The sequence below is a fragment of the Podarcis erhardii genome, assembly GCF_964252035.2.
Source record: "Podarcis erhardii genome assembly, chromosome: 6".
Classification (NCBI taxonomy): Eukaryota; Metazoa; Chordata; class Lepidosauria; order Squamata; family Lacertidae; genus Podarcis; species Podarcis erhardii.
The window spans coordinates 5991861-6136039 of record NC_138510.1 but is presented as its reverse complement, the minus strand read 5'-3'; the positions used below and the strand labels follow the sequence as shown (position 1 = coordinate 6136039).

The 144179-nt window shown below is 44.5% G+C and overlaps 2 protein-coding genes across 5 annotated transcripts in view; one reads left to right on the top strand and one right to left on the bottom strand.

Moving 5' to 3' along the window:
* Window positions 1-32024: 32024 nt before the first annotated feature.
* Window positions 32025-87703, top strand: ZBTB46 (zinc finger and BTB domain containing 46). Of its 4 annotated transcripts, XR_014157909.1 has the most exons (9): window positions 32026-32351; window positions 33764-34013; window positions 48893-49863; window positions 56912-57193; window positions 62268-62440; window positions 64275-64326; window positions 64414-64972; window positions 81119-81294; window positions 84523-84663. XR_014157909.1 is itself a non-coding variant. In XM_081867688.1 (8 exons), exons 3-8 carry the CDS (start codon window positions 48927-48929, stop codon window positions 84913-84915), a joined length of 2013 nt encoding a protein of 670 aa, XP_081723814.1. In that variant the 5' UTR covers window positions 32032-32351; window positions 33764-34013; window positions 48893-48926; the 3' UTR covers window positions 84916-87703. The 4 variants fall into 4 exon arrangements, 2 of the variants coding, with proteins under 2 accessions (XP_081723814.1, XP_081723815.1); XR_014157908.1 differs by lacking the exon at window positions 33764-34013 and having other exon boundaries at window positions 32025-32351; XM_081867688.1 differs by lacking the exon at window positions 64414-64972 and having other exon boundaries at window positions 32032-32351; window positions 84523-87703.
* A 12641-nt stretch (window positions 87704-100344) lies between these two features.
* The window catches only part of SLC2A4RG (SLC2A4 regulator), a gene marked incomplete at its 5' end in the record, with an annotated part of 50079 nt that continues 6244 nt past the window's right edge, over window positions 100345-144179 (bottom strand). The window contains 8 exons of the mRNA XM_081866475.1: window positions 100345-103586; window positions 105913-106037; window positions 107755-107880; window positions 108868-109162; window positions 109766-109866; window positions 111228-111466; window positions 113421-113530; window positions 136164-136342. Coding sequence (XP_081722601.1) covers window positions 103475-103586; window positions 105913-106037; window positions 107755-107880; window positions 108868-109162; window positions 109766-109866; window positions 111228-111466; window positions 113421-113530; window positions 136164-136342 — 1287 coding nt within the window. The 3' untranslated portion in view covers window positions 100345-103474. The remainder of the gene's footprint in view (window positions 103587-105912; window positions 106038-107754; window positions 107881-108867; window positions 109163-109765; window positions 109867-111227; window positions 111467-113420; window positions 113531-136163; window positions 136343-144179) is intronic.

Genomic DNA, 144179 nt, shown 5'->3' with positions numbered 1-144179 from the left:
TTTAGCAATTTGGTGCATGTGCTAGCGCCAGAACCCAGAAGTAACCCGTTCCAGTACTTCCAGGTTCGGCGCGGTGCGCAACCCAAATATGCAGAACCTGAAATGTCTGTAACCTGAGGTATGACTGTACCACTGTACAGACATTCACCACTGCCATGGTCAAGACATGCTCAGAGTCCAACAAGAGTCCAAGACTCTCTCTCTGCTTCTCTCACCGCAAGGCGCAAGCAAGAGACTCACAACAAGATACAACAAGTTACGCAGAACCGTTGTTATCAGTACTTCCTGTCACACTGCGCTTGTCCAAAGAACGGTTCCCACAGAAAATGTCCTTCTATAGACACAACAAGCTCAGCCTTCTGCTTCTTCTTGAAACTTCTTCTCTGTTTTTCTGTTTCTGGAACTAATGATTCTCACACACAGAGAGAGTATGGTATATCCAACAGAATGATGGGCAGAACAACTGTTTTGATGCAACGCCATCTAACCTGGCACAAACAATTCAGGCTGAATGCTCATTAAGCAGCCGACATCATCTGAGCTCCCTGCAAGTGATAAGGATGGGTGCTCAATAAACAGGTCACCTGGAAGCACCCAAAATTTGCAGGGAGGTGAGATGGCATTGCACCCAGAGTTCCTTCCACACACTTTCCAGTACATTTTTCTGTTGCTTCTCTGATTGCAAAATGCCTGTTTTGGGGAGGGGGCGGGTGGGTTTGTTGTTGCTGGTGTTGCTATTTATTACGTAAGCTTCGGCAAAGATATTTAGGATGGTTTGGAGGTCATCCTCTGAGTGTGCATACACTACATTGCCATACTGCAGCTCTATGACAGAAGTTATGGTAGCCTTACTCTTTGCTTTCAGCCTACTCAGATTAAAGAGCTTTCCATCTGTTCGATATATGATTTCTACTCCGGTGGGGAGTTTCCCTTCGACAATGTGTAGGATCATGGCAATGAAGATAGAACTACATTCAGTGTACTGGAAGAAGCAAAGATCACCAGCGTTGAAGCAACGATTCTTCAACATCAACTTTATTGGACTGATCATGTTCAGATGCCTAATTATCGTCTTCCAAAGCAACTACTCTATTCTGAACTTAAAAATGGAAAGCGTAATGCTGGTGGTCAACAAAAGAGGTTTAAAGACTCTCTCAAGGCAATTCTTAAAAAATGTAGTATAAACACTGACAATTGGAAAACACTGGCCAGCGAGCACTCCAATTGGAGAACAGCCTTTACCAAAGGTGTCATGGGCTTTGAAGACGCTCAAACTCAGGATGCAAGGGAGAAACGTGCTAAGAGGAAGGCACGCTTGGCAAATCCACACCGTGATCAACCAATGTCCCCACTGTGGAAGGACGTGTGGATCCAGAATTGGCCTCCACAGTCACTTACGTACTCATTGTCAAGACTGTGTTCAAGGAAGACAATCTTACTCGGCTACGAAGGATCGCCAAAGAAGATTTATTATACTTGTATGCCACCTTTCTTCCAAGGAGTTCAAGGTAGCTTCATACCCTCCAACATTTCTCCAATGAAAATAGGGACGTCCCATTCCATAACAAAATTTTTACTATTTATACCCCACACATCTTACTGGGTTGCCCCAGCCACTCTGGGCAGCTTCCAACATATATAAAAACAAAACAAAACATTAAACATTTTTTTAAAAAATCCCCTATACAGGATTGCCTTCAGACGTCTTGGGAGGTCAGATAATTCCATCCTCTCCAACATTTCTCCAATGAAAATAGGGACATCCTAAGGAAAAGTGAGGGACGTGGGTGGGACTGTGGGTTAAACCACAAAGCCTAGGGCTTGCCAATCAGAAGGTCAGCGGTTCGAATCCCCGCAACGGGGTGAGCTCCTGTTGCTCAGTCCCTGCTCCTGCCAACCTAGCAGTTCAAAAGCACATCAAAGTGCAAGCAGATAAACAGGTACCGCTCCGGCGGGAAGGTAAACGGCGTTTCCGCGTGCTGCTCTGGTTCGCCAGAAGCGGCTTAGTCATGCTGGCCACGTGACCCGGAAAAACTGTTTGCGGACAAACGTCAGCTCCCTTGGCCAGTAAAGAGATATGAGCGCCGCAACCCCAGAGTCAGCCACGACTGGACCTAATGGTCAGGGGTCCCTTTACCTTTAAGGAAAAGTGGGGCATTCCGGGATCAAATCAGAAACCGAGACGGCATCTTTAAATCAGGGATGTCCCTGGAAAATAGGGACCCTTGGAGGGTCTGTAGCCTACACAGTTCTCCTCTTCATTTTGTCAAAACCAGCACTTTGAATTAGGCCTGGGAACTAATTGTCAAGCCAGGACTGACATTTTATGCCCACAGCACATACATGGTGAAGTGCAGAACATTCATCAGTTGCTTCTGCAAGAGGTCATTTGTTTGGCTGTTTCAACCCAGGCCCCTTGGCTTCTCTCTCTCTCTCTCTCTCTCTCTCTCTCTCTCTCTCTCTCCCCCCCCCACCCCCAGCCCAGATTTGAGATTCAACTCCCTTCTCCCCTTCCCCTTTGCTCCTGCGCTGCCAAGGGTATTGCCCCTGCGCGCAACAGTTCTTGTTGTTTTTCAGGGTGGCTTATTCCTATCTCCTACCACAGTCGCATTTCCACACAAGAGGCATTCCCTCCCCCATTCCAGCCCATCCACACACACACAAGTCTCAGTTTCATCAGCTTTAAGCCGTATTGTTCAGCCACTAGCTTAATTTAGCTGTCTTCCTGCCTCCAGAATACACTTGGCTTGACCCTCTCGAGTCTGCCTGCAGTCATGATGAGGAACCGCCAAGCTCCCATTTGCAAGGATCAGGTTTTGTTTTCACAGCATCTCGAGATTCCTGTACTTTCCAGGAGAACCCCCTTTCCTATGCCCTGCAATAAAGGCATGCACCATTCCCTTTCAGTTCAGTACAAATTACAGTTCCATTTTGGTTGTTGTGTTGTTGGGGTTTTTTTTGTTTTTTTTTTTAATTGTTTTTACAATATTATAAACAAACAAACAAACACACAAGACAAACAAACAAAACAAACATAAATCATAGCCTTATTAAAAATTACAGTTATTAACTTTGTTAAGTGACCTCCTCGCTTCCCCTTGGTTGAATTTCATTGCCTATCCTTTTAACGGTTTTCCAAATCCCAATTTTTATGAAAAAAAAATTCCTTCCAGTAGCACCTTAAAGACCAACTACTTAGTTGGTCTTTAAGGTGCTACTGGAAGGAATTTGTTTTGTTTTGACTATGGCAGACCAACACGGCTACCTATCTGTAACTCAATTTTTATGAAATTTAACTTTAACATTAACATCCTTAAATCTTCACCTTATAGAATTAAACATATTAATTCATCACTTAACATAAATAAAATCCTAAGCCCATTAAGTATCTGCAAGCTATTTCCAGTTAGTTTAACTTAACAAATTTAACTAAATAGTCATTAAATTTATTCCATTCTTCCTGATACTCCTCCCCCTTCTGGTCACGGACTCTTCCGGTCACTTCCGGAATTACAGTTTCATTTACAGTTCCGGAATTACAGTTCCTTTTTGAAGCAAGTGGCTGGTTGCTGTGAGAAAAGGATGTAGTGTTGTATAGTGGTTACAGTGTCAAGACCGGGACCTGGGAGAAAAGAGTTCAAATCCCTATTCAGCTGTGAAGCTTACTGGGTGACCATGGGCCAATCGCTGCCTCTCAGCATAACCTACCTCAAAGGGTTGTTGTGGGGGTTAAATGAGGAGGGGGTGAACCTCCTGTTCTGGAGGGTAGGACTCAAAGCAATGTTACAACAAAGCAGATTCCAGGAATCCAGACGGCCGCTGTTTTCAAGTGGGATGCCAGGAAATTCAAGTCATACCTGTATAGTGGATTGGAAGGTCTTGTGCAATAAACCTGCTCCCCCCCCCAAAAAAATTATCTTTTTGTGGAAAGGGAAGGGAAAAGGGAAAACGCACTGGAAAGCAATGAATATTTATTTATTTATTTATTTATACATACATACATACATACATACATACATACCGTATTTTTTGCTCTATAAGACGCACCAGACCACAAGACGCACCTAGTTTTCGGAGGAGGAAAACAAGAAAAAAACATATTCTGAATCTCAGAAGCCAGAACAGCAAGAGGGATCGCTATGCAGTGAAAGCAGCAATCCCTCTTGCTGTTCTGGCTTCTGGGATAGCTGCGCAGCCTGCATTTGCTCCATAAGATGCACACACATTTCCCCTTACTTTTTAGGAGGGAAAAAGTGAGTCTTATAGAGAAAAAAATACGGTACATACATACATACATACCCCACCCATCTGGCTGGGTTTCCCCAGCCACTCTGGGCGGCTTCCAACAGAATATTAAAATACAATAGTCTATCAAACATTAAAAGCTTCCCTAAACAGGGCTGCCTTCAGATGTCTTCTAAAAGTCTAGTAGTTGTTTTTCTCTTTGACATCTGGTGGGAGGGCGTTCTACAGGGCGGGTGCCACTACCGAGAAGGCCCTCTGCCTGGTTCCCTGTAACTTGGCTTCTCGCAGCGAGAACACTTGCTTTGATGCCACTTCGTCTAAGCTCCCTGAAAACAAATTGGGAAAATGCTCATTATAGAGCTAACATCATCTACTCTCCTTGCAAACCAATCAGGATGAATGCTAAATTCAAGCTGCCTGGAAGTGCCCACTTAAATTGCCTTTGCGCCAAAATTACACCAGCCAAACTCTCATGGATTCTCCCAAAAAATCCTGATCATTATATTTTGGTGAGCGCATGGATATGAGGATTCTGTTAGAAATCACCAAGCATCCAGACAGTTTCCAGAGTTCCATAGATTGATGCCAGAATGGACACGTTTAATTTTATTGGATCTGCAGGCTGCCCCAGCCTGAGAGATTAGACCAGCCTTCAGCAACTTGGTGCCCGCCAACGTTTTGGACTACAATTCCCATCAGGCCGAGCAAGCATGGCCAATGGACACGCACAGTGGGAATTGTAGTTCACAACATCTGGAGGGCATCACAATGTCCAGTGGCTGCCACACCGCTGCATTCGTGTATCGAGTGGGGCTTATGCTCAACACATTTGTGATTCACATAGGTGAATGATACTTTTAACAAGGTTAAACCAATGTCACCCCAACAGCATGAAAACATTGCATCAATGCACATTAACTCCTTGTATTTTGGGAGTCTGGAGCTGTCACTCCCCTGCGCTTTCAACTCAGAGAGACAGATAGCTATGGAAATATTCCTAATATCTTCCTTTCTTTTGCCTGTTCTTGGGGGTTAGGAGGGCACCGAGCGCAATGCCTTGACCCTTAAGACTCGAGTACAGATCGTAATTTAAGTGTGGGTTTGACCCTCTCTCGATATTGATGTGGCAGCTTCTCCTCCCACAGCTGGCTCCCTTTGCCCATTTGCTCATAACACACACACACACACACACACACACAGCCTCCAGGCAAGGGAGTTGTTACCCCCAGCGACAACAGCTGTTTTTTTATTCCAGTGTTTTTTTATTCCAGTTCACCACCCTTCAGATCTGCAGCCCAGACCCCCTCTACCTGGCAAGGGAAATCTTCTTTCTCAGTGGACATTCCAGCAGCATTTAAAGGTAAAGGTAAAGGACCCCTGACAATTAAGTCCCATCGCGAACGACTCTGGGGTTGCGACGCTCATCTCGTTTTACAGGCCGTGGGAGCTGACGTTTGTCCGCAGACAGTTTTTCTGGGTCATGTTAGTCAGCATGACTAAGCTGCTTCTGGCGAACCAGAGCAGCGCACGGAAATGCCATTTACCTTCCTGCCGGAGTGGTACCTATTTATCTACTTGCATTGTTTTGGCGTGCTTTCAAACTGCTAGGTTGGTGGGAGCTGGGACCGAGCAGCGGGAGCTTTTTATTAGGAATTTAGACAGAACGTATTATCTTAAAACATATCATCCTTAATTTCCCCCCTTTCCCCCCTCCCCCTCCCATAAAACAGCTCCCCTCCCCACCCCCACCCCTGACTTCCCTCAGTTCCAATTTCTGGTTTCTCTATAAATGCTATTCTCTGCATGTTACAAAATTGTATAAATCCTTAATTTGTCTAACTGGTTACTGTATTATCAATAAAGAGTTTGTGAATGTTTACTCAAAGCCTGCCAAAGAGTCCAATTCACTTCGTTGGATCTTTAGATACTTTGTAAAAGGTTCCCATTCATCTTTAAAATCACAGTTAACCTTGTCCCGTAATTTATGTGTCAGTTTTGCCAGTTCTGCATAGTCCATCAATTTTTCTTGCCATAATTATTTAGTCGGGATTTCCTCGTTCTTCCATCCTTGTGCTATTAAGACTCTCGCTGCCGTTGTCGCATACATGAAGATATCCGTCGCGGGGATTCGAACCGCCGATCTTCTGATCAGCAAGTCCAAGAGGCTCAGTGGTTTAGATCACAGCGCCACCCGCGTCCCATCCAGCAGCACTTGGCATGCACTTATAACAAAACAAAACAAAGCAAGACCTGTAAAAGTCCAGGGTTGCTCTCATGTTACGTTAGATGCTTGTGTCCGTAGCAAAACTGCCGGTGAATGAAATGGCCATTGGTCTGGTAGAAAGGAACCAGTGACAGCTTCGCCACAGAACACATAGGATGGAGATGTACCCAGCTTGCTTGCAATATTCAGCTGTGTCACAAACTGAAGGTCATTTCCTCCCAAAGTTCAGGATTGTCTGGACATCCTTTGTATTGCACATCCATGATGATTTACGCTCGAGGTGCCCTCGCGACAGTCCTATGTGGATCCTGTTTTCAGTGCTATTTGCTCCTGCAAAGGTTTGGTGGCGGCCATACTGCTCCATTTCCATTCTGAGCTTCTCCTGAAATCCTGTAACTTTTCATACTACAAATTTACGTGTTTGTGGGGGCTGTCCACCTTTGTTGCTCTGCCGGACAGCAATAATGTGAGGAAGCATCACAGAAAAACTACCAAAGCAGAATAAATCCACCACGAATGCACTTTTTTTGTGTCAAGAGCATAGAATCATAGAATTACAGAGTTGGGGACTCAAAGGGAAATCTAGTCCAACCCCCAGCAATGCTGGAATCCGTTTTGCAGAATACACCCACAATAAAGCACCAGTCTGGAGGGGCCCTTTGTCTCCAGCTCAAAATGTTATTTTATTTATTTTGATTTATGAAACTGATTTGTTACTTGTTACCCAAAGGTCTCGAAGTAACCTACATTAAAGTAAAAAAGTGGGGGAGGGGATAATGTAACACATCACTGTTTTGTATAACGTACAACTTACGGAAAAACAAGAACAACACACCGGCCACATAAACAGTAGCAAGCAAATGTTAATATGAGATTCTGCACACATGTGGTGTCTGCATTGGGCAAACTAGGCGTCCGGAGTTGATTACTAGGCAAGCACATCACTGACATTATTTCACGTTCTTTTATCTGTACCCTCAATGACATTCTCACTGATTGCTGTGAAAACTACATGAGCTTTTTAAAATGGGCATCTCATTTATAAAACCATACCGTCAGGGCATTTTTTCAGCCTGACCCCAATTCTGGTACTTCTCAGGTGAGCACCATAGCTATTCTAAAAGAACAAGGGAGGCATTCATGGTGAGTTCCGGCACCCCCTTTTTTCTAGAAAAACTCTATATGGCTCATTGCCGAAGAATGGATGCTTTTGAATTATGGTGCTGGAGGAGACTCTTGAGAGTCCCACGGACTGCAATAAGATCAAGCCTCTCCATTCTGAAGGAAATCGGCCCTGAGTGATCACTGGAAGGACAGATCCTGAAGCTGAGGCTCCAATACTTTGGCCACCTCCTGAGTAGAGAAGACTCCCTGGAAAAGACCCTGATGTTGGGAAAGATGGAGGGCACAAGGAGAAGGGGACGACAGAGGACAAGATGGTTGCACAGTGTTCTCGAAGCTACTAACATTAGTTTGAGCAAATTGCAGAAGGCAGTGGAAGACAGGAGTGCCTGGCATGATCTGGTCCATGGGGTCACGAAGAGTCAGACATGACTAAACGACTAAACAACAGCACTCCATACTTTGCCATGCGCTGTGAAGGAGCCTCGGGAATGCCTGAGCTATAAACGTCAATTTCCAGGGTGCGTTGCAATCATGTGCATGCCCACACGTCCTAAAGTCTGCATGCTCCAAGACTAGACACTGGGAGGGCCCTTTTGGAAAGCAGGTGAGCTTTACTTAAATTCTAACTTTAGACTAAAGCTGGGATAGCTCAATCAGTGGAACATGAAACTCTTAATCTCAAGGTTGTGGGTTCAAGCCCCATGTTAGGCAAGAGATTCCCGCATTGCAGGGGGTTGGACTAACCCTTGTGATCCCTTCCAACTCAACAATTCTATGAATCTATGATTAATCTACCAGTTAAAGTTTGAAACTGTTTAACTGTCGAAATGATCAACATTGCAGGCCTATGCATAGTTTCCTGGGAGAAAGTCTGGGATGTTCCTGAGTCAACATGTAATAGCATTGCGCTGCAAAGCTACAGTCCTATATGCATTTTGATTGTTTTCCCCAAAATAGCCCGGCTCTCATTGGCATCAGCAGGTCTTTGTTGTTGTTGTTTAGTCGTTTAGACGTGTCCGACTCTTTGTGACCCCCTGGACCAGAGCACGCCAGGCACTCCTGTCTTCCTCTGCCTCCCGCAGTTTGGTCAAAATCAGGAGGTCTTACTTCCAAGCAAACAAGCATCTTCTTCTATGGCGATCCCTTGTAGATTGTAAGTTTGTCTTCCATAAACACGGTTTTAACAATGAATCCGTAAGTGACTGTGGAGGCCAATTCTGGACCCACACATCCTTCCACAGTGGGGACATTGGTTTCTGGGTGGGAGTTGATCACAGTGTGGATTTGCCAAGTGTGTCTTCCTCTTAGCACGTTTCTCCCTTGCGTCCTGAGTTCAAATGTTTTCAAAGCCCATGACACCTTTGGTAAAGGCTGTTCTCCAACTGGAGCGCTGGCAGGCCAGTGTTTCCCAGTTGTCGGTGTTTATATGACATTTTTAAAGAATCAGGCTGCATCTCTTTGAGACCTTACTCCGGACCCAATCCATTGAGCCATGCCACCGAATCTCTTGTCTCTCCTTCTGGCTGTTCCTAATGTCTCCAAGATTGCGGGGGATGGAGGAGACTCAGATCAGGTAAGGCTGCGTTTTATGATCCAAGATTGTCACTGCAAATCTCCCACACCTGCTGGCATTCATCACAGGGAGAGAGAGAACAGATTCCCCCATTCCTCCTCCCATTTGGTGGTGGGAGAAAGTAATTTTGAAGAGCTCCAAGCTCTTAATGAAAGGGGCAGGCCTGGTCACATTCCATTAGTCAGTTCACTGCCCTGGGGGGGAGTTCAGGGTTGAGCCCTCAGCCTGCCTCCCCCGTAAGGCTTCTCTTGCAATATAACTCGGTTTAGCTCTCATGTAGAGATTTCTTTATTTCCTCGCTTTGTCTCTTTGGACTGGAGGCTGTGGGGGGGCGGTGGGGGTGGTAGAAGAGGCCAACTTCTTGTTTGTCGAGGGAGTGCTTGATGCTTGGAATCCGGGGTCAGTTCTGAAGCTCCGAGGGCTCAGAAAAAAGGCCTGTGTCTTGTAACCACATGACTAGCCAAGGAAGAAAGGAGAGAGAGAGAGAAAAGAAGCAGGAGGACAAATTGTGAAGTCCTACAAGCATTTTGCAGGAACCTCCTGCAGCCAATGGGAAGCCGCTGAAGCCCCGTCGGACGTTCGGCTTCCAAAAACAGTTCGTAAACCAGAACACTCACTTCCGGGTTTATGGCGTTCGGGAGCCAAAACGTTCGAGAACTAAGCTGTTCGAAAACCAAGGTACAGTGGACGCTCAGGTTGCGAACGTGATCCATGCGGGATGCACGTTCGCAACCCGCAGCATTCGCAACCCACATCTGTGCACACACAGGTTGCGATTTGGCGCTTCTGCGCATGCACAAAGCGCGATTTAGAGCTTCTGCGCATGTGCAACCACTGAAACCCGGAAGTAACCCATTCCGGTACTTCCAGGTTTTGGCGGTCCGCAACCCAAAAAAGACGCAACACCTGAAGTGGCTGTAACACGAGGTATGACTGTATGACTGTACAGTGGTACCTTGGATTACAGACGTTTCAGGTTACAGACGCTTCAGGTTACAGACTCCACTAACCCAGAAGTAGTACCTCGGGTTAAGAACTTTGCTTCAGGATGAGAACAGAAATCGCGTGGCGGCTGTGGGAGGCCCCATTAGCTAAAGTGGTACCTCAGGTTAAGAACAGTTTCAGGTTAAGAACGGACCTCCAGAATGAATTAAGTTCTTAACCTGAGGTACCACTGTATTCTAAATTATATCCATTCACTTTTACCACTGACCTGCCCAGAGGGATCCTTGGATCTGGCACAGCTGTAGTACGTCACCTGGCCTCCCATCATTTTGCAGCCATCTCATTCCACGGTGAGGATGCGCAGTCAGAACCGGAGGTCTCCCGCCCCCCCCCCGCCCCCCTCAGACAGACACAGGCTCATCTCTTCTGCTTCTCAGCCCCAGGCTTCTCCTGCTAGACCGCGCAGCTTCCTTGTGAATAATTCAAGTCAACACTTCGAGCCTCGCCAGCTTTGGAACAGCTTGGTAGCCTCGGACCAAAAGATTGCTCTTTCATTTCTGGGTTGATGGTGACGACCCCGTTCTCTGAAAATGTTTGAGTTTCTTTATTAAGAGCCTGGACAATCCACGGTGTGGGGAGTTGGGGACTGGAGAGTATTATTATCATTTGTTAAATCTGTATACCGCCCTGCCTCCCTAGATCTCAGGGTAGTTCACAACATAGAATTACAATACCTTGGTTTTCGAACAGCTTAGTTCTCGAACGTTTTGGCTCCCAAACACTGCAAACCTGGAAGTGGCTGTTCCGGTTTGTGAACTATTTTTGGAAGCCAAACATCTGACGGGGCTTCCACGGCTTCTGATTGGCTGCACGAGATTCCTGCAGCCAGTCAGAAACCTCCCAAAGTTATAATATCCTTTCTAATCAATATTAATAAGGAGATGAAGCAGAATATAAATTGGGGACCGGCCCCAGAAAACTCAGTTTCTGACCGTGCTGGTGAGCCAAGGAAGACTGATGCAGGCTGAATACTGCAAGTTAGTATTTTATAGTGTTTTTGGAATGTGAATAGAACCTCCATTTTCAACAGCAGTTTACCTGAAAGGCTGGTGAGTATTACTATCCCCAGATTGCAAATTGGGGGCTGTGGAGATTAAGGCAGATTGGTTTTCTGCAGACTGCCTCAGGAGTTAATGGCTGAGGCAGGATTTGACCCAGGAAATCCTTGGCTCCACTTACTACCAAGCATGCATGCAGAAGATCTGGCTACTCACAGATAACCTTGCATGTCTGAAATGGCTTCCCAGGCCACAACAGTGTCTGGATAAGCTTTGCACTTCCATCTCAACTGACCTGCTCCCTATCACCCTGGGCAGGGAACTGAAGGAAGAAGACTAGGGTCCTGTACTGAGTGCTTCTTGGCTTGGAATGTAGACACTGGCTTCTCATAGCATCACCGGACGATCCGCCCAGCTTGTCATACTGAGGGAAGAAATCTCCCCATCTCAGTGACTCACCCTTCCTTCCTCTGGAAAACCTGTGATCTGATAAAAGCCACGAAAGCTATCTGCTAGGAGCAGCGAGCAGTGCAAAATGCAAGCATTGTCTGACATAAGGAAAGGGAGAAGGTCTTGCCAAATGAAATGGAGTGAAGGCTCAGGAGTGGCTTCGGACATGAAAGGAAGCGTTGCCTAACAGCAGGAGGCCTGTGGCTTTTCTGCATGTTGCGACGCCACTGCCGTAGCCAAAGGGATGTCGCATTTTTAACAGAAGATGGGTAAACTTCAGGGGTGCTTATAGCTTTCCCTGCACAAATTTCCCTTTGTATTTCCCATGCATGACTTCCCTTTCAGACACTAAGGTCCAAAAAGCTGTTTCAAGGCTACAGTGGCACGTCTAGTTGCGGACAGGATCCATTCCGGAGGCCCGTTTGCAACATGAAAAGAGCGCAACTTGAAGTGCTGTATCTGCGCAGGTGTGCGGCACAATTTGTGCTTGTGCACATGCGCAAAGTGTGATTTAGTGCTTCTGCACATGCGCAAAAGGTGAAACCCGGAAATAACCCTCTCCGGTACTTCTGGGTCGCTGTGGGACTTAACATGAGGTATGGCTGTACATAAACGTACTATACCTTGAAAGCCACATTCAAAGCATACCCCTCTTCCCCCAAAAGAATGATGGGAGCTGTAGTTTGTTAAGGGTTACTGGGACAGATCGTGAAGCTGAGGCTCCAATACTTTGGCCACCTCAGGAGAAGAGAAGACTCCCTGGAAAAGACCCTGATGTTGGGAAAGATGGAGGGCACAAGGAGAAGGGGACGACAGAGGACAAGATGGTTGGACAGTGTTCTCGAAGCGACCAGCATGAGTGTGACCAAACTGCGGGAGGCAGTGGAAGACAGGAGTGCCTGGCGTGCTCTGGTCTATGGGGTCAAGAAGAGTCGGACACGACTAAACGACTAAACAACAACAACAACTGGGACTTGTAACTGTGAAGGGTAAACTACAGAATTCTTTGAGAGAAGGAATGTGCTTTGAATGTGCTAAGGAGCAATTTTGTGCATAATTTACCTATCACAGAACAAAAGGACCAGGTTTGGACTTCAGTTGTAGGAATTAGGAGAGATACACAGCAAAGTTCACAGGCCTAAGGGAAGTTCCAGACTGTACCTATTTTGGAGTGGAATTCGACCACAGACCTACAAATTCAGGTTGCGCAATTAAAGTTGCTTTCACACTCTGGTGCGACAGACCTGTTTTCCAACGGAAAAAAAAACCAAACTTTTTGCAATAAGAAAAGGGGCGGGGAAACGTGCTGGAAAATGTGGGATAACTTTGGCACAACTATGTCTAACCTCCCCGCAAATGTATCAGAACGAACTGTTAGTAAATAGCCGGCATTGTATAACCACCCAACTAACTTTGCAGAAACAAATCGGGATGGATCCTCGATAAACATGTTGTGTAGAAGCAACCTTCCATTGTGTAGGTCGGCGTTTCAACTTCCCTCTTCATTTTGCAAAAAAACCCCAAAAACGAAAGAGTTTGTTGTGTTGCTGCAGCCTCATTTTCCTCTGCCTTCTTGTTGAATTTCACCTGAAAATAGTGGTGCCCTATATTGTGATATTTTTAATATTTGACGTTTTATCATGTTTTTATATTTTGCTGGAAGCCACCCAAAGTAGCTGGGGAAACCCAGCCAGACAGGTGGGGCATAAATAATAAAATTTATTATTATTATTATTATTATTATTATTATTATTATTATTATTATTATCACAGTCATACCTCATGTTACGTTTGCTTCATGTTACCTTTTTTTTCAGGTTGCATCCCGCGGTGACCCGGAAGTACTGGAAAGGGTTACTTCCAGGTTTCGCCACTTGGGCATGTGCAGAAGCGCTAAATCACGCTTCGCGCATGCGCACAAGTGCCAAACCGCGCCGCGCACCTGCGCAGATACGGCACTTCAGGTTGTAGGCTTTTCATGTTTCTAACGGGCCTCCGGAACGGATCCCTTTCACAACCAGAGGTACCAGTGTATTAGACGGCGCCATGTTGGCTTTCCTTAAAAACACATCCTCCTTTGCATCTGGTCACATGACTGTCAGGACCAGATGTTTCTCCTTTGCCTGGTTCCATTTCTGCTCTGAGGAGAACCAGCCTCTCCCACTGGCTCTGAAAGAGGAAGCTCTGGTAGCCACAGTCTCGTCTGCTCTTTGGCGGAGAGTTTTGAGTGGGAGTGGGGGCCTTGCTCACCTCGGCTTCCGAAAGTGGCTGTGGCTTGCCTGGTGTTTCAGCCACATCTTCCTTCGTCGTCCCACCAGGCGCAAGGCACACAGTTCCTCATTTCCTCCTTACGAGACCTCGAGGGCTTCCTAAAAAACGAGAGCACATGATAGCCAAATCTGGCACATGATGTAACGTTTGCAGGCTACGCCAGTCATGCACCGCTGAATACATGCTTCATGCCAATAGAGAAATCTAACCAAGCTCTCCAGTCCAAGAAAAGGGAAGACTTGCATCTACTTGGAATTGCAATGAGACTGAAGGATATAAACATAGGCAGAGTCCTATTGGATCAGGCCCATCTAGTCCAGTACAGTGGTACCTTGGTTCTCAAACTTAATCCGTTCCGGAAGTCCGTTCCAAAACCAAAGCGTTCCAAAACCGAGGCACGCTTTCCCATAGAAAGTAATGCAAAATGGATTAATCCGTGTCAGACTTTTAAAAACAACCCCCAAAGCAGCAATTTAACATGAATTTTACTACCTAAAGAGACCCTTGATCCATAAAATGAAAGCAATAAACAATGTACTGCAGTCACACAGTCAATCAGTCAGTAGCTGAACTGGGTTCCACACAGTCACAAAAAACAAAAAACAAAAGAGCCACAAAAACAAAAACGCAAAATAAATAGCAAAAACAGACAGAACTAAGCATAATACTCAAAATGGAAGTGTGGCACTCAAATCGGAAGCGTAACACTCAAAATGGAGCACGTTCAGCTTACGAAAAGTGTTCGTAAACCGGAACACCTACTTCTGGGTTTGCAGTGTTTGGGTTCCAAGTTGTTTGAGTACCAAGGCATTTGAGAACCAAGGTAGCACTGTACTCTGTTCTCACACTGGCTAATCAATCCTGTGTTTTGAAGGCCAGCTGAGAATGGAGCCTCCATGTTCAGGAGCACTATATCTCAACTTGCCCGTCACAGTCTCCATTCATGAGATGGGGAACCTCAGGCTACCGGACTATGTGTTTGTTTGCTTCTTTGTTTGTTTGTTCCATAAAATTTATACGCAGCGGCTTACAAAAAGTGACTTACAAGAAAGATAAAACAATAGAATAATAAGAAAAACGAACAACAATAACTTAAGACTTTGGGAATGTCAAAATTAACAATAGACCAAGAGCAGATTAAAACTCGCACCAAACTTTCTAAATTTTTGTTTAGACTTGCCTAAACAAAAATATTTCTCGCAGGCACCAAAATGACTACTGTACCATGAAGGTGCCAGCCTGAGATCAATAGGCAAGGAGTTCCATAGTTCCACTAAAATGTGGAATAGACATTATGCAGACCCTCCAAGTTTAGTGCAGCGCACGGGAGCCGACTGAGCAGGCAGAGGGGGTCCATGGGCCAGTTAAACGACCCTCATGGGCCGCTTGTGGCCCATGGGCCTTAGGTTGCTGACCCCTGGCCTAACCCTACAAGGGTTGTTTAATGAGATTCCTGATATAAGTCACCCATCACTCCTGGATGGCAGGATAGCACACATGGATGCATCAGGCGGACACTCAATGCATAGATGACCAGAGAACAAAAAACGTTATCTTTGGCTTCCTCCAGCCCAGCCCAGCCCAGTTGTTCAAGGCTGCTCCCACTGGCTGATCTCACACTGGAAAAATGTTCGCTGGGGGACACTCCTTAGCCAAACACTTCTGCAGAGGAATCTCTGGCCCTTTTGCTGGGGGGGGGGGATTGTTTTTAAAACAACCCTGGACTTCTCAGGGGGTCAGGGAGCGGCCTGCATCCACAGGAACTTCTTTGCTGTACTCTTCAGGGTGTTCCTGCGTCATGTTGCCAAATTCCACAGGGAGCTGGACTCCTTTGCCCCCAGCAGCTGTGCGGTGTGGTGCGGTGCGGTGGGGGGGGGGTCTTGGCAGCTGCAGCTTCTCCCTTCACAATGCAGCAGTTGGTGAAATTCTCCCCTTTGCATATTAGTGTCGTCAGTGTTTATTAAGCGCCAGTAGGTCGTGTGGTGCTGGACGATGAAGAGAAAACAAAGGCAGGACTCTGCCTGAAGGCTTTCAGAGTTGGGAGATTGAATGATACGATACAATACGATAATCTTTATTGTCATTGTCCCATACAGAACAGCGAAACTGAAACATCTACATAAGACATTCAAAGCCCAACAAGCCTGCTATCCCAGCTATCCCAACCTGGTTAGCCCCCTAAAAACTCTGATACCCCATTTTTAAATACAATATACTCCCATACGGACTCCTTACACTGCGTTTAAAACCAAAATCGCATTGGGGTAGAAACTGTTTCTCAGGCAGCTAGTCCTAGTCTTTATAGCCCTGTACCTTCTTCCAGAAGGCAGAAGCTGAAAGAGATCATTTCCGGGGTGCGCACTATCCTGTGCTATCTCTGCAGCTTTCTTATGGCACCTGGCCTGAGCCTCTCTGTTCTGCTAGGCACTGGGGCACACATGGTATGCATGGCAAAAACAAAGCACCTCTTTTAGGCAGCCGGTTTATCAGAGCACATAAAAGCACATAATTGTAGAGTTGGGACTCTGAGGGTCATCTAGCCCAACCCCTTGCAATGCAGGAATCGCAACATGCAGCTCCCATCCAATCTGAAACCATGCCAGACCTTGCTTAGCTTTCCAAACGTGCCAACAGTTTCATTGCTGCACCATGTGAGTAATAACACAAGCTAGCTTCTGATAGTGATCTTATAAAAACAATGGATAACATGCAAATTATCTTAGAATTCTTGCTATAACCCTATAAAGTAGGCCAGCATTATTATCCCCATAATGGTTTGTGATGACACGGGAGAGGGCCTTTTCTGCCCCTCCTCCCAAATTGTGGAATTTGTGGAACTTCGCTTGGCTCCTTCTTTGTTACCTTTCTGCCTTAGACCTTCCTGTTCAGACAGACCTTTGAAAACTAAGGTCCAGATGATGCTATCTGAAGAAGTGCCCATCTCCAGGCCAGGACTTTGGCCTTTTAAGCATCTCCATTCTTTGGGCAAATGGCTGGATGGGCAGGAGCCAGAGGCTCAGAAGGTTTCAAGGCACTTCCAGGTCTTCCTGGAACAAGGTGCTCACCTGGAGCTTTCCATGGTGCTAAAGCCACTGGCCTGCCTCCTTGCTTTGTCTCAGGGGTACAAGAAACGTCTGACAGTTATAGAACTTCTACCCTTCAGGGTTGTTCAGAGGTTAAAATGTGGGGAGTTAGGCCATGCTTGCTGCTTTGGGTTTGGTGAAAGGGCAGGGTAAAGGTAAAGGTAAAGGGACTAAAGGGACTGGTGAGAGCCAGTGTGGTGTAGTGGTTAAGAGCGGTACTCTTGTAATCTGGGGAACCGGGTTTGCTTCCTCGCTCCTCCACATGCAGCTGCTGGGTCACCTTGGGCTAGTCACACTTCTCTGAAGTCTCTCAGCCCCACTCACCTCACAGAGTGTTTGTTGTGGGGGAGGAAGGGAAATGAGAATGTTAGCCGCTTTGAGATTCGTTAAAGGGAGTGAAAGGCGGGATATCAAATCCAAACTCTTCCTGACCATTAGGTCCAGTTGTGGCTGACTCTGGGGTTGCGGCGCTCATCTCACTTTACTGGCTGAGGGAGCTGGCGTACAGGTTCCGGGTCATGTGGCCAGCATGACTAAGCAGCTTCTGGCAAACCAGAGTAGTGCACGGAAACGCCATTTACCTTCCCGCCAGAGCGGTACCTATTTATCTACTTGCACTTTTGATGTGCTTTCGAACTGCTAGGTTGGCAGAAACAGGGACCGAGCAATGGGAGCTCACCCCGTTGCGGGGATTCGAACCGCCAACCTTCAGATCGGCAAGCCCTAGGCTCTGTGGTTTAACCCACAGTGCCACCCACATCCCTATATTAATATGAAATTAATAAATGTAATTTTTTGCTTCAGCATCCTATTATTATTAAATTTTTATGTTTGTTACTTCTTTTTAATGTCAGTAAAGCATTTTTAAAAAATAGATTAGGAGACAGGGGGAAACAGGGGCAGGAGACCTATTTCCTACGCAGGCTCAATACCGTTAAGAAGCCTCTCTCCTTACTTTGGGGGCCATCCAGAGCTACCCAGACAGGCTCCTCTGTGTCGCTTTCCCTCCAGCTACCTTGAGATTCGAACCCAGCCCTGTATCTGAACTCCCTGTCAACTCACACAAGCGGTGGGGGCGGTGCAGAGAGGCCTTTTGCACAGGAAATGCTGACTCCCACATTGGCGGCAATGTGCATGGGTGGGACGACTGGTGTGTGTGTGTGTGGAGAGAGAGCTGTCAGCTGATGTCCTGATGGAAACAGGAGGCGGATGCAGGCCTGCGTCTGAGACCAGGCCCTCGTGGGCAGACGTTTCCCCCCACCAACGTTCAGAGCGAAGAACTGTCCCAGGGATCCAAGTGATGGAATTTCAGTTCGCCCTACGCTTCACCTGAGCCGGGAGGTTTTCCCCATAAAACATCCATCAAAGAGGCAGCAGGAAAATCCCTGCCTGACCTCATTATGTGCCTCTGAAAGATGCATTTCCTGTCTCTCCCCTCCCTGAAGAAGCATTGCAGGTGAATTTGGGGTTGTAGCCAGACGTGAGGATCAACGCAGACAGGAAAGAGGAAGGGAGGGAGGTCAGTGGGTGCTTGCCAAGGGCGTACAAGCCAGGAAGTGTGGGCTCTCGCCATTGTATGGACTTGGGTCTCTGAGCACATGGCTGTTGGGTGGGGTGGTTTTCAACAGAGGCACGTGGCTCGGTTATCCGTTGCAAACCTGCCTTGACTTTGAGCTGTTTAAAAGGAAACTGATGGGGAAATCCAGCCTGGACTTTGTTTGGTCAGGATCCTGTGGGGCCCAGACCCCACAATGAAACCCCTGTGAGAAAGAGCATTGGGACCCCATGGAAAACCCCAGTGCACTGTAATACACACAAATCTGCCCTTATTCCCTCATGGGGGACACAAGAGCCCTTATAGAGTCCTTTGCAGGTTCTCCATCAGTCGGAGAAAATAACAGAGGCCAACCAGAGAATATTGAGGAGCAAAGCAGCTAGTAAGCCTGATCTTTATTGAACTGATGCAACAGGGTGCCCCCTTCACACGCAGAAGGAGGAGGACCCAGAACCCAGGTGTGCCTGTCCTTATATAGACATTTTAAATTGCCCGCCCTGGAGTTCAAGACCACCCCCAGAAACATCATACATACATCACAGAAGGGGTGTAGCTCAAGACCACCCCCCAGATACATCATACCTACATCACAGAAGGGGCGGTCTACAACAGAAATCTGAGTGCGTTGTTTATCTCCTGTCTGGCAGATTACCTGTTAATGCTTACTTGATTGGATACCCTGGGGAGCCTGACCAATCTTTTGTAGTGACAAATACTTAGTTCCTGAGCCAGGTCAGAGGCTCATCCTATTCATACACAGATATACCCTTAAGACAGGTTTTGTGAATGAAAAGACGATGGGGAGGCTTTTCCATTTTACTTTGACCTTGCAGAGGAAACATTTGGTCAGTTTGGGAGCCAAAATGGCTCCAGGGCCGCCCTCCTGTGCTGCCTCAGACATGTGGCCCATACATTTATGTACATGTTTGCCCGGCACATCCATGAACATTTATTATATATATAAGACCTTTATTTTTATTTATTTCAACAGCCTTACTGATATTTTTCTGGAAAAAGAGATGCTGGAACTCACCGTGAACACCTCCCTCGTTCTTTTTGGAATAGCAATGGTGCCCATCTGAGAGGTGCTGGAACTCAATTCCTGTGGGTTCCCTGATTAGTGCGGAAAGGCACCAATCCACGAGTGAGATTTGCAATAAAAGTGTTGCATTATGGAATACTCCTACTCACTCTTCCAGGCAGGGAGCCAGGCAGCCACCCAACCATGTCCTTCTCCAAATATTCAATTCCATTCTTTGTCCCACCTGTTTTTTCTGCTCCCCCCCCCCTCCACCGACAACAGTGAGTCCTCATGAAGCTGTCGACTCTGTGTGTGGCAGCTGTGAAAAAGAGAAATTCTATGCTAGGGTGTCATTCGGAAAGGAACTGAAAATGAAACCACTGCTATCATAATGATGGTGCAACTGCCTTTGGAATATCGCATGGAGTTCTGGATATTATGGGGTTCAAAAAAGGGGAACCAGGGGGTGGAGTCACTGCCTTACAAAGAAAGGTCACAGCGTCTGGGACTTTTAAATTTTTTTAAACGTAGAGTAAGAGGTGACATGGTAGAAGCTTATGGAATTATGCATGGCCCAGAGACCTTTCTTTTAGGAATTACAGGGAATGAAATAAGAAGAAAAGACTGTAAACTTTTTCAATATGAAGTCACAGCAGCAAGAATTCTACTGGCCCAGAAATGGAAACAAGAGGAAATACCGACAATAGAAGAATGGAGACTGAAGCTGACTGACTATTCAGAACTGGACAGACTAACCGGAAAAATTAGATATCTTCGAGACCAAAAGTTCATCAAGGACTGGGGGAAATTTGTTGAATATCTGAAAGGAATATGTGATGTGCAAACAACACTGGCGGGATTTCAAGAAGCACTGTGAAAGTTGAGAGATATTGTTAAAAAGAAACAGGAGTGGGAGGGAAGTTTAATGGCAATATAAATAGAGGAATGCGTAATTGAGAGGTAAATATGGATGATTGCCAGAGAAGCTGAAGGAAGTCCAAAAAGAACCAAATTTGTGGAAATTTTGATAAAATTGTATATTTGTGTTGGAAAATTAATAAAAATTATTTATAAAAAAATGAATTATGCATGGCATAATTTCCATCTTACTGTAGGTTTTGTTTCATTTTTAAAAATATATATTTATTTTATAGTTTTTTAAAAGGTAAAGGACCCCTGACAATTAAGTCCAGTTGCGGACGACTTAGGTTGTCGCACTCATCTCGCTTTACAGGCCAAGGGAACCGACTTTTGTCCGCAGACAGTTTTTCCGGGTCATGTGGCCAGCATGACTAAGCCGCTTCTGGCGAACCAGAGCAGTGCACGGAAACACCGTTTAACTTCCCGCTGGAGTGGTACCTATTTATCTACTTGCACTTTTGGCGTGCTTTCGAACTGCTAGGTTGGCAGGAGCAGGGACCGAGCAACGGGAGCTCACTCCATTGCGGGGATTCGAACCACCAACCTTCTGACTGGCAAGCCCAGAGGCTCAGTGGTTTACACCACAGCGCCACCCATGTTATTGTTCATATTTTTGAATTATATATGGGGCACCAACATCTTTTAAGTGCTTAGGGCACCTAAAGGCCTTAATCTGGCCCTGCCTTTAGAGGTTTTCCCCCTAAAGATATTTTGGGGGGGAATGATACTTCTTCAAATCTCAGTGTTCCCTTGACTTTGCTGATAACATTCCTTTTGCGCATGTGAATGGTGCCATTTTGACCACATAAGCAACGACACTCAACACATGAACACCAGAAATGATTTGTATATTTGAACACTCCCTAAATTTTGATCATGCTGATCCTAAATATATTTATTCAAAAACTAAGCCTTCTTATGGAAGTGAGAGCTGGACCATAAAGAAGGCTGATCGCCGAAGAATTGATGCTTTTGAATTATGGTGTTGGAAGAGACTCTTGAGAGTCCCATGGACTGCAAGAAGATCAAACCTCTCCATTCTGAAGGAAATCAGCCCTGAGTGCTCACTGGAAGGACAGATCCTGAAGCTGAGGCTCTAGTACTTTGGCCACCTCATGAGAAGAGAAGACTCCCTGGATAAGACCCTGATGTTGGGAAAGATGGAGGGCGCAAGGAGAAGGGGACCACAGAGGACAAGATGGTTGGACAGTGTTCTCAAAGCTACCAGCATGAGTCTGACCAAACTGTGGGAGGCAGTGGAAGACAGGAGTGCCTGGCGTGCTCTGGTCCAGGGGGTCACGAAGAGTCGGACACTACTAAACGACTTAACAACAACAAGAAGTCTTCTTTATTATTTCCTTGGTGCTTTCTTCCAGGCAAGCATGTGTAGAATTGCAGCCGACATAGGCAATTCTGTCAAAGCCAACCAGATTTTTAAAGTCTTCACGGTGGTAGAAAGAAAGGGATCAGAAATTTATTCTGAGCATGTCAACATTTCACTGAGAGGCTTAGGGAAAGAAAAAATTGCCCAAGGCACTTGTTCTCTCCAGATGTACTGAGTGCACATGAAATAAAAACCTCAGAGAGGAAAAGGTTTGATGAGGTTGGGAGGGGAAACGTGCTTCGCCCGCAATCTCAAAACACAGAGATAACACTGATGCTGCTCTTGTTTGACGTCTGGTCACAGAGAGCCCTTGTTAGAAGTTTAACTTGTCAATGCACTGAAATGTAGGGTGTGAAAAACTAGTCATTTCATGATCACCAGTTCAGTTTCTGGTTGCTCCTCCTCCTCCCCTCTCTCATTACAGGGTCATTGCTACAGTGGGGCTGTCGCTTGGTTAAAAAACTCCGAGCCAGTTCATTTGATGATTAAATTTGCCAGCATATAAGGTAAAGGTAAAGGAACCCCTGATCTTTAGGTCCAGTTGTGGCCGACTCTGGGGTTGCGGCGCTCATCTCGCTTTGTTGGCTGAGGGAGCTGGCGTACAGCTTCCAGGTCATGTGGCCAGCATGACTAAGCCGCTTCTGGCAAACCAGAGCAGCACATGGAAACACCGTTTACCTTCCCGCTGGAGTGGTACCTATTTATCTACTTGCACTTTGACGTGCTTTCAAACTGCTAGGTTGGCAGGAGCAGGGATCAAGAAACGGGAGCTCACCCCGTCGCGGGGATTCGAACCGCCGACCTTCTGATCCGCAAGTCCTAGGCTCTGTGGTTTAACCCACAGTGCCACCCGCCACCCTTTATACACAGAGCTAATACCAAGAGTTTTAGTGCAAGGATTTCCCTCTCCGGTAGACGATGTACGCAACTGCGGCATCAGAATCATTCTTCTAGGATTTGAAAGAAGGGCCAGTGCCCCCTTTAAGATGGTGTGTGAAATATGACAGTTTTGGAAATACTGCCCATAGATTTATATACTATATTGTTGTCTGTCTTTTCAGACAAGCACTGCCTTTCAATGCAGCTCACATCAGTTTTTAAAGGCAGAGGGAAATAGAGGCACCTGCCCCCTGGCTTACAAAAACCCACAAGGGAAGTGGAGGAAAAAGGTGAGAATGATGTGATGAGCTCTAAGTCAGAAGTTATATCCTGTTTAGGTCAGGCCAGGCTGATCTCCCCTTGCTGGTCTCCCTGCTTGAATAGCAATTGGTGGTGCTTGATCTTTTGGCCAAGAATGGGGCCAAGATATTCTTTCCCCTTGTGGTTGCAGCCACAAGGTACCGTATTTTTTGCTCTATAAGACTCACTTTTTCCCTCCTAAAAAGTAAGGGGAAATGTGTGTGCATCTTATGGAGCGAATGCAGGCTGCGCAGCTATCCCAGAAGCCAGAACAGCAAGAGGGATCGCTGCTTTCATTGCACAGCGATCCCTCTTGCTATTCTGGCTTCTGAGATTCAGAATTTTTTCCCCTTGTTTTCCTCCTCCCAAAACTAGGTGCGTCTTGTGGTCTGGTACGTCTTATAGAGCGGAAAATACAGTAACTAGCATTTGCAGCAGAGTAGCACGGAGTGAGCCTAGGATTGCCCAGATAGGCCATTTTCCCCACAATTACTGGAATCTTAGAACTACACTTTAAATATGCAAGATCACTTCTGTCCTAAGAGTTTGTCCGCTCTCCGCCAATCTCATTCCAAAGCTTTGGGGTTTATGACTGCTGATTCTAGCACAATACAAAATCAGGGTATACAATCCTTATTTGTTGATAAGGAACATTTGGGCGGTGTCCAAATTTGGTAAGCAGGGTGAGGCCTGGTGCCAATTGTTAAAAGTCCCCTGCAAGCCCCAAACTCCGCTTTCCTCCAAATGAAACAAACTGTGTAAAATTGCCCTGGAACTTCCTGCTTGTCTTTAGAGCATGAAGCAATTTCACAAATCCCATTATTGCTCCTCCACCTCTAGTGACATTTACCAATTGGGAAAGTATTCCTGTTGGCCCTCAGGGTTAAAGATACTGTATGCTGGTTGCATTAAAAAACCAGATGAACAGCGTCTGATGTGAGTTGGAGGCTCTGGTGGGTTTTTTTGGGGGGGGCAGGTGTCTTCTGAGACATGTCACTGACAAAATAATAGCGCATTCGTTCTAGATTTATACTGTTCTGTTCACACATCATTCTGTGTTATTAGTTGTCCTATGATACTTCCCCAGTGTTACAATCTTTATAGCAGGTGAATGAACTGAGGGTAGTATCCAACTAAACTGTACTCAAGAGTTGACCCACCGAAATGAATGCATTTACATTACTTCATCCATTTCTGTGGGTTTACTCTGAATATGTCAGGCATTGGTCATCATGCAGGCCCCCTCCACATTGGTGGTGTTATGTACTAAGGTGAATCCTAGAACAATAGGATCCAGAACGCAGCAGTCTGATTGGTCCGCAGGAGCCACCCAATCTAGCTCCAGGTGGAAGGGAATCAGCGACCTGATTGGCCTGCAGGAGCAGCCAATCAGGATGCTGGATGAAGGGAATCAGCAACCTGATTGGCCTGCAGGAGCAGCCAATCAAGCTGCTGGAGGAAGTGAATCCGCAACCTGATTGGCCTACAGGAGCGGGGCCCATTGTGTAAATAATGTATATATAGCAGACGTTTTGGGGAAAGATTCATTCATTGCTACTACAAGCTGAATAAAGAGCATGAAATTCACACTCGGCTCTGTGTATATTTCAGGTGGGTTTGTGGTGTGGTTTTTTTGCAGGTGTTTTCTGCAACATTTCGTGACATCATAATAGCACATTACTTCTGAATATAGTGGACCCTCCACAAATCATTCTGCCATATTAGCTTCCCCAGTGTTGCCATTTTGAGGGGCTCTTTGGCCCTATAGGGCAACTAAAGAGGGATGATCCTTCGTCTTGTGGAACATTGGTAGTATTAAAGGTTACAGGATTTCAGCAGGAAACTCCAGGGCATGCAACGACCAGGGAAAGAGCAGTATGTTTGCCCCCAAACTGAACTGAAAGCAGGATTGCATATAACCATCGTGAGCATAATAATCGTGAACGCACACTAAAAGGGACATCTGGAGATACCACATTTTGGCCCTCAAGAGAGCTGCTGTGCAGCAATGTGATGAGCTTAGTAATGCAACACAAAGTGATTTTTCTTTCACAAAATGGCATGGGAAGCTCACAACGGCTCCTGTTTTAAGAATACTTACTGGGATATAAGTTCCATTGAACTCAGTGGGATTTATTCCAGAATACACAGGTTTAGGATTTGGCTGCAAAGCAAGCAAGCGTGCACACACACACACATATACATCGCCATTTATTTTCTTCTCCTGGAGGCATCTCAGGAGAATCATAGAATCCTAGAGTTGGAAGAGACCACAAGGGCCATCGAGTCCAACCCCCTGCCAAGCAGGAAACACCATCAGAGCACTCCTGACATATGGTTGTCAAGCCTCTGCTTAAAGACCTCCAAAGAAAGAGACTCCACCACACTCCTTGGCAGCAAATTCCACTGTCGAACAGCTCTTACTGTCAGGAAGTTCTTCCTAATGTTTAGGTGGAATCTTTTTTCTTGTAGTTTGGAACCATTGCTCCGTGTCCGCTTCTCTGGAGCAGCAGAAAACAACCTTTCTCCCTCCTCTATGTGACATCCTTTTATATATTTGAACATGGCTATCATATCACCCCTTAACCTCCTCTTCTCCAGGCTAAGGGAGAGAATTCCCTCGAGTGGTTCCTCCCACAAACCAACAAATGTCTTCTTTCGCATCATGGAAAAAGTTACAGTCAACTTGTCAACTCCCACCATTGAAAATATTATAATTCACCGACTTCAGTGGTGCCCCATCAGCACCCCCTTCCTTCCTCCTCTCTCCCTTCCAGGAGGGCCTGATAAAGAAACCAGATGACCTTTGCCCCAATGTAATATGAATTAGGAATGTGGAGTCCTTAACTCTTGCAGTTGACGTCAGCTTCTTGCATAGAGTGAGACCGCAGAAGGCAAAATCTTACAGTGTTGTGTCACAATAACTTAAACAATTGTTCCTTCCCATTCCATACGATAGGGGTATGATTGAATCTACACAGTACTACACAGTCTTAGTTTAATACTAGTTACAGGTAGGTAGCCGTCTTGGTCTGCCGTAGTCGAAACAAAATTAAAAAATTCTTTCGCATGCACACGACAGTTCATACCAATAACAAACTTAGTTGGTCTCTAAGGTGCTACTGGAAGGAATTTTTTTATTTTGTTTAATAATGAATGAATTAACACTGTTCCATCTATGATTTTTTTCTTATCTTCATTAAGATATAATTGTTTTAGTTTATGTAATTTATTAATAATTCTGCTTTTCCTCTTTCTTTTCTTTTTTTCCTTTTCTTTTTTTGTTCTTTGTAACCTGTTAAAATAAAAAACTCGCAAGAACTCGCAAGACGTTTCGTCTTGCGAAGCAAGCCCATAGGGAAATTCGTCTTGCGGAATGACTCAAAAAACGGAAAACTCTTTCGTCTAGCGAGTTTTTCGTCTTGCGAGGCATTCATCTTGCGGGGCACCACTGTAAAGGTCATCCATTTAGGGCAATCAAGGTTGCCTCAGTCCCATAGCCAGGCCTGAACCCAAACTGAAATGGGTCAAGATACAGTGGTACCTCGGGTTAAGAACTTAGTTTGTTCTGGAGGTCTGTTCTTAACCTGAAACTGTTCTTAAACTGAAGCACCACTTTAGCTAATGGGGCCTCCTGCTGCCGCCGCCATGCAATTTCTGTTCTCATCCTGAAGGAAAGTTCTTAACCCGAGGTAATATTTCTGGGTTAGCGGAGTCTGTAACCTGAAGCATATATAACCCAAGGTACCACTGTAATCAATTTCATCCAAGAGAACTTGCAATTGTCCTGACACAACCCTCTCAATCACTTTCCCCCAAAAGGGGATTACTTGAAACTAGGTGGTTGTTGCCACACACCAAAAGTAAAAAGGTAAAGGACCCCTGACAGTTAAGTCAAGTCGCAGAAGACTTGGGGGTTGTGGCGCTCATCTTGCTTTACAGGCCGAGGGAGCCGGCGTTTGTCCGCAGACAGTTTTTCCTGGTCATGTGGCCAGCATGACTATGCTGCTTCTGGTGCAACGGAACACCGAAACCAGAGCAGTGCACAGAAACACCATTTACCTTCCCGCCGGAGCAGTACCTATTTATCTGCTTGCACTTTGACATTCTTTCGAACTGCTAGGTTAGCAGGAGCTGGGACCGAGCAACGGGAGCTCACCCCATCGCGGGGATTCAAACCGCCAACCTTCTGATCGGCAAGCCCAGGAGGCTCAGTTGTTTAGACCACAGCACCACCGGCGTCCCTTTACACCAAAAGTACATAAATCTCTCCTTAGACTAACTGTGTGGGGAAGCTAGTCAGGAAATAATCCCTGGGAACAGCTGAGATGTCCTGTCCTTGCAGGAAAATAATGGATGGAGAGGGGGAAGCTAGTCAGGAAATAATCCTGGGAACAGCTGAGATGTCCTGTCCTTGCAGGAAAATAATGGATGGAGAGTACTTTTCTTCCTCAAATCTTTGCAACTTGCACTAGCCACAGGTCGATTGCACACCACACCCTTGTTGCTGCTGGGGGCACACTCCTGGCAATAGAAGCCACTGGGCGGTTGCGATCCTTGGCTGAAATACAGATGATGAAAAGAGGCCTTTACTCTCCTGCGTTAAGCCTAGGGCTCAAAAAGCTTGGAGGATGCACACAGACTGCTTGTGATCCTCCAAGTGGCCAGAAGTGGACCACTTTACCCTTTGACATGTGGCGTTGGGCTTTGGAGGACGCCGTACCTTTGAGCCTAGTTCTTCCTCCCCAAACTTACAGTGAATTCATTAATCAATTCATCATAATCCTGAAAGAGCTGAAAGTCATGCCAGGAGAGGCCTTGAATGTAGATCACACATGCTAAGGGCACAATGCACATCTCTTTGCTCCCCTGCTGTTATTTGCAAAAGTGATCTGTTCAAAAGTCAGCAATACCCAAATTTAAAAGAGCCAGAATGAAAACAAATGATGAGCAAATTTGGAACAACCTAGAAGAACTGGGGTGGGGAACAGGGGACTTGACCCTTCCAGCTTTTCCTAGACCCTTTGAGGGAGATTCTTCCTGGAACTCCCCTTTCCATCTCTGAGCACACTCCCCAAGGCAGAAGTCAGGTTGCAGCTGCCGCAGCTCACAAGGGAATGATGCTCGCTGACACACAGAGCTAAATAAATACATACCTTCTTCCAGCAGAGAAGGGGGCAGGGAGGAGTAAAAAAATTCTGGGGGTTGTAGGGTGGGAACTAGGGCATGCATGCCTGAAATCAAAGACACGCAAGGGCGATGGAGGAATTCATTCCCAGAAGTGGAGGAGTCTACAGAGAAAATACAGTCATAAGCAGCTGGAATGAGAAAACCTTAAGAATGCAATTCGTAAACCACTTACTTGCAAGTGTTCTCACTGAAGCTATGCTTGGGTTGGTAAAATTATATTATTCACCATAATTTGTAATATTTTATTTTTTGGATAGAAATCACACTTCATCTACACCAGCCTTCTCCAGCTTGGTGCCCTCCAGGTGTTGTTGAACTAGTCCAACAACACCTGGAGGGCACCAGGTTGGAGAAGGCTGATCTGCATGAACCATACTTGGGGAACAAATGATTTCCAGCTTCACTGCTACATTGTGGGCTGCTGACCAGTCGCAAAGCGTGCAAGCAGGAGGCAGGGAAGGGAGAGGAGGGAGTGTGATGGAACAATTTGTAAGGTTGGACAGGACTTTTGTGTGAATAAATGTTCGGTGGCAGCAGCAGCCACTGGGCAGGAGCATGGCAGAACATGGGCCCTGTACCCTGCACTCAGTCAGTGTTGGAAGCTGGGCCATAACATGCATCCTAAATAGCCTTACAATGAAGCAAGCAATTGATCCAGACCACATCACAGCTCTTGATACTGGGTGACTTCAAAGAGCTGTTGGCTGAAATGCCATGAAGTGATAAATTGGCTTTTTCATGTCCTCAATCGCGCTTTTAGATTTGCACAAGTACATGGGCTATTGCAACGGGCAAACCATGATTTATCTGACTGGCAACAGAACTCTTCCTAGCAAGCTTTGCCTTCAGCTACCCGGCAGAAAAGGCTGCTGAGAAAAAACTATGTCAGCCTTGAAAGACAGCTTTGTTGCATTAATCAATTTGTATTGATCTTCTTTTCTTAAAATAAAGACGTTCAGAGTGCAATGAATGAGCGGATCTGAAGGACGGTTAACAAAATTCACTCAGGCTTTCAAGCGGAGCTGCGGCGGCTTTTGCATGCGTGAAACGATGTTTCTTCACTCTTGCACAGATATTGATCCAATGTCTGTTTTCACTGGGGCCATGCCTGCCAAAAGTTACAATCCGTACATACGGATGCCACGGACAGCGAATGGCTCTACTCATTCAGGCAGAGTAACACCAGGATTTGGTATCAGGGCCTAGTATAAGAATACGCTTTCAGATTTAGAAAAGAAAACGCTTTAAGTGAAGGGCTCAGGTTCATAGAATCCAGTGGCGTAGCGTGGGTTGTCAGCACCCGGGGCAAGGCAAGTAATTTGCACCCCCTAACCCGTGGATTTGCGCACCCTAACCCGTGGATTTGCGCACCCTAACCCTAACCCCCAGATGTTGCGCCCGGTGCGGCCGGCCCCCCCCCTGCACCCCCCACGCTACGCCACTGATAGAATCATAGAATTGGAAGGGACATAGGGACCATCTATTCTATTCCAACTCCGTGCAATGCAGTAAATATTTTCCCAACATGGGGCTCAAACCCACAACCCTGAGATTAAGTGTCTTATGCTCTAGTACTGACTGAGCTACGGGCTGAAGCAGAAGTGGGACCTGGAACAAAATGTGTTCCTGGTCAGAGTTCCAGCCAGCCTTTTCCAGAATACTCCATACTGCCACCACCCCAGTTTTCAACCAACTCCCAGACTTTCACTCAGGATTTCCCCATGCTCACTCAGCATGCTCAGTTTTTATTGGCAGTTTCTGGGGTGTCACCCCATTAGTTTATTTTCCTCTAGAGAGAGAGGGGGGGACTTCTGCAAACCTCTGGCTTCCCCTGACAACGCTGGTATCTCCCTCTTCAGCATGGATGGTGCTGTTTTGGCTACGTAAGGGCTGGCACTCAGAGAACTGAGATCACTATTGGCTTAAACAAGTGGGCCCTGAAAAAAATATGTTGCTGTGCATCCCTGATGTGCATGTATTATATTACCTGAGCCCTGTGGCTGAGGGGCTTAGTCAGCCTGAATGACAGGAGTCTAGGCTTTAACTTCATGCCTGAAATTTAGTTTCTGAACATTTTAAAACTAACTGCATGCATGTCAAATGAGCACGAGGCTTCTGAATGCAACTGGGCTGTGTGATTTGGAGGAAGTCTGATGAGGCAATTTGAGTAAATTGACCTTTTCTGCAACCCACAGACTCCTCCACCCTGCAGTTTGGACAATAAACTGCATTTGTTTTAGAATTTGCTGCAGCAGGTTTATAGTGAGCTGGAAAGTTAGAACTAAGTTACAAAGAGCAGGAACAATTATTTCTTGTGGCTGATTTCAGGGGTAGTGTAGCTGTAGTGGAATTTGGCACCAGTATATCCAGTCTTCCATTCCTGACACTCTTAACCACAATGGCATAAATTAGCATATAGATGTGAAAGGTGAACATGATTAAAAAAGAGGTAATGGAAAGACTGTAGCATATTTTATTAAACTTCAGAATTCTATTATATGCTTATTCTCTGATGTATTTGCATAGACAGGAAGCCATTATTACTTTTTGCAATTCTTTTTAAAATCCAAAACTTGATTTCCCCTACTGTAGGCAGGTGTTTTAGCCATCTCAGTATACTGAGTACTGTTCTTGAGGGTGTAAATTTGGCTTTTATCAGGCCAGCTGTTTGACTTTAGCATTTTGGTTCAGCATGGACTGAAAATTTTGAAATTAAAAAACAAAACACAGCTAGGATCTGGGGGATACCAAACTTATTTTATTCGGCAAACACCCACACTTTATAGATCAGAAAGTTTCCAAAATTGCACAGACAGGCTTTCCCCCCTCTTTTTTGAAGTTAGGAGAGGCTGAGCGTTGGGTCTCCTTGGAATACGTTGATCTGTTCTGAACTTCCCTGCCGTTAATATAAAGCTGAAAATCATATGGTTTCTCAACACCTCAGGTATTTCTGCCATGTTGTGGAATGTATGTGCACAAGTTATTAGACAGCTTTGAAGAACTCACATTATTTGGGGGCGGTATATTCCCCAATTTATTTATTTGTTTGTTAAATAAATGACATGTGCATTTGCTCGGATGGGTGAATTCTATGAAACTCAGCTGGCTTCCAAATTGTTGTTATTTTAAACAGGCAGTTGCTATAGATCCAGATCATCTCTTCTCGCTCTGCCTTTGATTTTTGTGGTGGCTTGTGAGTTACTGAGCGTCTGTTGGATCCCTTCTGACAAGGTGCGTTTAAACACCACGGCATGGTGGCATTTCCTTTGAATTTCGCCAAGCCCCTCACGGCGAGGAGGAAAGCAGCTACGTGTGCGAATCCCCCCCTCCCTTCGCTTAACTGTCCCCCTACATTAAGCCCTCGCCGCAATGTTAGAGGGCGTGAAGGACAGCGGGAGCAGGAGGGGAGGAAAGGCCCTGACCGTTGCCAGGGAGACAGAAGCCCCAACTCGCCCTTGGCAACAGTCTTGTCAGGCTCGGCTTCGTCCCATGATGCTCAGCGGCCTCCTTTCCCCAATCCCCCCGCCCCGCCCGCGCGCAACCAACCCTCGTGTCCGGCGAGCTTGACAGTTGCGCTCCCACCTCGCGCGCTCTCTCAATCCCCGGCCGGCGCGAGGGGAGGCTGGGTGGGCGGGGCCTCAGCCGACAGAAAGAAAGAGATGGGGGGGGGGAAGACTCCGCCTGTGCTCAGCTACGCCCAATCAGCGACGCGGCTGCTGGACTTCGCCTTCCCCTCAGCTCTTCCTTTTCCACAGGAGCGCCGCCCACCCTTCGCTTGGCCACGCCCACCTCTAGTCGTGTGGGGTTTTTTTTTTATTGCCGGCTCGAGCGCGGCGGCCCCTCCCCCCTCCCCTTCCAGGGCCAAGTTGTGAGGGGAAGTGGAGCGCGCGCGCCTCCTTTCCCTCAGGAGGAGGGGGGGGCAGGGAAGAAAGCGAGGCGGGAGCGCGCACCAGCTCGCTCTCTTTCCCTCCCCACACATCTCTCTCTCCCCCCCCCAACAATCGTGTCCCCCCCCCTCTCTCTCTCTTCGCCCGACCCCCCCCCCCTTCACACAACTCATGAAGAGAAAGACGCGGAGTGCGACCGTGTGGAGCCAGCGCTCCGGCCGCGCTCCTCATGAAGCGCAGGTAAGAGAGAGAGAGAGAGAGGGGGGGGGGACAGGCAGAATAAACAAACAAAACAATTTAAAAATAAATAAATAAAAATACCCGCTTTCTATTTATACATCTTACAAGGTTACCAATAATATCGCCACCCCTTTATTCCCTTCTTCTTCCGTGCTCGACGGGCGACCTCTTTCTCTGCCCTGAGGCGATTTTCTCTGTAATTGGGGGGGGGGGTGGGGGGGTTGTTGTTTCCTAATGAGCCTTAAGCGCTCTACAAAAACTTGCTTTTTAAAATTTTATTTCTTTTAAAAAACGCGCCGTCCCCACTTCTGAACCGCATTGGGTTGCGCTCCCGCTCGCGATACTTTTTCCTCCTTCTCTTTATTTCGAGGAAAAGTATGTTTTGAAAGACCTGGCAACTCGGTCCCCTCGGGTCTCTTCTGCGTGGATTTCTTTATGGCGCGCAGCGGCGCGTTTTCAAAGTCTCCTATTAACCTAGTTCCCTGTAGGGAGAGTTTTGGGTTTTTCTTGGTGGGGGGGGGGGAGGACTTTTCACCCCCCCACACCACCACCACACACCCCTTCTCTCTAGATAGTGTGGGGTGAGATAGATAGATAGATAGATAGATATCTGAAGACTGGGTTTTTAAAAATATACAGGGTCACTACCAATATTTCAGCTTGCAATTAAAATCTATCTATCTATCTATCTATATATATGTATGTATATGTATATATGTATATGTATATATGTATATATGTATATGTATGTATGTATGTGTGTGTGTGTGTATATATCTATCTATCTATCTATAGATAGATATACACACACACACACATACACACACACACACACACACACACACACACACACACTATGGATGGGGTTTCATTTGGGGGACAGCAGAGAAGAGAAATTGACCTTTGGGGGGCAGTTGAATGAGGGCATCGGGTTCCCTTCTCCCCCCCCCTCCTCCTGCCCCCCCTCTCCTAATTGAAGGCAAAGGATACTCGTTTCGCCCCCTCCCTCTCTGTCATGGATTTTAGCCCCCCCCCCAACCCCTCGCTCGCCCGCCCAATGGGAGGTTCGTGGGGGCCGCGCGTCCTCCTTGCGCGCGGCGCACGCACGCTGTGCCTGTTCCCTGAGATATGCTGGAAGGGCAGCTGGGTAAAATCCCAGCTGGAGGGTGGGACGTGGTTGGGGGGCGGTTTGGCTGAGATGACTTTCCCACCCCCCTGTGTGGGGAAGGGGCATGGAGCTCCTCTGATCTTCCTTCACCTCGGGACATGATGCCTTATTTGGGGCTAGGTGGGTGGATAGATGGGGGACAGCTCTGTGACTGGCAGGGTTTAACCCCCCTCCCTGCTTCTCTCCCACCCCCTCTCTCCTCCTCTTCTCCCCCCACCCCACCCCTCCCTCTAACCTCCAAAAGGGGAATTTTCCAGCTGGTAATTTCTGCTGCGTCAACACCCAGCTCAAGGGAGTGGAGAGGAGACAAGGGGGCATGTTAACAGCAGCTCCACTTCGTGAAATAGCAAGCCTTTCCATTCTGGTTCGATAATTTTATTGGAAAAGCAAACAAAAAACACCCCACAGCGTTTAAAAATAAGCATCTGTGCAAGTTGGACCCAAGAGCTTGACAAGAGAGAGTGGCTCAAAACTGCTTGGAAGAAAGGGATGAGGTAATAATACTGGTGAAACATGTTGTATATTTCTCCTTCGCTTGCTTTCTCTTTCTGCCTCTCTAAAGCCAGGCCTGTTTGGGGTTATTGTCTCCCCCTGAAGTCAGGCACCGATCGGCTGGCCTTTCCTCCATTTTAATTGCAAGCTGAAATATTGGTAGTGACCCTGTATATTTTTAAAAACCCAGTCTTCAGAATAATGCTTTCCCTGCCTAAAGCTGGAGGAGTACATAATATGCTAAGTGATAAGTAAGGGAATTGATTTGAAAATGTTGCATACAGGTAGGGAACATTTTATGAAGGGGGTGTCAACACCCCAAAAGAATAATTTGTAGGGAGAGTAAAAGGTTTCCTTTAAAAAACAACAACAACCTAAAGGTGATGGTAGAAGTTTTTAAGTTGTAGATTGCCTTTTTATGTCTGTAAATAGGTTGTCAGTTCTGTAAAAGTCATGCAAGTAGCATCTGATAACTCAATCCCAGACGACAAATAAGGAATTAACCAGATTTCCAGGACTGTTAACAGTGGGAGGATTCCTTCAATTTAAAGACAGCTCCTTGCTGTACTGCTGGAGAGCCAGAAATAGATATAATAGAACTATTGTGTGCAGTAATGTATTTTTGATGTGTCAAGAAATATAGAAACAAAGGTCAGTTTTACTAGGAGATATTTCTTAAAATTAGCTTTCTCTGTATTCAGTCAAGGTATTTATTTAGCATGGATTAGAGACAAGGTTGTTATCAGCAGTGTTTATATATATGCTAATAAGGAAGTGTGTTTTGCAAACAGTGTTTTGCAGGCACCTGTACTGAAGTTATTGTATGCATTTTAATACTTGAGTCATTTCAAATGTTTAGTTGCATTTTCTAAATATATGTTGTACACTGGCATTTTAAGTACCACTACATATACTGTAACTTGGTTCCCTACTTTTACTGCTTCTATTTTAAGGGGTTTTCTTTGAGAAGAGTATTCTATTTTGGTAAAAGGGAAAGCTAGACACGGCTTTCTTGCCACGAGACAGACAAAAGCTGCAGTTTTACAAAAACTTTGGAAATTGCACGATATCCCCCCCCCCCCCGCCAGCTCGGTGAACTAAAGTTTGGCAGTTTATACTGTGTCACTTTAAATACAGTAGTATTTCAGGGATAAAGGGAACCACTCTTAGCATTTGACAGCCAATTCTGTTTTATTGATTGGCTGTGCTGAACTGAATTAATAGCAGTTGAATGCAGCTATTGCTTGTCAAGTTCTCAGTCTTGTAGTCCTTTCATGATATGGGGTGTGTATGCATTTAGAGTCTTAGACTTTAGAGCTTACTGTTAACCACAGTTTTCCACATAGTGAAAAATTATCCTCTGGTGTATTACAAGTTAACAAAGGAGAGCCTTATGGGACAGACAGGATCTACAAAACAGTATCCAGGTCTTGATTAACTAGAACTTGCATTTCTCCAGCCTGAAAATAATGAGCAAATCTGACAGTGAAATCCTAATGCATGTTTACTTGGAAGTAAGTTTTGCTGTGTTCAGTTAAGCTTACTCCCTAGTAAGTGTGTTTAGGCTTGCGGTATGAGATACTAGTGTCGATTGTTATTTAAAGGATGATGAAAAGCTAATTTTGCTCTTAGTAGACTACTTATTGGAATCATATTGTTACAGCTTTTGATTAGGCTATGATGTCCTGTTTACTCCATGAAGCCATATCTAAATAAGTGAGAATGATACAATTATGCATTGTAAATTAATTGGATCTGTTTCTTCTCTTTCATATGACATTATTTGCTAATTAAACAGATATAATAACTATTTTAATAAATGATGTATGGCAATATACAGGTCAGATTTTGGAATTTCAGAGAACAGAGGAAATGGGCCACATTGTCCCTATGGCTTGTGTTTTCTAGGACATCCATACAGTAGAGCCTATGTCCTTCTCTTCCAGGTTGTATATTAGAAAAGCTTTGAGTAGCTTACAGAAACAACCTTGGCATACTTTATTGGGTGGATAGCCTAAGCGAAGTGAGGCTTCAAACCTAACCTACTTACCTGAGTACCTGGGAGTAAACCTCATTGAATTGAATGAGACTTACTTTTGAGTAGACACTGCTAGGATTGCAGCCTTAATTACAAACTACCGGTAGGTGCCTGCTTGGTCTGGTATTGTTTTGATATTGGCTTGACATACTCTAAAATACATTTCTTCTTGCCTTTACTTCCTCATGAAAGCTTTTGCTTTTCATTGCAATATTCACCATTCCTTCAAGGTTTTATTAATAAAAGTACAGTATGCATAGTTTTTGTTTCATAACTTTTTGCCTTTCTAGCTTCTTAAACCAAAATTATTTTCATGAACAGCCCACATCTCCTGAGCAGTGATCCTTTTTTCAACTGAGTTCTGTTTGCTTCTTTTAGCAACATGGCTTTCCTGCATTATTTGTAGTGTGAACTAATCCTTGTTACTATATTCTTAATTTAATTGGTAAATAAAAGGATAAAAGGGGCTTAGTTTAAATCTCAAAAGGCTCCCTGAAATTCAAATAGTTATCCTTTACACTTATAATTCCCTGAACTCTGAAGCTTTGTACCTATGCCAGAAAACTTTGACACCCTGCACAATAGGATTAGCTGAATATTTGTTGTGTACTCAAATATTTGTTGTCTTATCTTAAACTAGGCAGTTTAAAGGTAAGACATAGTAGGCTTCCCAATCAATTGATCAGTTTCCCCCCGAAATGGAAAGAATGCAAAATTAAATTCTTAAGAAAGTATGTAGTAATTCACAGAAGCTAGCATAATGGATTTGCCAATAATAAATCCCGCTAAACTAATATTATCTCTATCTTGTATTACTTTACTAGAAAACTTAGCAGACACTGGGAATTATGTGGATGCAGTTTAGCTTGATTTCAGCAAAGCACTCGACAAAAGTTCTCTGTGATATTTTGGTTAGCACATTGGTTCAGTGAAAGCTGCCAATGGTACTGTCAGATTCACAGCTGGTTGCAAAACAGTATTTGAAGTGGAAAGGGATCTCAACACAATTGTTCCCAAGTGCCTTCTCAGACAGACACTATGGATCTTACAGATCTCCATAGTCTTCTGGGGAGTTGTGGGCAATGAAACAGGATGGACTATGGTGTAGCACAAGTTGGGTAAATCCTGAAACACATATGACTGAACACAGCTAATGAGCATACAGTTGTGGTTACTATGTGGCTGTGATGGCAGTGAAGAGCTTCACTTCTGCCACCATTGCAGCTTGCAGTAGGCATTCAAAAGCTTATACACACAGTGAAGGGGCCATTTGTATCTGTCCCAATTAAGGAGATGATTGGAGGCATTCTGTGACAAATTTGCTAAGCACTTTGAAGATAAAATTGCTTGAATCCATACAGAATTAGATACTGTAGTTAGAAACTAGTCTTGTGGATGTGTCCAGAACACCATCTGGTTAAGTTTTATTGAATCAGTTTCAGTTATTATGGCCTGAGGATGTGGGCAAGCTTAAAGGGATTCAGCCTACTGCATGTCTCCTTTGCTAATAAAAGCTAATGTTGAGGGCTGAGAAGGTGCCAGTGGCTTTAAAAGAGGCACTTTCTTTAAACCTGTAGTTGTTAAATAAATACCGCTCCTTGGGCAAGGTGCTTAAGAAATTGATGGTGGTGCACCACCAATTTCAATCCCATTCAGTCCTGTCTGAATCAGGAGAAATAGTGCAGGTGCTGACCTGATATTTCAAGGTGGTAATGGGCTAGGTATGGGTCAGTAAACTGAATCCAGACATAATGGAGATGCTATGGGTGGGCTTTTATGGAGTTTGGTAAGACAGCCTGACCTGGATGGGATAGTCCCTTTAAGGAACAGGTCTGTAGCCTGGGTATGTGTACACTTCCGGAGTCATCTTTGTCACTTGAAAGTCAGGTGGCTTCATGATTAGAAGTGATTGTTCCCAGTTATTGATGGTTCACCAGACATAGCCTTTCCTGGACAGGGATAGCTCTGATAGTTTTCGGATTGGACTATTATATTGCAATACATTCTTATGTGGAGTTGCCCTTCAGTGGTCTGGAATTTGCAACTGGGAAGTGCCAATGGTTGCTCACACCTACAGTATTTTGAAATACTTGCACTAGCTGCCAGTTGTCTTTCAGGTGCTTATGATGACATTTAAAGCCCTGAATGGCCTGGGTCCCAAATATCTGAAAAAAACACCTCCTCCCATACCCTGCTCTATGATTTGCAGATCAAATTATTTTGGTGGTTCCTAAACCTAATGTGGTCCACGGTGTAAGTGCTTGTGGCAGGACATTCTCTGAAGTGGATCCACACCAATGGAATGAACTATCCTTCCATACCTCAGCTTTACTTGTTTTCTACTGGTAGTTGAAGATGTACCGGTACTTCTTTGTCTAGTGGGGCAGGGGTAGTGTTGAGATTCACTGTAGAACTGGGTATAAGTGTTTTTGTTTGTTTGTTTTTTGCTGTTGCTGCTGCCTGCAATTTTTTACTGTAAATTTAATTGATGAATTTCATTTTGTTTCTACAATATTAAATTTTGGGCTATTTTTTCTCTCATACATATTCTGCTCTGGCATCTTTGAGTGAAGGAGGTATATAAATTACATATTGTTAAAGTAAGTTTAAAATAAATAGTATTATTAGATAAGTACAATTAAGGGGCAGGATTCTCCTAACAAGCCTTATCGGGGAAGTGTGATGCAAGGACTTTCACAAAAGTGCTTTCCCCCACACCAGAATTAGCTTCGGGAGGGGCATCGAGAGAACCTCCAGAACAGTTCATGGGAAGAGGATCATTCTGTCTGCTAAGCTGAATTGCTTGTGCAGATGGAATGTTTGTCATAGGGCAATGTTGAGTTCCACTCAGGGTTTTTTGACTCAACTCCAGCATTCACTTTCATATCCACATGGAAGTGTCCAGCAAAAATATTTTGACTGGTGTGTGGCATGATAAATCTAGGCCAGTGGCGTAGCGTGGGTTGTCAGCACCCGGGGCAAGGCAAGTAATTTGCGCCCCCTAACCCATGGATTTGCCCTAACCCCAGATGTTGCGCCCGGTGCGGCCGGCCCCCCCTGCACCCCCCACGCTACACCACTGATCTAGGCTGCTTCCATCGAGAGCCATAAATAAATTCTTAGATCTGCAGTAATTTGCTATCTACTCATGGGCAAAATTGTTGGTGTTTGACATGTCTGCTAGAGGTTTATACTCATCTTTCTTTTATGTGGTCTTGGGTTCCACAGAGACACAAATTGTACATTGGGCATTTAGCAAGAAGCTGGTCCTGACTGTTGAAACTCCTGGCCGTGGGGCGGGGGGGATCTGAGAAATCACAGGCCGATTAGCGTAACATCTGTTCCATAAAACTTGGTGGAAAACATTATTAAAGAAGCATATAGAGGAAGAAGCCTTGCTGCATAAGGACCAGTGTGGCTTCCACAAGGGCACATCGTGACTAACCTGAGAGCCAGTGTGGTGTAGTGGTTAAGAGCGGTAGTCTCCTAATCTGGGGAACCGGGTTCGGGTCTCCGCTCCTCCACATGCAGCTGCTGGGTGACCTTGGGCCAGTCACACTTCTTTGAAGTCTCTCAGCCCCACTCACCCCACAGAGTGTTTGTTGTGGGGGAGGAAGGGAAAGGAGAATGTTAGCCGCTTTGAGACTCCTTAAAGGGAGTGAAAGGCGGGATATCAAATCCAAACCTTTTAGAGTTCTTGGAGAGTCTTAATAAGTAGTTAATCTAATTCTCATCTGACCCATGTCTGATCTATTGGCCTTTACAGTCTCTGGCCATGGTTGAGGCAGAGCTTGGGGACATCAGTTAAAGCTCAGATTAACTAAGGCAGAGAATAGTTGGTTGGTAGGCCATTTTGAATAGGAGAAACTTGCTAGTTACTGTTGAAGTTGGTTCTCCTGTGGTCATGCATTCTTGGGTTATGTCCCTGGCATTTTAATCTTCAGATTGTAGTTTAGAGCAGCCACAGTCTTTCAAACAACTTTTGTGAGAAGGCTGAGACCATCTCAATGGTTACTACAGTAGCAAACATGGTTTTTTGTATGCACATCTGGTGGTGGAAGTTAATGTAGAATGTGGTGGCTGAGGTTTGCTGACAAAGTCAACTTCTATGACTCCATTCCTCTACATGCCAAAACTTAAGATTTGATTTACTGTATCTCCCATTTCTGTCCTCCAATGTTTTCTGTTGCATTTGCTTGGAGTACCATTCTCCCCCAACAGCTTCATGGGCCTTTCCTGTCTGATTCATCTCTTGCATTCACCTATCATTTTGTGTCAAATTTCATTTCCATAATTGTGTTGAAATCAGCGATGCCTTATACCAGGGGTCTGCAACCTTTAAGACAAAGAGAGCCACTTGGACCGAAGAAAAAAAAACTGGGAGCCGCAAAACCATTGCGACATTTAAAACAGTGGGGAGTGTTGGGGCACACAATGCACCTCCTCCCCTCGCTAGTATCCGCCCTGGAGCCGCGGCAAAGGTGTAAAAGAGCCACATGCGGCTCCGGAGCCGCGGGTTGCCGACCCCTGCCTTATACAGACAACTACAGTGGTGCCTCGCAAGACGAAATTAATCCGTTCCGCGAGTCTCTTCGTCTAGCGGTTTTTTCGTCTTGCGAAGCAAGCCCATTGACAGCTTAGCGGATTAGCGCTATTAGCGGTTTAGCGGCTTTTAGTGGATCAGCTGATAAGCAGCTTAGCGGCTTAGGAAAAGGGGGAGAAAAGGGGAAAAAACCCGCAGGAACTCGCAAGACATTTCGTCTTGCGAAGCAAGCCCATAGGGAAATTCGTTTTGTGAAGCGCCTCCAAAACGGAAAACCCTTTCGTCTAGCGGGTTTTCCGTCTTGCGAGGCGTTCGTCTTGCGGGGCACCACTGTACCGGTAAGTGTGGCAATTGGCAAGACAACTATAAAGAAGTTGACACACTGGGACCTGCATGCATTATGAACTGCTATCTACTTTTTCTTGCACTGCCAAAGAATTAATCTTTGTGTGTATGCAACAACGGCAGCAAGGATACTCATTGCAAAAAACTGGAAAACTCAAGATCTACCCACACTGGAAGAGTGGCAGATGCAGCTGATGGACTATATGCAACTGGCCGAGATGACTGGCAGAATCCGAGACCTGGGAGAAGAGAGGATTGAGGAAGACTGGAAGAAATTTAAGATGTATTTACAAAAACATTGTAATTTGGTTGAATGTTAAGAAGGATGCCAGATTATAAAAAATTGGCCACCACTAAATTAGATTCTGAATTTGATGATAAGTGAGATTAAAGAAAACATAAATTTTATGGAGAATTGCTAGATTATACTTAAATGAGTGGATATAAGATCGTAAACAAGTTGATAATTTGCTTGGAAAAACCTTTTAACGAAGTAAATGGGAGCGGGAGACGTGAGGGAGTCCAAAGAAGTGAGGAAACTACGTTGCGATAGAAGTAAGATTGTTTATTATTGGTGTATTTGTATTCAAAAACTCTAATAAATATTTATAAATAAAAAAAAAGAATTAATCTTTGTGTGACTGTGCTTTCTATGAACCAAAAGCTCACAGCAAAAGCATGTAGGATGAAGTACTGAAACTTCTGCTATCAGAATTTTACCAGAATTGTTGGTCAGGGGTCACCAACCTAAGGCCCATGGGCCAGAAGCAGCCCGTGGAGGTCGTTTGACCGGTCCACGAGCTGCCCCTGAACTGAACTGCCCACTCGCGCGCTGTGCTAAACGAGCGTGGCGCGGGGACTCGCATCCGTGGCACCGGAAATTGCGTCTGCGCACTTGCAGACTCCAGAAATCACATCTGTGCAGAACTGAAAATCACAGGCGCGCGTGGAAGATCCGGCCCACAGAGGGATCTTCCACAGGAAGATAAACCTTGCTGACCCCTGTTGTAGGTGGACTGGGTATTTAATGAGTAGGGATGATACCAGAACTCTTTTGCTGGTTTTGTAGTATCTTAACTTCTTCTTTTTTTTTGCTTTATGATAATATTATTTATTAAAGTGCAAGGAAGATAAGAAATCCAAATACTTCCCATTTTAAGTCTCATTTCTGTGAAGTGTAGGAATGTGGGAAACTGCTTTATATCAAGTCAGATCCTTAATCCAGCTGGCTTAGTATTGTTGACAGAGACTGGCAGCCATTCTCCAGAGTTTCAGACAGGAGCCCTTCCCAGTCCTATCTGAAGACACGAGGGATTGAACTTGGAAGCTTTTGCATGCAATGTTAGTTCCCCTGCTGCAATCCTAACCACATTCACTTTGATGGAGTGCATACTGCCAAATAATCACATAGCTTAAAGTAAGCTAGTATCTTTGGCTAGCTTCTATTTTTAATTTTTAGTAATGGTTTAACAAATCTAAATCATCTCAAATATCAGGGGGGAGGTGGGGAAGAAAGGAGCATTGACTTCCATAATTGAATGTTGTTGTGCTTTGTCCAGATGTCTAATGGAACTTAGAAGACGTGGGTTGACTGTATCTGGACATCTTGTGATCTCTCTTTCTCTCCCCCCACTTCTCTTTCTGAAAGACTGTTGCAGAATAGCTTTTGCACCTAAATTCATTAACAAAATTCACTGTTACAGTTTTATTGTGTGATACCTATCCATCCATCCGGGGGTCTGCCTGCTTTTTACATATCCAGAAACTGTAGAAAGTACACTTGTAGTGGATGGAGAAAAATGAAAAATAATCAAAGCGGAGATGTAGAAATTTTCTGACTACAGACACCTATACTGCAGTTATATCATGTTCTATTGTTGCTCTGGCTTTAAAAGTTTCACACATTGCCAATTGATCTGTTTAAACATATCATATTTCTACTAGAGATAAAATTTGATTTGTGATGAGAAAAAAAGTTGTGTTTATAAAACTGGAATATACACAATGGAATAACTGAACTTGAAATAAATTTTGATAACTATTGCTAGCTTGGCAGGGAAACTAGATGTTACTGCAGCTAACATTTGTGTCAGAACCCATGTAACTGATTTCCTTGTTTAAAAATGTAGGGGTGTTGAAAGTAAAGCATGGGTGGGGGAATAGTGCTGAAACTTCCACTCATGTTTTGTTCTCCATGCTCACAGTATGGTTCTTTGAAGAGAACTAACACCCACCTGTAGGGGAAGAAGCAATTTTTTTAGGGGAGGGAGTATATATGTTGAAAGGGTTCAGGACATCCTCTTTCTGTTTGCATGCTTGCTTGTTTTAAATTGTACACTTCTTCACTCTAGGAAATTCATACAACCCACTTTATGACACATACTTTTGCCATCATAATCCCCTTATAAGGGTGCATATCCACTTTAAATCCATAGCTACATTGTTAAGTTCTTTGTTTGTGATGCAGTTAATCACGGTCAACATTTCAATATGAAATAATAAATAATTCTATGGGGTTTCCTAATTGTGTTTTTAGTCGTATGAGTAACAACTTTATTGTACCTTGTTAAAGGTTCCTCCTTGTGATATCAGCTAGTATTAAGATTAGGTGTCCTAAAAATAAGGTGCCTCTTTCATATTAGGGGTAAGAACCAGAAGATTTGACCTGCAGAAGTTGATAGTCCATGCCTGAGAATTTTTTTGGATTGCATTTTTCAAGACTTGTTCTTTCTCTTCATTAATTTAATTGCAGAACTGTAATTAAATTGTAACTATATCTCTTCAGTTCTATAGAGTTGAAGTTGTTTCTCAACGTTTGATTGACCTACAAAGAGTCAGTCAAACGTTGAGAAACGTTTGAAAAGAACTACATTCTTTTGCATGCACCACACTGCACAATTCAGTAGTTCTGTTATTATGGCATTTTGTAGCATGGAGTGAAGCATATTGAAGAGAAAGGAATTCATAAAAAGATGAGCTGTGTTTGAATAGAATGTTGGGATGAAGTGGAAGTCCTACATTCTCTCATTACCACACTGGAAGGCATTGCTGTGGATTCTGATTTCACAAAAAGCCTGACTCTTGATGTACATTTGGCTACTGATATCAGCAAATACTATTGAATGGGACACAGAACACCTGTTAAAACATTTCTCTTTTTCAGCCGGCCCTCTGTTTTTCTCATATAGTATTTAGAAACCTCTGCTAAGTGGTGGCAGTCTAGTCTTCTGTTTGGTATTCCTACACAGATTATGTTCTTAATTGTGGTGAGAGATACCTTTTGTTTTCAGCTGCATTTTTACACTTTTCTGCAGTTTTGCAGAAAATGGGACAATTCACTTAATCTTGAAGGCAACTATCTTTCCATTATCACTGTAAAACAGATAACATGCAGTTCATTAAGGTTTCACCGTGAGAAGTGTGCTTAGTTTCCAAGCATAGTGAAAAGCTCATTTGCTGAACCTCATTTCTTTGGATGCTCCCAAGTTCTGAAAATTCATAGTGGTCATTTATGGTTAGATGTTTTCCTTTAGGACTTCATCTGTCTGGGAAGCAATAGTATGAAGAACAGTGTGCTGCTACTGTCTATGAAGATGTCATTGGGAGACATTTTAAGCTTTAGTCTTAAGATTAAAAATTGTTGCCTTATCTATGGGGTTGACCCTAAGCAAAAACTCGGATTCAGGATTCTGGAAGGTCTGTCACCTTTCTAGCTGCACCGAAATGCTTGCTTCCTCATCCCTGAATCACATTTAACTGTGCTCGTTTGTAATCTATGTATATACGGTTTGTAAAATCTGGACCGTCCACAGTACTGATGGAATTTGAATGTATTCCTTTGTGAAGTGATTGTAGTTGGGAATATTCTATACATTAGATTACTAAGTTGATATTTTTCTAATGGGTGTTTACTTAAAAAGTTAATAGATAGATTGATAGAAGTGATCTCATGTTGCCTGAATACCCTCGAAGGCATTTATGAAATATAATGTACACATTTATTTAAATTCAATTAAAAGCCAGGTTATCAAAAATATTGTTTTTATTACTAAAGTGAAGGGTGTAAATTAAGTTTATAGTATTGTGTCATTTGCATAAATTATTCCCTTTTGCGGATATTGAGCTACTTTGGTGCAAGAATTGAGTTTTTAGCATAGAATCAAAGAACCTGGCCCTAATCCAAGGAAATTTAGTGACACTTGTAAGTCTCAGTAGGTCAACCTAGCAATGACTCATCTCTTATTTTTCATGTTGGCTAATTGGGAAAGGAATAATTATTATAGAAGAAGACTAAATATAACCAAATGTAGAATAGATAGCTGAAGCAGCCAACACACACTGATATACACTTTCTCAGCTAAAGGACATTCAATTATGCTTACCAGTAACTGAACCAGATGTGGTTAAAGCTGGTAAATACCTGGGGGTGGGTGATTGCATTGTGTGATTAGCTGACTTTGTATTTCCAAGAGAAATTATCTAGTGCTAGGGAAGGAGAGGGAGACTAAGATAATGAGTATAATGTCAACAAAGAATTATCTGAAGACATTGGAAGGACACTTCTCGCATGGAAGCTGAATTAATAACAAGCTTAACTCATGACAGTGTAATAGAAAAATAAATTGGATCATAAAGTCATATTGTGTGGAAGCTACTTAACTGCATTCACATGTGTGATTAGGTGTTGGAAAGTTGGCAGAAATTTGCTGCTTGTGCATGTACAGTACTCTTATTCCTAAGAAGTATACAGAATAGATAATAACTTCAGCAGATAATGCATTTTAGTCAGACTTTCTTATACAATGGTCCACCAGTGGGGATCTGCTGTTGTGCTGGAATTTCTGTTTCCTATGCTCCCCCTGTGTGCCCCTAATATCTCCTCAGCTGATTTTGAGAGCATGTGGGAACTGAAGTTCTGTTGCGTGCATGGGAGTCTGTTGTGCCAGTGGAGCTGCTGCATTGGAATATGGCCCACATATTTTTTTTTATTTTTTATTTACTATGGACATGGTTTTGGCTAGAGATTTCTGTAGACAGTTTATCCAAAAGTTTAAAATCTACAAGGCATAGTACAGGTAGGAAAAGGAGAATGTAAAATTTCATTGAAGGAAATTCATTAGAATGGGTGCATTTTAGTAGCTTTTTAAAACAATGGAAAAGTATAAACAGCAGATATCAACTGAGCACAGAAAGTACATGGTATAAAATGGTTCTGTAAGTAACTTGATGATAAATTTAAAAGAAAATGGAATGACTAGTGTCTTATAAAGCTATAAATCTGTACACTCCAGCCTTTTGGGGCTGATGAACACATCTGGAATTTTGAAGTGCTGTGGGCACCAGTCAGAAATGGCAGCTGTGAGTACATGGCACAACACAAAATGGCTGCCACATCTAAAAGAGCAGAAAAAGAGATAGAATCACAAAAAGTGGGCCTACTCCCATCAGCCCCCTCCAAATCAGCCACTTTGCTTTCTTGCATTTCCTTTTCATTGGGATGGTTTTCGTTGCTGCCTCCTGTATAATGTTACGAGCTTCCATCCATAGTTCTTCAGGCACTCTATCCACCAAATCTAAATCCTTAAACCTGTTCCTCACTTCCACTGTGTATTCATAAGGGATTTGATTTAGATTGTATCTTACCCGGCCCAGTGGTTTTTCCTACTTTCTTTAATTTAAGCTTGAATTTTGCTATAAGAAGCTGATGATCTGAGCCACAGTCAGCTCCAGGTCTTGTTTTTGCTGTCTGTATAGAGCTTCTCCATCTATCTGATTTCAGAAAGTGTTCAGAAAGTGGTGGTGGGGGATGAGTGTTCAGACCCCTGGGCTCTCACTTGTGGGGTGCCTCAGGGTTCTGTCCTCTCCCCCATGCTTTTCAACATTTACATGCAGCCGCTGGGAGAGATCATCAGGAGGTTTGGGCTGGGTGTTCATCAGTATGCGGATGATACCCAGCTCTACCTCTCTTTTAAATCAGAACCAGTGAGGGCGGTGAAGGTCCTGTGTGAGTGTCTGGAGGCGGTTGGAGGATGGATGGCGGCTAACAGATTGAGGCTGAATCCTGACAAGACAGAAGTACTGTTTTTGGGGGACAGGAGGCGGGCAGGTGTGGAGGATTCCCTGGTCCTGAATGGGGTAACTGTGCCCCTGAAGGACCAGGTGCGCAGCCTGGGAGTCATTTTGGACTCACAGCTGTCCATGGAAGCACAGGTTAAATCTGTGTCCAGGGCAGCTGTTTACCAGCTCCATCTGGTACGTAGGCTGAGACCCTATCTGCCTGCGGACTGTCTCGCCAGAGTGGTGCATGCTCTGGTTATCTCCCGCTTGGACTACTGCAATGCACTCTACGTGGGGCTACCTTTGAAGGTGACTCGGAAACTACAACTAATCCAGAATGCGGCAGCTAGACTGGTGACTGGGAGCAGCCGCCGAGACCATATAACACCGGTCTTGAAAGACCTACATTGGCTCCCAGTACGTTTCCGAGCACAATTCAAAGTGTTGGTGCTGACCTTTAAAGGCCTAAACGGCCTCGGTCCAGTATACCTGAAGGAGCGTCTCCACCCCCATCATTCTGCCCGGACGCTGAGGTCCAGCGCCGAGGGCCTTCTGGCGGTTCCCTCATTGCGAGAAGCAAAGCTACAGGGAACCAGGCAGAGGGCCTTCTCGGTAGGCTGGAACGCCCTTCCAGCAGATGTCAAAGCGATAAACAACTACCTGACATTCAGAAGACATCTTAAGGCAGCCCTGTTCAGGGAAGTTTTTAACCTGTGATATCTTACTGTATTTTTGGTTTTTATGGAAGCCGCCCAGAGTGGCTGGGGAGGCCCAGCCAGATGGGCGGGGTATAAATAATAAATTATTATTATTATTATTATTATTATTATTATTATTATTATTCGATGCTGCCCATCTGGTGATATCCATGTGTAGAGTCGTCTCTTGTGTTGTTGGAAAAGAGTGTTTGTGATGACCAGCTTGTTCTCTTGGGAGAACTCTATTAGCCTTTGCCCTGCTTCGTTTTGAACTCTTCATTTAATTCTGACATCTGCCTGGTTTTCTCTCCCTTCCCAACAATCACCGTAATCTGTGGGCACTGACCACCCTTAGCCCTAGCTGAGGTTGACGTGAATTCAGCTGTTTCTCGCGCAGGATCTAGTAACTTCTTTCCTGAGGAGTTTCTGCTATAGGATGCTTTGCCTCTACAAACATAATTATCAACACTAGCTTGCTAGGATCTTAAAATTTGATACCTTAACACAGGAAGCTTATCTCAGTCTCTTTTTCTCTGTAGTTGTGGTAAATACATCATACTTTCTCTTGATTAGTTTTGAAAGGTTAATATCCTGGCATGCTATCTTCAAAGCTTCAAGAATATTCAAAGCTATTGAATATTGATGGTCCAAGTTTACATATTCAGTGCAGGCTATTCTCTTGGGCCAAGCCAGATAGGACCTCAAGTGCTTCTTTATATTTAATGTGCAGGTTTTCAAAAGCACAAATAGCATTAGTTGAAGGGGTAATAATTATTGTGTTTACAGCAAGCTGGTAGGGGGAATTTAACTCTTTATTCCCTTGCTGTGTGCCTGAGAAAATCCATTATCTGAAGCTGGTATTTGCATGGCCAGAAAATCCCCCCATTGCTGCTAAAATGAGGGATTTTCCTCAGGATTTCAGCAGTGGAAGAATGGGTTAAATCATTCCTCCCAGCTGCTGTAATCCCAATAATTACCAACTCCCCCCACCTGACATTAGCATTTCTAAAAACCTGCCTATTAAATGCAAATCCAATATTAAAGTCAAGCAATAAACTCTCTGTTCTAAGTATAATGCCTTAATTATTGTTGTCTTCAAACTTGGAAAGATAGCTAAATGCCTCTCTGAATTTTTGTCGTGATTTAAATAGTATGACAGCCCCTTTAATGTGATAATGCCTTTCTATTTCTCCCTTACAGACCAGTGTGGAAGCAGTAGCACAAATATTTCTAAATGAATAATCGAAAGGAAGACATGGAAATTGCCTCCCATTATCGTCATCTGCTTCAAGAACTCAATGAACAAAGACAGCATGGCATCCTCTGTGATGTTTGCATTATAGTGGAGGGAAAGATTTTCAAGGCTCACAAAAACATTTTACTTGGGAGCAGTCGCTACTTCAAGACACTGTACTGCCAGGTGCAGAAGACTTCTGACCAGGCAACGGTCACTCATTTAGATATTGTAACAGCCCAGGGGTTTAAAGCAATCATTGACTTCATGTACTCTGCACACCTTGCATTGACCAGCAGGAATGTTATTGAGGTGATGTCAGCTGCTAGCTATCTCCAGATGACTGATATTGTTCAAGCTTGTCACAATTTCATAAAGGCTGCTCTTGACATAAGCATTAAGTCTGATGCATCAGATGATTTTATTGATTATGAACTTGGAGCAACCTCCAGCAGTAGTACAGATGCTTTGATTTCGGCAGTGGTGGCTGGTAGGAGCATATCTCCCTGGCTAGCTCGGCGGACAAGTCCTGCAAACTCCTCTGGTGATTCAGCCATTGCTAGTTGTCATGAAGGAGGAAGCACATATGGAAAAGAGGATCAAGAACAAAAAATGGATAGTCATGATGACATTTCTTCCCAATCTCTGTGGTCTAGTGATATGGGTTATGGATCCTTGCGTATCAAAGAGGAACAGAGCTCTCCATCTCATTATGGAGGAAATGAGTTGCAGTCTGCCAAAGATAGTACAATGCAGAATACTTTTTCAGAACAAGGCGCTGCAGAAGGATGGCAGCCTACTGGGCGCAGAAAGAACAGAAAAAACAAAGATACTGTGCGCCATATTACACAGCAACTGGGAGATGACAGCAGAACAAGCTCTCCAGTACCACCTTTTCTATCTGCCCAAGGATGGCCATACAGTAGTCGTGAAACAAGTAAGATTTTTCCCCCCTTTCTGTCTCTGTAGAATCATATCATGTGATATGTATAAACATTCATGTGAATGCATAATCATTTGTGGCATACTAGTTAAAAGGCCATAAACTTTAATGGTTCGATTACTTGTATAGTAGCGTAAAGGATATGTCTTGCTTTTCACTTGAGATCCAGCTCCGAGGGCCTTCTGGCAGTTCCCTCATTGCAAGAAGTGAGAGTACAGGGAACCAGACAGGGGGCCTTCTCGGTAGCCGCACCCGCCCTGTGGAATGCTCTCCCATCAGATGCTAAGTAAATAACAACTATTTTACTTTTAGAAGACATCTGAAGGCACCCCCTCCCAAGCTGCTATATATCTCAATGCCAGTAACTAAATTTATTAATGAAAACTTGTGAAAAATAATTATATTAGGCCCTAAATAGATAAATTAACAAGAGAAACACAAATATTTCTGTACCAGAAAAAAAAAGCTTTTAAAAGCTGCATAACATGTTCTCTAAAGTAGCAGTGGTACGAAGTATCTTTGAAAATGGAAATCCATTTATGTAAAATAAGAAACACATTTCCTGTTATATAATAGTCAACATCTCAGTTTCTTGAATATTTTATTCAAATTCTGTGTATTGTACTTGTGTCTTTTTATGCAGCAGTGCCATCTTGGGAAACTTTCAAGCTTAAAAATGTTGTTTCATATACAACATGAAGCATAACCATGTAAATTATGTGTTAAATGTTTTCCTGTGGCTTTACACTGGCTCTTAGAAAATAAAATGATTACTTACCAGAATGCTTTCTTCCAGTCTGAATTTTGAAGAAGGTAGATGTAACCCCTTTGGTAACTGTCCAGGGTTGTGTGTAGGGCCTGCATTACTGCCCAAATCAGTCACATCAAAGCACGGCATACCTACAGTGGAATTACTGACTGTGTTGTCAGTTAACCTTGGAATATCAGCTCAGTTCAAATTTTAGGTCTCTGTCAACCTCCTTCAGTCTTGGTGGTTGATGAAAAACAGCCAGTCAGCTGCAGCAGTTTACATTAAGGAAGTACAGTATGAGACTGTTTCCAAGCTCAGTGTGTATTAGCTTTTAGTCCATCACTGCAACCAGATGTAAGGCAAGCCTATGTGGTAGCATGCTATAAACTAATTCACACTGAGCATTGCACACACCAGCAGTTGACAGAAGACTACCTGCATACGTACTTTTGGGGCTAGAACTCTGTGTTGTATAATGACAGTCTGCACTGTAAGTGGTGCAATATATGGAGCACCAGTTAAAGATTCAATAAAAAATCCTACCATTTTGCAGTTTTGATCCTGTTTGATTAGATTTCATACAGATTAATCTAAAAGCCACAGAAGGGTTATCTCTTAATTAGGATGAACCACAATTTCATAAAATGTGGGTGATAGACTCCCACAGTGACGTTACTGCTATTTCCCTCTCATACAGTTCTTACCCAAATAGTCTCAACCTACCTTTCATGCTTCAGATCATGGCTTTCCTCACTGATGTACACATCTTTTACATATAATGCTCCTTCTCCTCTCTTCCTGTTTGGTCTATTGCTTTTGAATAGGTTATGCCCCTCAATTACTGCTTTCCCAGTCATGAGTCTCATTCCACCACGTTTCAACAATGCCTTTTATATCATTTTTACCATTCTGTATTAAGAGCTCAAGTTCATCTTATTTCTCGTGCTCTGTGCATTAGTATAGAGACAACTGAACATCATTCTTGGGGATATATGAGTAAGGGTAATGTTAGCTGCTGTTCTTGTTGTTACTTCTCCGTGATTATTTTAACTGGCCTTTATTTTTTAATTTGTTTTTTATTGGTGGGTACCTTTGGTGGTTCTACCTTTGTTATATCAGTTTAGACTGGTGCTTTATTATGGTGTAAGCTTCCTTCAAGGAGCTGGGCCCCAAAAGGCAACCATATAAAAATATATACATAAATTAAGAAGCACGGAAAAATACATTGTTTTCATTGGTCTCCTTAACAAAATTTGTAAGCCAATGCATAGTGCAGATTTTCTTCATATCAGCAGTTGAGAATCAAATGAAGGATTTAGCTGGCTTATTTTTAATCTTTTCGGTCTGCTTTTCAGTGCTAATATAGGCAGAAAACTATCTTTCTAAATTATTGATATGCATGAAAACAAGGATTTTTTTGAATTGCTGAAAGAGTAGCATTATTATTTTTTTCCTCTTGGGTCATTCACATATATTAGGGATATAGTTTTATAGGATTAAGTAAATACAAAACCACTGGGCTGTAGGATTTTGTGGTATTAAAGTCTGGCACTGTAGAGGTCAATTACCTTCACAGGAAGAATGGGAACAGTTGAAATCTGAAGAAGTGTGCATACACACAAAAGCTTATACCCAGAACAATCTTAGTCGGTCTCTAAGGTGCTACAGTGGTGCCTCGCAAGACGAAAAGAATCCGTTCCCCGATTCTCTTCGTCTAGCGGTTTTTTCATCTTGCAAAGCAAGCCCATTGACGGATTAGCGCGCTTAGCGGCTTTTAGCGGATAAGCAGATAAACGGCTTAGCGGCTTAGAAAAAGGGGGGGGGAGGGGAAAAAAGTCAGAAAAACTCGCAAGACATTTTCGTCTTGCGAAGCAAGCCCATAGGAAATTCGTTTTGCGAAGCACCTCCAAAACGGAAAACCCTTTCGTCTAGTGGGTTTTTCGTCTTGCAAGGCATTCGTCTTGCGGGGCACCACTGTACTGGACAATTTTTTATTTATTTCAACTGTGTCAGACCAAAACAGCTATCTACCTGAAAGTTTAAATATAGTTGTGTGTTAACTATTCTGCTTTTTTCTGGCATGTTCCTTTCTTTCCTTTCCTTTGAATACTTAAACATTACCTAATCTATGTATTATTAAAAAGAAAGTAGATTGCTTTGGGAATTGACATCTACAAACACTCCCACCTGCACCTTTTTTGAAATGTTTTTGTATCTATAAGCTTTTCCAATATTGATTTTCAGATGACATTAGATGGTATCTGACTAAGTCATCACAGGAGCAGATCTACTGAAATCAGAGGACGTCACTTGATTTCAATGCCCTGTTCAGCATGTGACTTAGTTAAACATCACCCAGGAAGTCTGTGATTGTTAATCCACAAAAAGGAAGACCCTACTTTGGTGTGCCCATAGATGGAAGTTCATATACACGCTGTGTTCCTAGCTGGGCTTCCTGGGCAGATTTTAATGTGGATGCAGATGTTCCTTTTAAGCAGGGATTGTGGCTTTACTTTGTTGTCCTGTCACACTGTTAGTATTCAAGGAAGAGTAATGTGAACTGGGCTCTAAAGGAAACAAAAATGTAGTAGTACTAGTCAGAACAGAAAACATACTTTATTTCAGATAATAAGGTTTATTGAAGTAAACATTTTGTTAGTTTATTTTAAAAAATCAAGCCCTGCACAGGGCTGTATTTTAGTATAATGCAGTTGGCTAATTCTTAGCACACAAACAGAATGCTCCTCTGAATGCCCTTGTCATATGGATGATACATTGGTGATATTATCAAGAGAACATTCTTGGGGCTGATTCGGATGTTATTTAAAGGTTTATTAACCCACTACATGGCTGTCCCTTCCACTTACCGAGCCAAATGTGCAAAGCAACATTCTGCCTCCCTCCACTCCGCTGCACACATAGGCCAGAGTGAAATCTCTTGTATATTACACTATTCTCTTTTTAGTTTAGTTTAAGTTTATATTGCAGTATTAATTTTTGTTTTTAATTTGATGGCACTAAGCAGAAATATAATTTTCAGAATGGCCCATCTTAAAAAGAGAGCTTTATTTTAAGATTATTAAATCTGAGTTTCCAGTTAATAACTGCCCTGACTCCTTACAGTACCAGATGGAGGAGGGTTTTCAATTCGTATTCCTGCCATGTCTCAGGTACAGCTCCCACAATTTAATTAAGTTTTTCATTTATCTGTGTCAACTTCTATCAGCATTGTATCATAGTTCATGGACTTGCCCTTCTTCATATTGCAGCAGTAAATTTAATCTTGGACAGTACAGTTCTTGGTTCATCAGCTCCATGATGTGGGTGTGGAAGAAGAATGCTGAGGCAGGATAACTAAAAACAATTTTTCTGCCCAACCACCATGATAGGTTGCTGTTTACTATGTACTTGAAAACTGTTTGCCTTCTACCTGCTAAGAAAGGAGGTTGGGAGAATAGTAGTGGGGTGGTTCAGGGATTATTGAATGAAACTGATTTCTTAGATCTGGAATGTGAAATCTCAGGCCTAGAGGCCTCTCTGTTTTGCCCTCAGGATTCTCCTTAGGCTATGCCCCTCTATAGGCCACACTTTGAGTGCTTTTGTCTGGTTCAGTGTGTTTGTGAACTGTGATAATGCCTCTTGGATACCTGGGAGGAGGGTGGCTATGTGGTATATGTATATGTGTATGTGTAGAAGCCTCAAACTTTTGCATAGCTGGAATGGAATCTCTTGTAAAAAGGTAGGATTCTCATCCATTGCTCAGCCCATTTTTGCATCTGACCCTGCCTACCACTGCTATGTGGATCTTAGAAGGTAGGCCATGAGAGCATATGGATCTTGGGCTGAACGAGGTTCTGCTTCCCTAACCTAGATCCTTTAAAAAATCTGGGTCTGGATTCAGTTAGCCTGGCGCACTCGTGGCAACCAGTACAAGGACTCCTGTTAGTTCAAGGGGGGCTCTCCCCCCCCCATTACGCCACCACAGCTCCCCCAAATCCTTTCTGGATGGTTAGGAGACTCAGAACTGTGCTTGGATGGAGGAGCAGAATTGTTCCATTTGGCAAGTAGAAATGCATTAATTAACAGAACAATCAGAAGACCATGATGTGATGTTGGAGCCCTCCCCTGTTTCCTAGCTTGGTTCTAGGGCTGAGGTGGCCTTGCTTTCCTGCTGAATGACTGTCACCTCTTGGAACCAGAGCAGGCAAGAGTTTTGTTAGACCTCAGTGACTTTTGGCAATATTGAATATGATGTTATTCTGGTTTGTGTGATAGATACAGGGCTTGCCAACAATGTTTTATGTTGGTTCTGATCTCTTTTTTTTTTTTAGGATACAGTGGTGCTGACAAGCTTCTTCTTGTCTCCATGGCATGCAGTTTGCAGGGTTCCAATTCGTTCCAATGCTGTTATAATCTACATGGAAACACTAGGAAACTTTGTCTGGAGATTTGAGCTGGGCAGTCATTAGGTGTGCTGATTACATCCAGCTTCTTCTGCTTCTAGGAAAGATGTTGAGATCCTGACTCATTTTCTAGGTGATTGTAGGATGAGACCTGACGATAGTTCAGTTGGTAGATCATGCGACTCTTAACCTCAGGTTTTTGGGTTTGAGCCCCAAGTTGGGCAAACGATTCCTGCACTGGAGGGGGTTAAATCAGATGACCCTCATGGTCCCTTCCAACTCTACAATTCTATGATTCTATGAAACTAATAAAGTGAAACATAAATCGGATGAGATGGGTATTCTGTTGGTTAGTAAACTTGATGATGTCAAAATTGTCAAAATCAGATGACCATGAGGGTCATCTGATTTAACCCCCTCCAGTGCAGGAATCTTTTGCCCAACTTGGGGCTCAAACCCAAAAACCTGAGATTAAGAGTCGCATGATCTACCAACTGAACTATTGTCACGTCTCATCCAGGCTCTTCTGAATGAGATTGTGCTGAACGATGTGTGTGTGTACCTTGGGAGTGCTTCCAAATCTGACATTACTCCTGGATATCTCTAATGTGACTGTGGCCAGGATTGTAGGCAAAGCTTTAGCTACATCCAGAGTATAATCTTACAAACTCACTATTGTACAACTTCACTGTCTCGCAGTTTGTTTCCAGGCCCAGTTCGCAGTACTATCTTCTTTGCCCTTGAAGCTGTTTGGGGCTAAGCTAACATTTCTAAAAGATCACCTCCTCTCATTTGAGCCCACCCACCTTCACAGTTATCAGGGGAGACTTGTTTTTTTTCCTTCTATATCTGATGTGTGACCAGTGGTAGGTGGCAGCACTCAAACTGCCCAGGAGTCTTGATTAATCTCCACTCTATCTGCAAGGCTAAAACAATTATGTGGGTGTATATTTTGCATTAGAACAATTGTGTGAGTGTACTGGTTCTTGGGGAATATGATCAATATCTGCTCTGGTATCTTACAACTGTTTAGATTGCTTTTGGTTTTTCTTTCAGATTATTTTGGTGGTGATTTATTTTTTCCCCCAGAGAGAAGTAGTGTATAGATATTTAAATAAAATAAATGAATAGGGCAAGATGGGTCTAAAACAAGCTTTCTGAGGCTTCACTATATTCCGTGCATAGTTTGTTGACACATGCACACCGTTTGAAGCATGTACTAGTCCGTTGTACAGTGGTACCTCGGGTTACATATGCTTCAGGTTACAGACTCCGCTAACCCAGAAATAGTACCTCAGGTCAAGAACCTTGCTTCAGGATGAAAACAGGAATTATGCTGCAGCGGCTGCGGAAGGCACCATTAGCTAAAGTGTTGCTTCAGGTTAAGAACAGTTTCAGGTTAAGAACAGACCTCCGGAACGAATTAAGTACTTAACCCGAGGTACCACTGTATTCATAATGTTGTGAAGTTGCAATATGCTGTTGGAATAATTGCAACTGAGCAAGTATAAAGGGGGCATTAAGGTTCTGTTTGTCCATAATGATATTGCACTATTGAGTGTGGTATAGAGTGTCTTCAGCAGCAGCCACATTTCCCCAGATGTTACTACTACTATTTTAACAGCAAGAGAGTTTATTTTGCAAAATGAGTGCATAACTTTGCAAAAGTGTGTACTGCACAAATGTAGCAACAGTTGTATTATAGCATCAGATGAAGGCATCATAAAACTGGGGAAAAGACAAAGTAATCTCAGCTCCTTCATTTTAAGCAGGCATATTGATTCTGATGCTGTGGAATGATGGATGGAGGAAGTGCTACAAATGTACATATGGCTGAGAGGACTCTATTGTGATATGTTTACTAATGTTGGGTTTTTCTTCCACTTAGGTGTGGATCTGACAGGGGCAGAATCCAGCAACTCTGACAGCCGAATAGAGAGAGTGGACCTTTATGCAAATGTCGAGGAAGCACTCCTAGGAGGTGAAGCTGGTTATCTCTCTCAGCCTCTTACTCCAGAGAAGGAAGATGCGCTCCAGGCTGTAGCAGTTGCTAATCTGCGGGCAGCCCTTATGAGCAAGAACAGCTTGTTGTCCCTGAAAGCTGACATGCTGGGAGAGGAAAGTTCTCTGCTGTTCGAATACTTACCCAAAGGCACACATTCACTGTCTTGTAAGTTGCTGTTCCTTTGTACACTACTTAAAAGTTAAAAGCATTCATAAAGGAGTTATTTAAAAAAACAGTTCTAGGCACTCTTATTTTGTATCCTTGTATGGTGCATCCCAAAGTAATGCAACATTAATTATTTTGAGTGCTATGCATGTAGAGCCTTAACAAGGTGATACTTGGGCCTAGCTCCCACAAACAGCAGATAAGTGGAAAACCTATGCCTTAATTATACCATTTCATATTGCAGATGATGGGCTTGCACAATTAAGTGTTGCTTCATACAGAAAAATACCCTGTGTGTAGAAGAGTTATATCCTTGCCTTCCTGCTGAAATACTAGCTTTCTATTCTTAGGTATCTTTTTCATGTGAGGCAGAGTAATTCAGTCATGCAAGATCCTGATCTGAAAAGGTAGCTAGACACAAGTTTTTACTATGTTACCAGCAGATTTGTGACAGGTGGCCCTTGGTCTGTCGAAAGTTGCTGGTCAGATAGTGGCATTTGTAAGTAGATGATAATTGGAATCTGCTCCCTATCAGCCTCATGAAGGGTAATCTTAAATTGGCAAGCATATATACACATGATTTGTAGAGGGTTGAGGTGAGAGGAAAGTGAAATGCAAGAAGAAGAAATAGAAAGCAGAACAGTTGAAAGCAGAACCTGAAAGCAGAACAGACAATAAGGCAACTGGTAAGCAAATTCACACATCCCACTGGAGTTTTCTTTAGTTCCCTTGTTGAAGTATGGCCACCTTAAGATCACTTAGAGTGCTCTGATTGGTTGAAATGTTCTCCTATTAATTTTGGGATATTAACATTCTGAGCACAGTTATGTCCATTTATTTGTTTTGTGTAGCCACTGATCTACATAGAATGCAGAAGGGCAGTGCTGACAACAAATGACATATATTAAAGCTTGTGCCTTAATAAATTTGTAGTGGTTAAGGTGCCACAAGACTATTTGTTTTTACTTAATAATGTGAATCCATAATCTAGGCTATGAATCTAGGATGGTTGGCAGTTTTTATTGGTGTGTTGCTGCTCATCTTGTTAGCCAATCAAATGCATATTTGTTTACCAAGCAGATAGGAAAAGACATCCCTTTTTAAAGCCTTGCTCCATAATAAATCCTCTTGATATGGGATCAAAAACTAACAGATGGGGCTAAAGACACAATTAAGATGATTGTGTGTTCAGTATTTCCTAAATGACAGAAACATAAGGTCTTAAGTAAACATCATTTAATTTCTTTCACTATGGTACAAGTTTGGAGGTGGCAAAGAAGACAGTATGTGTGGGCCAAAAACACAGCGTTTTTGTTATCCAGCTAAGTCACACTCAGTCATGAAACAACTTCACTGTATTGATTGTATAGTTGTGCTCCCTGAATTTCACTTCTACTGAATACCATGTTCTGCCATTACCAGGAGGAATGGGGAGAGAGATGAGGTAACCTAAATGGGATATCAAATGCAACTAAGCTACTAAGCCCCCCGCCAATATATATTCAGCAGGAACTGTTGCCTAGCACAAATAGGGTAAAACTGTCAGTTTTTGTTTTGTAGCTTTGAGACTACCGTATGGCAGGCAGAATAACACTGTGATCTCGTGTCATTTGAAGTGTTTCTCAAGTGTTTATTGCATTGTAGATTCATCGAGTATGCTGAGCAACTTTTTATTTGTATTTCTCTTGCAATCCCAACATTTTAAATGTTTCCTGCTGCTTTGATATGACCACTCAGGAACTTGATGTGGAAAGGATGCCATGGCAGTGCTTTAGTTTGTGACACAATTGAAAGCAAAATGGAGAACTTGAACCTTTGACGTAGAAGGGATAAATATATGGGTTTCTTGATATTGGTGCCACAAATAAACTAAGAAGGTATTTGGCAGATATTTTTGTTTAATATTAGAAGAAGAAAAAGTGTTGGGTGGTTTTTATTTTATTGATTCATGGTCTCTGACGAGTACTGTTGCACTCATGTCTTGCATGTGGGTTTTCTATAGACATCTGATAGGCCACTGTGAGCACAGACTTCTAGAATGGATAGATAGGCCCTTGGCCTGATCTAGCAGGGTTCTCTGAATATTCTTGAAAACAGGTAAAACTTAACGCAATGTAGCTTTGGGTGATATCTTGAGTAATGTTTGAGTTTTGCTTATTTGCTGAAATTTAATATACTGAAATTGTATATATTTTGATAATTTTATTCACTGGAACACATTAAGGTTGCAATCATAAGTAACTATGAGTAACTCCCCGGGAGCAAGTAGATAAATAGGGACCGCTTACTGGCGGGAAGGTAAACGGCGTTTCCGTATGCTGCGCTGGCTCGCCAGATGCAGCTTTGTCACACTGGCCACGTGACCCGGAAGTGTCTCCGGACAGCGCTGGCCCTCGGCCTCTTAAGTGAGATGGGCGCACAACCCTAGAGTCTGTCAAGACTGGCCCGTACGGGCAGGGGTACCTTTACCTTTACCTAACTCAGTGAAACTTGCTTCCAAGTACATATGCAGTGAATCCAAGCTCGTCTCTTGTATTTTTTAGATTTATTTTTATTTATGTATTTTATAGAAACATTCCAAAACTTTGAAACAGTAAATTAACACCTCCACTACCCAAAAACCTGATTTTTTTTAAACGTCTCTTGTAAGAGGGCAACAGAAAAGAGGCTTTGAACTATTTCAAAAATACTTTGCTATTTATCAGTTGAGGTAGTCTTTGGAGACTCTTCTCCAGATGCGTCCATCAATTGAGGTACAGTGAGTGGCAACCAGGGAGAGCCTTCTCAGGGATAGCGCCTTGATGGAATGAGACTTACCTTGCACCTACGCTTTTTTGGTGTCAGTTTAATTTCCCAGGCTTTAAAAACTATTTCATCCCTAACTGATTTGATCTGATGCTGCCATTACCTCCTGCATTTAATTTCGCTGTATTGTGTATTTTTTGTAAGTCAGATTCTGTTTGGAAGGCAGTATGTACATTAAAATAAGATTTCCTTACCTCCTCTAGGAGGAGGTCCATCAGTTTTGGGGCTTTTGCAAACAAAAGGCTTGTATTTAGAATAGGTTTCTACTGACTAGGGCAATTAAACACTTGAGGGACTTCAAAATATTAAACTTTAATGGTGTCATTGTTTTATTTTATAGTGGAATCTGTGTAATGATATTTAGGTATTTATCAATCATTTTAATAATAATAAAATATCATTGGGACTTTATGGGAAGTCAGCAGTGGGCGCAGTATTTGATAACATGACATGAAAAAAGCATTATTAAAATAAGCAAATAAATTAAAAGCACCAAAATAAGTTCTTTATATGAGGCTGAAAGTGAAATGTGTCAAATTGCTTTCAAATCAATGCATTTGCAATACACTATTCAAGATTAAAACATGTGGAAATTACATGTCTGGAAACCTTTTGAAATAATATATATAATCTGCTGTGAACCCAAGGAATAGAGTGTAAGACTTGAAACTTTTGTTACTTCATCCTTGCTGAGTGGCTTTTCAATGGAATGAATAATCTTGTATATAAATTGGGTGTTTGGATGAATGTGGTATGGAAACACTGTTGCTAATCCTTTGGCTCAGATGTGTTCTTAAACATTTTCTCTCTTATAATTTATGATAGCTTTTTGATATGTCTTAAGTTTAGTATCTCATGTTATTTTTTATGTCATCTCAAACTATTTATAGTAGCAACTTATGCATCAGGTTACATGTACATTTGACCTTAGGTTTTATAAATCAAGTGACAGTCAATGCATAAAAACCTTCAAAAGCTAAAGAAAAATGTTTGTGTTGTGGTCATTTTTCAAAAGTACTTTTTATAGAACATGTTTCTTGCTATACATTAATTTTAACAAGATTTAAAACATATATATTCTGTTGCTCTGATACTGCTATTTCATTCTATGCCTTCAATAGGATTGTGCTTCTTTCTTGCTTTTGCAGTTCAGGATAAAAGTTCTTTATAACCACCATCTATAATCAGAATTTAAATAGTTTTGTGGTGTGTGTATAATGCTATCTGATAGCTTAATCATCACACAATTTATTTTGATACATACACAGTTTTCTAAATACATTATTGGTAAGAAAAAGTTCAATTAACTAGTTAATCATACCGTAGTACTGGTCTGGTAGCCTCACACAGGTTCAGAGTGTGCCTAACATAGGTTCCTCTGTGTTACTCACCTTATTGCTACCATTTCAAGTCTTGGGATTAGGCTGTTAAGTCTAGTATTTCGTAATAATTAGTGTTCTATCATGTATGTTTAACTTAAATTCTGCAAATATTTGAAAATAAATTGCTACACATACTTCATGTTTTGTGTGAATAGTGATGTCTTGTGTCCCCAGCATATTGTACTACAGTGCCCTCAACACAAAAATATACAGTATCTGTACCTTGTGTATTTGATCGTGAGATTATGTTTGAGGCTGTATTTCATTAGTGGTCCCAGAACTCTGTGAATTAACTCAGAAAAATGCATTATTTTTGTGGGCTATGTTTAAGCTGGATGTGTGTTGTTTTTGTATTACTTTCTCTAACAGCAACAATGCTAGTTATGACTAATTTAAACATGCTAGTCATTATTAGAGTCTGATGTGTGCATGGGTCTCCCACTGCTGGCTGCAGCAGAGCTCCATAAATTCCTTTTCTGATTGCATAATTGCTAATGAGACGACTTGTTATGACAGTAAGAACATCCTTGTCCTTTTTATGTTGAAAATAATTTTTTTAAGTTTTAAAAAAATGGCAATGAATTAGTCACATACAAAGAACGGATCATTGTATCTTTTGAAAGTTGTTCTCATTTTTGTGCTGCCTTGTGTTCTTTTTCTTGTTTTGACTTCCTTTAGTGACCATTATGCTGCTGTGTGATATAATTCCCACCACACTTTTGGGTGGGGAGGCTATTTAAAACAGTCAATGGGCCTGGAATCTCTGTGGCACTTCGTTCACTCCCACTGACAGAAGATTAAGCTACAGCTGTTCATTCCCTGCCTTTTGTAAAACCACCAGCTGGTGCTAGTTCATGTGGGTGAGACTCGTTTCCTGTGTTCCTCAGGGTCTGGCACCAACTTGAATCGTTCAAGGGGTGAATGTGATGGCAAAGTGGAAGCATCAACTCCTCCTCTGCTGCCTTCATCACACCTTGCCACTCAGAGCCCCACTACCATCATCCCCTCTTCTGGTGAAATATCACCAGATACTGTGAAAAGAGTGATACCTTCAACTCAGGTAATATTATAGTTATCTGGGGGTAATGCTAGTTTTTAAGTGTTATAAAACTTACAACTGAAATTGTGTCATCATGCTCAGTTTGCTATTCTTAATGTATCTTAGAATTTGGAATTATTTAAATTTGTAACAGACCTAGGCTATTTGTACAGTATTGTCCATAATGTGGTACTCTCCTTTACCTTTTCTGCTTTGGGAAATTCTATCAAAATACAAAAAATGCACAGAGTAATTTGTTCCTTCTGTTCCAAACAGCAGTATGTTTATGGAAATATGTAATACTAACTCTTGCAACACACTTAATGGTTTTGATCTTCAGATCCCTATATTATAGAAATACTTTCCTGAACTTTTTAAAGGAAACATAAAGGCTGGACTAGAAAAAAATACTTCAGTCTAGCAACCAGAATCAAGCATGTACAGAATTGAGAGCTTCCTAAGGACCATTTATCCACTGTTTAAAAACTTGGGCAATAATTATTCTAAATATCAAAAAGCATGGCAGGAATAATTATTCTTCCTGTAAATGTATCTGGTCTTGTAAAATATATCATATATTATTATTATTAGTTAAACAACTGTTTCCCTGATTTTAAAAAAATGAAAGAAAACTCATCATCACAGACAACTTGATGAAAGTATTCAGTAGTAATTACATCTCCACCCCACCTCAACTAAATCACCCATTATGTCTCATAGGGAAGTACTGTGTAGCATACAAGTAATATTATGCAAATAACTCAAAACTTGAAAATATCCGGTAATTAATCCTTTTAAATTAAACAGTACTAAAATGTAGTTAAGGGTGGGGGTGGATAAAGGAAACTGGAGCAGATAGTTCTGGTCGGGGATAGTAAAACATTTTTTTTGGAAATGCCAGAATTTAACAGTTTGGTGCTAAGGATCAATTAATGTTGGTATACAAATTGCCCTTCTGGGTCTCACTTAACAAGGTCTCTCATAACTTATCATGGCCTACTTCTTGGCTTCATAGCCTTTCCTTCATGGTAGTGCTTCAAAATAGAAAAGTATATGCTCGCCTGGCACCATCATTCTATATCATTCTATATTCTAGGCACCAAGCAGTTACTTTCCTCTTTAACCAGGTCTTTAGCCTCTACAGTCATACCTCAGGATGAATACGCTTCAGGTTAGGCAAATTTGGGTTGCGCTCCGCAGCGACCCAGAAGTAACGGAGCGCATTACCTCTGGGTTTCGCCCCGCGCGCATGCGCAGACCGTCAAAATGATGTAACGCGCATGCGCAGAAGCGCCGAAATGTGACACGCGCAGACGCGCAGACATGGGTTACATTCGCTTCAAGATGCTCCGGAACGGATCCCGTTCGCATCCCGAGGTACCACTGTAACTATCTTTGGCCTCTTAGGATGGGTGGGGTGTTTTAAATGTATTTTAAATGTCTTAATGCTTTTTTGTGCATCTAAGTGGGTTTTTGTTTGTAAATTGCTTTGAGTTACCTTTGGCAAGAAAAAGCAACCAATAAATTTAATAAATGATGATGATGATGATGACATGGCATACCTGTGAAGCTCTCATTTCTGTACAGAATCTACTGAACACAGATTTTTGGAGATCACAAAATGAACAAATATACAGATACTTAACAGTTCTTATTAGCAATTTGGGTATATATTGGTTATATATTTTGAGCACACTTTTAGGTATGAAATGAAACATTGATTTGAGTAACTAAATATTTGTAATGAAGATTTGCAGAAGGAGCAGAATTACAGCGAGTTTTAGTAATTTACAGGTGTTAAAGTACTTGATGTTCTCTGTGTGATCATTAACATAATTGCACTTTTCTTTTGCAGGTCACCTATGATGGATTTCTAACACTGTGGCAGTTAGATAGTTCTGAAACAGGTAAATGGAAAGAAGGAAGACTGTATATTAATGATTCAAAGTATAAAACTTAAAATTTAATTTTTATGCATTTCCTTTTTTTTTTAGATATAAACGCATCACAATCTGAAGATGTGGACTTAGTCCACGAGGGTTTGTTCTTGGATTCTTCTGGCCACAAGAGGCTGAGCTGTGCTTTCTGCAGAAGATTTTTTGAATGTGTGGAAAAGCTGAAGGAACACATTAAGGAACACACTTTCCCCATGATTGTCCCTTTTGATGTAGTGGACTACTCTAGGCCAGTACTGGCTAACCTTTCTGAGCACATATCTCCAGGGCAATTTGCCCGTTTCCAGTGTCCAAAGTGTCCTGCTAGCTTCACACTAAAATCCAACATGGATCGTCATGAAAAAACAATCCACTTCAACAGGAAGAAGATGCAATGCCCTTGCTGCCTGAAACTGTTCCGAGACAAGACAGACTTAAACCGGCATCTTATGTCTGTGCACTCCAGCGAACGTTCGTTTATGTGTCTTTTTTGTGGCAAGGGCTTTGGTACCCAGAAAAACCTCAGTACTCATATGAAAGTTTGCTATCTGGGTTCTACACAGCCAGTATCTGAAGAGTTTCTGAATCGTATTGATCAAAATCAGGAATCTGATGATGAGTAAGAAAACTGTTGGGCAATGGAGAGAGTGAGATTAAACTCTTAGAAGTGTATTTCTTAGCTACTTTGACTGGGTAGTGCATTCTGAATCAATGGCCAGGTAATGAAAGAAAGTTGTAAACCTCTTTAGCCCCAGGTTCTATGGTTAGGATTCAGACAGATATGAATCTAGGAGATGCTTCAGACTTAAAGAACAAATATAATTTTGTTATTCAGCAGTAATAATCTTAAGAGAAAATGTTAAAGAAAACATTTTTGTAGACTAAACAAGATTATTCTTACAGACAGCATCCCATAGTCCCAGGGTAGTTCTGCCTGAGTTGCAGTGTCTTCTGGGTAGATATTCACTTTTAGATTTTAACAGTAGGTTCAAAGGATCAAAAGGTTTTCCATTCATTTTCTCAGCACATTATTTATTAAAAACATTTCTCTACCTCCTCCCCACATTATCTGAATGCAGTATACAGCAATATTAATATATATATCAAAAATACAGGGAGAAAATGCAACTGAATTAGTAGGACAGAGTTATAATGTACTTGGATCAACCACCAGCAAAGTTCTGGCAGCACAGATGTGGTAGAACATCTGCCTTGCATGCAGAAGGCCTCTGGCTCAATCTGCAGTATCTCTGGGTAGGGCTGGATGAAACCCCTGCCTGAGATCCTGGAGAATTGCTGCTAGTCGGTTTAGACAACACTGAGCTAGATGAACCAAAGATGTGACAATGTGAGGCAGTTGCCTATGTTTTTAAAAGGCATCTTTTAAATGCCTTTTTAAAAAAGCAAGATTGAAGTCACCTGCTGTTGAAGCCTGCTGGATTGGTTGCACAGTTCAAATATCGGCAAATGAATATCACATTCAAATGATGTGTCATGCAGTGATCAAGAGTAAATGTTTTGTGATGTGCAGATTTCATGTTTATTGTAGCAGATTAAGAATGCATTATGCCTTTTTTTTTTAAAAAAAAAGATCCAGTTATCTCATTTGCATAACTTAGAGAAGCAGGACTTAAAAGGAGCATCCCTTTTCTTGACTCCTAGCTTCACACCTGTATATATGAGGATGTATATGAGGGGTGGAATGCTAGAAAGAGTAAAGTGGGGAGACCAAAATCAAAGAACAGCATCCCCTGAAATTAATTGTGATGTCAGGTGATTGATAGGTGTCATCTTTGGCCTGCCAGGGGTCAAGAAGATAGTGGTCTGGCCCACTAGCCAAAAGAGGTTCCCCACCCCTGTACTAAATGGGCCACAGTATTTTCAAATACCTTCACCATCTGTGAATTGTATTCAGTTGTAATGAGTGTTGTAATACAGCTAGATGAAAGTGGATTTGGACAGTTAGCTCCCATAGAAATTCTTCAAAAATGTAAAAACAACAACAACCCAATTTCTCTAAAATCTGTTGTTTCTTCAATCGGGTAGGCTACACTTCTTTTGAATCCTAGAAATCAGGACAGTATAAATGAGAGACAGCCATGAAAATACTAACTTGTTTTTGGTGTAGCTAAAAGATGGACCTGGGTACAGAACCACCTTGTGATAACAAGCACAAATCTTGGGCCAACTAGAGCACACCTAAAACTGAAAACTTGCCAGCAGGTGTTATGATCCAAGGAGAAATGTTTCCCATTAATAGTTGCTTGAGAGGAATATTATATAGAAGCTTGAAGGAGGTGTCCAGAAATGGCCTGAAGACTAATAGTGAATAACTGGTGGGTAGAAAAGGGAAGCCCCCAAAGGAAAAATGATTTTGAACATTACTTATCTAAATATTCCCATTCTCCTTGTGAAAAGAACTACAACTTGCTCCACAATATAAGATTTTTAGTCTTCAGGACAAAGGTATTTAGAATTTATTAAACTAGTTTCCCATCTTTGTCTATTGCTGGTACCAGTTCTCCTTTAATGGCTGTATAAAAATATTTCAAGGTGCTTCAATATTTTTTTTCTTAAGTGTTCAAAAGGAAGGCAGGCATTCATTTCTCACGATAATAAGAATCCTGTCCTCCTTAGGCTATGTTATTTCCAATTACAATTCCGGAAGTTTTTTCACTTAAAATTATTGCCTGTTCTCTGCTTGATTATTAGCTTACTGACTTTGCTTTGAACAACTGTAGAGGCCTCTCCCCCTTAATGTTGTTTTTTGTTATGCTGCTGCTGTTGTTGGTGTTGGTTTTGCTTTTCATTTTTTGTTGGTCCTGTAAAAATGTCCTCTGGTAAAATCATTTTAAAAGTACTTTTCACACCCTAGTCTTGTTAGGAAGTCCCGTTCTTGGGGAAAGTCATCATTTTCTTTCTTGCTGCCTGTCAGCCCACGTCTTCCTCTTTTGCTTCTCCTCTTGGAGAACAGACCTACAGATATGTTAAGAACCAAATCCCTATCATTTGTAGAATAAAAAAATTCCTTCCAGTAGCACCTTAAAGACCAACTGAGTTAGTTCTAGGTATGAGCTTTCGTGTGCATGCACACTTCTTCAGATACACTGAAACAGAAGTCACCGGACCTTTCTATATAGTGAGAAGGTGGGGAGGGGTATTACTCAGAAGGGTGGTGGGAATGGGTGATTGGCAGATAGCTGCGATGAGCCTGTTGACGACTCTTAACGACTGCAATAGGTCTTACAGGAAAAAGCAAGGGGTGAGAGCAAGGGGTGAGAGCAAGGGGTCTCACCCCTTGCTTTTTCCTGTCAGACCTATTGCAGTCGTTAAGAGTCGTCAACAGGCTCATCGCAGCTATCTGCCAATCACCCATTCCCACCACCCTTCTGAGTAATACCCCTCCCCACCTTCTCACTATATAGAAAGGTCCGGTGACTTCTGTTTCAGTGTATCTGAAGAAGTGTGCATGCACACGAAAGCTCATACCTAGAACTAACTCAGTTGGTCTTTAAGGTGCTACTGGAAGGAATTTTTTTATTTTGTTTTGACCATGGCAGACCAACACGGCTACCTATCTGTAACTGGAACATTTGTAGAATAGAATACAGTGGTACCTCAGGTTACATTCGCTTCAGGTTACATACACTTCAGGTTACAGACTCCACTAACCCTGAAATAGCGCATTGGCAACAGGAGGCCCCATTAGCTAAAGTGGTGCTTCAGGTTAAGAACAGACCTCCGGAACGAATTAAGTACTTAACCTGAGGTACCACTGCATTGAGCAAAAGTATGTGATATGTGCATAGAAGCCCCAGTGATTGGTAGAAGTGACTTCTAGTTTCACCTGCCTTAGTCTTAGCTTCAGGTGCAAACTACCAAGGAGATAAGTTACTACCGATTCCTCAAAATTGGTTTCTAGAGCTTCCTTAATCTCTCCAGTCCAGAGATTATGTTGGGTGACACTAGAAATACAATTTCTTGCTGGGGGTGGGGGGCAAAAATCCAAAGCCAGTTGGGGGAAAAGCTGTATTTGGACCTTTTGAATAACAAAACCCTTCTTGCCATCTCTTTCTTGACTAGCAAAAATTTGTGTTTGGCAGGGCATGAGCGTGCAAGCAAAAACTTTTTCTCTTCCAATTAGCACAACTAGCCTGCCATTTTACCGTCTGGCAACTGCTGAATAATTTACTTTGCTCTTTGACAAACAGTAGGTCATGAGAGAAGAAAGCACAGCAGGGCAGACAGAGATCAGCACACAGGAGTTGAGAGGAAAAAAAGGGAAAGCTCTGTGTCTCTGAAGGAAGAGCTCTTTTTTATTTGCTTGCATGATGCTTATTTTTTGCTAGTAAGGAGACAATGTACAGTATAAGGTGTTGAGGCTAAAAGAGAATAGCTACCCATGAAAGTCTCCTGCATGTATCCCACTGAGTGCAGCACATCTTGGATGTGTGTAAAATGTTCCTAATGGGTAGTTCCTACTAGGATGTAGTGTCTTCAAAAGACTGGGTGGCCATTGCATGTACTCAATCCAGACAGGAGCAGTATCGTAATACAGTGGTGCCTCGCAAGACGAAAAGAATCCGTTCCACGATTCTCTTCGTCTAGCGGTTTTTTCGTCTTGCGAAGCAAGCCCATTGACGGATTAGCGGATTAGCGCTATTAGCGGCTTTTAGCGGCTTAGCAGATAAGCGGCTTAGCGGCTTAGAAAAAGGGGGGGGGGAGGAGAAAAAACCCGCAGGAACTCGCAAGACATTTTCGTCTTGCAAAGCAAGCCCATAGGAAATTCGTTTTGCGAAGCGCCTCCAAAACGGAAAACTCTTTCGTCTAGCGGGTTTTCCGTCTTGCGAGGCATTCGTCTTGCGGGGCACTACTGTATTTGCATTATGACCACCACCATCAAAAAAATCATAAATCTGTGAGCTGGCTTTCTGTGCTTCAGTGTTAAACAATATTAAACAAAACAAAGATATAGAAATGGCAGGTTGCTGCCTTAAGATTCAGCATAGTCTTTACCCAGAATAAAAGACTTCAGGTGGCATCAAAACATAGAAACTTTTGGAAAGTGGCAAACACCATCTTGCCTAACATTGCCCTGATTGATGACCATTCAGACGCTACATACTGGATTATGACCCCCCCTTAACAGCCACACACACACCCCGGCCAACTAGTCTTTTTTTAAGCATTAAGCTTGAAGGAAAAAGCTGAAATTCAGAAGCTAGCTGAGTTTTTCATTTATTCTAAGAAGGGTATTATGATACTGTTTCATTTAGATTGACACTACTTGGTTTTGTTGTCATCGTTATTTATTAGTCACTTTTCTCAGAAAAAAACTCCAAGTGACTTCCAAAGAACAAGTATAAAAACAGAATAAAACAATCTTAAGTACACAAGTATTATCTATGCACAGATCGAATTCAATCCCTCCCCCACTAAAAGATAAGCAGGAAATTAAGATTTAAAAGCCTGGGAGAAAAGGAATATTTTTGCCTGGCACCTAAAGACACCTAATGTTGATGCCAGGCATGCCTCCCTGGGGAGAGAATTCTGTAAACTGGAAGTCTACCATTCTGAAGGCCTGTTCTTACATGTATCATAAAACTCTGCCTATGTTTAGTGAACCAAATAATCACTAGCCATCCTAGTTCCTCTTAAAGACTGTCATGTTATAAACTGAATCCATTGCTTGAATTTATAATCCTGTTTATGAAAAATATTCAGTGTTATAGCAGACAGTGTATTGCTACAGTAGACTTGCTGATTCATGTTTGATGATTGGTGTGTTCATTTTAAACTAGAAGATTGGGTGAATTTTTATGATGTATATGATTGTAGGAATTACTCTATTGCAGGCATAGGCAAACTCGGCCCTCCAGACGTTTTGGGACTACAACTCCCATGATCCCTAGCTAACAGGACCAGTGGTCAGGGATGATGGGAATTGTAGTCCCAAAACATCTGGAGGGCCGAATTTGCCTATGCCTGCTCTGTTGGAAAGCTTAGCTAAGGGGAGTCATTGAACAAGTACAAGTAATTTGAGCAAACCACCCCCCCAGAATTGTTTCCTTGTGTTTCCACTGTATCCTTGAGATTATAGGGGGAAAATGCTATTTCATAGCAGTAAATCCAGTGAAATTTAGGTACATGCTTTGCTCAGTCATTTAAGCAGGTGTGCGTTAAGGGCAGCAGCATAGTGAACATTCCTGCTCCATTATACATTATAATAAATGTATATTTTAAAACATCTTAACATTTAGTTCTGCTATGGTCCTGATTGTGTAAATCAAATTTAATTGATTAGGGCTGTGCTGTTAGGCCCTCTTGAGGATAAAGGAGGCAATTTTAACTTTCTGAGAGTGGTCATCATGTTGCAAATGAAGTAAAAGTTTATTATTACTGGTAGTAAGAAACTTGCATGAATAGTAAGTAAGGTTTCAGTCCTAATCCATTTACCTGAGAATCAGCCCCAATAGTGCTTACTTATGAGTATACATGGTTAAGGTTGTACTTTAAATTGTAATAAATCTCCAATCTAGTGTGCTACAATTATTCTACCAAAGAGGTTTTCTATTTTTAAAAAAGTAAAGCCATAAAAAGTACCTCAGAAACAATACTTGAACTTATAAGAACACTGTATGTTTTGATAACAATAACACTTTTAAGATGCAAAAGTATGCATTTTGTGTGAGTGAGTGAGTGAGTGAGTGAGTGAATGAATGAATGAATATATTTGCAAAGTGAATGATTTCTGAAACCTTTTAAAGGTTAACAGCATTACTTGTAAATAAATGTTCATTATTATGGTGCTATTTACAGAGTGTTGCTCTATCATTATTTTGTCCTTGGTGACACTGATAATGACTCTTATAATCTAATTGGGTTGCAGTGCAGCAGCATCTTTTCTTAACACAAACCCAAATGAAATTAATTATTCTTTTGCACAAATCCAGTGCTTGCAAAAGTAACAATGGATAAAAGAAAGGTGCAATGGGTGGAGGAGTTCTTGATACCCCCCTTCACTGAGGAGTGAGCCCAATTTCTTTTTTGACAGTTAGAAAGACAAGTACATACCTACTAGCAAATCAAACACTGCTTCAACAGTGAACCTTTCTTCTTCTTCCATTCATTCCTGTTTTACACGACAACACCCATTTTTATTTTCTAAAGCACTGGATGCATCTGACCATCCATCATCTTAAACATTTTAAAAATAGCTTTTATTAGAGCACAAAACTGGTCAGGGGATGGAAGTGGTATTTCTTGGTGACATGAAGGACACCAACCAGCCAGGCAATGCTGTTTACAGATCGCTTCTCTTGCAAATCTCTTGTATATTTTAATTGTGTTCATTAGACAAAAAGTATGCTATAAATGTCTGTACTATAGCACCTTTACTAAACTATTAAATACTTCCAGATATGTTTATTGTCACTACTGTGAAATTCAGAAATAAGCTGTGGAATGAATGTAATTTCTAGTGGTGCTCTTGTTTTACAGAGCTAGACATAGGTGCATATTTGAAATGGGGATTGTTTTAAATAAAATTTTAATTGAAAAATGTATTAACTGTTGCCTCTCCTTGACCAATGCATTGCCAAAGTTTGCTTGAGGAGGAAAGTTCTTTTTTTGCTGACAAAGAAATTATAAAACTTTAAGCACCTAGACCAATAAAATACCAGTAGTACATAGTAAAGAATTCTCTAGTCTAGTTTGCTGGTCCCATCTGCCTTTCAAAAATGTAAATTGCTATATTGTATTTTTCATTTGGTTGTGCATATCTTGTGTTTTATAGAAAAGATAAAACAAGGTTTGTAAATAAATTAATACAGCAAACTGAACTTTCTTCCCTGGATTCTGCTGTGCTGCATTGTGGAGAACTCTGCTTTGGATTTTAACTAGTCAGTTAAGGCTGCAGTCGTATGCACACTTACCTGACAGTAAGTCTCATTGCATTTATAACTTTTGAGCAGACATGTATAGCATTGCACTACAACCATGTCTAATAATGCTCACTTGAAATGCAACTGCATGCAAGCTGCTCCCAATGGCAAGATTAACATCCCATGTAATATGTTTGTGTATTTCTATTTTCTGTGAGCCATCTCACAGACATGCAAATACAGTAAGTAAGTAAGTAGGTTGGTGCATCTGACTTGTGATACATTTTCACCACATCTAGCTTAGCATGGATGGCCAGCATGGTTCTCTCCAGGTGCTGTTGGCCTTCAACTCCTATCAGCCTCAGCCCACAAGGCCAGTGGTTAGGGATGATGGGAGTCGTAATCCAGCAAAATATAAAGATCCACACGTTCCCTGCACCTGCTCTCCAACATTAAACCAGCCATGGGAGAAAGCTGTCTGACCAAGCTCATTTCTGTGGTATATGGAGGCTATGAGCAGCATTAAAAACAAGCGCTATCTTCATAGTTCCAACATGAATTATAAAAAAACCCTGTTCCAGACTTTACAAATGTAGGGTGCACACACAGAGATTCTATTTCAATCAGAATTTTGGCCCAGTTTCAGCACAGAAACTGCCTTGGTTGCCCTCAGTCAGAAGCAAAATGAGAAATGTGTCCCTATTAATTCTCCTTGATCTTTCAACAGCTTTTGATACCACTGACTATGCTATCCTTCTGGAGCAGCTGTCCCAGTTAGGGGTAGGTGACACTGCTTTGCCCTACATGGATGATCGTTTCCAGAGGGTGATGCTTGGCAAGTGGTCTTTGGCCCCTAGAGCCTTCAGTGTGGAGTTCCTCAGGGTTCAATGTTCTCCCCTTTGGTGTTTAACATCTACAGGAAACTGTAGATGTCAAACTGTTGTCAGCAATATGCTGATAACACATAGCTCTACTTCTCCTTTATATCTGCAGGTGAGGCAGTGGATGTGTTGGACCGTTGTCTTGCTTCAGTAAAAACTAGATGAGAGCCAACAAACTGAAGCTCAGTTCATATGAGACTAGGCACTGTTAGTGGGTGGTTCCGTAGACCAGATGGGAGGGAATTTGCTTGCTCTTGATGGGGTAACACTCTCTCTGAAAGAGTGGGTATATACCTTGGGAGTGCTCCTGGATCTGTTGCTGTTGCTTGAGGCTCAGGTGGCCTCCGCATGGAGTGCTTTCCATCAGCTCAGCTGGTGGCCCAGCTGCACCCCTGTCTGGACAGGGATAGCTTAACTTCTGTCGTCTATACACACTCTAGGTTAAATTACTGCAATGTGTTATGCGTAGGGCTGCCTATGAAGAAGGTTCGGAAACTTCAGCTGTTGCAGAATTCAGCGGCCAGGTTGCTCCATGGAGCATGAGTTTGAGCATATTATACTGATCCTGGCCCAACTGCATTGGCTGACAATTAGTTTCTAGGCCCAATTCAAAGTGCTGAATTTGACCTATAAAGCCTTAAACATCTCAGGACCTCAATACAGTGGTGCCCCGCAAGACGAACGCCTCGCAAGACTTAAAACCCGCTAGACGAAAGGGTTTTCTGTTTTGGAGGTGCTTCGCAAAACGAATTTCCCTATGGGCTTGCTTCGCAAGACGAAAATGTCTTGTGAGTTCCTGTGGGGTTTTTTCCCTCCCCCCCCCCTTTTCCTAAGCCGCTTATCAGCTGATCCGCTAAAAGCCGCTAAACCGCTAATAGCGCTAATCCGCTAAGCTATCAATGGGCTTGCTTCGCAAGACAAAAAAACCACTATACGAAGAGCCTCACGGAATGGATTAATTTCGTCTTGCGAGGCACCACTGTACCTCAAGGACCACCTCTACCCATATGAACTGACCCAGACTCTGATATCACCCCCCACCTGAGGCCCTTCGTCATGTGCATCCTCCATGAGAAATCTGGAGGGTGGCAACACGAGAATGGGCCTTTTCTGCAGTGGAATGCCCTCCCCAGGGAGGCTCGCCTAGCGCCTTCACTGTACATCTTTAGGCGCCAGGCAAAAAAGTTCCTCTTCAACCAGACCTTTTCCCCAATTAACATTATGTGTCCTTTTAAATGTGCTGTGGAAGCAAGGTGGTTATTGTTTTGTTCTTGTTTTTATTAAGTATTTTGTATTTGTATGAACCACCCTGAGTTCTTTGAATGAAGGATGGTATACAAATTTAATAAATAAAATATATAAACAGTAGCTTTGAGAGTTGTTGAAGATGGTATGATTTCAGTAGCCATTGGAATGATTCCCTTGCACATGGTGCGTTCACTCACTCACACCCTCACAGGTGGGGTTTTTTTGAAAGACTACAAAAACCTAAAAAGCCTATGAATAGAGATTATAATCGGATGAGATATCCGCAGTCTTAGCAGGCAGATTTCTGTTATACTACCTTCTGCTCTCGGTTGTCGTAATGAAGCTTTGAGAAATTAACCAACTACATGGCTGTCACTTTCTTTGTAAAGTTGCTTGTTCTGTGTCTGTGTCTGAATAGTTTTTAAAATAGTGAAGTTGAAGTGCAGGCTGTAGTTAACCCTCGGTGACCTTTACTTGAACGGCATATAGTTTGCTCATTTTGTCTAGACTTTTAGTAACTGGTTTATTATGAACCTGTCTAATACAAGCCATTCATTTTGTCTAGTTCACTGCTAGTGAAGAGGGGCAACTGGAGAGGGGCTATCACTATAACTTGATCCCATTTGCTGATCACTACCTTATAAGAATGATATTTGGATATTAAGAAGACAGGCTGTATTGGGTGTAGTCAAAGCGAGATGAATCTCTTAAACATTGAATAAGAGCAGACTAAGAATTAGAATGCACAGTTAGATTAACTCTTAGACTTTGGTATAGAATTATAAATCCTTGAAGTATTTATTTTGACTGATAACGGGTGTTTAGGTGTGATAATATTGTACATCTGTTTCAAATTGTGCTTGCAGTACTGCTTGATTAAAGATTACAATCTTAACTTTATGCTCCCTCTGTTGTGTGAATGGTCTGCTGTTGCGGAAACTGATTTACTCAACTGGGCTGAAATTTAGTGGTTCCTGAGTGTATATAAATTAAGAAAAACCAAGCATCTACCTTTGAAAGGAAGTGTATGATCATTCAGTATTACTTTATTCAATTTACTTGAGATTTAACAGCCAAGGTGCTAAAAGCATCAGTTCTGCTCTCTCGCTCTCTATTTTGTAATCATGACTCTTTAGTTTCTACCTAGTTTAGTTTCACTTGTTTCCATCTGAAGCTTGTGGTGACTCACTTAATTTGAGAATTAGCAAATGATCGGTTTAGGGGGAAATTTGACATTAAATGTGTTGCTCCTGTGAACTCACATCTCTCAGGTCCATGTTTGATGCTAATTAATGAACTTCCTTGTAGCCTACAGAGTTGGCATGAACAGTAACTACATCACCTTCCTGACACATGGCACCTCTGTTCAAATATTATTTGAATAGAATGACACCATTGGGAGCATAAGATAAGAAAACATGAACATTAGTACAGTATTTGAAGTAGGTATATGCGCCAATCATGAAGGTGTTCCAATTGAAGATGGTCTCTGTATGACATTCAGTGTGTATTGTGTGTAGCAGCCTTGAGACTTTCCCATGGTGACTGTTCTCTGTTCCCCTGTTGTAACTGTTCATTCCTTAGTCTCCATACCTTTATCTTCATTCTCTCTTGCCTCCCTTCTTTTGCCAAGAAACTCCCACCTCTTGTAAGGTGGACAATTTGCAATTGTATGTGCAAATTTACATTCTTTGTATAAGTCTTTAATTGGGATTCCTTTTTATAAAAGGAGGAATCATCAGAATGCATACAGTCTGCGTATTGATCACAATATTGTTAGTTTCTTCTGTGTAAAATGCATTTTTCCTCCCATTATCTGTAGTGTAATCATCCTATGGGGCGTGTCCAGAAAGTGGTGTTGGGGGATGAGTGTTCAGACCCCTGGGCTCTCACTTGTGGGGGTGTCTCAGGGTTCTGTCCTCTCCCCCATACTTTTTAATATCTACATGAAGCCGCTGGGAGAGATCATCGGGGTTTGGGCTGGGTGTTCATCAGTATGCAGATGACATCCAGCTCTACCTCTCTTTTAAATCAGAACCAGTGAAGGCGGTGAATGTCCTGTGTGAGTGCCTGGAGGGGGTTGGAGGATGGATGGCGGCTAACAGTTTGGGGTTGAATCCTGACAAGACAGAAGTACTGTTTTGGGGGGACAGGGCACAGGTGGGTGTGGGGGTCTCCCTGGTCCTGAATAGGATAACTGCCCCTGAAAGACCAGGTGCACAGCCTGGGAGTCATTTTGGACTCCCAGCTGTCCATGGAGGTGCAGGTTAATTCTGTGTCCAGGGCAGCTGTCTACCAGCTCCATCAGGTACGCAGGCTGAGACCCTATCTGCCCATCAGATGTTCCATCAGATGTCAAGGAAATAAGCAGCTATCCTATTTTTAAAAGACATCTGAAGGCAGCCCTGTTTAGGGAAGTTTTTAATATTTAATGCTATATTGTTTTTAACACTCGATTGGGAGCTGCCCAGAGTGGCTGGGGAAACTAAGCCAGATGGGCGGGGAATAAATAATAAATAATTATAATTATTATTTTGTTTGCCACCTTGATTTTTCCTGCAGACTCCCAAACTTGGCCATTAGGACCCAAATCTTTGGTACTAGCAAAATTGGTTTCGTAAAATTTATCATTTTTATTTGTAAAAAAAACTTACACTCTGCTCTTTGTCCTGTGACTCCAGGTTAAACCAATAATTTCATAAAGTAATAAATGTTAAGAACAAAATCATAAGTAACACAAATAATAGAATAAAATCAGCCTTTCACTTTCCTGAATTTAAGCGTCCCACTACCTTAAAAAGCCTGATGAAAAGACAAGGCTTCAGCTGGTGCCTAAAGCTGGATAATATTGGTTCCAACTAAACCTCTAGAGGGGAGCATGTTCCCCTGCAGGGGTGCTGTTATGGAGAAGGCCATCTGGGTTTAATCAAGGTTTACCATCACGATTTAATATGTGATATTTTAAGATAAAGCAGTACAGAAGAGAGTGAATATTTAGATAAAAAGAATATTGTGATATCTTAAAGACTAATAAATTTATTATGGCATTATGCCATGATAAAATTTTTAGTCTTTAAGGACTTTGTTGTTTTTGCTGTTGCAGACTTACATGGCTATCCCTCTGGAAGTTGTTAATTTAAATAGATGATTACCTTTCAATAAATAAGATCCAAGCTGCTGTTTTCACCTGTTTAGTTAGTGCATATTCCACCTCCAACCTTATTTGGAGGGGGAAGCATTTACCCAGCTGCTCTGTAGAGTCTGTTGGCAAATTAGACCCCGGGGCTCTCGTTACTGCAGTTTCCCTAGAGTCTGTCTGAGTGCTCATCTCCTCTAAAAGCAGGACAACAAGGAGAAGCACTACTGATAGTCCAAAAAATTATGTGAATATTCAAAAAGTCACAAAGGAAAGTACTACAATCCCAATATTTAATTGGGATTGTGAGCTATATTGTGTATAGAAAAATAATTTAACACAAGATATTGTTTGCTGTAGCTGGTACGCTCTCTCCGTTTGCAGCAGTGAAAATGATTTATAGGTGGCTGCTGTTAGATAAGTGTGCAACCCTTTTCTTGTTTTTTGGTCAACGCGTGATTCTGCATTTGAAAGGTTAATAGCGATGTTACCCCACAAGCGCCATTTCACTTTGGGGCTAGTCCAGGATTATAAAATGAGGTCCCGCATGCAGTCGTCGGTGTGTTGCATTTACGGTTCACTGGCTCACAGCAAGTTATTTCTGGCCTGATTCCAAGCATCAGGTCATTGTTGCTAAGGCGAGATCTGCCTGAACACCAGACACCTGCACATATGACAAGTAACAGAGGATAGTTACTTCTTTTTCTTGGTGTTTCATCAGACCTTGGAGATACAGTACTGACAATCTTCAGCTACAGCAAAGTATTTGACAGTCCCACCAGAAAAACCTTTCTGATGAAGCTACTTCTTGTTTCTGCACTGACACGGTGATAGCTGTATGGGTCTTTCTAACCAGTACAAAGCTGTTGCAGCTTAAATCAATACATTTGCTTGTACAGAATTTCAGACCTTGATACTATCCTGTCCTAATAGGAAGCATCTGCTGTTGAGATTTTTTTGCTAATTCCCCTGCTGTTGAGAAATTTTTGCTAATTCCCACTATTGGGTGTTAGTACACACCACAGCAAAATATTATTGGGTATATGCTTACTTGATTCTTGGAACTGGCCAGGCCTTCTGGGCTTCACTATAGCCTAGCATGCACCGAGAGGGCAACCCTAGGCTAGAACATACCCAGTATTTTTCCATGGTTTTATGTTACAGGGGAATATTAGTACTGTAATGTAGATAAAGATTGATTCGGGTGGTCCCCCCCCCACCCCCGGGAAATTCATCTGCTTCCATTGGCATTTATTCCTATTTTAAAAAACAGAATACCCTCTCTTTGAATTAGTGTCTCTCCCTGGTAAATCTTGGAAGCTTATTGGGGTTCCCAATATATTGTGTTATGAAACTGTGCAGATTGATTGAGATGAATCTCTGTGGCACAATGGGTCAGTGCACCTGGCTGTTAACCATAATGTTGGTGGTTGGAGCCCACCCAGAGACAGTGTTCGAAACCTCCATTGTTCTAGGTGCATTTTGCGGCCGGGAATTTCATTAGTGCAAGCGGTTTCTGAGCTCTGGGCACAGTACTGTGCCTAAGATTTCAGATTAAAACTGCAGAGTAGAAAGGAGGACCTTTTTCTGCCTCCCTACTTCCAGCTACTCTCTGAAGACTAGAAAAGAGACCCTCTTAAGAATATTAGGGGAGTGGGCTGGGGAAGGACTATACCATGTGAAAAATGAACATAACATTTTAGCTGCAGTTCATTCATTTTCAGCTTTGTATTTTTGTTATAAAAAAGCGCGCTTAGACATTCCATTGTTGTGCCCATAACCTAGGTTTAAGGTGCCATTTAGCTCCTAGCTTTCATATCTCAGTTTCTAACGCTGCCCAAGGATGCTTGTGGACAGGATTCCTGTATTGCAGGGGGTTGGACTAGATCATCCTTGGGATCCCTTCCTTTTTTTTTTTATAATATTTTATTTGGATTTTTCAAACTTAAATGCAAAAATAAAAAACAGTATAACATATATCATAACATCTTTTCATAACATCTTTGGACTTCCTCGCGCCTCCCGCTCCCATTTGCATCATTGCCAATTCTTGCCAGCAATTTATCATCTTGTTTACACTCTTATGTCAAATTCATTTAAATATAATCTATAAATTCTCCAAAAGGTTTATAATTTTTCCTCAAATTTACTTATCATCAAAATTCTCACTAATTTAGTGGTGCACAATTATTTATGATCTAGCATCCTTTCTTAGCATTCAACCAAATTACAGTATTTTTTTAAGTAAATCTTGAATTTCTTCCAGTCTTCTTCGACTCTCTCCTCTCCCAGGTCTCGGATTCTCCCAGTCATCTCGGCTAGTTCCATATAGTCCATCAGTTGCATCTGCCACTCTTCCAGTGTGGGTAGTTCTTGAGTCTTCCAATTTTTAGCGATGAGTATCCTTGCTGCCGTTGTTGCATACATGAAAAATGTTCGGTCCTTCTTTAACACCTTCTGGCCGACAATGCCCAGAAGGAAGGCCTCTGGTTTCTTGGTGAAGGTATACTTAAATACCTTTTTCAGCTCATTATATATCATTTCCCAGAAGGCCTTCACCATCCTTGGGATCCCTTCCAACTCTTCCTTTCTATGATTCTGTGAGTACCATATTTGTGAGAGCCTTCCTGTACCCATGAAATAAAAGGTAAAGGGAGGTAAAGAGACCCCTGACCATTAGGTCCAGTCGTGACCGACTCTGGGGTTGCGGCGCTCATCTCGCTTTATTGGCCGAGGGAGCCAGCGTTTGTCCGCAGACAGCTTCCAGGTCATGTGGCCAGCATGACTAAGCCGCTTCTGGTGAACCAGAGCAGTGCATGGAAACGCCGTTTACCTTCCCGCCGGAGCGGTACCTATTTATCTACTTGCACTTTGATGTGCTTTCGAACTGCTAGGTTGGCAGGAGCAGGGACCGAGCAACGGGAGCTCACCCCGTCACGGGGATTCGAACCGCCGACCTTCTGATCGGCAAGTCCTAGGCTCTGTGGTTTAACCCACAGTGCCACCCGCGTCCTATACCCATGAAATACACACCCATTAAACAGAAGAGCACAGCTTGTCTTTATAAGAGTTGGCCAACTTTCCATGAGGAAAGACAATGAACCTTAACTTAGTGTTAGTCTATTTATAAAGGGTTACGTCTCTATAAGAACACTTCAGTGGTATACAACAACAAAAGGAGCAACAATTAAGATGCCCAGTGCATACTTCCTGCTCTGTCACATCATTCTGTTCCACGTGGAGCAGTTTTTCTGTGATTCATCATTGTGATAGTTGTATCTGTCTTTATAATTGTATATTTTATTGTTGTAACCCACCATGGGACATTATGGTGAAGGGTGGGTAAGAAATCTTATAAATTAAAAAGTAAATGGAATTCTAGTTAAATATGGGAATGGGCCTATAAATATGGGAATGGCGTGTATGTAAGGTTACAGCAAGAATACTAAAAACCCTACTACAAAAGAAGTTTCTGAAGCTTTGCCCTTGGTGCCCTTGATTCCCATTAGAACAGAGATTTTCTATTGGTCTGTTGGATAAGCAGTTAGTTGTGTGTCTGCTGAAGAACAGAACTGTGCTAGAGTTGTAACCTGCGCTGTGTTGTGTTTCTCTTCCAGTAAACGAATTCACAGTGATCAGAAAGAAGTTCAAATGCCCCTACTGCAGTTTCTCAGCCATGCACCAGTGTATCCTGAAGAGGCATATGCGATCCCACACTGGAGAACGACCCTATCCTTGTGAAATTTGTGGGAAGAAATTCACCCGCCGGGAGCACATGAAACGGCATACCTTGGTAAGTTTGGCGCCTTTGGAGTTGCTCCGAAGGGCAGGAGGCAGCTGGAAAATGCAGGAGTGGTTTGTAATTGAGAACATGAAAGGTGGTGTTTTATGTGCCCATGTTCCTTTGTCTGTCTGTGAAAGGAAGAGAAAGTGAAAGTGAACTTTCAAGGCTTTGTTCCTCCCATTTTGTGGACATTGCATGGAAAGAAGGAATCAGCTGCTTGGGGAGCCCATATGGTTCTAAGGAAGAAGACATGTTTTAATTCAGGGAGATGGGATGGGTCAGTTGACACTGGGTCTCTTACAACAATTCTGTGTTTGGACACTGTCCATATGAAAGAGTTTGATACCAGTCGTAGAAATGTAAGCCAGATCTTTCTTGTTGCATTGCTGCTATGCTTGTTAACTCTTGAGCCAAGTGCATGATGGATTTTCTCACTATGAGGTGTCTTGAAGGGAGGCGTATGTATATGCTGTCCTGCTTTTTCTTATGGGCTGTTGGGCCTAAGAAATTGTCATGACAGATGACAGTGATGTTTGTTAAAAGTCTGTAAGGATGTAAAGAAACATCATTATCAAGCTACATATCGAGGCTGCACGCTCTGGAGCATCCATATATTCTAAAAAACAAGAAGGCAACTTCATATATTTCTGTGTGGACCTTATTCTTGCTCTTAATGTATTTCAGTGATGTGTGCTCCTGCCCCTCCCACAGCTGAACCGCACATCTCCTGTGTTAGAACTAGCAGTTAACACACTCAAACACCCACTTACATATTTGGGTGCAATATATTGTACTATAAAGGGACGCGGGTGGCACTGTGGGTTAAACCACAGAGCCTAGGGCTTGCCAATCAGAAGGTCAGCAGTTCGAATCCCCACGATGGGGTAAGCTCCCATTGCTCAGTCCCTGCTCCTGCCAACCTAGCAGTTCAAAAGCATGTCAAAATGCAAGATATATAGGTAGTGCTCCAACGGGAAGTTAAAAGGCATTTCCATGCGCTGCTCTGGTTCGCCAGAAGCGGCTTAGTCATGTTGGCCACATGACCCGGAAGCTGCACGCCGGCTCCCTCCGCCTGTAAAGCAAGATGAGCGCCGCAACCCCAGAGTCGGTCATGACTGGACCTAATGGTCAGGGGTCCCTTTTACCATTAGGTCCAGTCATGACCGACTCTACCATTTATCCTTAGCTGGACTAATGCCACCTTAGCATTCAGCAGATTTCCCCACCTTCTAGAAAGGCATTGGCTAATATGGGCTCCGGTCAAGTTAGTGGTTCCATAATTTGCTGTCTGAAGTCCAAGTGAAATTTGGGTTCTCTTATTATCAGAAATACAAACCGAACTGTCTCTTTGGTAGAGCTGGTTGTAATGGTTCTAGGGGTTGCTCGTGCGTAAGCCGGTGCTTATCTCCCCGGCTGGGTGCAAACACCTGGCTGGGTTGCCAAAGTGAACCTTTTCTGTCTGGACAGCCACTCACCCGTGGCTGACACAATCGCTGGCAGAATCCGTCAGTGGGCGTTTCTTGAACTTCTTCCAGCAAAGAAGCTCTTTGACGCCTAGTCTCCTCCTACTCTCTCTGCGCAAAAGCCTTCTGCGCAAGGAGGGCGTGGGCAACGGAGGACCCCTACTCTCCCCGCTGGTCCCAGGCAAGGAGTCATGGCACTGCCTCGCCGCTTCCCCCATCTGCCCCCCTTCTCCACTGGTGCTACGCTGATTCTCTTCCCCAGAAGATGGGCTGCTTCTCCCGATCCCTGGACGCTCTCTGGAATCCCCCTGGCTTTTGCTCTCTCCCTCCGGCACTGATGGCAGTTCCCTGACACTGGTCTTTAAACATTTTTTACACCTTTTTGGTAGGAGGATTGAAGGATAGAAGCCATGTACTTGAGTAACTAAGCTTTTGGTTATGAAGGGAAGATACCTACTTCCTTCTGTGTAGTGTCCAAAATGTACATCAGCCCGTACTTTCTGCAGACAACCTGTCTTTCTCTCAGCTGCCTCCTGATAGGACTTTCTTTTCCCCTTTGAGGGGAAAGTTTGTTATATAGTCAGCTGATACACCTCTGGCTGCCTAAGGCAGGTGCGAATCCTGCGTCTTCGTTTGCCAAATGGCGGCATTTATAGACAAGATGGGCAGCTAGCCTGCACTGCTGAAGCAGCAATATTGAAGGGGCTCCTGTTATCTGTTGCCATAGTACCCAAAACCCCACTGCCTTCTCCTTCCTTCCATGAATGCTTGTCCATTCGGATGAGTGCCCAGCCATCTGGTCGTGGAACTGGTTGCTCCCTGAGATGCCCCTTGATTTGCATCCTTTGGGCTGGAGTTAGTCATATGCCACTCAGTAGCCCCAGAGCTTCATCCAGCTACCCTTTCTTTCTTTCTTTCTTTCTTTCTTTCTTTCTTTCTTTCTTTCTTTCTTTCTTTCCTCCCTCCCTCCCTCCCTCCCTCCCTCCCTCCCTCCCTTTCTTTCTTTCTTTCTTTCTTTCTTTCTTTCTTTCTTTCTTCTCTCTCCCTCCCTCCAAGGCCTGTTCTTCTTTAAACTGTAGTTTGTTGTTACATGGTACCAGAGAAGGGGAGGAATCCTGCACAAGGAACAAATGTGGACTTCTTGCACTGTTTTATTTGTGTCGTTTCAAATGTTATTTTGTTTAATTTGTAGGTTGCCTTGCCTTACGAGGCTCAGGGCAAATAATAACCATTACATTTGAAAACAAAATACAATTAAAATAATCTCCCTTAGTTTAACCCTAGACACTAAATCCTAGCTCAGAACAAACATTGATATGGTACTTCTTCAAGATTATAAAATCAAACCTCCATTTTTTAATCACTTTTGGCAGTATGTAAGTGATGACTATAAAGGGGCACACAGACGGGAGATTGTCCATTTTGAATTTTTGTTATGAACCTTCCAGTGTTAAAAGGAGCATTGACTGGCCATCCTAATCTGTGCAATGGTAACTAAAATATAGCTTCTGAAACTCACAGCCTTGTTAAGAGGCAAGACAGTGGCATGTTCTGCTTTTATGCTTTTGAGGTTTCCTGCATCTATTCCTGATTGCTGGCAGACGAAATCATATTAGAACAAAATGAAGAAATTAGAGACAGCTGCTTTAAAAAGAAAAAGAAAAAACTTCACTAGTTGTTGCAATGTGATCTAGCTGCACTTGCACCATAAAGTCTCTTACTTGCAGACCCACCTGCCTTAACTTTGTCTTTCCTCCCTGCTCCCCTTATCAAGGTCCACAGCAAAGACAAAAAATACGTCTGCAAAGTGTGCAACCGAGTGTTTATGTCTGCAGCCAGCGTGGGGATTAAGCACGGTTCCCGCCGCCATGGCATTTGCACAGATTGTTCTGGCCAAGGCATGGCCAGCCACTTGGATGCCAGCGGAGGAGATGGCTCCCCTGACGAATTGTACGGCACAGAAGAAGGCCCATATATGGAAGATCCTGACGACCTCAAAGCAGAAGGAGATGAAGACATGGGGGGTGACGATGACATAAAATGGAAAGATGACATAGAAATTTCACAAGACGACGTGATTTTGGAAGATGACAAAGATGACATTGACTCTCCACAGGAGAATGAAAACTCTGAGGATACCGACAAGGATTTCACTTGGATTTCTTAGGGATTTTTGTTCTGCTCAATCTGTTTGGGATGGGGCAGGGAAGAGGAAGGTTGTGTTGGGAAAGCTCAAGTAGCCTTGCTAATGTCCTTGTGTACAAAAATGTCTTGTGTGTGGAGCATTTTTTTTCCTCAAGCAAACAAGCTCTTTATTTGTTCCCTCCAGATACTGTATCAGCAAACATTTCCCCTGAAACATTTCCACTTTCTTGCCTGTTGTCCTTCACATGCTCCTGAAATGCTTAGAATCATGTCCTTGTCTTTCAGTGAGAGCCAACCACATTGTAAGCAGCCTCCATGGAGCTTCCCCCCTCAAATTTTCCTCTACCTTCAGCTTGAAATATGGAGGACTCTTACTTCTCAAACAGTAATTACCAAAACATTTTGAAACAACTCTGCTTCCAGCAGCCAGGGATTCGTGACAAGCTTACCCATGGTAAAGTCCGGGACGCGGGTGGTGCTGTGGTCTAAACCCCTGAGCCTCTTGGGCTTGCCGATTGGAACAAGCGTCCCCAACCTGCGGCCCTCCAGATGTTTTGGCCTACAACTCCCATGATCCCCAGCTAACAGGACCAGTGATCAGGGATGATGGGAACTGTAGTCCCTGGAGGGCCGAAGGTTGGGGATGCCTGGATTGCAAGATCCGTGGTTCGAATTCCCGCAACGGGGTGAGCTCCTGTTGCTCTGTCCCAGCTCCTGCCAACCTAGCAGTTGGAAAGCATGCTGGTGCAAGTAGATAAATAGGTACCACTGCAGCAGGAAGGCAAACGGCATTTCCGTGCTCTCTGGTTTCCCTCACAGTGTTCCACTGCGCCAGAAGTGGTTTAGTCATGCTGGCCACATGACCCAGAAAGCTGTCTGCGGACAAACGGCGGCTCCCTTGGCCTGAAAGTGAGATGAGCACCGCAATCCCATACGCCTTTGACTGGACTTAACCGTCCAGGGGTCCTTTACCTTTTTTTACCTTCCCCATGGTAAACAGAGCAGTGTGAGCATTTCAGGACTTTTCCCTTTAATAATGCAACTCTTTCAGTAAGCCAGAGAGATCAATAGCCTTTCAGGTCTATAGTCTTCACTAGAACTGGGACACTTGCCCTCAGGTCAATTGAGCAAAGGATTCAGTTGCCCATTGGCATTTGTAATATAAAGATACCCTCCTCTGAGGTTTGATTTGTGATGCTATATGATGCAGGGATATTTGCTGCAAAAGTGTCCCCTAGTGGCCAAGTCTTGTAAATGCACTTTTCTTCTGGTGTGGCTGTCTTTCTCTCTTGTTCAGTGACATATGGCAATATTCAGCGTACCACCTTCTTTGCCAAGTTCTGCCAAGCTCTGTTAGGACGTACCCATGTGGGGTATTTTTTGTCAGGTCTTGGACGCTTTAATTTTTCGCAGCAAGTGTACCAATCCCTGCTATCATACACATTTGTGTCATAGTTCCCTCAGAAGAATCAGGGATTGCTCTGCCAGGTGGAAAGGTAAATTGTCCGCCACCAGTGGCAGAACTCTGGGTGCCAGTAAGGACAGCAGAGTGGGAAATAGGAGGTGTGCCAAAATGCACCCAGAAGTTACCCTGTGTCCGCCTCATTTGAAATTGAGAGGAACTGCGCAAGAAATATGAAAGACTGAGGTGAGCATTGAAAAGGGCAGATTTCAGATTTCTTTGGCAGCCCGAGAGAATGGCACAAACTCCCCAAATGACCTGAGTTCTTCCTTCTTTGGCTACTGCTTCTGTGCTTCAAGTGTAATGCCAGACAGTTCGTCATGGGTGCATCTATGTCCCTGAATCTGGAAAAGCGGACTATGTATTTAAGCATCTATGCAGATCTTCCGCATCTTGTCTACCGGTTGTGGCCGCAGGCTTGTACCCTGCAGCACCCACAGAGAAGTGTCTAGGGTCATGATCCTAAGAACTGGTGAGTCGTATATTTCATGGTTGGCTACTGCTTTTCTGGTGCAGCCTTGAAATAGTAAACTGGCCTGTACATTTTATCTTGGGAACAGATTTTTATGCAGAATAATGTGATTGTGCTTGAAACCGGCCACAGGAAGCAGCCTTCAGAGCAAGGAAATGGAATATCAAAGGTGCTATTATTGTTGTTTTTTGTGCAGCAAGGACAACAGGCTTCTGAGATTGTGTACAGATGATCATTTCTAAAGAGCAATGGAAGTGTCTTCTGTTCACTGGAGGGGCAAAATCTTTAACTAATGCCTAACATTTACTTCCATTTGCAGCTACTTCTCCATATAAGACAATGAAGGGCATGGGACCGACTAGATCAGAATGAAAAAGCACCTGGTTTTCATCAGTTAACTCCCAAATGAAACCTTGAATAGCAGGCCATTGCTGTGAAAGACAGGGAGCAGATTCCACTTCCTGTTTTTTATTTTTACTTTTTCTTGTAAAGAGAGTGTATAAGCATATTATTTAATGTATATATATATTAAAACACACACATTGCAATTGATTTCAGAACTGTTCCACGGATGATCACTAGTGTTCCTTGTCATGGGCTAGGTGCTAAGGAAGGTCACACGCCTTATGGCAGCAGTTGTCAATCATGCTGCTTAGTGCTCATTTTGGCCTTCAAACATACACTTCTTGAAGTACTACAGAAATCTGCAAACATATTCATAGAGAATTTTTTAAAAAAGGAATAACAAAAAAAATAGCAATTGCTAAGCCTGTACAGTATGGCTTCAAATTCTCTGCAGGGCTATCGTCTGTACACAGCCTGAGGACAGAGCTTGCAAAAAATAATAGTCCCAAAACAAAGCCCTGCTACCATGCATGTTTCTCCTCTGGAAGAACATCAAAGCCAGTTTTTCTGAATCCAAAGAAGACAAACCCCATTGGTGACAACCTTTCGATGTTAAAATGCCTTTCACTGAAGATACTTACCCTTCACTGAAATGTTTAATGCAAGAATTTCCATCTGGTCTTGCACTAATGAACAGCTTCCTTTAAAGAGTTTTGCTGGTGTAAACCACACCATTTCATTGACACTTGTTTCAGTGCTTTATTAATGGGTCATATCACTGTGTTAATGTTTCAGCTTCCTTTGCTTGGATAAATCTCAGGCTAATAAAGAGAACTGAGAGGGGAATTCACTCATTTTATTTTTCTATGCACTTCTTTTCTTCCTCTCCATCCGTTGTCACTCCCCACCATTTCACAAGACCACATTCACTGGTGTGTTTTAGGCTGTCTTGCTGAAGTTACTCCATGTTCTTAGTGCTTAACTAGCTCAAAGAAAAGTTTTATTATGTGAATGTGGATTGCTCTGCTGATAGACAAGAGTACAGAATTGTTTTTATTTAGCCAGGGAAACATGGCCAATAACCAAATACTTTAATATTCTCATGGGAGGTTGCAGAGCAGGGGCTAGAATCCAAGACTCTTCTTGCATTTGAGCTTATTCTATTTCAACTGGAAGACAAATGTTTTAATACTGGACTTTCATAAACACGTTTCTAAACGCCGTAGAAAACAAGCTATGCACAATGGAGGCCTTGGCTGTCCAAACGACAGAATCCCAATGGATTAATAGCAGTTCTAGAAAATGCTGGAGATTTGAGTTCCTCTTGACTCCCTTTTCATTGCCATCATCTTGTATGGAACCAAGGACATCAGGATTTGAGGAGTCCTAGTGTTTGGCATGAATAAAGCTTTTTTTGTTTGGGGGGCACACTCCTGAATTTAAGACATTCCATTTTCCTCCCACCTTGACTTGACAGTTGGATTTCACACACAAACCAACCCTTGCTGGCCATATCTGCAAAGTGATTCCCTGTGTACTCAGTTTGGCTTGTTAGTACTTAAAGCAAAAGTGCAGGAAAACCTCCATGGAAGTAATTTTCACTTTCTCTTGAACCTTCCTGGCTCCTACCTTGGGAACTTTGGTTATGTGGACTGCCAATTCCATGTTGCTGTCTTTATTGGTTCATATGTGGTGTGGTGATAGAATAGGGACAAAGGACCTTCATACATGGTGCATCATCTTCTTCTTCTTCGGCAATCACTCGTAGCCGAGTAAGATTGTCTTCCATAAACACGTTTTAACAATGAGTCCGTGACTGTGGAGGCCAATTCTGGATCCACACATACTTCCACAGTGATGGTGCATCTATACCTAGATGATTCTCTAAAACACTAGGGAGTTATGAAAGCACCACTCACCCTGAATTGACTTTCCGTGTTGCCTTTCCCTCTTCTTGGTTAAACTTGATTTTGTATTCATTTTCCTCCTCCCCCTGGTGCTTGCTTTATTTAAAATGGTTTTCTTTCCCTCTTTAAATAGAAGCCACTTGTCTTTTATGCATTTTATTAGTGTCATTTCTGTGCTATTTTGACTAAGTGGAAGCAATGAGACGCATGAAATGTGAATGTTTCAGCTTTCTCAGTGACAACATTGCAGATGTACACTGTGTTGCGATCTCAGAAAAACTGCAAAGATCTTGGGAACTTCTTTTAAACACGGTTATCAAGAAGCTTGAGCAGTTTTGGGTTCTCGTACGAGTTTGGTTCACTTCACTAGGTTTTGCTCAGGATCCGTTCCTGATGGTCTGTGCCCTCTTCTGTTGCTTTGCTAGTCAAGGAGTGTTATCTCGAAGTGGACAGTGTCTCCAACCCTGCAGGTAGGCATTTAATTTTGATTACTCAAATGGGTGTCTGCTGTGTGCTTGTCTTTAAACAAAGCCTACATGGCTTTTGTTTCACCAAACCACATTTCTGCACTCACCTGCAGGCTGCTAGAACAGGATCAAGGTCATGCTGGGCTGCTTTCATGCTGGGTAGGTGTGATTAAACATCAAAGAAGACCTTTCTGAGGGAAAGAGCTGTTTGACAGCATAACAGACCCCTGCAGAAGGTGGTGGACTCCTTCCCTGGAGGCAATCAGTCGGGGATGCTTTCGTTGAGATCCCTGCATTTCAGGGGGTTGGACTAGATGACCCTCAGAATCCCTTCCAATTCTACGATTCTATGAATTAGATCAGTGCTTTGTTTTGCCAAGAAAATACAGCAAGCCCACTTGGGGTCTAGCAACCACTGTAAACTGTGAAGAAGATGCCGGCAAGGCTGCAAAGTATCAGCCGATCGGAGATGATTGATAGGTTTAGTGGTGTCTCTTAGACTGCCTATGGCAGGCATGGCCAAACTCTGGCCCTCCAGGTGTATTGGGACTACAATTCCCATCATCCCCGACCATTGGTCCTGTTAGCAAGGGATGATGGGAGTTGTAGTCCCAAAACATCTGAAGGGCCAAGTTTAGCCATGCCTGGCCTATGGCGCGGGCATAGGCAAACTCCGGCCCTCCGGATGTTTTGGGACTACAATTCCCATCATCCCTGGCCACTGGTCCTGTTAGCTAGGGGTGATGGGAATTGTAGTTCCAAACATCTGGAGGGCCGGCGTTTGCCTATGACTGCTATAGAGCAGTGTTTCCCAACCTTGGGTCTCCAGCTGTTTTTGGACTACAACTCCCATCATACTTAGCGAGCAAGACCAGTGGTTAGGGATGATGGGAAGTGTAGTCCAAAAACAGCTAGAGACCAAAGGTTGGGAAACACTGCTATAGAGGATGTGACTCGGATGAGGCGATTGGCTGCAGTTACTTTTATATGGTCTTTCCCCCACATTAGACTTTGGTAGGTTTGTGACATGGAAGCTGTAAAGCAGCTATAAAGATTTTGCACCCTAGTATTAGAAATCAATTTCATTGATTTTAAGCATTTCATATGCATTTAAGATTCTGTGGTAAGCACGTTGCAATTAAGACTCTGAGCAGTGTTGCAATATATATATATATATATATATATAGTTTTAACCATATTGAGCTCCTAATCATTTCATCTTCCTGTTATTATTTCGCTTGTACCTTTTTTGATTCATGCTGCTTTGATCATGATGTTGAGCTGGTCGGTGATGTCCACTGAGTCCAGCATTGTTTCTTTGACTGGCAGCAGCCCTCCAAGACCACAGGCAGCAGTCTTCCCTTTGGCTCTGTTTAACTAGCATTACCAGGAATTGAACTCAGGACTTTTGCAAGCAAAAAATATGCATCTACCAGGAAGTAAGAGTGGCATTCTTTTCCCTGACGAATCATGATCCTGAGATTCCAAGTTTCATTTTTTAAGAACAAGAAGTTTCTAGCATTTATAGAACCTGAGCTATGAAACAAAACATGCATTCAGGGTGCTCTGCTCATTTTAAGATTGGTGTTTTGTGTTACCAAAAAAGAAGAAATGGAATTGTTCTGCGCACATGTGTATTTTAATCAGGGATTAACTTCCTTGTAGAATGCTGCCCTGCATTTCAAAGAGGCTTGTGCAGGAGAACATCCCCTACAGCAGGGGGAGCAAAAAGGTTGACTGGGCTCTTCTCATCTCATGCCATTGATTGTACGACTCAATGGGCAGTGTAATTTCTTGCAGGCTGGGTAACATGAATTTTTATTTATTTTTGGGTTTATACCCGGAAGCTCTCCTGCCTACATGTGTCTGAATTAAATGGGAGTTATTCAGGAGTGAGACTCCCTTCTTAATGAGGTAAGCACAGGAGAGATACCCCAAAATTGGTATGTTTTGATTCCCTCTGAATTTGGCATATCTGGCCAAAAAGCTTGGCTAAATTCGGATAAGGCTTTTCACAATCAGGCTTATGCTTCCAATGTTACGCATCTCCTCCCCCCCCCCCCACCACTTTTAAGTAAAAAGAGAGAAGCTCTAATAAAAAAGTTCAGTAACTGGAAACTTTGCAATATGATTGAAGATAACCTACTTTTAGTTCATTCTGTGACATGTGCAACTCTTAAGCCATACTGAACTGGGTTTTTATTTTATTTTTTAAGGTTCTCTGTCGTATGGTTTGAATTTCTGCCTTGTTTATTTTAAAAGAATTCCTTCATAGTAAGGGATGTCGTGTGTGTGTGTGTATGTGTGGGGGTGTGCTTTCATATATATAAATATAAATATATTTATTTTTCAGCGTGCTTAAACCTGTCTACTAAAATGTAACTAAAGCAAACAAAAGAGGGCAGTGTTTGAACATTGTTGATTATTTTTTTTGCTGGGAATATTCTATATTATACTGACTTTATATATTATTATAAACCTGTGTTTGTATTGCCGATGTTTAATATTTTGAGGGTGGGATATGGGGAGATTTTAGGACCCAGAAGTCAGTTGGGGAAAGAGTGTGTGTTTGTACTGATTTTCTGTCATTGTAGTTCAGGTAACTATGACCTTATTTTCTAGATGATCTCACACTTTCCTGTCTGTCTAGGCGAGTGCCAGAGGTCTGCCAAGCTGATTATATTTACTTTGTCATGAGATTAACTTAGACATACTTGCAAAAATCAGTCTGTTTCAATAAACTGGGATATTGCTGCTAAAAGTATCGGTTTCTATTTTTAAGTTTCAACACGCTTCTTACAATTTCCTGTTCTTGACCTGAGCTATTTGCAGATAGGGCAGGTGGAGTGTATGGGGACCTACTCCTATAGCAGAAAAAAATGTGGTGTGTGTGATCAAAATGAATACTGTATTTTTTGCTCTATTGGACGCACCGGGCCACAGGACGCACCTAGTTTTTAGAGGGGGAAATCAAGGCTGGAGAGGTGTGCAAGGCTAAAGAGGAAGCCAGGGCAGCGAGCGGGATGGATCGCGCTCGCTGCCCTGGCTTCCTCTTTAGCCTTGCGCAGCCTCCCCCCGGCTGGAGAGGTTGCGCAAGGCTTTTCTAGAGGAGGGAGAATGGACTGACTGGCCGTGTCAGTCCCTTCTCCCTCCTGGGGAAAAGCCCGCAAGAGCCGCGCGAAGCTTGTGTGTGGCTCTTGGGGGCTTTTCCTTCCTGCCTCCCCCTGCATTCGCTCCATAGGATGCACAGACTTTTCCCCTTAGTTTTTAAGACGGAAAAAGTGTGTCCTATGGAGCGAAAAATACGGTACTTGATTCCCCTGCAAGCCCCAAAACTGACAGAGGGAGGTGTGCACATACATTCCCCCCCCCTACTGTCAACAGGGAGAAGCTTGCAGCTGTGATCCCTTGACCACTTGGTTCTTGAGCTCATGGCGACCAACCAAAAAAGGGGGATCTTAGTGTCATAGTGGGTAACTCAGTGAACATGTTGCAGCAGCTGTGAAAAATTTGAATTCCATCTTACAAGTCATTTGGAAAAGGGGTGGAAATACAACCTGCAATATCAACATAGTCGTATGCCATGTAGATTTGTGGAAAGTGGGAAAACTGCTGTACGATTTAGCAGTCTCCGACACATTTGATATGCACAGCAAAATATGTATCTGGAGCTAGATCATGTTCAAAGGGATCCAAAGTGATTTAATAAATACAGAGACCCAATACCTTGAAGTCTCTTTAAGTATTAGAACCCCCCTTTTCTACCCTGGCTGTTGGGGAGAATTTGGTTTGAAAGCTCACATGCAGCACTGAAAACATGGGTGTTAACAGTGCTATTCCCTGCCCAGTGCTGAACGTCCACAACCCCGTCTTGGCATGATTCAGCACTGAGAGCTGTGCCCATGAAGTTGCTTCCCATAGCTTCCCTCCCTGCACAAGGAATCAAACATGGCTGTGAAATATAGTCAATACAGGGTGCGAGGGAGAGACCCATTGTGGGATATTTCAAGTGTATTTTGCTTTGTAAGCTATTGGGGGAGGGGGGGAGAACTTGACAAAAAGCAGCCTGCTGATTATGAAGGATTTGTAAAGCATTTTCTTCCACTTCCTTAGGAATAACTCAAAAATATTTTAACAGTAAGGCATTTATCTGATTTTTAAAAATATGACCCCACCACCACCCTAGGTATAGAGGAGGATACACGACGCTTTCATTCTACTAGCCTTATTTTAGAAGGCTGAACCTAATTTCAGAAGGCTTGACTGCACCAAGGTTTCAGTAAGAGAGTGCAATGTAGGCCTAGCTATCCTATACTACTGGAATAGATGCCCCCCCAAAAAACAAACCTATATAGAAAAGTGTCAAGGAGAAAGCTAGAACACTTGTTCCTGATGTGCTAGCTTTCTATGTGCAGGGAGCACTGTTGACCCAGAGGAGCAGCTCATCATTCCCATACTCTTAAAACAGGTCTAGTACATGTTTACGTCAGAGGTGCACTAATCCACTGTCAATTACCAACTCCCCGACTGTCTGCTTCCAGATGCACATCTAACCCTTTGCTGCTAGGGGGAGACAGATGTTCAGCAGAACTTCCTTCTGCAACGTGTGCCGATTGTGCAAAGTAAGCAAACGTTCGCCCTGCTTGCGCTGCAATATTTTGCTTCTGCAAAACCGCAGGAGGGGTGAAGCAGATTGAGGCAAGCCTGAGTGCTGGCAGTACCGTACACAGCGAATCTCTCCCAGTTGGCCCTTGTTAAGAGTGAGGCATGGCAAACACCAGCTTTCGCTAACTTGGCACACAGATGTGTCGACTGGGGCAAATGGGTACTGTAATCCAAAATGGCTGGAGGGGCAGCAGGTTGGCAAAGGCTGGTTTTGACCTATGAAAAGCCTTAAAGCAGCTCAGGACTGCAATACCTTAAGGACAGCCTCTCCGCATACGAACCAACCTGTGATCATTATGTGAGAATCTTCTGTGTGTGCCTCTTCCACAAGAGGTCCAGAGGGTGGCAACACAAGAACGGGCCTTTTCTGTGGTGGCTCCCCATTTATGGAATGCTCTCCCCAGGGAGCCTCGCCAGGCACCTTTGTTACATATCTTGAGACTCCTGGCGAAATCATTCTCCTCCTCCCAGGCCTTCGCCTAATTAAACGATCCATAGCCTTTTTAAACTATGCATGGGGTTATGTGTGTTATTGTTTGTTACTATGCTACATATTGTTATGAAGGGACGCAGGTGGCGCTGTGGTCTAAACTGCTGAGCCTCTTAGGCTTTGCCGATCAGAAGGTTGGCAGTTTGAATTCCCACGACGGGGTGAGCTCCCATTGCTCTGTCCTAGCTCCTGCCAACCCTGCAGTTCGAATGCACACCAGCACAAGTAGATAAACAGGTACCACTGTGGCAGGAAGGTAAACGACGTTTCTGTGAGCTCTGGTTTCCACCACAGTGTTCCATTGCGCCGGAAGCGGTTTAGTCCTGCTGGCCACATGACCTGGAAAGCTGTCTGTGGACAAACGCCAGCTCCCTCGGCCTGAAAGCAAGATGGGCGCCGCAACCCCAGAGTCGCCTTTGACTGGACTTAACTGTCCAGATATCCTTTACCTTTTTATATTGTTATACAGTGGTACCTCAGGTTAAGTACTTAATTCGTTCCGGAGGTCCGTACTTAACCTGAAACTGTTCTTAACCTGAAGCACTACTTTAGCTAATGGGGCCTCCTGCTGCCACCGCACCACTGGAGCACAATTTCTTGTTCTCATACTGAAGCAAAGTTCTTAACCTGAAGCACTATTTCTGGGTTAGCGGAGTCTGTAACCTGAAGCGTATGTAACCTGAAGTGTATGTAACCTGAGGTACCACTGTATTGTAAATTGCCCTGTGGTCTTTGGATGAAAGGTGGTACAGAAGTTTAATAAATATTAGCAACTTCATGTTGAAATTAACTGAATTAGGGTGTCTAGCCTATGTCCACCTGGGAATAAACAAAGCAGACCTGATAGCTCTCCACTAGAGTCAACCTGGAGGCTGACTCCATTCTTTTTCCATTAGCTATCTACCAATCACTCCTCAATGCTGCTGATAGGATGATGCAGAAGTCTTTGGGTCTCAACAAACACTTTTGAAAGTGATCTACATTCAAGAGCCCCCCTTCCCATAAAAGCCACCCGTTGTCTCCCACTTCAAAAGGGTCAGTGTGGTTTAGTGGTTGGACTATTGGAATAGGGCCTGGGGTTCAAATCCCCACTTGGCCATGGAGCTCTTGGGCCAATTGCTGCCTCTCAGCTTAACGTACCTCGCAGGTTTGTTTTTAGGATTAAACGAAGGAGGGCAGAAAACGATATACATCACCTTGAGCTCCCTGGAGAAAAAGGCAGGCTATACATGCAATAAATAACGCCAAAACCCAGAAAGACCAAGACACAAGCATATTCTTGAAAAACAACAACTTTTTTTCCCTCTGAATATCTGATAAAAGTCTCAATTTGATTGGCACGCTTCCTCTGATACCAAAGGTCACCTCAGCACAGCACAGCACACACATACAGACATACACACACGCAAACACACAGTCAATACAAGAAGCGCCACCTCCACACTTCGAACATCCTGAAAGAAAAGGTTCCTTAAAGGGGGGGGGGGGCAGGGAAAGAAGAGAACTGTTTGTCGCATTCTGGGCTGTGTAAATATCCTTCCAACCGTAGCAAAACAAAAATCCTAGTTTGGTTGTTTCCTCTTCTCTTGGCTTGTTTTTTTAAAAAGCTTTTCAAAATACATTTCTTGCTGTGGCAGCACTTAGGAATGTTTTAGCTTGCTATTTTTATACACACAGAGAGAAAAAAGGTGTTTGTGTTTTGTTAATAGCACCATAGCTCTCCTAGCTGAGTTGTGTGTCACAGGTGGGAGATTCTTGATCTAGAAAAGGATTTGTCTGCCTGTGGCCCTAAAAAAAAACAACCAGTCATCAAAACATGGGGAAGATACATTCAATGTCAAAAGTACACACTCTCCATAACTGCAGATGTCCCAGCTACAAAAAGGAAGTGCCAATTTAATCTCAGAGCCTCGCAACCTCCGAGGGGGGTTTGGGATGGCAGAATCAGTTCCTCACCTTCTGGCCATTCTCTGAAAAGCAGAATACAGCAATAACACTTAACACCCACAAACGGCTTCTGAAGCCGGCTGCCTCTGATCTGAGATTATGATCAAGTTGACACACTGTCCAATCCTCATTTACAGACAGTCTAGCCCTGCCAGGGATGATTCCCAGAACCAACAGGCATGTTCCACATTCCACTGATGCAAGGCCCAGCCGGCAATTTGACCCAATTTTGTTGCACCTGCCAACAGTGAGCTGTCCCACTTTTTAATGTGTTGTTTTGCTTTGCTAGATTGATAATTCAAAGCAATGTACAGAACAGACAAGGCCATAAATATAAATCAAGTTAAAAGCATCTTTATGCTGGGGAATTTTTACATGCATTCTCTGCTGCTTGCAGTTGCTAATGGCAAAGAAACTATTCAGGCAGATTGAGGAATGACAACCTTTCTTCAGAGAAGCCAGAGTCCCTCACAAAAAGGAGGGTAGGGGAACATCCCAGGCACTGTAAGCTCTGTGTTGACCTCCATTTGGAAATTACCGGCCACTCTCCTTGTCTCCCCACCAAGGGCCTAATCTAACCCAACAGCTCTTGACCAGTAAGAAGAGGGCATTTCTGGCTGGCACAGTCTTGGCCAGACCAGTCTGGCCATTAAAATGGCATTTATAGAATCATAAAAGCCCTGGATGGATGCTAGACTTAGCCTACACAAGCAGCAGCAGCTTGTAGAAACCGGAGTTGAATGCACCCCTTCGTAAAACAACTCCCTGGAAGTGGAAACTCAGCATATTGAGAAGGGATCTCACGCAGCCCTGCTCTATGCTGTGCTAGCTTTTTACCTGCAGGGAGTTTTTAAGAGATAGGATGCCAGTCAAAAACCTGGTATTTCCCCCAACCCACTCCCCCAAGACCCTTTTATTCTGTTTTATCTGACCGCCCTTAAACATTGCATGTTTGAGGATTTAGTTAATGGCTATAATCCCACTCAAATCTTAAAAGGTCCAAAAGATATGCACAGGGCAGAACCTAATTCTGGGAATTCAAGTGGGGAAACAGGTATTTACAGAGCTTCACCAACTGTATCTGGCATTGTCAAGATCCAACAAATATTAGCCACTTACTGCAAAAAAAAAAAAAAAAAAAAAAGGGCTTGAGATTTGTGCAAACTCTCTTGAAAGTGATCTAATACACGGCAACAAGCCCGACTTGGGAATCCGATAGTTGGTCACATCACTGCCAAGAGCCAGAGATTATTCTCCCAGCATGTTTGACTGCCTTTTCTAACTGCCGGCAGCACAGGGGGTGTATACAAAGTAGAACTTGCTCCATCAGCGCACAGATTTCAACTAGTGCAATAGATCCCCCCCCCCACCCAAGGCTCTTTCCTAAATATGCTCTGGGTTCCCACCACCACCAACCACCCAGAGAAAATTTAGGATCGTGTGCCGGGAGGAGGGGAGTCTAGTGCACAAGTTTAAATCTTTGCACAGATGCAACGTTAGCTGGGTATCACTGCTGGGCACTGCAAATTTTACTTGAAGAAAGGGCAACCACTGATCTCTCCCACGCCTCTTTTTATTACTTGCACGAGTTTTTCTATCTCTTTTTTTAAGGCTTACGGTGATTTAGAAGCAATGGCATTTTAGCACAGGGCTAAAATGCCACCGATAAATATTTAAGGTAAGATTTCAAACTGTGAATATCCCAGTTGAAATGTAAACACCAACTGAGCGCTCGAGGCGTCTCGGCTGTGTTTTGAAAGTGTTTTGCTTCTGCTGAAACTTCTGAGGACAAAAAGCCCTCCCTCCAGGAGTGCTGTTAAGATGGGGTGGCCCAGGAGGCCCAAGCCTTTTGCATCTGGACCGTGGGACTCCTATCTATCCCCCAATCTGAAAGTCAGCATGTCTGTGCTCCTATACATATTAACTATCACATGCAAATTTCATGCAACTGTGTCAGGGCTTGTCTACACTTGAGCTTCTCCAATGCCTAGGAAGCACGGTTCTGAGCCGTTTCCCCCAGTGTCCTGCTCCTTTCCCTGGGAAAAACACAACCAACAGCAAACTGCAGAAAACCCAATTGCATTTTGCTCAATTGAATACTAGAGCGTGGTTTTCGGGGGGGGGGGAGCAACCGGGGGAGAGGAAGTGCAGATAAGCCCTCATCTCAGTTGGCTTCTTGCGGCAGGGACAACTGCAAGGAAACCACTGGTTTAACCCAATACCATAAGAAACTAGCCTCTTAGGCTGTCAATGCTCTTTTAATTTTTATTTTTTTTTGCCGTTTGAAGTTAAAGCAGAGGCTTGCTGGTTTAAATAAGTGGGGCAGGGAGGAAGAAAATGGAGTAAGGTTGCCAACTTAAAAAAAGAAATCTTCCCTTTACTTCTGTGCCTGACGCAGCTGCTTGATCTTCAGGTAGCAAGTATTCCCTCCAGTCTGGGAAAAGCTTCACCTACTGAGGATCAAATAAATGTTTGCAAGGGACAGAGTCGTCTACTTCTCCCCTTGGCAGCCAACAGTCTTAAAGCACATTCTGGCTTCAATCCAGTTTTGGTTTGCATTTTAAATGTCAGGAAATATGCAGGGCAGGCCAGAGAGGAAAGGTGCCCCTCTCTGAGGAAGGCGGATCTGAATCCTCAAAAGCCGCGATTCTACCAGAAAGATTCAAACGCCACAGCCCACTTTGCAGCTTCTGAGACCTAGAGGGCATGGCATATACACCAGATCCTTTGTTTCACTTCCTTGCCTTTGGCAACGTTCTAGGCAGCCTTTCTCAACGTTAGGTCCCCCTACGCTACGTTGCTGGACTACAACTCCCATCATTCCTACCTAGCAGGACCAGAAGGCAGGGATGATGGGGAGTTCCAGTACAACATCTGGAGACCCAACACTGAAAAAGGTTACTCAAGGGCAGGCTTCCTCAAACTTGGCCCTCCAGCTGTTTTGAGACTACAACTCCCATCATCCCTGACCACTGGTCCTGCTAGCTAGGGATCATGGGAGTTATAGGCCAAAAAACATCTGGAGGGCCAAGTTTGAGGAAGCCTGCTCTAGGGCAAGTGTCATTGGGACCAAAGTACCACTTGACCTCCAGCCACAAGGTGGCAGTCTATTTAACAGAGAAGGGTGGGGGCTCATACCTGGACAAGCCAAGTCATGTGACTAGGCTTCTTTTCAGTCTTCTGCTGGCACTTAATAGTGGATTGCTACTGCAGACAGTGGAAATTGCTGCTGTTCCAGGTTAGAAAATTCCCTGGCTATACAAAACAAGCACGTGAGGAAGATTCTAACTTCGCATTTACTCTGCCGTGATTTTAAAACTTCCCATGTGCATGGATATTATATATATATATATATATATATATATATATATATATATATATATATATAGAGGAGAGGTACCAGCAACACCTCCAATTTATACTCTTGGAATGGTACAGTCCAGGAACAGATGTTCCATGTGCCTCTCTTGAACATCTATGGTTGGTCTCATGTTCTAACCATGTTTACTCAGAGGTAAGTCCCATCCACTTCAGCTGGGTTCACATGCAAGTGCTTCCAAGCAAGTCTCAGACCCTTGGAGCGCAATCCTGCCCACACTTACTCAGAAGTAAGTCTACATTCAATGGAGAGCTGCCGCTCTAATATGTCTCCAAGGTGGGGGCACCCGAGATTTCATACAATAAAATAATCTGAACTTTTTAACAGATTCCAAAGCTGCTTTTATATATATTTATATATAAAATAAAGCTTCCTGAACACACACACACACACACACACACACACACACACACACACACAGTTGCTTGCCATGCAGCACAATCTGACTGCTTACTCAGAAGCAAGTCCCTCAAGAGGGCGTACTGCTACATAAGCACACAAAGGACCGCAGCCTTCGTCTAGAAAAGGCCACTTTGAATAGGGGTGATGGGGAAAGGGCTGATTATCTTCCAACAGTTAACAACAATTGTGGCCGACTCGGGAGGACTTTGTCCGTTCCACTGCAGGCAAGAGACTGCACAGCAAAGCTTTTTATAAAAATGGGGGGCGGGGGGGGGGCGAGGAGAGAGAAGAACTACCTCTCTCACTAGCCAGTGCAGTTTTGCTTAAAGTGAGAAGGAGGGAGAAAGCTGCAGCTTGGGGAACTGAGGTTCATTCCCTCTACAAAAATGGAAGCCAGACTTTTGGAAAGTTAACAGGATAACCTCCCCAACCACCTAACGTTCACCTTGTGTATTACGGGGCGGCAGGCCTTAAAAATGCAAACTTTGCTACCATTCGATTTCTTAAAGAACATCATACCCCCCAAAAACCCTCAAATCCTTGTGCAGTTTGGTGTAGTGCAAAGAGTGGCGATCGAATGAGGCATTTCCCGGCAGTCTGGTTCCCAAAGCTGATCGTCCTCATTTTCAAAGCATGAGGATGACAGGCGCAGGGACCTTGGAAATGTGCAACACATGTGCAAATGCCGCTGAAAGAAGGCAGCGGCGCAAGAATGGAGACGCACTCTTGCTGCTGCTTGTCGTTTCAGCGCGGTTCCCTCTGGGTACATTTTGGCTAAAAGCAGATTTTATCTGAGGACCATGGATTCCCATTAATAGCTACCAAACTTTACAAGGTCTGTCTTTCAGACAAGTAGCTATTTTAGCTACAAGAAACATCTCAGGGGTTGAAGTGTGGCACGAAAATAATAATAATTAAAAAAAACAAAGGGTGAAACATTTAAAACCTTAACGGGATTGGTTTGGTTATAAAGACCTGGCTCCTAAAACAAAAAAAGGGGGGGGATTCTAATAGCATGGCTAAATATTTATGGAGGTGGATGAAATTTGGGTAAGAATATCAACATGTTTTACAGGTGCGATACTTGAGAAAAAATAAAAATCAGTGTTCACTTTCCCAAATTAAAAAAAAAAAGGTTTGGGAAACAGCTGCAATGCGGACTTCCACTGCACAAGAGTGACCCCTCCCCACACAAATGAAAGGTAGACCCAAGACACTGCTTGAGGTGGGGGGCTGGAAAGGTCATGCCTTTGCACTGTGTGTCCAGTGACACAGGTGCATTGGACTAATTCCATTTAAAGCACATCATTCTGGCGTCTGGTGCATTTAAGTGCAAGCAAGCTCACCACTGCTTGGTTCGGACCCCACCCCACTCCAAGAACAGCTACAAAATGGCAATTACCCCCCCCCCCCAAATAAGCCGCAGCAGTTCAGAAGGTGGAAGGGAGATGGAAAAACAGACCAAAATGAAACCTCAATGTTCGACATTTGGCAAGTTTCCTCTGAATACGAAACTCAGAAAATCCTGATTCCAAAATTCAAATTCGAGCCAGAATTGTCGGGTGGGAGGGAGCTGCGAATCTTGTCACTGAAATTTCAACTTTGCCACCCACATCTGGCACCCGAGTCAAAACCTGCCGCAGATCCATTTCCTGATTTCCTGACGGCACACACAAAATTCGAGAGAGTCTGGGATTGCACGTACGGAAGTTGAAGTGTTCCTTTGTGTGGTCAGAGTAACTTGTAATGCAAATTCATTCCGGCTCTTGTGGGGGGGAAAGAGGAGGCTGCCTTTTCCCGTGCATAGCTTATTTCTTGCAAGAGACCCAAGGTTTTCAAATCCACCATGGGACCATTCCTAAGCCAGGTTGCAAAAGTTCGGACGTTTCTTATAATACAGCCTTCTTCACCATGCCTTGGAGGGTGGAGGTGGAAGGGAGAAGGCAGGTAGTGAATGAAGACGAGGAGATAAAACTTCTCAGGCTCCAAGGACACCCTACAGATTCACACCCCCCCCCCAGCAACTGCATCAGAGTCCTAGATTAGACTCGCTACCTTCGAAACCTATACAAAAACAGACAAAAACACCTTTCTGTTTCTGAAAATTGTGTTGCAACCAATACGTGAAAACAGCTGAAGGTGCTGGAGACTGGGGCATTTTCCTTTCTGTCGAATGCCTGATTCACCAAAGCAAAATAATGAAACAGAAAATGCACAAGGAGAAGAGGAGGAAAGCCCAGGTGCAAAAGTCTCTGTTCTCCGTTAGCCATGGGATAAAAACTTGTTCTCCTTTCCGCTGGAGGGCAGGAAGAGCTACCATTGGCTCAGCCTGCCTCGAATTGGCTCTTTGGGTTCGGCAGCCGTCTCACAGGGCAGTCCTGGCGGCCCCCCCTCGCCTCAGACCCTAGAGAGCAGGGGGGGGGACCCTCTCCAAGGACTGCTGGACTCCAACTCCCATCAGCCCCGGCCAGGGATGTTGGGAGCTGCAGCTGAGCATCTTCTGGGAGGCTACAGCCTCCCCACCCCTGACCTTAAGGCTACAGAGGGGAGGAGGCAAGGATACGGGGAGAAGGAAAAGAAATAGCTTATTTCAAACAGAAACACCCCCCCCCAACAGAAAAAAAGGCTCGATCTTCACATGTGCGGATGTGGAAAAAGCTGCCATTTGGCCAAGGAAGGTTGGTGGCAGGTATTTTTTTAAAAAAAGGTTAGGGGGGGGAAGCACCAGAGTGTTCCTATTGTGGGGGTCGAGAGAGCCTGCCTGGGCCGTGCACATCTTGGGAAAGGCAGGGGTTCCTTCCTTGCAAAGCTACACTGCCACCGTCCGCAGCAGACTCTCCTTTTTCCTGAGCCAAGGCACAGATGCGAGTCCCCACCTTGGGTGGGGGCCAGGGGGCGGGGAAAGGGAGGTGCTGCCAGGAAGGGGGGCGGACGGCCAGGGAGGTCAGGCTGGAAGGCACAGAAGTGCAAATCGCGCGACAAGGAGGGGGAAGAGCCCAGGCGGGCGGGCGGCCTCCCCGGAGCTGGGCCGCAGGGGGACTCGGCTCAGTCGACAAATCGCTGGCAGGCCTTCTTCCAGCGACAGGCCGTGCACCACATATTACGGTTCTCCATCCCGTACACCTTGCGGCACTTCTTGGCCTCGCCACGAGGCTTCCTGCAAAGAGGCAGAGAGGAAAAGGCCGTTGAGGGAGAGGGAGAGAGGAGGAGCTGCCGCCTGTGCGGACAGGTCGATACGATTATTGTCATTGTCCCATACAGAACAACGAAATTGAAAAAATCAACATCAGACATTCATAAACCAACAAGCCGGCTATCCCAGCTTGGTTAGCCCCCCCAAAAACTCTGATACCCCATAATTAAATACAATATACTCCGGCGCTGCGGGTAAAACCACAGAGCCTAGGACTTGCCGATCAGAAGGTCGGCGGTTCGAATCCCCACAATGGGGTGAGCTCCCGTTGCTCAGTCCCTGCTCCTGCCAACTTAGCAGTTCAAAAGCACGTCAAAATGCAAGTAGATAAATAGGTACCACTCCGGAGGGAAGGTAAACGGCGTTTCTGTGCGCTGCTCTGGTTCACCAGAAGCGGCTTCGTCATGCTGGCCACATGACCTGGAAGCTGTACGCCGGCTCCCTCAGCCAATAAAGCGAGATGAACGCCGCAACCCCAGAGTCGGCCACGACTGGATCTAATGGTCAGGGGTCCTTTTTCCTTTACTCCCATAGAGACTACCTTACACTGCGTTTAAAACCAAAATCGCGTTTGGATAGAAACTATTTCTAAGGCTGCTAGTCCTAGTCTTTATAACCCTGTACCTTCTTCCAGAAGGCAGAAGCTGAAAGGGATCATTTCCGGGGTGCGCACTATCCTGCGCTATCTCTGCAGCTTTCTTATGGCACCTGGAAGCATAGATTTGATCCAAGGTGGGAATAGTGCACCCAATTATTCTCTCTGCAGTCTTTACAACCCTGGACAGCACTGTTTTTTCCCTGACCGTACAGCTCCCAAACCACACACACAGACCATAAGTTAGGTTGAACAGTTTAGAGCACAGGAAGCAGGAGAGGTCGAGCCAGGCAACTTCAGCTTAGAGGAAGGATCAGTTAGCAAGTGATGTAGGAAGGCCACACTCCAATATATATTATTATTATTTCTACCCCACCCATCTGACTGGGTTCCCCTAGCCACTCTGGGCAGCTTTCAACAGAACATTGAAAAAAGAATAAAACTTCAAACATTAAAAACTTCCCTAAACAGGGCTGCCTTCAGATGTCTTCTCAAAGTCAGATAGTTGTTTATTTCCTTGATATCTGGTGGGAGGGCGTCCCACAGGGCGGGTGCCACTACTGAGAAGGCCCTCTGCCTGTTTCCCTGCAATCTCACTTCTTGCAAGGAGGGAACTGCCAGAAGGCCCTCGGAGCTGGACCTGAGTTGGAGCTAAATGGACAGATTGGTTGGCCTGTGCATGCCCAACATCTCTCCACCCAAGGGCAAGCAGAGAGACACAGATGGTGGGACATAACAGAGAAGAGAATGTGCTTCTGTTTGGCCAAGGTGAGATGTAATCCTTATAGATCTATCTATCCAAGAAGCAAAACTGAAAAGCATTCAAGGCTGCATCTACAAGGGACATCTACAGTGGAAGAGACTGGCTTTGTTCACTTTTTAAATTTTATTTTACAGGACATCTGCAAGCAAAGCATGCTCCTCTCCTGTTTTGCCTTCTGGTTTTCTCCAGAACGCAGAAAACCAGACCTTTCCCTCACCCATGACTCTCTCTAGTTTAAAAAACACATAATGGAATAGCTGAGCACTTTTTGCCAGCAGAAGATGGCAAGTGGCCTGTTTCCTCTCTCTAGGAATCGACTCCCTCACTTTAACCCTTCACTTTCCAAACACTGCTGCTTTTATTGCAGGTTTCTTTTCACATACACCCAAACCGCATCACGGGGTGCATGGTCACAAGCGCAGGATGGAGTGAGAAGGGTTGGCGTGGGTGGGTGTCCAGAAGTATTTAACCCTTTCCTCCCACCCCATAGCCCCAGTGAAAACCCCAGCACATCTGGGGATAGGAAAAGGTGGACTGCCTACAGGAGCTTATGTGGGTCCTCCAAGTCTGGAAGGAAAGTTGCTATTTCACGGGCAGCTTAAAGCAGAACAGACCTCAGTTGGGCATGGCTCAACTTTCTCTCTCTGGAAGCACCTCAAGTGTCAAATGGTGCTTATTCTACTCCAGAGGCACACCTGCAAGTTTCAATGTACAGTATGCGAGAAACAACTCCTTTCCCCTTAAATTCACCCCCACCCTAGATTTTAAAATGAGTTTCTTGAGGCACAGGCAGAGCCTGAACAGACTAGTGTGAAAACCAAAACCTTTTAAGAGGCTAAGGGAGAGAGATGCAAATTTCCGTTCTATTTTCAAAACAGAGACACCAAATGGTGGATGGAGACGTAAGCAAGAGCACCAGCTGGCCAACTCACCTTGTGCCCGTGGCAGGCTTTGGCATGGAAGAGGGCACTGATGGGTGCCCCTTGGCAGCGGGCACAGGAGGGACCTGTGGGCGCTTTTCTCCTATGTCAGCAGGCCGGATAGGGGTTAGGCAGCCCTGGGCAGGGGGAAGGAGAAAAAATATTACTTTTGTGCATTGTGCCCTAACTGTGCAGCAATCAGAGCAGCAGCGATACAACTCTGGGCCCTGGGGGGGTGACAGCAGCAGCAGAGGAGGAGACAGCTATCGAAGGCTGCTAGTCATGACAGCTACGCTCTGCCTCCACAGTCAGAGACAGCAATGTTTCCGAATAAAAGTTGCTGGAAACCACTGGAGAGGGCTTGTGTTCGAATCCTGCTTGCACCTTTCCCACAGGCCTGTGGTCGGCCACTGTGAGAAGAGGATGCTGGATTAGATGGGCCACTGGCCTCATCCTGTAGCGCTCGTCTTATGTTCAGAGACCAACATGGGACAGCTGCATCTTCTGTTGCCAAAGACATACCCACCCACGAGAGGCATCTTAATTAGAGGCAATTAATAATAATAATAATAATAATAATAATAATAATAATAATAATTTATTATGTATACCTCACCCATCTGGCTGAGTTTCCCCAGCCACTCTGGGCCGCTTCCAACAAAGTATTAAAATACTGTAGTCTGTTAAACATTAAAAGCTTCCCTACAGAGGGGTGCCTTCAGATATCTTCTAAAAGTCTGGTAGTTGTTATTCTGTTTGACATCAGGTGGGAGGGCGTTCCACAGGGTGGGCGCCACCACCGAGAAGGCCCTCTGCCCGGTTCCCTGTAACTTGGCTTCTCACAGTGAGGGAACCGCCAGAAGGCCCTCGGTGCTGGATCTCAGTGTCCGGGCTGAACGATGGGGGTGGAGACGCTCCTTCAGGTCTACTGGGCTGAGGCCATTTAGGGCTTTAAAGGTCAGCATCAACACTTTGAATTGTGCTTGGAAACGTACTGGGAGCCAATGTAGGTCTTTCAAGACCGGTGTTATGTGGTCTCGGCGGCCGTTCCCAGTCACCAGTCTAGCTGCCGCATTCTGGATTAGTTGTAGTTTCCGGGCCCCTTCTAAGGTAGCCCCACGTAGAGCGCATTGCAGTAGTCCAAGCAGGAGATAACTAGAGCATGCACCACTCTGGCGAGACAGTCTGTGGGCAGGTAGGGTCTCAGCCTGCGTACCAGATGGAGCTGATAAGATAGCTGCCCTGGATACACAATTGACCTGCGCCTCCATGGACAGCTGCAAGTCCAAAATGACCCACAGGCTGCCCACCAGGTCCTTCAGGGGCACAGTTACCCCATTGGGGACTAGGGAGTCCTCCACACCAGCCCACCCCCTGTCCCCCAAGAACACTACTTCTGTCTTGTCAGGATTCAACTTCAATCAATGATGGGCGGTGACTACACCAATGGATCTCTGTAGCCAGCAGCTACATTTATTTATTCATTTCAAATAATTGTGGGGTTGGAAGGGCACCCGAGGGTCATCTAGTCCAACCCCCTGCCGTGCAGGAATCTCAGCTAAAGCATCGATGGCAGATGGCCGTACATTTTTATATTTATTACCTTCATATACCACCTGTTCTTCTAAGGAGTTCAAATCGGTGTACACCGTTCCCCCCCCCCCCGCCCATCGCAACAACGACCCTAAGAGGTAGGTTAGGCTGAGAGACGGTGGCTGGCCCAACCCAAGCTAACAATGGCCAGCGAGAGCTTCATGGCTGAGCAGGGGATTCGAACAGTACAACACTCTAACCGCTACACAACAGTGGCAGAGGGGAGGGGAGGAGGCGAGTATGGCCCTCTGGGTTACTTACCGGGGGGCTTTTAAAAAGGACAGGGGGCAGAGGTGGAAAAAAGGTTGGCTGCTGCCATGATATGCTGATTTCCATTCCAGTGGGTGGCGCTTTCAGATCGGCCAGCACGCCAGCAGGACCCGTTGCCTGGAAATCAAAGCAAAGTGGCATTTCTTGTTTTGTTTTTAGAAACCAGCAGGTCACCCATTTTGAGGGGTGGGGGTTGGGGGGCACAGGAAAACCTGGTTCTGCCCCTTATCGGGGCTCCTGAGCCATCCTTATTCAGTGAGCATTTCCCCCCAGCGATTCATATCCCACCCCCACTAAACCAGGGGTGGGCCACGTCTGGCCGGGGTGGACCAATTGCTGCCCCCCCCCACCCCGATTTCTCTCTGCAGCCCTTTCCCCTCCCCAGGGGCCACAACCTGTCTGAGTGCTTAATGCATTGTTGACAGCCAGTGGTGACAGCATAGTGGTTAGAGTACTGGCCTAGGACCCTGGGAGGCCTGGGTTCGAATCCCCGCTCAGCCGTGAAGCTCGCTGGGTGGCCTTGGGCCATTCGTTCACTCCCAGCCTAGCCTACCTCACAGAGTTGTTTTGAGGGTAAAACACAAGAAGAGTATGCAGGCCGCCTTGAGCAAAGGTGAGATACAATTGGAACAAATACCGTATTTTTTGCTCTATAAGACGCACCAGACGATAAGACGCACCTAGTTTTTGGAGGAGGAAAACAAGAAAAAAAATATTCTGAATCTCAGAAGCCAGAACAGCAAGAGGGATCGCTGCGCAGTGAAAGTAGCAATCCCTCTTGCTGTTCTGGCTTCTGGGATAGCTGCGCAGCCTGCATTTGCTCCATAAGATGCACACACATTTCCCCTTACTTTTTAGGAGGGAAAAAGTGAGTCTTAATAGAGCAAAAAATACGGTAATCCTGCTTGCCTGGAAGCATTAAAGAGAGACGTGTTTCACGTAGAAGCCTCTGACTTTTGCACAGCTGGAACATAATCTATGGTGCAACGCTAAGAGTCCTATTCATTACTCTGTCCCGCTTTGCCGCATGAGTTGATGCGGACCCCAAACTGAAAAAGGCTCCTCGCCCCTGCCCCAGCCAGCGCTCCAATGCGGAGAGCCCACCTGGTACGCATGGTCGGCTTGAATGTGGCAGACGCTCGTGGGCGCCGATTGGCTGAGGATGGCCATGTGCGTCGGCTGGCTCAGGTGGGGCGCCGCAGAAATGTCTGGACTGAATGAAGGAGGCCCCGGCGCTGGCTGCAGCTCCTCCAAGGAGGGAAATGCTGGGGGCACGGAAGAGGTGGGGGAGACAGGGGTCAGGCTGGACAGGCCGTCCGTCAAGGAGTCCACATTGACGTCCAGCTCCGTGTAGTAGAAGTCTTCCTCCCCGTCGCTCTGATCCAGGTCAGCTTTCCTCCTGGCGGAAGTAAAAAAAATATAAATGGAGGGGGGCTATCAGTAGCCTCTGGAATTGAAGAAAGATTATTTCCTTCTTGTTGTTGTTTAGTCGTGTCTGACTCTTTGTGACCCCATGGGTTAAACCACAGAGCCTACGGCTTGCCAATCAGAAGGTCGGCGGTTCAAATCACTGCGACAGGGTGAGCTCCCGTTGCTCTGTCCCAGCTCCTGCACACCTAGCAGTTCAAAAGCACGTCAAAATGCAAGTAGATAAATAGGTACCACTCCGGCAGGAAGGTACACAGCGTTTCCGTGTGTTGCTCTGGTTTCGCCAGAAGCGGCTTTGTCACGCTGGCCACACGACCCGGAAGCTGTACGCCGGCTCCCTCGGCCAATAAAGCAAGATGAGCGCCACACCCCCAGAGTTGGCCACAACTGAACCTAATGGTCAGGTCTACCTTTACCTTTACACACATAACTTTTTCCCTCTTCAACTTCCCGCTTCCAAAAATGGTTTTAAGCATGCAACATGTCAACATTTCTCCCCACTGCAATCCCCACCTGCCCACGGTGCCAGCAACTGAACGGGCCCACAAGGCACAACCAGGGTGCCCAAACCTACCCCAGGTGGATGGTCCTGATGTGTTTCTGCATCCCAGATGAACTGCTCAACACCTTCCCACAGTTCTTCCACAAGCACTTGAACATCACCTTGGTGGAGTTCTGTAAGAAATGGGAGAAAGGACCATTTTTAGGACCATCTTGGAGTCTCAACGCCTATCCTGGGGACCAGGAATCTGTTCCAGCCCTGGAAGATTTGGGCTAAAAGGCTATCAAGCAGAGACTTGTAGAATCACAGATTAAAAGGCTTATTATTTTCCATTGGGGGTTGAGCTCAACAAGCCTGACAATAAGAGATGTTCAGCAATGGAATGGTCACCCTCAGGAGGTGGTGGACTCTCCTTCCTTGAAGGTCTTTCAGCGGACGTTGGGTGACCACCTGACAGGAATTCTTTAGCTGAGATTCCTGCATTGTAGGGGGCTGGGCTGGATGACCCTTGGGGTTCCTTCCCCCCCCCCCCCAATTTTTTTTATTCATTTTATAACACAGAAAAACAACACAGAAAAACAAACAATACAAACAAATTCTTGTCTTATTCTTATTTTTTCTAAACGTTAGTTGGGCTTCCCCAAGTCCCCCTTATCTGATTTTCATTTTACCTCATCTTTAGCAGTCTACATATATCATCATTTCTAACCATTTTTTTTTTACCACACTTACTTTAACCATAAAAATACTCACATTTTATCTCTTACAAATAACACTATTTTAAAATACACTATCTTCTACTTCTAACCCTACAGCCCATATCCAATTCCAAAGCTATTCTAAGTTTTAAATATTAATGTATTTGTTTCAAATATTCCTTAAACTTCTTCCAATCTTCTTCCACCGTCTCTTCTCTCTGGTCTCGGAGTCTCCCAGTCAGTTCGGTAAGTTCCATATACAGTCATACCTCGGGGTTAAAGTAACTTCAAGTTAAGTATTTTTGGGTCGCGCTCTGCGGCAACCCGGAAGTAACAGAGCTTGTTACTTCCAGGTTTTGCCACTTGCGCATATGCTCAAAATGATGTCATGCGCATGCGCAGAAGCGGCAAAACACAACCCGCGGGTTGCGTTTGCTTCAGGATGCGAATGGGCCTCCAGAACAGATCCTGTTCGCATCCCAAGGTACCACTGTATTGTATTTTTCGCTCCATACGATGCACTTTTCCCTTCCTAAAAAGTAAGGGAAATGTGTGTGCGTCTTATGGAGCGAATGCAGATGGGAGGCTCTGCTCAGCACTCCCTTTAAAGAGCCGTGCGGAGCCTTTGTGCGGCTCTTGCTGGTTTTTCCCTGAGGTGGGCGAGGGGAACAACATTTGATTCAGAGTATTATTGTTTTCTTGTTTTCCTCCTCTAAAAATTAGGTGTGTCTTATGGTTGGGTGCGTCTTATAGAGTGAAAAATATGGTAGTCCCTTGGGGTCCCTTCCAATTCTACAATTCTTTCCCAAGATGGAACCCTTGCCGCACTCTCTCACCTTCCTCTTCCTCGGGATGGGGTCACCAAACAGGAAGTGTGTCGCCTCGGTCTCCTCCAGCTCCGACTGCAGCGAGGGAAGGAAGCTGGCAGGTGCCTCCGTGGAGAGCGGTGGAGACGGCGTCGAGGGGGTGGAGAGGTCACTGGGAGGGTCCCAGCTCCAGTCGCCGCTGTTGTTACTGCTGCTGCTGCAGCTGGAGGACATGGCCGGGACTTCCTTCCAAACATCACCGTTGGTTTCTGCCGCGGGGTAAAAATAAAGGCTTAAGAACTGAACACCACCCCAAGCATGCCTAAAACACCTTGGAGGGCTGGGTGCCAGCAGGGCCAGAGTGATGAGCGAGCAGGGCAGTCGATGAAGCAGGTTTCGTTCCAACCACGCAAAAGTCAGAGCTACGCACACCTCTTTCCATGCTTCATCCCACAACGTTTCTGAGCACAATTCAAAGTGTTGGTGCTGACCTTTAAAGCCCTAAATGGCCTCTGCCCAGTGTACCTGAAGGAGCATCTCCACCCCCATCGTTCAGCCCAGACACTGAGGTCCGGCTCCGAGGGCCTTCTGGCGGTTCCCTCACTGCGAGAAGTGAAGTTACAGGGAACCAGGCAGAGGGCCTTCTCGGTGGTGGCACCCGCCCTGTGGAACGCCCTCCCACCAGATATCAAAGAGAAAAGCAACTACCAGACTTTTAGAAGACATCTGAAGGCAGCCCTGTTTAGGGAAGCTTTTAATGTTTGATGTTTTATCATGTTTTTAATATTCTGTTGAGAGCTGCCCAGAGTGGCTGGGGAAACCCAGCCAAATGGGTGGGGTATATGTAATAATTTATTTTTATTATTGTTATTATGCAGGCGGAGACCCTGGTGAGCAAGGCTAAGCTAGGGTTGCAAAGAGCTTGGCATGGAACAGGGTTTCCTGCCAGGCATTCCAAATGGTCCTGTGGCAGCTTAAAGAGTAAAAAATAAAAATAAAAAATTGCTACGCAAGCTGCAAGTATTGCAGAATGCTGCACCCCAATTGCTGACAGAAGTGAGGCCTTGTCAGCATATAACACTTGGACTCAGAGATCTATACTGTTAGCCGATTTGCTACCAGGCTAGGTTCAAGGTATACAAAGCCTTGTTTGACAAGATGTATTGTATTATATTGTTGCGATTCCTTTGGACCCCGTCAGCAAGGCCAAGAGGGAAACTGCTCAGGCTTTGCGCTCCAGGGAGGTCGTTTTGGTGCAATCTGACTTGCACCAGAGGTGCACTTCATTGTCTCTTAAGACAGATGGGTGTCAACAAGTAACAACTTGTTTGCCTACAAAATCGCCTTGCCCATATGCGCCCACTTGACCACTTCAATCAAAGTTGGCACTGTTACAAGTGCATTTATAACAACTCAGTCTTTTGGTGTGGCAGCACCTAAACTTTAGGATTCCCTAACTACTCTTTTTGGCACCTGTTATCTAGATGTTCGGAGGGATGCGGGTGGCGCTGTGGGTTAAACTACAGAGCCTAGGACTTGCAGATCAGAAGGTCGGCGGTTCGAATCCCCGCAACTGAGTGAGCTCCCGTTGCTCGGTCCCTGCTCCTGCCAACATAGCAATTCGAAAGCACGTCAAAGTGCAAGTAGATAAATAGGTACGGCTCCAGCGGGAAGGTAAAGGGCGTTTTCGTGCGCTGCTCTGGTTCGCCAGAAGCGGCTTAGTCATGCTGGCCACATGACCCGGAAGCTGTACGCTGACTCCCTCGGCCAATAAAGAGAGATGAGTGCCGCAACCCCAGAGTCGGTCACGACTGGACCTAATGTTCAGGGGTCCCTTTAACAATCTAGATGTTCAGAAAGTTGATGCGAATTTTCATGTGTTTTTAGACTATTTAAGCTTTCTTCTGTTGTTACTTTTTCTTACTTATCATTTTATTGTTTTATCTTTTTCGCAAACTGATTTGAAGGTTTGTTTGTTTTACAATCAAGCAGTGAATGTATCTATATCTATAGTATTTTAAATATAAATCGTTTGGCAGACACGGCACAGTGGATCAAGAGAAAGTCGGCGACACATGTTCTGTAAACTGTAAAAAGTGACAGGTTGCAGAAACCCAAGCAGGGTAGAGACACCTTGTAGAATTATCCGGGACAATATTAGGAAGCAGGCATTGCTCATCTCAAAGCCCAACCTCCCCTCTTCTCCCAGTGTCTTTGCAATACCTGTGCTGAAACCGTTGGGTGGGTTGTTAAGCACAACCGGGCTGGTGGAGAGGCTCGTGAGGACTGCAGCCGCTATGACCTCGTCAATCCCCGCCTTTTCAGACAACTTTCTGCAGGACAGAGGGGAGGAAACACAAGAACAACAACACATTGTCAAGAAGAGGAACTTCCAGCATAAATCCCTGCATAGAATTTGCAACAGCTGCTCACTGCTGGGCAAAAGCTGGGGTATAAATAAATAAAAATATTATTATTATTATTATTATTATTATTATTATTATTATTACAAATGCTCCTAGGAGTGGCCTTCATGCAAGTGAAAAACTGCTGTTCCTGGAATTAACACTTTTCTAGCCCTCAAGGATGATGTTTTCTGTATTATGGGTTTTTTAAATAAATAAATCACAAAACAATGTTTATACACAATACATATTTATCCTCCGGTTTATCCCTTTCAGCTTACAGAACAATTGCTTAAAAACAGAAATTCAACAAAACATTGATATGTTGACATGTGCAAACAGCACAGGCAAAGGGATTAAGGCTGCAGGGACCAGCAAACTTTTTCAGCAGGGGGCCGGTCCACTGTCCCTCAGACCTTGTGGGGGGCCGGACTATATTTGGGGAGGGGGAGAATGAACGAATTCCTATGCCCCACAAATAACCCAGAGATGCATTTTAAATAAAAGCACACATTCTGCTCATGTAAAAACACCAGGCAGGCCCCACAAATTACCCAGAGATGCATTTTAAATAAAAGGACACATTCTACTCATGTAAAAACACGCTGATTCCTGGACCATCCGAGGGCCAGATTTAGAAGGCGATTGGGCCGGATCCGGCCCCCGGGCCTTAGTTTGCCTACCCATGAATTACGTTCTCAGGAGATTTTGCACTCTGCAGATTCCACCTCCCCCCAAAAATCCCTTTGTTTTTATGTCCCGTCCCCACCACAACCTTGACCTTCTAGCTTTGACTTAGCCTCCTCTGAACAGGTGTCTCCCACAACACGCAACCCAAACAATCTGATTCCACATTTGCCTTTAGAAACAAGCACCACCTCCAGAGAAGGCACCTTAGCACTCTGGAAGCTGTTCAATCAAAGTTTCTAAGGCAGATTTTTTTTGTACTGCCATGCATCCCAAACACATCATTGAGACTGGAGGCAAGTCTCCCTTCAATAGAAGTACTGACTTGGCAAAGAACTCTTAACTTCTGGCTTCACCTAAACTCAAATCCCCCTGGTTTACTATCCCTAGTATGTCAAGACTCCCATAAAAGTGCCTGGCTTAAAACCATTTATCCAAAACTTCCCTCTTGTGGCCTATCCCCACAACACCTACTCACTATGGGCCCTACTAAAGCAAACAGACTAACTGGTCAACGTCTAAAAGATATTGAGCACCAGAACAACCTGGCCGCTATAAGGAAATTCTGCCCTTGGTATGTTCAGTTTCCACCTCTCCATTTTGATTCTCTGGCCCCATATCTGCACAAACTTATACCAAAATAGGTAAAGGTAAAGGAACCCCTGACCATTAAGTCCAGTGGTGGCCAACTCTGGGGTTGCGGCGCTCATCTCGCTTTACAGGCCGAGGGAGCCGGCGTACAGCTTCCGGGTCATGTGGCCAGCATGACTAAGCCGCTTCTGGTGAACCAGAGCAGCACACGGAAACGCCGTTTACCTTCCTGCTGGAGCGGTACCTATTTATCTACTTGCACTTTGATGTACTTTCGAACTGCTAGGTTGGCAGGAGCAGGGACCGAGCAACGGGAGCTCAACCCATCGCGGGGATTCGAACCGCCGACCTTCTGATCATCAAGTCCTAGGCTCTGTGGTTTAACCCACAGCCCCACCTGCGTCCCATCCCAAAATACAGACGTGCTTTTACACTTGCAAGACTAGATGTTTTGCCATCTGCGGTACTCGAGGGTCGATTCCAAAAGATCCCGCCTGAGAAACGTCTTTGCCCCTGTGGAGATGGCAGCACCGAAACAGCGGCACACGTCCCTCCTATCTTGTACTCTCTACAAAGACCTGAGGAAAGAGATCCTCACTCCACTCGTACTAACCATCCCAGGGCACTCAACCACTGCCACAATGTGCTTCCTTCTATCAGATCCAAATGAGCATAAAACAGCAAAGGTTGCTAGGTTCACAGCAGGGGCAATGAGAATAAGGGCCACTAACTGACTGCTGATTCAGGACTTTAAATTGTGCTTTTATATCAAATTTCCTTTTCTGCGTATACTGTAATGTTTTACTGTTGCTATGGCCATTGGCTAATGCGAATCAAGTTTAATTTAACTTATCTCCAGAGAAGGAGAGGTGCACATGAGGCTTAAAATGGAACACCCACATTTGTGCATGTTAGCACCCACCCCCTAAAGTGATGTCACTGAATTTCCGAGAGCGGGGCGTGTGTGTTCCCTTGGAGAAGCTGGACTTCCTCCGCGAACAGTACAGGGAGCTCCGAACATAACATAAACAGGCGCCGCGGCCAAATTTACCCACCACTCCCCCTTCCACCCTCCAGCGTTCTCGCTTAACTGAAGGTCACGCCAATTGGCTGGCGAGGCGCCCACTCCGCCAACCGTGACCACAAAAACAGCAACAGAGCCAAGCAGCTCTTCCTAAAGCAACTCCAAAATAACTTTTGCAGAGACCGGAGGAATCGGCAGGCTGGAAGCAACATAAACACAGCCCCGGGCGAAGAGGAGAAGCGGAAGGAGAGGGTGCCTCCTGCAACAGGAGGGGTTTGTTTTTTTGGGGGGGGGGGCAAGGTTCGGCACAAGCCCCGGCTGAAGAACAAAACGAAGCTGAACCCGGGATGTCTTTATAAATTACACGGGAAAAGAAGGCTTCCAGGGCATCGCTTGGCTTAGCGTAGACTAAATCCCACTGGCAATCAGAGTGTTTCTCCAAGACTTACCATCTAAATACAGTTTCCTTTGCTGGGACAGCATGGCATGTATTTTAGCTTATTTTTATAATTTTATTGTTTATCTTTTTTAATAATGTTTTATGGTATTTTGTGTAAAGGCATGGACCTCACAAATTTAATAAACTTGACCTTGACTATAAATACAGTTATCTGGAGAAAAAATGATTTACTAAGTACGTTCGTGGATAGCGGGAAGTCATGATTCGAATTAAGGAGTCAAGCCAAAGCTGTGTAAAGAAGGCTTGTACTCCCTATGTAGAAGTTAATTTGAAAATATTTGTGTTTTTTTAAGTTAGCTCTATTTTTTGTTTTTATTCTTTTTCTGTCTCTCTCTCTCTCTCTCTCCCCCCCCTTTTCTTTTCATTTTATTACCATATTTCTTGCTCTATAAGACTCACTTTTTCCCTCCTAAAAAGTAAGGGGAAATGTGTGTGCGTCTTATGGAGCGAATGCAGGCTGCACAGCTATCCCAGAAGCCAGAACAGCAAGAGGGATTGCTGCTTTCACTGCGCAGCGATCCCTCTTGCTGTTCTGGCTTCTGAGATTCAGAATATTTTTTTCCTTGTTTTCCTCCTCCAAAAACCAGGTGCATCTTGTGGTCTGGTGCATCTTATAGAGCGAAAAATACGGTATGTGTAATGGATGTATCTATGTGTTTGCAATAAAGAAATTTTAAAGAAAATGAAGCTGAACCCATAACTAGCCAGGCAAGGACATGGGTATGCAAACTAAGGCCCGAGGCCCGGATCCGGTCCAATCACCTTCTCAATCCAGCCCGCAGACATTCCAGGAATCAGCATGTATTTACATGAGTAGAATGTGTGCTTTTATTTAAAATACATCTCTGGGTTATTTGTGGGGCATAGGAATTCGTTCATTTTTTGCTTCGAAATATAGTCCGGCCCCCCGCAAGGTCTGAGGGACAGTGGACCGGCCCCCTGCTGAAAAAGTTTGCTGACCCCTGGGCAAGAAGGTGCACCTGCGCACAGGGCTGGCCTGCTTTTTAAGATCGTTTCTGTAACACATTTCACGAATAAGAAAGTTCACATCAAAAATACAACTGCCACCAATTCAGTGTTGGAAACTCAGATAGGCACTAAATGGCTCCTGAAACCAGGGTTACAGCCGCTAAAACAGAAGTTCTAGTTGCCATCTGGGGGCCAGGCGGTGAGAAACTTGTATCGCAGGTAGAATTCAACAGGGGGCGGGTGGAAAAAAGGGCAAGATCCAGGGATCCCCAGACATGCACCTCCAGAGGGTGGAGGTGTCAAATGCCATCCTGGCGCCTGGGCATCTTCACTCAGTTGGAAGCGGCCGATAGCCAGGTGCAAAATGTGCCTGGCGAATTTGTAGTGCTGCTGCCAGTGCCTCCTCCAAAACAAACAAGTGCAGAAAGCCATGAGCAGCACATGGTGCATTGGGAACATGAGAGGCATTTTGTTGGTCAGTACTAGAGTGTTAAAAGGGACACGGGTGGCGCTGTGGGTTAAACCACAGAGCCTAGGACTTGCCAATCAGAAGGTCGGTGGTTCGAAGCCCATGGCGGGGTGACTTCCCTTTGCTCGGTCCCTGCTGCTGCCAACCTAGCAGTTCGAAAGCACGTCCAAGTGCAAGTAGATAATTAGGTACCACTCCAGCGGGAAGATAAACGGCGTTTCCGTGCGCTGCTCTGGTTCGCCAGAAGCGGCTTAGTCATGCTGGCACCTGACCCGGAAGCTGTACGCCGGCTCCCTCGGCCAATAAAGCGAGATGAGCGCTGCAACCCCAGAGTCGGTCACAACTAGACCTAATGGTCAGGGGTCCCTTTACCTTTACCTCGGGTTAAGAACTTAATTCATTCTGGAGGTCTGTTCTTAACCTGAAATCTGGGAAAAGTAGATTGAGGGTTTTGCCCCTCTCATAATGAGAGAATCCAACGAAGTTGAACCACAAGGTAAGCGGTTTGCCAAATGGCACGGCCGTCTCTTCGGCATGGGTCCCTGCTGCAGCCAGAAAGTACAGCGACAGATGCTGAAGTTACAAAGCCAATTGCGGCGTTTCCTGTCTTGTGACATTTGCCGGAGAAACAGAAGCTTTTCTCTCTCACCGGTTTGACTTTACGGCTGGCATGGCAGGTCATACAAGCAGCAGAACTGAATTATAGAGCTCCTTTTGCCCCCCCCCCACCTCCCACGAGCTTAGAATGCGCATCTCACATTATATGGGGTGTTTTTTATGCTTGAATGTTGGAAATGGGGGACACTACATCATGGTTGCTAGGTTTCTGCATTTGCTGGTTTGGCTGCTGAATAACCAAGGAGGATACCTTGCCTGAAAAAAAAATCAGTGTGGGGAGAGCTTGCTTGTTGGGCTGCTGAGCAGCCAAGTCACTCCAGGTGCTTCTGCAACAAGACAGCCAAACCTTCCACCAAACCACAAAGCTAGGAGGAAATGTGGAGGGGTGGGGGTGTTACTGTGCAACTTCGGTGGGGGGGGGGAGGCGGGGAAGGAAGCCTAGTCCATTGCCACACTCCCCAGCACACTTGCTCTGGAGAGAGAAAATCTAGAAGCCGTCAAAATATATTATGCAAAGTGGGAGAAGCTATGCAAAACTAATTTCTGCCACTTGCAGAATTTGGCTGTGCTCAGCACAAAATCTGGATTGCCTGGGTGCAAATTTTAATTTTAATTTTAATTTTTTAAGTAGGCAACACCCTGCTCACACATTCCACGCTGCAGAGGCTGTCCAAGCCATCTTGGGCTTGCGGAAAGGCCTGCTCCAGGAAGCTTTGCTCAGATAAGGGGTCAAAGGGCTCCCCGGTGCACAAGTGTAAACAATGGCATGAAGACTCCTCCCTCCCAAACTCACAGCCTATCACCCCCCTCCTGCTGAGCCGCACCAGCCAATGGGAAGCTGGTGCCTGAGCGATTTGACAGCCTAGTGCGAAATCTGGGCTCCCCTCCATCCCAGAGATGGAGAACCTCTGCTCTCAACTCCCACATGACTTCCTGTAGCAGCAGCAGCTCATGATCCCAGAAAGGACAAACAAATAATGCATTTCTCTTCCCTCCAAGCTGCGGGAAGCAGCTGCCAAACATCCAAGTTGGAGAAAGCAAAGGCCAGAAATGGAACGTCCTGTTTCCAGGCCTTTAGCAACCAAGTTGCAAAGAAAACCATGCAGGCTTTTCACTTTAAAAGAGAGGCCCGTTTGCAACAGTTCGTTTTGGGTCCTGCACCATTTGCCAAGGCTCTTAAGGCCATATTTAGGACTGGAGGCTGCAGAATAAGTTATGGCCCTGCTATCCAAGCACACTGGAAGACCCCAGCTGGTTGGATAATGCCAAGTTCACAGGATTTGGCCCGTACAGGACGGCTGCATATTCCTGCATTGCTGGGGGTGGACTAGAGCAGTGTTTCCCAATCTTGTGCCTCCAGCTGTTTTTGGACTACAATTCCCATCATCCCTTGCCACTGGTCTTGCTAGTCAGGGATGATGGGAGTTGTAGTTCAAAAACAGCTGGAGGAACAAGATTGGGAAACACTGGACTAGAGGATCCCTCAGGGTCCCTTACAATCCTGTGATCCTATGCAGCTCTGCCGGATGAGGCCCATCTGGTCTAGCATCCTGTTCTCACAGGGGCCAGCCAGATGCCTCTACAGCAGGAACATCCAAAATCCCTAATCCGGCCTGCCGGTCATTTTAATCCGGCCCCAGTGGCAGTTAATTTCCTGGGATAAAATTCTAAAAGAAGGTCAACCATTTTAACCCTAAAAAAGGAGCTCAACAACTTTGGGGGGAAATCTCTAAAGGGAGGCAATTTAATCCTTATATTCTGGCACCTTCAGGGAGAAAAAGAGCGGGGAAACTCCTCAGCTGGAGGGCAACGGCCATGTCTCTGCCCACACAATTGCTCACATCCTTGTCTGTTCTGAGGATTGAACAGAGAAAAGTGAGACACTTTTCTCTGCAGAAATAAACATGGCACTCCAGAGGAGATCCCACAGAAGTGCCACTTCAAGGAGATTCCTCACCAAACGTCTCACGCCTTTCTGAGGGGGGCAATAAGCGACACAGATCACTTAAAGCAGGCGTGTCCAAAGTCCATTCTGAGGGCCAGTTTTATCTGGCAATTGATTTATTGGGGTCAAATCCTTAAAAAAGCTCAACAAGTTCAATCCTTAAAAAAGGTCAACTTTGGTCGGCCCTCAGGCATGTTCACTTCATCAAATCTGGCCCTCTTTGAAAATAGTTCGGACACCCCTGCTCTATGGGAACCCAGAAGCAGGATCCGAGCACAAGAGCCCTCTCTTCTTGTGGTTTCCAGAAAGTGGCATTCAGAAGCATTATTATTATTATTATTATTATTATTATTATTATTATTATTATTAATGCCCCATCCATCTGGCTGAGTCTCCCCAGCCACTCTGGGAGGCTCCCAATCGAGTGTTAAAACAATACAGCATTAAATATTAAAAACTTCCCTAAACAGGGCTGCCTTCAGATGTCTTTTACAGATAAGATAGCTTATTTCCTTCACATCTGAAGGGAGGGTGTTCCACAGGGCGGGCGCCACCACCAAGAAGGCCCCCTGCCTGGTTCCCTGTAACCTCACTTCTCGCAATGAGGGAACCGCCAGAAGGCCCTCGGCGCTGGACCTCAGCGTCCGGGCAGAACGATGGGGGTGGAGACGCTCCTTCTGGTATACTGGACCGAGGCCGTTTAGGGCTTTCAAGGTCAGCACCAACCCTTTGAATTGTGCTCGGAAACGTACTGGGAGCCAATGCAGATCTTTCAAGACCGGTGTTATATGGTCTCGGTGGCCACTCCCAGTCCCCATTCTAGCTGCCGCATTCTGGTTTAATTGCAGTTTCCGGGACACCTTCAAAGGTAGCCCCACGTTGAGCGCATTGCAGTAGTCCAAGCGTTGCTGCCTCCAACTGTGGCACGCAGCCATTGCTCCCCTCTCCTCCAGAAATTTGCCCTATCATCTTTCATAGCAATCTCAAGTTGGCAGCCACCACTGCCCTCCTGTGGCAGAGAGTTCCGCAGTTCCACAACATGCTCCGTGAAGAAATTCTTTTATCTGCCCTGAACGTTCCAACTTTCACCTTCCCTGGCAGTCCGCAAATCCTAGTGTTATGAGAGAGGGAGGAAAAAAAGCCTACAGCTTAAACTGCAAATGGCAGAAAGCTAGAAGCCTGATCACCTGCTGTGACACAGGGGCAATTTCTACTGCTTTGCAACTCCACAACAAGTGTTCTCATCGGTAAAGAGCTGTCCAAAAATGATTCAGGACACGCGGACCAATCCTATGGCAAAGTTCAATGGAACTTGCTTCCAGGTAAGCGTGCACAGGAATGTAATCACAATCTAACCGCATTAATAGGAATTTCCACCCATCTATGTGATCAAGCCCAGGAGAGGAGGAGTACCAGAAGGAGGAGGAGTACCAGAAGGAATAGATGAAATTCAAAGACTATTTAGTTAAATATGCTAAGACAACTTAATTGGGAAAACTTGCAAATACCAGATAGGCTCAGGATTTAAACAGGTGATGTTAAGAGAATAAAATGTTTAAAGTCAGAATGAAAAGAATGATGTTAAGTGATTAAGTCAATTTTATGAGAAATTCAGTTTGTTACGATGATATACACTGAAATTCAGCCAGGGGGACTAGAGGAAGTCACCCAACAATGTTATGAAGATTGGATTAAGTACAGATAAGATTTATGTATGTTTGTTTGTTTTAAAATTTTGGAAAATCAATTTAAAAATTTGAGGAGGGAAAAGATAGCCTCTCATATGGGTCACGGAGTAAGCTTTGGGATAGTCATAGAATTGGAGAGTTGGTTTGGAAACAGCAGCAATTACCAACGGTAGAAGAATGGTGACAGAAGGTAATGGAATATGCAGAAATAGCCAAACTAACAGGGAAAATTCGACAGCAGGGCAAGGAAACATTTCAAAAAGAATGGGTGAAATCTATGTTGTATATAGGAAAGATAAGATGAAACTGTAAAACCAGTAGAATATGAAGCAAACCTCATAACAGGAAAGATTAAGAAAAGTGATGGATAATGAAAATAATAAGGAAACTAATGTAACAGCAGTTGTAAATGAATACATGTACAGACAGACAACAAGAATTGCATAAACATGAGGACTTATTTGTTTATGGATACACTATGGACAAATATGGAAAATGAATAACAATATATAAAATGGAAGAAAATAATGCGATAAAATTAGATGTGATATAAAAAAACAGAAGAAGGAAGGAGGGAAGTCAGCTCTGAAGAGCAAGTATAAATGTAAAATGTAATACAATAGGTGTATGTGGAGGATCTAATTGAAAAACTAAAAAGATTATTTGAAGAAAAAAAGAATTGTAGAGTTGGAAGGGGTCCTAACGGTCATCTAGTCCAACCCCCTGCAATGCAGGAATATACCATTTGCCCGATAATAAATGTTGGAAATGTAAAGAGACCAAAGGCACATTTTTTCACCTTTGGTGGACATGCCCAAGGATTAAGACTTTCTGGGAAATGATTTATAATGAAATGAAAAAGGTATTTAAATATACTTTTTTGAAGAAACCAGAGGCCTTTCTCCTGGGCATGGTCGGCCAATTGGTGCCAAAGAAGGATAGAACTTTCTTTATGTATGCTACAACAGCAGCAAGAATACTTATTGCAAAGTACTGGAAGACACAAGATCTACCCACCAGGGAGGAATGGCAGATGAAGGTGATGGACTACATGGAACTGGCGGAAATGACTGGCAGAATCCGAGACCAGGGAGAAGAGTCGGTGGAAGTAGATTGGAAGAAATTTAAAGATTATCTACAGAAATATTGTAAAATTAAGGAATGTTAGAAAGATGTTGGAATGAAGTTACATGGCTTTAGCAAAAATGTTATAAAGAATTAAGTATAATAGATTGTAATTGGATTAAAGGAAAAAATAATGTTAGAATTTGTTAAGTTAAATGATAGGACAGAAGTTTGAGGAAGATGGAAAGGATTTGCTGAAACAATTAATTGAAGTGGAATACAAAAAAAGGGAGGTGTGAGGAGGTCACTGAAACAAGTAAAAGAAAATTAATAACATTGAAAGTATAGGTTGTGTTTCTTTGTTCTTTTTTTAAATTGTTTTTGTTTTATTTTTGTCATGTATATGTAATATTTTTGTTTTTGTATTGTATGGTTTTGTTATGTTTAATTCTTTTTCTTTTTCCTTTCTGTAACTTTCAAAACTTTAATAAATATTATTCAAAAAAATAATAATGCAGGAATATGCAGCTGTCCCGTACGGGGACCGAACCTGCAAACTAGAGAATCTTTTGAACCAAGGCGAGGCCACATTCGCACCGTACATTTAAAGCAGCAGCACACCATTTTCAAGAGTCAAGGCTTGCTCCAAACAATTCTGGGAGCTGTAGCTTGCTGTGGGTGCTGAGAGTTGTTCGGTGACCCCTCTTCCCCTCCCAGAACTATAGTTCCCAGAGTTCCCTGGGAAGAGGGATGAACAGTTAAGCCACTCTGAGAATTGGAGCTCCTGAGCTGGTCTTTGACGGTAATAAAAAATTATTATTAATATTATTTTGTAGCTCAGGGAACGGGGTGCCCTAACAACTTTCAGCGCCCTTAAAACTATAACTCCCAGGATTATAACGCACATCTACTTAAGAAGCTCAGGGTATGTATCCATCAAATTAATTTAATCCACCCCTTATTTAACCTGAAAGGAATATATATATATGGCACCATCCAATTACACGCCACTTTCACACAGGTCTCTGCCCCAAGGAACATACAAGTCTTTCATTCGACACAGGGGAAGACACAGTTCAGGGCAGTTATTTGTTTGTTTATTAAATTGGTATACCGCTCTTCTTCTGAAGAACTCAGGGTAGTTCGCAGCATAAAAATACAAGATAAGAACTCAAAATACGTAATAAAAACAAGAACAAAACAGACCCGTAACACCCTCGCCCTTCCAAGTTATGCGGACTTAGGCTTAGCTGTCGAATGTTTAGGAACTGAATGAATGAATTTTATTACTACAGTCACAGACCAGTTCAGACTCACTCACAGTATCAGGAAAATCATAGAACACAACAGGGATACATTGAATTGCAATTGGGTATAACAGAGAAAATTCAGATATAGCGGCAGTTAAATATATATTAAATCTTGATCACTAAAATATAACCTGGAATTGTCATTTAAAACCTTTTTGGTAATACAGCTTGTTCCCTAAGTTTTATGGCAGTCGCACAGAATTTGGCCACCCTTAGCATGATCTCTACATCCTTGTCCTCTACCAGGAGTTTTAGACATTGAAGTTCGGACCCATTTGGAGATTTTTGTATAACAGGAGTGATAAATACCGAGTGTAGATCCCCGTAGAAACGGCAGTGTAACAAGATGTGAGAGACAGTTTCTACCTCCATCAAGCCGCAGGGGCAGATTCGTTCCACATATGGTTTACCCTCGAATCTGCCCTGCAATAAGGCAGGTGGCGGCACGGTGAATCTAGCGTATTTGGGTATTTGCAATTCTGACCAATAATTTGCCAGGGTAAATCCTCTCCCCTTATCTTTTATTGCTGGGTGTTTATTCATCTCCCTCACGTGGCATTGCAGTTCCACATATGTTTAGGAACTTGGTTTATAGAAAAGGTGGATTTGGGGGGGGGGCGGGATTTGCAGTGGAGGGAAAGAGAGAGAGAATAAATTGCTTCCTTCCCCACCCCAAACCCTCCAGGCACACAAAAGGAAAATGAGGCTGCACACCCAGTGCGCAAACACGCCCAGCGCACCGGGCAGGAACAGGGAGACAGAGGGAGCCAAGTGGGCCAGGGGCCAAGCTGAGCTGTTTACTACCACACAGCAATGCCTTAACAAGTCTCTCTAGACCGCTCTGCATTGCAGGAGCCCAGAGGCAACCCTCTGGGATGAACAGCACTCCGGGACGGTCAAGTATCAAGTTACCCAGTCCCTGGAAGGGAGAGTTCAGTCCTTCCGCCCTGCACTGGTGGGCACATGTACACACAGAAAAAGAGAGAGAGAGAGAGAGAGAGAGAGAGAGAGAGAGAGGGGGGGGGGGTATGCGCCCCTCTCTTAGGAGCTTCCACAAGCCTACAGACACACACTCCTCAGCCAAAGTCCGGGATGGGGGTGGAGAGGAGAGGGAGGAAGGGAACAGAGGACGTTTTGCAACCGGGTAGTTTTGGCTCAGAGACCTGCTTCCTTCCTGCAAAAGCTTGTGTGGTGCGCAGCTCCACCGCCTCCACCGTTCAACAAGCCCTACACGTAAACATAAGAATGGCATCACTTTCATGGAACCTATAGAGGGGACCCCAACGGTCATCTAGTCCAACCCACCCGCAAGGCAGGAATTTCTTAACTAAAGTATCGTGGAGAAATGCGCGCACACACAAACAAAACCTCTGCTTAAAAGCTCCACCACCTTCCAAGGGAGACCGTTCCACTGCTGAACAGCTCTTGCCATCAGAAACTACTTCCCGATGTTTAGTTGGAATCTCCTTTTTTCTAACTGGAAGCCACGGGTTCGAGTCCTACCCTCCGGAGCAGGAGGAAACAAGCTTGAGTTAGGTCTGGATTACCATATACAGTCATACCTTGGGTTACAGACGCTTCAGGTTTTTCATTTTTTCAGGTTATGGACGCACCGAAACCCGGAAGTATCAGAACGGGTTACTTCCGGGTTTCGGCCGTCACACATGCGCAGAAGTGCTAAAACGTGCTTTGCGCATGTGCAGAAATGTCGAATCGCAACCCACGTGTGCACAGACGCGCCGCTGTGGGTTGCAAACACTGCGGGTTGCGAACATGCCTCCCGCACGGATCACACGCGCAACCCGAGCGTCCACTGTACTATTCTTTATAAAGCTGTGTTGTAATTCAAAATAAAAACATCTCCTTAAAGACTTGAAAGCTGAAGTGTTCTCGCAACGGACCCACCCTGCAGGAACCAGCAAGCAGGACCCGAGTCGCAATCGCCCTCCCTCCCCTCCTGTGTTTTCCAGCAACTGGGATTTGGAAGCATTGCTTGCTGCAGAGTGCAGCATGTGCAGAGCGCACATCCTGATGCCAGCAGTTCAAGGGACGCGGGTGGCGCTGTGGGTTAAACCACAGAGCCTAGGACTTGCCGATCACAAGGTCGGCGGTTCGAATCCCCGCGACGGGGTGAGCTCCCGTTGCTCGGTCCCTGCTCCTGCCAACCTAGCAGTTCGAAAGCACGTCAAAGTGCAAGTAGATAAATAGGTACCACTCCAGCAGGAAGGTAAACGGCATTTCCGTGCACTGTTCTGGTTCTCCAGAAGCGGCTTAGTCATGCTGGCCGCATGACCCGGAAGCTGTGCGCCGGCTCCCTCGGCCAATAAAGCAAGATGAGCGCTACAACCCCAGAGTCGGCCACGACTGGACCTAAGGGTCAGGGGTCCCTTTACCTTTACCTAATGCAGTTTCAGTTACAGTCTCCTTTCAGCATACAGACTAAGAGCAAACCATAAACACAACAGCATAAACTTAAGCCATTGGTGCCTGCTGCTGGCAATAACAGACAGTAATCTTGGGGACCATGCTGGTGCCTGAAAACTCACTTCCCAACTTGCTAAGTTGGCTTTTCAACCAGTCTGCTTAAAACACGGCCAAGATCTGGACATGTGCAATTCGTCAAACGCAGCAAAGTACCAATTGCAAATCGATATGCTCCAACATCTTCACAATCTGTCCCTCCCCGCCCCGCTTCTGTTTTTGGGAAATCATGGGAGTTTGTGCATTCCTGCCGTTGGCCGTTCCAAAATTCTCCAACGAAACTCTCTTAACTCCAGCTGTGGAGGCAGGGCATCGCCATCCCACCAGGTGGCGCTCCAGCCACGGCCGCCTTGCTTAACAGCAGTCCACACACACACACACACACCCGCGGGCAGAGGAAGTGGCGTCCTGCCGCTCTCGGCTCCGGCAGACAGCAAAGCGAAGCAGCACCTCCTCTGCCTGTAATCCAAGAAGATTAAACACACACATAATTTGCAGCCTGCTTTAAGGCCTATTTTTAGCCCAGGTGCTTCCCCCGGCACGAAAAGTGATGCAGCCTGCCAGCATGCATCGCACTGCCAGCTCGGGGAGCTCACAAGCGGCACCGCAGGGCACGGCCTGCACAAGCCTGCTGCAGCCGAGAGTGCCCGCCACAAGCATGGGGCTGACAGCTTATACAGGAGGGGCAGAGGAAGGGCAGGTTCAGAGACCTGGAGGCCTTGGGAACTTGAATGTGGAGATAAAAGGGTGGATAAAAATCAAAGATTTAAAAATAAATAAATTAAAAATCGGATTTAATTTTTTAAAAAAATTTAAATCGGATTAAAATAAAATGCTTTTGGCGCAAAAATCTTTCCAAAGATAGTTTCCTATTCAAGTTACATTAGAGTCCAAAGGCTATTCATCAGGAAATAAGGATTTGCTTTAAGTTTTTCATGTGTGCTAAGAACTCAGTCTGTTCTTTTTTATAAAAAAAAAATAAAAAATGTTGAACCACATCAGCTAACAAACATGTATACATATGCTATAATGTTATTGCTGTTATTGTTATTAAGGAAATGATGGCTTTTCCCTTTCCAATAAAGCACGGCAGAAAAGTTGTCCAAATAAAAACAGTTAACTTATTAAACCTTACAATAATGCCATAATTATAACCAAATCAGTAATTTTTGATGTAACTGTAAAAACTACTCTGAAAATTTATTATTCCAGAAATGAAACCTTCATCTGGTTGTAAATATTAAGGTTATACCAGCAAGAATGAGTCTTTAAAAAAATGGATTTAAATCAAGTCTTACTGACCAGTGATTTAAATCGTGATTTAAATCAAATCCACCCTGGCCTCAAACAACATCCTTTCAACAGAAGACTGAAGCAGATGTTTGCTGCACCCGAAGCATGGGCTCTACAGATGAACTGTGGCCTGTCGCTCTTGAGCGATCCACCTAGCTCTGCTCGAATTGCCAATGGTTCTTCGGGGTCTCAGGGACAGCCTTGTTCCCGGGAGATGTCAGAAATCGAACTCGGCTCCCTCCATCGTTCCAGCACTCAGTTATGCCAGCCCACCCCCATTAAACTGAAAACTCTGAAGGCAGAGAACTCAGGGGGCACAATAATTTGGGACATACATGGGAGTATGAAATGGGATTGTCTGCAGAAGAAGAACAGCTCACAGCAACCACCCCTCAGGAACCCAAATTCTGCAAGCAGAAAAGCGGGATTCTGCAACCCGCAGAACATTACACAAGCTGAACAAGTTTGCAAGACGTCTTCTCCTGTGTATAAAAGGTAAAGGGACCCCTGACCATTAGGTCCGGTCGTGACCGACTCTGGGGTTGTGGCGCTCATCTTGCTTTATTGGCCGGCTTCCGGGTCATGTGGCCAGCATGACTAAGCCGCTTCTGGCGAACCAGAGCAGCGCATGGAAATGCAGTTTACCTTCCCGCCAGAGCAGTACCTATTTATCTACTTGCACTATGACGTGCTTTCGAACTGCTAGGTTGGCAGGAGCAGGGACCGAGCAATGGGAGCTCAACCCGTTGCGGGGATTCGAACCACCAACCTTCTGATCGGCAAGTCCTAGGCTCTGTGGTTTAACCCACAGCGCCACCCGCGTCCCACCTCCTGTGTATACTTTTCATTTAATTAATCAAAATGTTTACTTATCAGCCTTTCAGCTCAAGGCAGCTCACAATCGCAGGATAACACAAAATGCCACGTGGCAATAAGAGGAAACCACAGCCAGGCACACTGAAGGGGGGGGGAGAGTGTGTAGGAAAATATTCATAAAACACTTGGCAAACCAAAAAAAAAAAAGTCTTTACTATGTACCAGAATGCTATTTGACCTGGGGCCTGCTGGGCACACTGAGGCAGGGAGTTCTACAATCTGGGAGCCACAGCAGTGAAGGCCCTGCACCAGGTCCCAGACAATCAAGCCTTCAATGGACAGAGGGAAATCTACCCTGTTCCCATTAGTCTTAGGAAGAGACAGGCACTGCTGCCAAACCCTCTGGCGCCCAGGATTTCAACAAAAATGTCACCCACTTACTTTCAAGTGCAGCTTCACAGCCATAAATCAACATATCCAAGCCCTAGATTGTTACGGAAATTACGTGGGGGGGGGGCCCACATCTTTAAAGTTGTTAAATGTTACAAATATTATGCATAAATGCATCCTTTCGACTTGACAGCTCAGAGAAGTTACCTCGCTTTAAAAATCATATAAAATCAACTCCTTTGCCAGTTTCCTCCATGTAAAGGGACCCTTGACCATTAGGTCCAGTTGCGGATTACTCTGGGGTTGCAGCGTTCATCTCGCTTTATTAGCCGAAGGAGCCGGCGTACAGCTGTGTACATGTGGCCAGCATGACTAAGCCGCTTCTGGCGAACCAGAGCAGTGCATGGAAACACCGTTTACCTTCCCACCGGTGTGGTACCTATTTATCTACTTGCACTTTTGTGCTTTCGAACTGCTAGGTTGGCAGGAGCAGGGACCGAGCAACGGGAGCTCACCCCGTCGTGGGGATTCGAACCGCCGACCTTCTGATTGGCAAGTCCTAGGCTCTGTGGTTTAACCCACAGCGCCACCCGTGTCCCGTTTTCCTCCATGTATACACACCTCCTACCTCAGGAAGTGCCCAGAGGTGACAATTGCTGAGCTGATTGTTGGCCAAGGAAAGCCTAATCCCATCACCGGACTTGCCAAGGGGTCCAGGCATGCAAAGGAAGTTCTATTGTACTTTGGGTGGCGGGACTTCAGAGGTGTTTGCCTATGCTAATCTTATACCTGGGTTTTGCCCTGACATGCCTGTCAGGCATGTACCAAGGACTTGTCTGGACATGTTTGCCAAGGTTAACCCCTCCCCTTTTGTGACATGTCAGTGATGCAGCAATGATGCTGAAATATACTCGGAGTTGAGAATGGATTTCATACTCTTTATTCAGTTCATAGTAGTGAGGAATGGAAGTTCCCCCAGAATTTCTGCTTTATATACATTATTTACACAATGGGCCCCACGTGATTGGTTAATTCTGGGATTCACCTGTAGGCCAATCAGGTTGCGGATTCACTTCCACCTGGAGCTGGATTGGGTGGCTCCTGTGGACCAATCAGACTGCTGCATTCTGGACCCTATTGTTCTAGGACCAATCAGACTGCTGCCTTTTGGATCCTATTCAACTCAATACATAACAGATGCTGTACAAACTGTATTCTGGGATATGGTGGGAAACTTTTAAAAGTCCTTGTCACCCCATCCTTGGGGTTAAAAATTCGTCTTTGAACCTGCTGCGCAATAACTTTAGTCTACAGCCGGTGGCTGGACTCCTTCCTTTATTCCGCAGGGACCCACGGGGATGTGATAGGAATTTTGAGGTCTTAAGATATATGTTAAATGTTCATAAGTGTACCATCCAAGCACATACATAGATCAGCACAGGAAGACCAACCTGAAACCATTTTGATTCCCAAACTGAGCTCATGATTTCTCTGCAAGGTCAAAGTGGGAAACCTCCCCATTGTCTCTTTCCTCACAAATCCTGTCTTAAGGGCACATTTGGGATATGAATAGGGTGTGAGGCTGTGACCTGGCTCAGGAACTAAGTATTTATCATTACAAAAGACTGGCCAGGCTACCCAGGCAATCCAATCAAGTGACCATTAAACAGGTAACCTGGAAGATAGGAGGTAAACAAAGCACTCGGATTTCTGCTGTAGACCACCTTTTCTGTGGTGTAGGGTAGGTATGATTTATCTGGGGGGGGTGGTCTTGAGCTACACCCCTTCTCTGATGTATGTATGATGTTTCTGGGGGTGGTCTTGATCTGCAGGGTGGCAATTTCAAAAGTCTATATAAGGCCTTGCGCGCCATTGTTCTGGGTTCCTCCTCCCTCCTGCGTGTGGTGAGTGAGGACCCTGTTGCAACAGATCAATAAACATCAGGTTTACGAGCTGCTTTGCTTCTCAATATTCTCCGGTTGGCCTCTGTTATTTTCTCCTACCAATAAGGAACCTATGTAAGGACTCTACATGGGCTCTTGGATACCCCATAAGGGGAAAAGGGTAGATTTTTGTTTTACAAGACATCCCAGTCCCCTGGAAGTTCAGAATCAAAATACTTTGGACGCTGACTAACGGAGTTGCACTCACATTTTCCAAGGATAAATCTGGGCCTTTCCAGAGCCCCTCGTGCAACGGACTTCTGCTTGCACAACAGAACTTCCCCCTTCTGTGCACCCTCAAAACCTTCCCCAAAGCATTGGGGGGGGGGAGGTCCCTAAGGGGAGGGGAAGTCCCATTCTGCAAAGGGAACTTTGCTCTCAAAGCCCGGGACGCAGCACATTATTTTCCGGGGTGGAGTAGAACATAAACAAAGCAAAACCTTTGTGTAATATAACCAAGGAGCAGGAATACACTGTGAATATTCAGCTGAGCTTTCTAGTAAGGTTTTGCATCTCACTGGCGTCATTACGCACAGGCGACAGTGCTTTGCTTTTAAGAGGGCCAGATTTGATGAAGTGAATATGCATGAGGGCCAACCAAAGTCGATGCGCTTTTAATAGTCCAAAGTTTCTTTTTTTTGCTGACTGAAATACGAGATACTACTATGTTTTTTACTCTATTCATACTTTTATTCCTCTTTCTTTTCTTTTCTTTTTTTCTCCCCCCCCTTTTCTATTTTGCTTTATTTTTGTTCTTTGGTATGTATACTCTCAAAAAATTCTATGTTTGTTTGCTGGTACTGCATGTATTTTAAGACTTTGCTTGGTCAATAAAAAAATTATATTAAAAAGAAGAAATAGAAGTTGTTGTTGAGTTGTTTTTTAGGGTTTAAGCTGTTGAATTTTTTGGGGAATTTTCTTTTTTTAGGATTTGACTACAATAAATAAACTGTCACAGGGGCTGCAAAAAACTGGCCGGGGGGCCGGATTGGGCCCCCAAAACGGACTTTGGACATGCCTGAACTTGGTGGAACTTGCTCCCGAGTAAACATAGAAACTGCGGCAAAAACCAGCTATTCTGAATGTAGGCCATATTCTCATCATGAATTTAAAGCCCTGTGATTACACTTTAAGCAGTCATGGCTCCCCTCTCGCAAAGAATTCTGGTAAGTGTAGTTTGTTATTCCTCTCCCAGATATGTAATTCTCAGAGTGGTTTAGCAGTCAATCCCTCTTCCCTACAAACTCTGGTAAATGTAGCTTTGGAAGAGGATTAAGAGTCTCCTAACAACTCACAGCATCCTGAAGAAACTACAGTTCCCAGAATTCTTTTAGGAAAGCCATGATTATATATATACGGTGTCAATGCATCCTTAGTTATTTTCCATCTCTGCATTCTTACATACTGTTTCTAAGCCCAGGTAACTCTTTCTTTCTTTTTCCTTTTTCATGGAAACGTTCATCATTTCTGTTTTTCCTACTGGCAAGAACTAAGATATACTTAGAGCAGCAACCTGCAGTTTCATCTCGGACATGTGATAAATTTAGAATTATTGTTTCAGTAAGACAATGGCTGCAATTCTTTCCACACCTGCCTGGAAATAAGCCCCACAGACCCCAGAAAGTCTAACTTCCTTCCATCTGGAGTTTATGTATGCTACTAAAGTGTATTGCAAGCTGTCTCGATGATCATTCCATCAATAGTCAGGATATAAATTTTCTAAATAAATAAATAAAAATATGCAAGATTTAAAAATTCAATAAATATGCCATACAGTACAACCGTAGAGGCTGACTCAAGTTATTCACCATACACCAAATGTTAAGAGGAAATTTAGGTATTATAAGAAAGGATATATTTGCATAAAGTCAATTTCCCTTCCAAAATCCGATTCTCCAACCCACCCACCCACCCCACCCCTTGGGTTTTTCCATATGTCCAGAAATATTATATATCTCCTTCTACATTTCAAGGTTGCTTCTTAAGAACCCAACAAGTTAATTATTTACTATTGCTTTATTTATTCAATGTCTATACCACCCTTAATCAAAGGATCACAGAGCGGTTTACGACATAAAATCACAAAACTGCGCAGCATATTAATAAACAAACACACCCCACACACACTTACAAGTTTAAAAAGCCGCAGGTGTTAAAGTGTGGGGTGCACTTTGACCATTAAGGGTGTTTCTTCATATTATTACATCAGCGGAGGAAAAAATATCAGCTGTGGCATGAAGCCGATTGGCATGGCCACGAGACTGGCAGATATTGATAAGGGGGCAAATTTCAACACAGAGGTATGGTCTCCAGAAAGCAATTTCATCCTACCCTGGCTGAAGATAGCATCCCCACTGTCCTCGATTCTGCAAAACTCAACTGCTCCAGGTAAGCAAAGGTAGGATTCTAAGGTGCCACCTCTAGGCAGGACAACTTTTCTACGCTCCATCAGAATAAAAACCACCGCCTTCCAACAGATCATAGCAACAGTCTATGTACCTTAACCACAAATACAAAGAGAAAACTCCTTTTCAGACGCCACAGACTGATGAGTGTGTTTGGTTCTGGTGAGCTGGGGGGGGGGGGTGGAGTGCGAAGAGGGAATAGAAAACCAGGAGGGGGAACATAATACAGCGTCCTGGAAAAGGCCGTCCGGGATTCCAGAACGGAGAACTCAGTGTTGCAACACCTCTTGCCAGGTGTGAGGGCAAAGAAGCTCTCCCAGGTCCCTGCTTCAACCAGGGGTTGAATGAGAGCATGGGTAGGTAAACTAAGGCCCGGGGGCCAGATCCGGCCCAATCACCTTCTAAATCCGGCCCGCGGACGGTCCAGGAATCAGTGTGTTTTGACGTGAGTAGAATGTGTCCTTTTATTTAAAAAGCATCTCTGGGTTATTTGTGGGGCGCAGGAATTTGTTCATTTTCCCCCCCTCCAAAATATAGTCCGGCCCCCCACATGGTCTGAGGGATGGTGGACCGGCCCACAGCTGAAAAAGTTTGCTAACATCTGAATTAGAGAATGGGTAGGTAAACTTAACGGACGGGGGTGGCGCTGTGGGTTAAACCACAGAGCCTAGGACTTGCCGATCAGAAGGTCAGCGGTTTGAATCCCCGCGACGGGGTGAGTTCCCGTTGCTCGGTCCCTGCTCCTGCCAACCTTGCAGTTCTAAAGCACCTCAAAGTGCAAGTAGATAAATAGGTACCGCTCTGGCAGGAAGGTAAACGGCGCTTCAGTGCGCTGCTTTGGTTCGCCAGAAGCGGCTTAGTCATGCTGGCCACATGACCCGGAAGCTGTACGCAGGCTCTCTCGGCCAATAAAGCAAGATGAGCGCCGCAACCCCAGAGTCGGCCACGACTGGACCTAATGGTCAGGGGTCCCTTTACCTTTAGGTAAACTAAGGCCCAGGGGCCAAATCCGGCCCAACCGCCTTCTAAATCCGGCCCACAGACTGTCTGTGAATCAGTGTGTGTGAAGGAGCGTCTCCACCCCCATCGTTCTGCCCAGACGCTGAGGTCCAGCGCCGAGGGCCTTCTGGAGGTTCCCTCATTGCGAGAAGCAAAGCTACAGGGAACCAGGCAGAGGGCCTTCTCGGTAGTGGCGCCTGCCCTGTGGAACGCCCTCCCATCAGATGCCAAAGCGATAAATAACTTCCTGACATTCAGAAGACATCTTAAGGCAGCCCTGTTCAGGGAAGTTTTTAATCTGTGATATTTTAGTGTATTTTTGGTTTTTATGGAAGCCGCCCAGAGTGGCTGGGGAAGCCCAGCCAGACGGGCGGGGTATAAATAATAAATTATTATTATTATTATTATTATTATTATTATTATTATTATTATTATTACTATTATTATTACATGAGTAGAATGTGTCCTTTTATTTAAAATGCATCTCTGGGTTATTTGTGGGGCACAGGAATTCGTTCATTTCCCCCCCAAAAATATAGTCCAGCCGCCCCACAAGGTCTGAGGGACAGTGGACTGGCCCCCTGCTGAAAAAGTTTGCTGACCCCTGAATTAGAGGCTGCAGCCCTGGCAAACACCAAGGACACTAAGAAGTTGAGAACAAAAGCAATGGCAGCTGCGCCCAGCGGGGACCCATCCTGATCAACGTTTAACACAGGGGTCAGCAAACATTTTCAGCAGGGGGCCGGTCCACTGTCCCTCAGACCTTGTGGAGGGCCAGACTATATTGGGGGTGGGGATGAACGAATTCCTATGCCCCACAAATAACCCAGAGATGTATTTTAAATAAAAAGCACACGTTCTACTCATGTAAAAATACCAGGCAGGCCCCACAAATAACCCAGAGATGCATTTTAAATAAAAACACACATTCTACTCATGTAAAAACACGCTGATTCCCGGACCGTCCATGGGTAGGATTTAGAAGGCGACTGGGCCAGATCCAGCCCCTGGGCTTTAGTTTGCCTACCCACGGTTTAACAGAAGGGTGACAAAACCCTCCAGAGGAATGCAGAACTTACAAGCCATCCTGAAAAGCAGGTGTCAATATGTTCGCAGTGGAGTTGGAGAAAGCAGTGCCCGCAGCAAAAACAAGCTGCGCTCCTCCGCTGCGGCCACCAAACTAGTTTTCAGGGAAATCCCCAGCGCTCAAGGCCAACGACATGGCCCGAGGGTTTTCCAAATGCAGCAAAGCAATCCACTGCGAGAGATGGATAAGATACCAGCCCTTCACTAAACCGGTGCATTTTCCTTCCAATTCCCACCATTCAATGAGCTTTGCAATAAATGAGACTCAGGAAGGAACTACCCCCTCCAGAAACCCCAAATAACTTTTCTCCAACGACCCTACCTTTGCCTGGGCACTGGGATGTAGGCTGAATGATGCAGGGGGCCCTGATCCAGCAGTCGGAGTGCCGCTGCCTCATCCTCCAGCCGCTTCGGCACCAAGGGATCGGACAGGTGCCTCGGCCTCCCGTTGATCAGCTCCGCTTCCGCCGGAAGCCCCTTCCCACTGCAGTGGGCAGGACTCTGGAAAAGGACACAGAGGCGTTTGATGCCGGACGCAGGTAGCAAATCAACAGCAACAGCTGGCCATAACCCTTGAGAGTGTTTGCCCAGCTCCTTTCAGCCCAATAGAATCGCTTGCCACCACATCCCGTCCTGTGGCGGCGAGTTCCGCAGATCAACGTCACACAGCACAGCGGGGTAGCGAAAGGTTGCTACCTTATTTTGACATCCAGCTCTGGGCCCCAAGATAATTGTGATGAAAATATCTGTTTCTCTCTCTCTTCTTTTACAATTCAAAGTGTTGGTGCTGAACTTTGAAGCCCTAAACGGCCTCGGTCCAGTATACCTGAAGGAACGTCTCCACCCCCATCGTTCTACCCAGACACTGAGGTCCAATGCCGAGGGCCTTCTGGCGGTTCCCTCACTGCGAAAAGCAAAGCTACAGGGAACCAGGCAGAGGGCCTTTTCTGTGGTGGCACCCGCCCTGTGGAACTCCAGATGTCAAAGAGAAAAACAACTACCAGACTTTTAGAAGACATCTGAAGACAGCCCTGTTTAGGGAAGCTTTTAATGTTTAATAGGTTTTGTATTTTAATATTCTGCTGGAAGCCGCCCAGAGTGGCTGGGGAAACCCAGCCAGATGGGCGGGGTATAAATAATAAATTATTATTATTATTATTATTATTATTATTATTATTATTATTACACATGGCCTTGTATTATTTCTGTGGTTCTGCTTGTACAGTGGTACCTCAGGTTACATATGCTTCAGGTTACATACGCTTCAGGTTACAGACTCTGCTAACCCAGAAATAGTGCTTCAAGTTAAGAACTTGGGCAGCAGCAGCAGGAGGCCCATTAGCTAAAGTGGTGCTTCAGGTTAAGAACAGTTTCAGGTTAAGAACAGACCTCTGGAACGAATTAAGTACTTAACCTGAGGTACCACTGTATTGGTGTTCTTTTTAAAAAAAGAACCCACCCACCCCCCACCCCCACCCCCGGTCATGCATGTGAATAGCCAGGAAGGGCTTGGCTCTTGTTCTTAAAGCTCAGGAGCCCTTGGCTTTATCTTAGATAAACAGAGCAGGTGCAGACAAAAGCAGCAGCGAGCTTGGCCTTATTGCAACTGAAATCCAGGCTACCCCGGCCAGCAAAGCCCGTTCAGGACTGATAAGCGTGTTCTAACATGGAGGCCGATTCCTCTTCTGCACTCGCGCTAAAAATCTACGCACACCAGGCAGCAGGAGCACAGCTCAGAAACAGGGACAGGCAGTTCAGCTGCACCTCCGGGGTCTATCAATCCATCTATCTTTATGTGGATAGGCTTTTGAGCTCAGTAATCCTTTAGAACACCTATCCACTTCTGCAGAAGCTGACCAGGAAAGCCGGAGTCAGCTAAACTACAAACTGCTCCCTTTACTGTGGCTTTTATGTTCTGGTTTGCAAGTCTAATAAATGCCACAAATATTGAGCAGCTTCGCTTTAAGGAACGGGGGGGGGGGGGAGAAGAGGGTAACCCGGCAAACCTATAACCATCTGCTTTTGCAGAAAGTAGTAAGGATTAAGCCAACATATCAATGGGGGGAAAGAAAGGCCTGGGTGATAGATCACTATCTCATCCAAAACAGGTTTGAAGTCCATATTGTGATACAGTGGTACCTCGGGTTACAGACGCTTCAGGTTACAGACTCCACTAACCCAGAAATAGTACCTCGGGTTAAGAACTTTGCTTCAGGATGAGAACAGAAATCGTGCTCCGGCAGTGCGGCAGCAGGAGGAGGAGGCCCCATTAGCTAAAGTGGTGCTTCAGGTTAAGAACAGTTTCAGGTTAGGAACGGACCTCCAGAACGAATTAAATACTTAACCCGAGGTACCACTGTATTGGTTTCACAATTTTGGGCCTGGCAATACATCGCGAATCACTGGGGGGGTGGGGGATGCATGCAAAAATCAAAATGTGGGGGGAAACATGATGCCAGCCAATGCTGCTCCAATTCCTGCAGGTCCTGTTAACTGCGCCAGTTCAGCTCTCCCCTCTCTCCTGCAGGAGGCAGCGAATCACAAGAGCAGGCACTGGCAAAAATCACAATGCGGGAAAAACTGTCCAGACATCGTGATACAGTCATACCGCGTGTTGTGTTTGCTTCAGGTTGAGCTTTTTCAGGTTGTGTCCCACGGCGACCCAGAAGTACCGGAAAGGATTACTTTCGGGTTTCGCCGCTCGCGCAGACGCTCAAAATGAGGTCGCGCACATACACATATGCGGGTTGCGTTCTGCTCAGGTTGCGAACTGGGATCCGGAACAGATCCCATTTGCAACCAGAGGTAGCACTGTACAGTGGTACCTTGGGTTACATACGCTTCAGGTTACATACGCTTCAGGTTACAGACTCCACTAACGCAGAAATAGTACCTCGGGTTAAGAACTTTGCTCCAGGATGAGAACAGAAATCGCGTGGCGGCAGCACAGCAGCCCCGTTAGCTAAAGTGGTGCTTCAGGTTAAGAACAGACCTCCGTAACGAATTAAGTACTTAACCCGAGGTACCACTGTATATCGTGGACGCTCAGGTTGCGAACGTGATCCGTGCGGAATGTACATTCGCAACCCGCAGCGTTCACAACCTGTGTCTGCGCATGTGTGGGTTGCAATTCAGCGCTTCTGTGCATGTGCAAAGCACGATTTAGCACTTCTGCGCGTCCGCCGAAACCCAGAAGTAACCCGTTCCAGTACTTCTGGGTTTCGGTGGTCCGTAACCTGAAAAAACGTAACCTGAAGCGGCTGTAACCCGAGGTCTGACTGTATTGCGATGTTTAGCTTGTGGTACATCATGATGTTGAAAACCAGATATTGCCCAGCCCTAGTGGGGAACCTCAGACCCTGCAGCTGAATGTGGCCCCCCAGGATGCCCTGTCCGGCCCTTGACACTCTCCACAGGCCACCCCCCACACCAGCCATTGAGGGCGACTGGGATGGGTCCCAGAAATCTAAAAAAAAAAAAAAAAAAAATCCCATTGGCCAGTATGTGTAGAAACTAGGCATTTAATTTGCATTCGATACTCCCCCCACTCCCCCCCAAGCCCTGCTCAACCCTGCCATGTGGCCCTCAGAACATGGTCTGGAAGGGAATGTGGCCCTCGGGCAGAAAGGGATTCCCCATCCCTGATATCAGCCAACCCAGGTCAACAGAAAAGCCCTGGATTGCAGCAGTCCGAGAGCGAGGCTGCGAGAAATGATACGCACTGGGCAAGCCAGCAACACCTGTCTGGGCAAGGGCCGCAGCAAAACGTTAGAGCACACACCTCGGATGCAAAAGGTCCCAGGTTCCATTCCCAGCGTCTCCCAGTAGGGCTGGGAGGACAACCCCCCCTCCTGTAACCTGCAGAAACTATTGCTATGTGACTTGGGGGCAGTCGCTCCATTCGTGGGAGAGCTGGGAAGCAAGGCTCCTTCCACCTGCTTTGCAAGAGATGCAACAGGCACATCCCGCACCTGGATATTAGAGGAACAACTGTTCAGATATTGTTGCCTGGGTTTTTGTTTTCCTCTTCCCTCCCTGATCCTCTCTCCTTGTGTGCTGTGGGTTTTTGGTTGTTTTTTTAAAGATTGTAAGTCTGCAGGGCAATTGTTTTTACTATTTATTTTGTGCTTCTATCCTGTATTTTTATCTTGCGAACCGTCTCAAGATCTTCAGATGAAGGGCGGTATATAAAGTTTGCAAATGATGATGATGATGAAAGCTGCTCTGGGAGCCTTATTGGCCGAGGAGCAGGTTACAAATGCTCTAAATAGCCCAAAAATAAATGTACCTTCCCTCCCTCATCCCGGTCTTAATTCCTGTCCTTCTTAGCTTATCTCACTCCGCACTAAGAGATTACTCGTAGACAACACCAAATTGGAAAACTCTCCAACGCTCGGCTGCCACCCTGCAGCTCAAACTCAGACGAGCCCCATGCTTGTTGACAGAGGGCATCTGCTGGTCTGAACTCGATGCTGCAAGGAGTCAGCTTCCCAGAGAGCTTTCTTTTTTTAAAACAGGAGAGCTGAGCACGGCTGCATCTGTCTACAGAATCCGACCACTGCAGCAGACTGGACCTCTCTGGACCGACCTCAGCACCGGTTCCAAAGTTCTGACCGGTGATACAGGCAGTCGTACAATTCTAGAACCTCAGCTTTCGAAGAACCTAAACTCTAACCAAACAATTAAAAGCACACCACCAAGTTTCTAGACCTCATGACTACGAAGCTGGTGAAACCTGTTGCACGTCAGGTTAAGGCTGGAGAAAGGATACAAAGGCGAATTTTGAAGGAAATGTGCATGACTCTGGCTCCAGCCTCACAGCCAATTATCTCACACCATCTTCCCACTTTTAAAAAAGCCCAGGGAGAAAATATTTGTCCCAGGAGTGAATCACAGCAGCTTCCATCTAGTGGACATTCAGTGGTACTGTTGACCTGCTAAAATAGGAGCTAGAATCCCATTTCCATCTGCACCAGCAGGCAAGGGCAATATATTGTCCAAAACTGGTCCATATTGTGATATCGGTTTCATGATTTTAGACCCGGATATAAATTATGAATCATGGTGCGTGAGTGTGTGTTATGCTATGCAAAAATCACAATGCGGGGAAAACCGTGAGACCTCCATCCTTATTTCAGACACTGTGATATATCAATATATTGTGATGTTTAGCTGGTGATATATCATGCTGAAAAACATCGCCCAGCCCTACCAGGGAGGATGGAAGTTAGGGGGCAAGAGGATGAAAAAGGGACACCCCCCTCAAAAAAACACACACATACAAATTACTTTGGGGGCAGATGGAGAAAATCAGAAAAAGGGTGTTTTGATGGAGGGCTGACCTTGAAATATTTGTACTAGTAGAATTGTAATGTTTTCAACAACACACCAGAGCAGTACCAAATAAACGTTTGGCTTATAGTGTTATTATGTTTGGCATATTAGCATTGGCCTATTAAGGATTTAATGGGGTGCTTATGTTTATAGGTGTGCGAAGATAAATATACACTGTTTGTGTGTAATATTAATTCTAGCACCTTTTTTGTTAGCTTCAGCCCAACAGCATCTGAATGATAGCAGATTCTCCACTCTTGCACGAAACCTTGCTTATTCTCAAGAGCACCCGGCCTCCAACCCAAAAGGTAGCAAGGCTTGGGTGAACCCCACAGGCCATGGCTTCCATCGCACTAAATCACAGGGACCCAGCCCCAGCCATGAAGCCCCAACGAATCCCACTGGGGGTGGCCTTGGGGGCCTGTTTAAACACCACAGCCACCAGCCCCCCATCTCTGCTTGGAGACCCTGAGACACGACGGTTCCCTAAGAGAGCGATTTCACCCATGAACTTTGCCCCTCACTTCTTCGGGGATGGGTGGGCAACCCTCACCATTCAGAGAGGGGTTTCACCTCAGTGGCAGAGCACCTTGGCCTAACCCTGTCTACACACTGGTAACCTCTAGATTACTGCAGGGCTGCCTCTGGAGACGGTTTGGAATTTTCAGCCGGCACAGAGTTCGGCAGGCCAGGTTGAGCAAGACGGTTTGAGCATCTTGCACCGATCCTTGCACTGGCTGCCACTTAATTTCTGGGCCCAATTTGAAGTGCTGGGTTTGACCTATAAAGCCTTAAATGGCTCAGGGGGACCGCCTCTCCCCATATGCACCGATCCGGACACTGTGATCACTATGTGGGCCCCTTCTTCATGCGCCTCCTCCGTGAGAGGTCCAGAAGGTGGCAACACAAAAATGGGGCCTTTTCTGCAGTGGCTCCACATCTGTGGAATGCTCTCCCCAGGGAGGCGAGCCGGGGACCATTATTATTAATATTATTATTATTATTATTATTATTATTATTATTATTATTATTAATTTCTATCCCATCCATCTGGCTGGGTTTCCCCAGCCACTCTGGGTGGCTTCCAACAAAAGATTAAAAATACATTAAAACATCAGTCATTAAAAACTTCCCTAAGCACACATTATACGTCTTTAGGCGCCAGACAAACATGTTCTTCTTCAACCAGGCCTTTGGCTGATTAATATTCTACAGTGCGTCTGTGGGAAGCTAAATTATTTAGTTCTTTTTGTTTAAATTATTTACTTGTTTTTAACTTGTCTTTTTTTCCGTGAACCGCCCTGAGATATTGTAGTGAAGTGTGGTATATAAATTTAATAAATTAATGCAAATAATAAAAATAAACTTCCAATCCAAAATCCTGGAGAGGTGCAAGCACACTGTGACCAGGAATGAAGAGCCTCTGGCCTGCCAGATGTTACTGGACTCCAACTCCCATCAGCCCCAGCCTGCAGGGTCAACGGTCAAGGAATCGGACAAGTGTGGCCTATCAGCAGCTGGAGGGCCACACATTCCTCATCCATGGCATAGGCACCATGGAGCTGAATGGACGAGTGATATGACTTTGCATAAAACAGATTCTTGGAACATGTTCAGGAAGGATTCCCAAGCAGCATAGAAGTCCCAGCTCATTGAAAAATCCCTCCCAGCCCCCTTTGGCTCTTGAAATTTGCCTAGACACTTTCAAGCCTGTTTCGACTTGTGCATGCCCCCCCTACAAGTGATGTTCAGAGGCTGGAAACAAAGGAGAGGTCTTCTTGGTGGTGGCCCCCAATCTGCCTCATGTGGGAGAGAGTCCCACAGTTTAACAATGCGCTGCTCAAAGGAGGATTGTCTTAATCTGTCCTGAATTTTCCAACCTTCAGCGTCCTTTAATAGCCATGATTTACAGTATAACGATGGAGGAAAAACTTCTTCTATTTCCACCTTCTACATGCAGTACGTGCTTCCACACACCTTTACCATATCCCCACTTATTCGCCTTTTCTCTAAACTAAAAAGTCCCAGACACTGGAACCTTTTCTCATTCCACCAGCTCGATCATTTCGCTTGCCCCTTTCCAACTAAACAATAATAATAAAATAATAACAATTTATTATTTATACCCCACCCATCTGGCTGAGTTTCCCCAACCACTCTGGGCGGCTCCCAATCAAGTGTTAAAAACAATACAGTATTCAATATTAAAAACTTCCCTAAACAGGGCTGCCTTCAGATGTCTTTTAAAAATAAGATAGCTGCTTACAGTGGTGCCTCGCAAGACGAATTTCCCTATGGGCTTGCTTCGCAAGAAGAAAGCCCATAGGGAAATCTCCGGGGACCTCTTTTAAATGCTGGCGGTGGGGAGCAAAGACTTTCGCCCGCCGGCCTTCAGAAGAGGTCCTGGACCCCTTCTGAAGGCCGGCGGGGGGCAAAAGTCTTTGCTCCCCCGCGCCTGCCTTCCCGGGATAGCGGAGTAGCGGAGAAGCGCAGCGCATTTCTCCGCTATCCCGGACGGCTTTTGAAGGCAGGCGGAGGGGAGCAAAGACTTTCGCCCACCGCCTGCCTTCAGAAGACCTCCGCTGTCCTGGGGGCTTTTAAAATGCTGAGGGTCGGCAGCAAAGCCCTCCTGTCCCCGGAGCTTGCGGGGCGGGAGGTGGGGAGAAGGGCTTTTCTTCCCACCGCCAGCCTTCAGAACAGCCTTCTGAAGGCTGGCGGTGGGAAGAAAACCCTTGTCCCCCCCCCCAGCCTTCAGAAGAGGTCGGGGGACAGACTGTCCCCGGACCTGGTCTGAAGGCGGTTTCCATAGGAACGCATTGATTGATTTTCAATGCATTCCTATGGGAAACCGTGCTTCGCAAGACGAAAAACTCGCAAGAAGAAAAAACTTGCGGAACGAATTAATTTCGTCTTGCGAGGCACCACTGTATTTCCTTTGACATCTGGTGGGAGGGTGTTCCACAGGACAGGAGCCACTACGAAGAAGGCCCTCTGTCTGGTTTCC

Excerpts from the sequence above, each read along its gene's own strand:
- ZBTB46 (XM_081867688.1), top strand. The coding sequence starts at position 48,927 with ATGAATAATCGAAAGGAAGACATGGAAATTGCCTCCCATTATCGTCAT. Across the intron at positions 57,194-62,267 it reads AGGCACACATTCACTGTCTT|GGTCTGGCACCAACTTGAAT; the intron begins GTAAGTTGCTGT and ends TGTGTTCCTCAG. Across the intron at positions 62,441-64,274 it reads GAGTGATACCTTCAACTCAG|GTCACCTATGATGGATTTCT; the intron begins GTAATATTATAG and ends TTTCTTTTGCAG.